Genomic DNA, 144,179 nt, shown 5'->3' with positions numbered 1-144,179 from the left:
AGTAGCTGTGAACACCCAAAGAAAAGCAGAGGTAGGGGAGAGGAGGGGCAGCCTCGAAATTCTATCCTATGCCTGGGGGCATGCAAACTTTTGGAATGTGAGCGAGGGACGACTATTTATATTTTTTTAAATTTTTAGGTCCTCCCTTTAAACCTGTAGGTCTAACCCTTTAAACTCGTAGGATTAGCCGTTTCCGACCTTGCATGAAGAAAGTCTGTGGGGCAAAGGTAAAAGCTTGCCAAAATTGGAGCATAGCTTCGTGAGATAAAGCTCCTTAAAAAATAGCTATCTCACAGGAGGCGTTCTTATTCTACGACTGGTATATCGAGCAGTTTTAGCACATAGTTCATGCTCGTTAAAAAATAAACGCAAGATCCGAGCAGTTTTAGCACATAGTTCATGCTCGTTAAAAAATAAATATAAGTTGTGAGCAATCTTCCCCTAGAGTTCAAGCTCATTCAGAAAAAATGAACCGGTAAATAACCTTTTGAGATCGTAAATTCATCAGCCATAAAAGCCTTGGTCGTGTTTGTGCACCGTCACCTCCACTTTTCATTTGGCCGATCATTCACCTCCATTTGTGTGTTTACCTCTTTTGAGAAACAACTGCAAAGAGTGATTTCACCTAGCCATCCTTGTGACACTACCGTGATTGGAAAATTCCAATTTGTACCTGGAATCTGCTGCTATCCCTGTTTATCACTCGTTCCTCAAAAGACGAGTCTTCTTTGAGCTCTTTTCACTGACTCGTAAAATATGAAAAGTTTGCCGAGTTTTGGCCTTCCAGCTCGTTAAACGACCGGAAGAGCTATCCCTCCTCTAAATTTTAATCTTTTTGGACCTGAGGGATTATTGCACAAAAAGATCGAGCGCTTGTCTTGTTCGGCTCGTTAAAAGTACCGAACACCCATCCCTTCTGTATTGTTTTATACTTTTTCGGACTTAAGGGATTAGATGACGAAAAAGGAATTCTGGAGTTGACTTTCTGTACCTTTTCAGACTCTCTAAAAATGAAAAGGACTGAGTTATCCTTGTCGTTAGACTCGTTAAAAACATTAAATAGCGACAAACTTGTCTTTAGACGAGAACGAGTTTCCCTATCGCTAAGCTCGTTAAATCATAGCGATGGGCTTGTTCGAAGGGCAAGTTATAGAACAAGCATATGTTATCCTCCTCAAGCTTGACAAAAATAAAGAGGTACTGGTCAGAAATGACTAGGGAAAAATTGGGAGAACATCAAAGCTTAATGGTAGCAAGTCGCTCTTGAACATGACACTTTTTTCCGTACCACATCGGGTTGGGTTGTTTCATTCACCGGTCTCATCACCATGGTCTTCGCCAAACCATCCACATTTTGGGGTAATGCTACCGATCCATCGCATCAGTGTCGTTATATGTTCAAGAGAGGTCATTCTGAAAGTGTCAACCGTGTCCCATCCACTGCCATACATTATCCTTCATCCATTCATGATCGCCACCTTGAATCATATGTCACAGTTTGTTTTCACCTCCACTAAAATCATTAGCTCCGTTCCGTGTCATTGATGTGGGATTCATTAAGGCCCTCCTTTGACGGATCGCTTCTTGTCGACTTCAGCTCATTATCCAAGAAGTTGATCTAGGAACAACCCCATCAGTACTTTGAAGCTTGCATGCCTCAATGGCAAGTTTCTCACTTCCGGCGACAGGTATACATCAATGACCTTCGACCAGAAGATTTTGCGTGGCGTTCGACGCCAAGTCCTTTATTCACGCCACATGAATTGTACTGCAGTACCTTGAGGGTCATTATCATTATCGGTGATTCCTCTCGCGCTTGTTAACGGTTTTTCATCATTGACCGGTAATCAAGCGATGTCTTTCCATGTTCGACTTCAGCGCAATTCTCACATGGATCGACTTGTACTTAGAGTGAAGATCGAACGAGTTTGAAGACCCCGGATCTAGTTTCATCCATCCGGGCTGCGATATATATTCAGGAAATATAAAAGCATTTGTCATGTACATCATTGCAACAGATGATCATCCTATTCAAAGGATGATAATTTCAGCAGAGAATTATCAGTCTACCATCAGACGATCATCTGTTCTATGTACCAAAATGTATTTATAAAGCTGAGCATGGGAATGCCCGCCTCAGCTAGATCATGAAAACAAAATGAAAAATAATGTATTGTATTGTATTGTATTACAGGGCGCCTCCTCAGCACTGGAATGAACTTCGGACCCTCTAGATAAAGCATTTCACCCGATAAACGGCCTCATACTTTAGGGGGCAACTGTTATAGACATTTTTGTGCCTCACAGCATGGAGCATGAAATGTCAATAATTACAGGGATCCTCAGTCCCTAAACATGTTGTTCTTACCCCTAGAAGAACAAGGTCAGCAAACCACAACACTTCCCATCAGTTCTCCACCTGAAAACACTCAAAAAACAGGCTATTTTTGGATCATGTCAGCTGCTCCACTGAGCAACTGCGCTGAATGTCAACTGCTCCTCCTTGTACCTGCGCTGAAAGTCAACTCCAATGAAGGCTACCTGCGCTGGGCGAGATTGGCCAAGTGGCACAGTCATTCTGCAAGGTGTCAATTGCCCAGGAAGCTTCCAAACTGACACTTGGTTCAAGGTATTCGCCCTGTGATGAGTAAGAGGTACTTGATCTCCATGTGTAAGCAAGGATCTCCAAGTGGACTCAAGAACTGAAGTTTAACTAAAGTGGGAGAGGACACTAGTCAACTTTATGCCAGCTTCAAGCTGACTCATCCTTTCTCCAAATCTCCTATATATAGAGCTCTTCTATGAGGTCTAAGGAGGCTGGAATTTTGTGCAAAGCAAGGAAGTGCTATTGGTTTACAGTTAGAGCTATTGGGTGATTGCTTTTATAGAGGGGAAGAGGAGATTTCTTGCTGCTGGGGAGGTGCTGCTGGATTGGAGCCATTGATGGTTGTAACCTTCTCAGAACCTTTTACTTCTATCAATAAAGCTTTGAATGTTCTCCTATATACTTGTATTGCATTGATGTATTGTATTTATTGTATATCTGATTCACTCTAATCCATGCATCAGTTATGAGTACATGTTTCTTGTAGTTTCCCTCTCTTGTTTGTGCAGGATCTTTGTGTAGCTGGGCCGGCAAGAGAACAAGGAGCTGGGAGCAAGGGACGAAGAGAGAAGACAAGATCGACAAAAGCGAAGGATATCGGTTGGTCAATCTTTTCTTCCTTCTCTGTACTTTCATAAAGGAAAAATATCAAAGCTTTACTTTCAGTTGTTGCTAAGGAACTATCACCCTTAGAGTAGGGATAGGGTCATTCTGAGTCGGATACTTTTCCCCACAACATCCTCCCAGCTTGAAAAAACTTCGGATCCTCATAATAAAGCATTTCACCCGACATCAAAAGATTAACGACCTCATGCTTTAGGGGGCAACTGTTATAGACATTTTTGGGCCCTACAACCCCAAGCATGAAATGTCCATAAACCAAGGGCTCCTAAGTCCCTAAAAGTGTTGTTCTAACCCCTAAAGGAACAAGGTCAACAGATTACAGCTTCTCCCAGAAGTTCTCCATGAAAAACTGCTCACAATTGGTCAAAACAGGATCATTTCAGCTGCTCCACTGGCCAAGTGCGTTGCATCTCACCTAAATACACTGTGAGGGTGCGTTGCATTTCAAAAATCCCTTCTATGGGGTGCGATGGGTGAGAAATGACAAATGGCAGTGTCATTCCGCGAGGTGGAGAGGCAATGGAAGCTTCCTGAAACTTCTCCTGTGACACTTGCCTCACTGAATTCGACCAAGGATGAGTAAGAGATCATCAATCTCCAAGTGGAAGCAAGAACTACCAGAGGGAAGACACTAATCAAATAAGCTGACTCATCTCCATTACAGATATCTATATATGGATCCCTCATCCCAGAGATCCAGAGGCTGGTATTTTGCATATTGTAAGGAATTGCTGTTGGTTTCTTGAGACAAACAACAAATTGTTGGGTGATCTAAGCTTTGTTTGAGGTGAAGAGGGGCTTTTTAGCTGGGAGGTTGATGCTGGGTCAGAACAACTAGTTGTAACTCCTCTTGGCTCTTTCTTGTTTATCAATAAAAGCTATTCAAGTTTTCCTCCATGCTCTTGTATCATTGATGTTTGCTGCATTTTTATGGTCAATTTACATCTGATCCTAGATTGTTTATGATTATAGATCCATGTCTTTGTATAGTGCTATGCTACTGTGATCTTACAGGTACTTTGTGAAGCTGGGCGTGCAAGGGAGCAGGTAGCTAGAGACTATCAAAGAAGAGAGGAATCGAATCAGGAGATTAGCGCAAGACAGAGGTTGGTCTTCTTGTTCTTCTCTATTTATAATTCATAAAGGAAAAACGAAAGTAGTTTTTCTCTGTTTGTTTCTAAGGCAGCTGTCACACCTTAGTGGGATAGAGCAGTTCTATATAGACACTTTTCCCTGTAACAAGTGCTAAGGGTGCGATGCATCTCACCTGCCACATGTAAAAAGTGCGATGCATACTAGAAAGCCCTTCTGTAGGGTGCGATGAGTGAGAGCAGACAAATGGCACAAGCAGTTTGCTAGGTGGAGACCCTAAGAATCTTCTAGAAGCTGCTCATTTGACACTTGCCTCTCTGAATTCGCCCAAGGATGAGTAAGAGATCATGAAATCTCCAAGTGGAACCAAGAACTATCAGAGAGATGACACTAATCAAAATCCCAGAAGCTGACTCACCCCCCTGCAAACATCTATATATGGATCCCTCATCCCAGAGATCCAAAGGCTGGAATTTTGTAATTTGCAAGGAAGTGTTGTTGGTTTCTCTTTGAAGACATTGTTGGGTGATCTTGCTTTGTATGAGGTGAAGAGGGCTTTCATGCTGGGAGGATGGCACTGGGTCAGACCAAGTGGTTGTAATTCTCTCTTCTACTACTATCAATAAAGCTATTTGAGTTTTCCTCCATATTCTTGTGTATCTTTGAATATTATGTTGATATATGCATTTGTATGGTCAATATATATTTGATCCTATATTGTTTACAGTGATAGATCTCTATGCTTTGATGGTATTATGCTGCTTTGACTCTACAGGTGCTCTTTGAAGCGGGACAAGTAAGGAAGGAGTGGTGAGATTCTGTCAAAGGGGAAAGGAAACAAGCAAGGATCCAAGCGAAAGACTGAGGTTGGTACTCTCTGCTTCTTTCTCATCTATCTCTCGTAAAGGAAAACACAAGTGACTTTAGTTTGTTTGTTTCTAAGATAGCTACCCGTCTTAGTGGGACTAGTAGTTCTGAATAGACACTAGTTTTCCCGATAACAAAATGGCGACTCCACTGGGGAGCGAATAGTTTGATTGCTTGTCTCTATTTGTTTGATTCATAAACCACAGACGGAGCCTAAAGTTAAGCCATCTAGCCTTCGAACTGCATTTGCTATGCAAGTGCAAAGTAGATCAATGCTTCTTCAGTCAATCTCTGGGTTTGTTTATGAACTGAACAATTGACTTGCAAACATCCTAAGTGCCCTAGAGGTAGCTCAAGTAACCTCATTAGATCAGCCCCTATACTTTGTATTTACTGACTATCATTAGCTCGGCCTAAATCCTTGAACTAAGCTGCAACTGTGACCAAAAACCAAGTTAAAGTCTCATTCCTGGACCATCGCACTGTCTCCTTTTGGCAGACTGGATGCATCGCACCTCCCGTGTGCAGTAGGTGGGATGCATCCCTGTCTCCCTGTGTTACAGGTGCGATGATCAGGGAAGACTGTTTCTGCCCCCAGATTTTAGTTTTTTCTTCATTGTCTACTGTTGAAACCCCCTTCCTTGCATTATTCAGCCTCTAGTATACAAAGAATTGTGAATGTTTTTATGTATTTTTTGCCATTTACAGTTCTCCTTTACAAAATAGTAACTTAATCGAACTATCGTGTTTTGATTTGAAAGTGTCGCAAGTGTCGTTTTCAGTGATAGAAAAGAATCCTTCTCTTTTTGATAGTCGATTACACTGTTACTCTTGTATTTGATTTGAATTTGTAGTATTTCAAGTGTCGAAAGCAGTTTTCAATTCAAAATCGCAAAGTGTTGTCTTGTCTCCCTTTCGTTTTTTGAAAAGAAAATTGTTAGTATTGTCGCTTTTGAACAAGAAATAATTCAGATTTGTATTTAGCATTCTTTTTGTCATTCACACATTAAGAAAGAGAAAAAAAAATGCATGCATGTGCATTTGCATTTAGACTGCTTGTTGATTTTGATTTAGGACAGTGCATCTAGTGTTTGCTCTATGCTCTATGTTGAAAGGATTTCGCTTCTCTTTCTTTAGTAGCTAGGATTTTCATTGTAAAAAGAAGAGTAAATGACTGTTTATCATCTTAGATTGCATATTTAGGAGTTGTATATCTACATCACGTGATGAACCTTAAAGGCAAACTTCTTAAGAAAGATCAACTGTAAAATAAACTCAATGAACATAAAAACACTTTGGAACCTAACACACAACATCTAGAAGTCTAGGCTAGAGACGTATTCTTGCGTTGTAAAGCCTGGTAATTGTCGCTTTCATCGTAGGTTGGGTGATTCCTCCTCTTTGAGATGACAAGTGCCAGTACGGACTTGTGCTCCCACGTACTGTCAAGTATATATTGGGAGACCACAATAGTCTATATCCTTTATCCTTAGGAAGCCGTGTCTGCTGCCCTATCAATCGTAATGCATTGAACACAACATTCAGGAAGATTGACTGCCATACCGTAAAAAGTATTCTGCAGTTTTGCGATTGGTTTGGTAATCCATCTGCCTAGATTTCCAGAGTAGTCCCTTTCGTTCCTTTTCAGACTCCTTAAAGGAAAATGTCCATCTAAGCACTTCTCACTTCAGGCTCATTAAAAATTGAAGGCGAATAGAGTCATATTTAGCTTTTTCTCGACTATTAAAAATTGAAAAAGCAAGTTGTGTCAAAGCATCTAAAATTCATTTAATTCGGAATAACATTCTCCCCTTTTATTTTGAGTTGATCAAGTAAACCACAATCATGGAAGAAAGTCAATCAAAACCTCGTCATTCACAGAGATTGACAAGTCAACTGTCTTTGACTCCAGAAACGAAACCATTCCGGGCCAAGCGAACTCGTTTAAGTGGGTCAAAGTCTCTTGGTTTGTTTGAAACTTGTGTTTCAACATCCTCTGAGACTCCAGTTACTCCAACCGTTTCTAGTATCCCTTGCCTCTACAGAAGAAGTTCCGCAGTTACAAGAGGACATTAGAACTAATCCTAGTGTAACAATAAACACTTCTATTCTTGAACCAGCTCCATCTAGAGTCGATTCATAAGGTGTTACCCCTCCAGCATCTGTCACTGCAAAATCTATACCTTCTTCGGCACCAGAAATATTTTACGGACCTGACGGTCTACCTTTTCCACATGGATTGATTACTATAGAAGAGATTACGAAGGATCTTCTATCCAGTACTCCATCACATGTTGGAACTGGGATCCACCTATATCCTTCTGCTTCAGAAGTTAATACCTCTTCATCACAAGTACCTATAGAATCTCTAGGAAGTCTTTTGGATAGACTCGATATGTCTGGACAACCATCGACATCTAGGACTGTGTCATCCAATACAGCAGTAGTAGAACCTATTGCCACCACTCCAATGATGTTCGTTGGCATACCCTCTATCCCAACTAGCTCTCAACCACTAGAGGGAGTCCACCCACGGACTGTTTCGACAATATGGTCTGTTCCCATTTGTTCGTCCGGAATGATATCTAGAATTTCTTATGTTGAGTCTCAACAAATTGATCCTTCACGACAATCTCAATTTGGGTAGTCCGGTCTCTAAAGGCCAATCTTTCCTATGAGCACTAGATTGCTGCCATATGGGGGCAGTATGCCCTTTCATTGTTCCCTCTGGGAGAATAACCATATGAAAGTTCTCAACCGAATTCGGGTCAAAATGGAATCACATCTAGTTGTTGGGTGCCAATACTGCCTCAACAACCAAGAGTTATATACTCAATGCAACCGAGTATACCTGTGTCGAATATCCCCACTACACCAGCTATTGTGACAGTGTCGCAAGTACAAGCATTTATTGTTGTATGCCAGCCTCAAGTTTCTCAGGTCGTAATACAAACGCCTCTTGTCTCCACGACGCAACCGCAATCGCCGATTGGTGGCTCCTTAACTGGAGTGACTCAGGCTCAAACAGGTACTATTACCCCTCATCTTGGTCAAACATCCAGTATTGGCCAAAAACAAATGGTTTTACAACTGTGGCTGGTGCAACATCGACAACCGCAATTCCAACAAGCTTACCAAGGACCTGAGCAACAAAGATTTGCAGGTAATGGGCAGCCGTATATTCAAAACGGTTATCATCAATCATCTCAAAATGGTTATGCCCAACAACCTTATCAAAGTTATCAACATCAAATACATTATGCTGGTATGCAAAGACCCACTGCTTAGGCGATCCCATCTTATCCTGGGTATGCTTCGCCGAACTTGAATCAACAGTTTCCCTTCGTGGCAACTTTAGAGTTACCAGATCTAAATCGGCTAACAAACGATCCAATTGCTTATGCCCCTTGGTGGCCGGCGATTCCTCATAAACTTTTGTCATATATTCCTAAATTCAATGGAAATCTGGGTGAAGATCCATCGAATCATGTGATGACCTTTCATCTATGGTGTTCCTCCAACACTCTAAATGATGATTCGATTAGGCTTCGCCTTTTTCAGCGAACGTTAACTGGTCCGGCAGCAAAATGGTACATCGAATTGCCTAGAGCTTCATTCGATAACTTCGACGCCCTTGCCACCACCTTTTTAACCCATTTTCAGTTACCAATAAGGTACGAAACAGGAACGAAGCTTCTTACCAATTTCAAGCAGACGACGGCCACTCACATATTTGATCATATTCATGAGTGGCGACATCATCGTAGAATGGTAAAAACATATGTTCCTGATCAGCTGCTAGCTGAATGGTTTATTAAGTCATTGTTACCTTCTATTACAGAAGATGTGGCAAAGGGAGGAGTTGCCACTGAAGAGCAAGTCATTGCTCGTGCACAATATCGAGACTTGATCTATACTCAGTTTGGCATGCTCTATGACAAAATTCCTGATGCTCATAGACCAGAGTTTTCGTTCCTCCTCCTAAATCAAACAAAGACTCTCATGCTGACGATGGCGTGATAGGTACGACCAGCATGAAATCCACAAAGGCTACATCTAAGAAAGCCCATAAGGTTTCTGGTCAAAATGCAAATGAAGAGCTTCTAGCCTTGGAGGTTAATGCCGTGTCGACTGAGAGAGGCAAAGAACCAAAGCAAACAGGAGGCAAGAAGAAAAATTTTAAAAGGGAAAAAGAAGAAGCAGGATGAGTCGTCTCCTAAAAAATCTTCTGCAAACCCTTATGGGTAAAGAAAACCTCCTTCAGGATGTCAGATATGCGATGAGGATCATTGGACGAGAGATTGTCCGCATAAAGCTGAGATTAAGAAATTCTTCAAGAACTCAAAAACCTCAACAATATTGACTGATCCATTTCTAAACCCAGGAACCAATCTGGTTGCTAGCGACAATGCTTCCCCATCCCAAGTGCTTATGTTTTCCATTTCAAAACAACAAAATGATGCTTTGATATCGACAAGGAATAAAGATTACGAGAATCCACAACTGTTGAACAACAAGGCTACTGATCAACCTAGTAGTTCGAAAACAACTTCGATCAAAGTTGTGCCACCCATCATTCCTAAGCTAAAAATAAAGCCGCCAAAGGGAGTAGTACACAAATCGACATTTAATCCTCGTGCCAAAGCAGCACAAAATTATAATATAGTAGAGGACTTGGCCCAATTGCCGTCCGCTATGTCGACACTTGAGGTACTGCAAAATTGCCCCTCCCAAAAGCAGACTCTATTATCAGCAATATGTGGGGTTGACCCAATGGATTCCAATCTCGTGGCATTTAGTCATAGAGGATATGAGCCTCAATTTCCAGCTCAACTCGTTTTCCTCATTCAAGTGAAAGCCCTCAACAAAACTGTTCATCGAACAATTATTGATGAGGGGGCATCTACATGTATTATGTCAATGAGTTGCTGGAAAAATTTAGGCTCACCACCCTTGTCACGATCGTCAACGACGTTAAAAGCATTTGATGGATGGACATACACTCCGTACGGAATTTTAAGTAACTTACAAGTTGAACTGGGGGGTAAAACAGTAGAAATTGATGTTGAAGTTATCGATGGAAACCTCGACTACAACATCCTACTGGGAAGGCCCTGGATTTATGCTATGGCCGCTGTTGTGTCGACATACTTCAGAAAGATTGCATTTCCTTTTCAAGGAGGAATTACAATCGTCGACCAACAAACCTTTCTCCCCAACAGTTCACAAGTTACGGGAAGCATCCCGATGATCCATGGAAGCTCTCATTCGCTTCAAAATATCAGAGTAGGCCTGCTAAAAGACCCTACATTGATGGGTACTTTTTCCCTACCGCCTTAGAGTAATCTGGCGGAAGTGGCCACGGTGGAAACCTGCAATATGATATCTTCTATATCTAAAAGATTCAGAAGATTCCCGAACATTTTGTCAGCATGGATCATCGCCATTTTAGAAATATTGTAGCAATCAATTTTCTTGGCCTGGGGGGCAAACCCAAATCAACGCTTATCGAGTGTTTGGATAGATAGGTCTAAGGAATATGGCACCTCTTCAGATCCTTGGTCGCATGTGCATTCTACAGACGAAGTAATCATTCAGTCAATGATGATAGGAGAGGCACCATGGGAAGATTACCACCATCATTCCCATCTTCCGGATCACCACGAAGATTATTCCAACAACCTTAATCATCCTTCAGTTTTTGATTTTCTATCAAATACTGTAAATACGGTGGATTATGAGGATAGTTATTTTACTGTGTCAACCTCATTAAAAAATGAAACAACTCCCTTTCCAAATCGAGTCTTTGATTATGATCTTGTAAAATCCAAGTCGAGTCTTTCAAAGATTTCGAAGTTAAACCTTCATTCCAACCACCACGTTGAATGCGATGAAGCTTGGAGGGAATGCACCTCGATTGGCGTCATTATGCTGGGGGAATGCAAACTTATAAGAAGCATAGTTTCTCGTTTCAAGCTTGTGTAAACATGAAACCGAATATGAGCAATGTTACCGCAGGGTTCAAGCTCGTTAGAAAAAAATAAACCCGCCATGAGTAGTTTTACGCGAAGTTAAGCTCATTAAAAAATAAACCTAGCAATGAACAGTTTTACATGAAGTTCAAGCTCGTTAAAAAATAAACCTAGCAATGACCATATGTTCCACCAGAGTTTAAGCTCATTAAAAAATGAACCCACCTTCGGTAAATAACCATTGCGATCACATTATCATAAGCTTTTGAGCCTTGGTCGTGTTCTTACCATCACCTCCACTCTTTTTTAGCCAATCATACGCCTCCATTTGATTGTTTACCCCTTTTGAGGAACAGCTGCGACGAGTGATTTTGTTGGCCATCTTCTTTACACTGCCGTGATTGAAAATTTCAAAACCTTACTTGGAACCAACTGCTATCCAAAATCATCTCTCGTTCCTCAAAAAACGAGTCTTCTTTAAGCTCTTTTCATCTGACTCGTAAAATATGAAAAGATTGCCGAGCAATAGGCCTCTCCATCTCATTAAAGTGATTGGAAGTGCCATCCCTCCTCTAAATTTTAATATTTTTGGACCTGAGGGATTATTACACAAAAAGATCGAGCATTTGTCTTGTTCGGCTCGTTAAAACTATCGAAAAGTCATCCCTTTCGCATTGTTTTATACTTTCTCGGACTTAAGGGATTATATTATGAAAAAGGAATATTGGAGTTTCCTTTCCGTCTCTTTTCAAACTCTTTAAAATTGAAAAGAATCGAGTTATCCTTCTCGTTAAACTCGTTAAAAAAATAACGAAAAACTTGTCCATGCAGACAAGAGCGAGTCTCACTGTCGCTAGGCTCGTTAAAACATAGCGACGGGTTTGCGTGAAGGGCAAATTATAGAACAAGCATATGTTATCCTCCTCAAGCTTCACAAAAATAAAGAGGTACTGGTCAGAAATGACTGGGGAAAATTGGGAAGAAAACTTGAAGAAACTTTATTGGTAGCAGATCGCTCTTGAACATGACACTTTCACTTCATCACCATGATTGAGTCGGGTTGGGTTATTCTGTTCACTGGTCATATCACCATTGGTCCACCGTACCATCCAATTTTGGGGTTAACACTACCAATCCATTTCAATGTCATCGATATGTTCAAGAGAAGTCACTCAGAGAATTCACCTACCCAACTTGTGTCTCATCCGCTGCAATACCTTCACTCTTCATTCTTTCATGACCGCCACCCTAAATCTTGTATCATCAGATCGTTTTCACCTCCATAAAATCATTTGCTCCGTTCCATGTCATAGATGTGGGATTCATTAATGCCCTCCTACGATGGGTCGCTTCTTGTCGACATGAGCTCATTATCCAAGAAGTCGACCTAGGAACAACCCTTTCAGTACTTCGAAGCTTGCATGCCTCAATGGCAAGTTTCTCACTTCCAGCGACAGGTTTGCATTAATGGCCTTTGACTGAAAGATTTTGCGTGGTGTTCGACATCGACTCATGTATTCACACCACGTGAATTGTACTGCAGTACCTTGAGGGTCATCATCATCATTGGTGATTCCTCTCGCGCCTGTTAACAACTTACATCATTGGCTGGTAATCAAGCGATGTCTTTCCATGTTCGACATCAGAGCATCTTTTCACATGGACCGATTTGCACTTCGGGCAAAGATTGAACGAGTTTTGAAGACCCCAGATCTAGTTTCATCCATCCGGGCTGCGATATATTCAGGAAAATAAAGACATCAAATGTACATCATTGCTGCACAGATAATCATCCAAACTAAGGGATGATTGCTCTACCAGAATCATCAGTCTGCACACAGATGGTTGTTTGTCCTATGTACATGAAAATGAATTTATCAAGCTGAGCATGGGAATGCTCGCCTCAACTAGAACATGAAAATATTATGAAGATAATGTATTGTATTGTATCTTATTACAGGTCACCTTCCAGTTCAAAAAACCTCAGATCCTCATTATAAAGCATTTCACCTGACATCAAAGATTTACGACCTCATGCTTTAGGGGGCAACTGTTATAGACATATTTCGGCACTGCAACCCCAATCAAATATGTCCATAAACCAAGGGCTTCTAAGTCCATAAAAGTGTTGTTTCATACCCTAAAGGAGCAAGGTCAGCTGATTACATCATCTCCCAGAAGTTCTCCATGAAAAACTACTCAGAACTGGTCAAAGCAGGACCATACAGACTTCCCAGTGTTAAGGGTGCGATGCATCTCACCTGCCACATGTAAAAAGTGCGATGCATACTGGAATGCCCTTCTGTAGGGTGCGATGAGTGAGAGCAGACAAATGGCACAAGCAGTTTGCTAGGTGGAGACCCTGAGAATCTTCTAGAAGCTGCTCATTTGACACTTGCCTCTTTGAATTCGCCCAAGGATGAGTAAGAGATCATGAAATCTCCAAGTGGAACCAAGAACTATCAGAGAGATGACACTAATCAAAATCCCAGAAGCTGACTCACCCCCTTGCAAGCATCTATATATGGATCCCTCATCCCAGAGATCCAAAGGCTGGAATTTTGTAATTTGCAAGGAAGTGCTATTGGTTTCTCTTTGAAGACATTGTTGGGTGATCTTGCTTTGTATGAGGTGAAGAGGGCTTTCATGCTGGGAGGATGGCACTGGGTTAGACCAAGTGGCTGTAATTATCTCTTCTACTACTTCTATCAATAAAGCTATTTGAGTTTTCCTCCATATTCTTGTGTATCTCTGAATATTGTGTTGATATATGCATTTGTATGGTCAATATATATCTGATCCTATATTGTTTACAGTGATAGATCTCTATGCTTTGATGGTATTATGCTGCTTTGACTCTACAGGTGCTCTTTGAAGCAGGACAAATAAGGAAGGAGTGGCAGGATTCTGTCAAAGGGGAAAGGAAACAAGAAAGGAGCCAAGTGAAAGACTGAGGTTGGTACTCTCTGCTTCTTTCTCATCTATCTCTCGTAAGGGAAAACACAAGTGACTTTATTTTGTTTGTTTCTAAGATAGCTACACGTCTTAGTGGGACTAGCAGTTCTGAATAGACACTAGTTTTCCTGATAACACCTGTATGAAGCTACTGCACTACAGTAAGGCTGTAAAAGGATTACAAGAACTCATCAATAGATGTGCTGGGATCACGCCAAGAGAACCATGTGTAGTCCGGAAGATCGGAAAACATATGACGAGAACAGGACGAGAATTGAGACTTATTGCGCAGATCAGAGAATACGAAATGGACCAAGTAATCCTGGATTTGGGATCGGATGTGAATGTTCTATCGAAGCAGACATGGGAGTGAATGGGGAAACCTACACTGCAATGGTCTCCAATTTAGCTAAGGATGGCGAACCAACAGAAAATAATACCCATGGGGCGATTGCGGGGAATAACTGTGGATATTGAGGGAGCGAGCATGCTGGTAGACTTTGAAGTGATAGAGATTGCTGATGATAGCAATCCATACCCCATGCTCTTGGGAATTGATTGGGCTACTGACATGAATGGAGTAATTAATCTGAAGAAGCACAAAATGATCTTTGAGAAGAAATCACTGCGCGTAATTGTACCCCTGGACCCTATTGAAGGATAGCGCTATACCGAACCGGTTCACGACTATGAGAGTGATGATCATTTAGACTGTATCTATAAGATAACAATGTGAGACCAAGATTGGGTAAATCCCATAGCGGATGGGCGGATTACATGGGAGTGCGAGAGCTCCTGCACTTCGGATTCTGATGAAGAAATATAACAATGGCAGAATTAGTTACATGAGGTAACTACACTGAATTGCAATATGATGACCAGGTCCCTGCACTGCGTGTCGAAAAAAGTAAGAGATTTGCCTATTTATGATGGTCTGGATGAGGTAGATACCTTCCTGGATGCATTCAAAAGGGAGGTACTAGAAAAGCAACGCTTCGAGGCATTGGATTGGGTACTGCGCGCTACACCCACGAGATGGTGGGGTATGCACAAAGGAAGCTTTGATGATTGGCATGAATGTAGGAGAATGATGAGAGCGTGCTTTGGAAAGCCTATGATACGACTGATAGACAAGTACAATGGATAGGATGACCTATGCACACATCTGGCCAAGTGGACGCAAGCCTATGGAAAAGAGCCCCAACCTGCGTGGATGCACTTGTACCCCACACTAAAATACCGGGTCAATAAGTATGTGTTGGGGGGGTGAACTTACAGATGGCTCTTAATGTTGGGAAGACATTATGTAGGAAGAGAAACCACACAGAAGTTTCTACGTGTAGAAGCATTCAACAAGGTATGAAACGCACTGACCAAGGTATGCAATGGACAACGAAGTGATTGGGACCTACGCATACCTGCAATATTATGGGCTTATCAGATGACATGCAAAAAACTGACGGGACAGACACCTTTTAGGTTTGTCTATGGAGTGGAAGCCATACTGCCTATTGAATACATCGTGCCTAGTATGTGCATAGTAGTGCTCATAGGTATGACGGATCACGGAGCCTTGGAGGAGAGGCTCACGCAGTTAGATGAGCTGGAAGAAGAGAGATTTTTGGCTAGATTTCACCAGCAGGTACAAAAGCAACGCGAAAAGGCTTGGCACGATCTACATATTAAGCTGCGCACCTTTAAGGTGAATGATTTGGTGCTGTTGTATGATAGTAAGTTTGATAAATTCCCAGTGAAACTCAGAATGCATTGGCTGGGGCTATATGTTATTAAGGAGATTACCGACAGTGGCGCGATGCAGTTGGTAAAGTTAAACAGGGAACCCTTCCCAGGGAAAGTAAATGGTAGTCATTTGAAGCCATACACAGGTGGCCCGACCATCTGACTAGCCAACATAAGCACAGTCTTAGCGCTCCAGGCAGTTGAAAGGACGTGCAGGACTATAAAATACTCTGCCCAGGGATTGTGTGATGTTAGGACTACGTGCATTAGCGAAGTGCCATAGGGTCCACGATAGCGCGAGGGTAGTTGTGCTGGCGCGTGGGTCGGCCAAAAAGTGACTGTTAAAGTCACTATTCACGATGTGATGCTTGGTTTAAGACAAAATGGAGTGGGCAACAGGGATTTATGGCGAACTTTATGGGCTAGATTCTTGGAATTCTACCGCCAATCTAGAATTAATGGATTGAATGTGGGGGGAATGGTCGAATTCAAATTCAAAAGGCGCTATAAATTAAAAATGGTTGTCCAGCAAAAAAAACTTGGAAATTTGAGAAATGATTTGTTGCATGCTCAGATATTCATGAACCGAGACTTATTCGATATTCTGAAAGTGAATTCGTTGCTTGAGCAATTACCAGAGACATTGAGAGAATTATGGAATCACACTATAGTAGCACTTGAAGAAGCCATGGATACCAGAGCAATGATGGCTGAGGAAACCACGTAGGAAATTGCATAAGTAGAAGCCCTAGAGAGCGCCGAAATAGTCACTGAGATCCATAAATTACCTTGCACACTGAGACCTAAGAAGGAGAAGCAAGCCATGGTATCGGTGCATGTCTCGTCTAGAAATCTGTTGAGGACCAAGCTCACAATGGAGGAAAAGGGGAAGGCCATTAATTTGGAGGTCGATGAGGAGGACGAGTTTGAATAAATCTTGGTTGAGGAGGAGGATGTAGAAATGGAAGTTGAAACACAGGGTGCAGACCCTCTCACCAGGCTACCTGCATATGTTCCTCCACAGAAGGGTAAAGCAAAGATGCCCAAGGATATAGATGAGAGCAAAATCTTCTCCCAGATGATATTGTGTTTGAAGGAGCGCACTTGGGATGGGTGCCCATGCTGAAATTTGAAGATTGGGAGCTCGGAGACAACAAGAATTTCCCAGATTTAGCGACCATGCAGCTAATGCGCCACAAGACATGCACGTTGGCTAGAATAATAGAGTTGGAGCTGTGCAAATGGCTCAAAGGTGTTGAAAAAGAAGGGTTGCTAAACCTGCTCTGGGTGCCGCATTACCATCGCGCCCCAGTGACCATTTTCATCATCAGGCAGCTGCTCTGCTTAGTGCATGATGGGTGCTTGTCGCTGGAGGAGCCCATCCCTATCACAGACCATATGATTCATAGGATTACTCGGCTCCCTTGTGCAGGGAGGGATCCAACAAATATTTCAGAGGGAAAAAGTGATGATTTGGCCGTCACAGAGGCGATGAAAAAGAAATTTAATATGGAGAAGAAGAAGCGAGGGTATGCCATCCCAGCATCAAAAATCCTGCTGTCAAGGTTACAACACAGATATTGGCAAGGAAGGTGAAGCGGAAGTGCCACATGGATTAGGTGGCCGCGCCAGTAGTTGCATTAGTAGTGCAATGCGCAGAAAGGGTCCAATTCAATTGGGCAAACTATCTATGCAGTGAGTTCCTTGAGAACTGCCGCGAGGCGCAGGAGAAGGGAAAAACATTTCATTATGCATGGATCCTGTTATCGATAATACTAGTGGTATGGGAGTTTCTTGAAGATAGCCACTTCTCGTCAATCGTGCAAGACCTTCTAGAGGTAGCAAAGTACGCTTCACTGTGAGCAACCAGGGACGCACAGAGGATAAGGGAGAGAAAAATATCTTGGGTGCTCATGGAGATGAACATCAGGATGGGGATTAATTGCAAGCCGCAGTTATTGCCCACTATCTACAATAGTCTTTAGAGCTTCGTGGAGTTCAAAGCAGACTTCCGCCATGTCTTCATCAGGGTGCAGAAGGACCCCACAAAGACATTGCATGAGTTACCATACTTGGCAAACGATGACGTAATCTTCACGGTCCTTGAGTCTTAGCCTCCAGAGTGGTGTGCTCCAGTTGGCTCTGCGGTGGAAGCAAAGAAGTTTGCCGTGCTGTGGAAGAAGGAAGAGACGAAACTACGGATGGCGCAGCTGGCAGAAAAGCGCAGGAAAGAAGAAGCAACAACTAAGGCCTATTCAACACACGACACTGCGAAGTTGGCTGATGAGCAGCAGAAGACAATAGAAGAAGAATGCAAAGGATAGAAGTCGCCTTTGTCCAAGCCAGAGACCGATACAGAACAAGGTGGCTCGGATCCGTAGACAACATCCACCCAGCTAAAGCGTCTGTGACCACGAGAGCAGGTAAGGCCACGAAAGAAGACAAAGGCCTCAAAAACATTTTTCAACCCTATCACCCTTATTGAAGGAGACTTGCACGATATTGGCGAAACGGTGAGGGATGTCACCACGGAGGCCCTCTAGCAGTTTGAGGAGCAACACCAGTTGGTGTTGGGGGCTCTTTGGACATAGATACAGGAGTTGCAGGTATGCACTCCATAGGCTGGCACAGTGTCCACCAGCCTCACAGTCGGCACTTCAATTATCGAAGAAATGTTGCGCGCAAAGATGACCAACACAATAATGCTGCCAGATGGAGCACTCGTTATAGAGAAGGAGGCCGACGGGCCTATGGTTAGAAATTTGAAAGGGGTTGGGCTAAACATGGATGTGCTCCCTTGGGAGACACTTTATCTTTTGCAGGATGGAGTCACTACAAAACTTCGGGCCAGGGAGAGTCGCGCTATCCAGGTAATGAGTGAGAAATGCATCAACATTGAGAAATTGAGCCTACAACGCAACGAGGCCATGGAGTAAAATAGATAGATAGTGCAGGTTGTGGAGGAAGCCTGCCAGATGGTCCCGAAGTTGGCCATCCAAGCAGAGGAATCGGTGGAGGCGTGCATTCGAAAGTTAGCGACAGGGGTGTGCGATGTAAGAGAAGAAATGGCCAGGTTTCAGCTGGAGCTGAACCTTCAGATAGTAGAATTACAGTTGAAGGTGCAACCTTCAACTCTGCCAAAGGTTAAGGAACAACGTGCCACCGTGATCACAACAGCAATGGCGGCGGTCGACAGTGCAGTGATAGACTGCAGGAAGCTGTTTGAGCAGTCATTTGAGGTCCTCACCACACTGCAGGAGGACCCAAACATAGAGTTCTTAGAGACAGAGGTGCACGAGCTGTAGTAGAGATACGATGAAGTAAAAGGGACCGCGCAGATGGTTGCCCTTACAAAGAGGCTCGCGAGGATGCAGCAGGCTAAGGCACTCAAGGAGCAGGTGGATGCTGCTTGACATAAAGAGGCAGTTTTGAAAGCGCACCTATAGCCATGGATCAATAAGGTGTATACCATTACAACATCCATTGAAGCAAATCTCGTGCAGCTGCAAGAAACTCAGGAAAGGATTTAGGACAGCAGTTCAATGACAATAGTCACCGAACAATGCGTATAGGAAGTTCAAGAGGCAGCCGCTCAGTGCGCTGCCGAACTTGCAGCGATCCAATTAGAGTTGGAAGGTCTTCGCACAAAGATATCCGCACTGACAAAGTGACTCGAGGGTGGATCATGATGTTTGTGTTGGGGTCCTGTTGGGCACGTGATCGCCTAAGGGAATTTTTGGAGCTTAGAGCCCATATTTTGGTTAATTTTGTAATACTGATGTAAAGACTTCACATTTTGTGGGCGTGAAGCACTTAGTTTGTTAAAGGGTCATAGGGTTGTCTACCCTTATTTTGTTAATGTAATGTCGGTTGTAGAAGATCTACCCATGGTCTGCGGACCATGGGATTGTATAAATAGAGCGAGGCTCTAAGTAGTGAAAACAATCAAGGTAGACACAAGATGAACATATGATGTATGCGAGATAGATCTGAAATGTAAAGTCTAGTTTTGGTTGTAGAGTAGGTAGAGGCTCAGCAGCTGAGTGTGTAGAGGCCTAGTAGTCCGCAGCTAAGTGCGTGGACCCCTGCAACTGAGTGCGCAGGGTGAGTCGAAGTCTGTAATCATTTGGAAACAATAATAAAGAGAAGTTTCTATCATTTATGCGTATTTATTTCTTGTTTTATGCATTCGTTATATTGCGTATGAATTTCACCTCTAATGCTTATCTAATGCACAAATGTGTATAATTGTGTTGATTAAGTGAATGCAAGTTGGAATATCTGTTTACACGAAGATAATCAAGATATGATAATAAGATAAGTAAGATACTTAGTCTAATTTAGGAAATAGTGCAGTTCGCTACTAGAGAAGTGCGAAAGCATCTCAGCCCCGGGTTAGGGCTGCGTGAAAGACGATTGTAACACTTCACGAAGGTATTGAAGGTTAGAACAGAGCGCAAAGCAACCTACGCGAAGGCAGGTCTAATTGGACTAAACCGACATCACATCCATCTCAAGGGTGCGGAAACTTGGTTCCAGCATCCCCCCATACTGCTTCAGGTGAGACTTCAGTTCGTGCTTCACGAGTTGATGCCAAAAGGGCTAGTAGTGTAGGGATTTGTTTGGCTAAATAAATATGAACCTGGGTCAGGCCCCCATAATCCAACAACATCTTTTTCTTGATCATAGACCAGGACAAGGTCATCTTCAGAAAAATTCAGAGGGTGGACAACTTTATTGTATTGTGTTTTACCCTCTTTTTATGGGCTTCGTTTATTATGGTGGCATGTCGACGTTGCTCATCAAGATGCTCCAAATGAAAGAGGAATTCCTTGAGACTAGAAGTCTCTGGAAGAAGTTCAACAACTAGCTTAAGAGAAGGAATTTCACATTCAATAAGAAAGATAGATTCTAACCCGTAAACTAGTTGAAAAGGAGCAAAACAGTTGCAGTCTTAACTGACGTTTGGTATGCCCAAAGTGCCAGATACAACATGATGTGCCAATTGGATCGAGCTTTGTCAATCGTCCTTTATAGGATGATTTTAAGGGACTTGTTCATGACTTCAACTTGCACATTGGCCTGAGGATAATATGGAGATGAATTCTCCTACCCGAAATCCAACTTGAGAGCCAATTCAGACATCAGTTGATTTTGAAAATGACTTCCATGGTCAATGACAATCTCTTTAGGGATACCAAATCGTGTAATAACCTAATTGAAGAGAAACAAGGCCACTGTTTCACTATCATTTTTGAAAGTAGGCATGGACTTAACCCACTTTGTATAGTAGTTTACGACCACAATGATGTACTTGTGATTCCTTGCCGAAGGCAGATGACAAGTAGTAAAATCAATGCCCCACTTCATGAAAGGATCGACGGTGATAACAGGGAAAAGCGGAGCTGGATGCGCGCACATTTTCCAAGTATAGATTTGACAAGGATGGCATATTTTAACTGCTTCAATACAATCTTTGAAAATCGAGGGCCAAAAGTAGCCTACTCACAAAAGTTTTTGGGCTGTTGCAAGCCCAGATAAATGACTGCTACAAGCTCCACTATGTCAGTCATTAAGCACTGACTCAAATTCTTCCAAAGTAAAACAATGCCTAAGGATTGAATCAATCTCGTGATGATATAATGTGTCACCTATAATAACATAATTCTTAGCGAGGTTACGCAACTTTCTAAGCTCTTCTTTGGAGAAAGCAAGTGGAAACTTCGAAGTCTGGAGATATATAATGTTATTTCCATACCAAGGATCTTGTGAAGAAATGAGAAATAAATGTTCATCGGGAAAATTTTCCTCATGAATAATTTCTTCCTCACAAGGAAGCTCTAATATCAACTCTGCAAATACGAAAGATTTCTTTGATTTAGCCGACATGAGTTCGCGATCAAATCCTTGAAAAATAACAATCCATCTATTATATTTGCCCCCAATCACTCGCCTACTAAGGACAAACTGAAATGGAGGACGACTGCTAAGACGAACATTTTTCAAAGTAGAATGTAATGCCGAAGCCGCTAGACAGCATGGACAACTGCCAAATCCAATTTCTTGAGGGATTATAGCATAGTTCAGGGCCTACCAAGCCTTGACTTAGGTAGTAGATTACATGCTCACAGAAAGCATCATCTTCTTGAACCAGAACGATACCAATGGTTGATTCTGCTGTAGCGAGAAACAAAAGGAAGTCTATGCTATAATCAGGTGGACTCAATAATGGAGAAAAAGTTAATGCTTTTTTCAAAGCATCAGAAGATCGTTGCGCGAAATCATCCCATAAAAATGGGACTCCTTTCTTAAGTAAATGCATAAATCCTTTTGTAATCTTGGCATAATTTGCTATGAATCTCCTCAAGAAATTTGCCTCAAACTTGAAGGGATCAACACGAATACCCTCTGTCGATGCAATGAATCCTAACAACCAACCGGATGTGACAGAGAAAACACACTTATTTGGATTCAACTAGATTTTATAAAAATGACACCGTTCAAAGATCAACCAAAGGTGTTTAGGATGATCAATTCTATTTCGAGAACGAGTAGCTAAATCATCTATATATGATTTGATAATGTGTTTGATGTCATGAAAATCATATGACATGGCCTGTTGAAAAGTGGCTCCAACTTTTTTAAGGCAAAAAGGCATATTTTTGTATGCAAACGTACCCCAAGGACAAATAAAGGCTGTCTTGTGCTGATCTTCTGGATGGATAGTAATTTGATTGTAACCAGAGAATCCATCCATGAACGAAAAAATTTCATTACCTGCACATTCATCAATAATTTGATCAATAAAGGGCGTGGGGTAATTTTCTTTCAGATAAGCCTTATTTAGGTCCCTAAAGTTAATAAATACTCGGATCGTTCCTTGCTTTTTATCTACGGGGACTGGATTAGAGACCCACTTAGTCAGAGGAACGGGGTATATAAAGCCTGCCTTAAGTAGCTTTTAAACTTTAGCTTTAATATCTTCTGCTTTTCTAGGATTTATCGGTCAAAGTTTTTGATGAATAGGTTCAGCGTTTTCATATGTCTTGATCTCTGTTGGACTATAGATGGATCTATTCTAGGCATTTCCTTATAAGATCAAGTGAACACATCACGAAACTCTTTGAAGAGATCGATGTAAATTTGAATTTATTCAGGGTAGCAGTCAGCTCCGATGAAGACATTTTCAATTATGTTAGGATTCCTAGAGATGTTCACAGGTATAGTTCATGAGATAACATACATGTTACCTTCGACAAAAAATTGTGCTGGTGCCAAAGGGTTTAAAACTGTATGAACATCACTAGTAGATAGACTGGACAAACTTGACTCAATTTCTTGCAAATGAGGGAGGAAATATGAGCGATGATTGAAATCATCCCATGGTCTAGTACTTGAACCCCTGGTTAGGGCTGCGTGAAAGCCGATGGTAACACTTCGCGAAGGTACTGAAGGATAAAGTAGAGAGTGAAGCAACCTGCATGAAGGCAGGTATAGTTGGAATAAATCGACATCACAACCATCTCAAGGGTGTGGAAACTTGGTTCCAATATCCCCCCATACTACTTCGGGTGAGACTTTAGTCTGCGCTCCACGGGCTGATGCCGAAAGGGCCAGTAGTGTAGGGATTTTTTTGGCTAACTAACGCTGAACCTGGGTTAGGCCCCCTCAAGCCAACAAATGGTTCCATTGCTGGGATCAGAATCTGCATAGAGATGTGTGATGTCGTATCCTTGGAATCCAACTAAGAAAGAAATTAAAGGCTGGTTGGACATAAGAATTCATGAGTTCGCAGCGTAGGAAAACAGAAACCCATGATTGTCAAAAGAACAGTGGTTAGACAACTACTTGTACATGGAGATCCACAAAATATTTTTCACGTCCTTCCTTATTGAGCTATATGAGTGGATCGCGAAGCTAGTAGATAGCCAAGGAAGGTGGAAAATTGATGGTCCTATTGTGTGGACCTCAGAACTAGTGTGAAGATTGGAATCATCGAAGAATAAGATTGCGCGTGCCATCAATCATTGGCTCAATCGCATTATAGGAGGATTTGTTACTGAGTTTGCAGTCGACACCTCAGTCAGCTACAACGAGGTAGAGCAACGCTTTTTCAAAGCACTGTGAGGTAAGTACATAAAATCTTTGAATACTTGGATTAAAATGTTGTTGTGTGAAAAGAGGGTTATACAGTTACCTTGACGTTTGGGTCTACGCGAAGGGGAAGAATTTATAGAAACGAAGGAAATAAGGGTCCAGAGAACAGCCCCTTGATTTCACCTCCGCGAGTGGATGAGGAAGGGATCGTGAAGGTATCTCCATGAAGTGCTATTTATTTGATAAGATAAGGAATTCCACGAATACCACCTCTGCCCACACCACCACTGACTTCACCTCCATCACCTCCAACTTCATCGATACCACCTCTACCACCACCATGATTCAGTATGGTGAACACAGTGAAGTTTCCTTTGCTCAAAGGCTTGGGAAATGAGGATCGCACACTAACCTAGTATATTAAGTACTCCAATGATAACCCGAATGCAAGAGTAGTGGACATCGAAGCAGCACTGAATAGGGAATTTAGCAGGCATAAATCTGAAGTGCAGTCGATTGTCGGATTCAAATAGATCACAATGCTACTAGGTGAGACACATTGCGAGTTAGATCATAGGCTGAAATGTACAATCCCCGAAGCCAACATGAATTTGACAGATGGACATCATCATGAGTGGTTTCTGGCTTCGCTACTACCACATTTGAGAAGTGCGCTATTACAGTAGAAGATAACAACTCAGGCAGAGGCCCTGGAGATTGCCATGAGACTACATGAGACCCCGATGCAAGATCCTAATCTAGGAGTTCAGTAGATCCATGTGCAGCTGAAGAATATGTGCCTTGAGATGCAAAGCTTGAAGTAGGATAGGATGGTTCGACTAGAAGTGCATGAAGAAGTATGGTGCGTGAAATGTAAGAGTCAGGGTTATGACAAAGAGCATTTCCCGGTCTTTACAAATTACCTTGTAGGAGGAGGACCAATGCCTCTAAGGCTGGATGCTGAAGCAGGACCTAACGTAGCATCTGCTTTATGGTGCACTATCTGTCAAGTAGCCGGAAAGCATCCACAACTAACAACCACTTGTTACAGAAGTATACGCAAACTCTGCAACAATTGTTTTGCAACTTTTGTAGGTCGGTGGGACGTGATGAGCATACTTATAGGAGTTATGAATTGATGATGCTTAGAACTCCCACCTAAAGGGTTCAAGTCGGTAATGTGGCCCCTTGACTAGAATGCAGGGTTGACGCGAATAGGATTTCAGGGGCATGGATGAGGCTGAGGCAGAGGAGGACCTAGTAGAGGTCGTAGATAATTGATTTACTACAATTGCAGAGGACCAGGACACTATGCTTGTGATTGCACTAATCCAACATGTCCATCGTGCAAGTATTGCACGTTGTTTGATCATGAGACAGAAAATTTTCCTACGTTGATAGCTAGGATACGCGACAAAGAAGCACTACCACCTCCCCTGACTCAGAACCTACAGATGATGAGGTCTGAGCCACGCGAGGAAGATATGAATGTAAATATAGTGCTCTGAAGTGGAACCGTGATGGGAGAGGACAAGGCAAAATAGTCGGAAGATAGTATCTAGGTTCACAAAGCCCTGATAAAAGAATCTGAGGTTGATTTGGAGTGCGCTCGCGAAGCATTCATGGAAGCTAAGAAGAGCTTCGCTGAGGCCTCCACTTTAGGAAGCAAAGATAAACTAGAACTGGAGATGGACCCCTCTACGCTCACGACTTTCTTGGAAACCTGTATGAAGTTACTACGCGATAGTAAGGCTGTGAAAGAGTTACAGAAAATTATCAATAGATGTGTTGGGACTGCGCCAGGTGAACTGCGAATAGTCTAAAAGATTAGAAAGCATAAAACAAGGACGAGGCATGAAATGAGACTCACCACACAGATCAAAGAATACGAGATGGATCAAGTCATTATGGGTTTGGGATCAGATGTGAATGTCCTCTCGAAACAGATATGGGAGTGAATGGGAACACCTATCCTGCAATGGTCTCCGATTCAACTGAGAATGGAAAACCAGCAGAAAATTATACCCATGGCGCGATTGCAGGGAGAAACCATGGATATTGAGGGAGCGAGCACACTCGCTGATTTTGAAGTAATAGAGATTGTTGATGACAACAACCCCTACCCCTCACTCCTAGGAATTGACTGGGCCACTAATATGAATGGGGTAATCAATCTGAAGAAGTGAAAGATGATACTTGAGAACAAGTCACTATGCGTAATAATACCCTTGGATCCTGCTGAGGGATTGTGCTATATGGAACCAGTCCGTGACTATGAGAGCGATGATGATCTGGACTTCATCTACAAGATAACAATGTGAGACCAAGACTGGGTGAATCCCACTATGGATGGGCGGCTTACATATGAACGCAAGAGTTCGGGCACTTTGGATTCCGACGAAGAGATATAACGATGGCAGAATCGATTACATGAAGTAACTTCGTTTAATTGTAATATCATGATCCAATCACTGCGCTGCGTGTCATCAGAAGAAAGGAATATGCCTACTTATAATGGTCTAAATGAGGTAGATACCTTCTTGGATGAATTTGAAAGGGAGGTGCCAGAAAAGGAACGCTTCCAGGCCTTAGACTGGGTGCTGCGCGCTACACCCGCAAGATGGTGGGGTATGCACAAAGGAAGCTTTGATGATTGGCACAAATGTAGGAGAATGATGCAAACATGATTTGGGAAGCCCAAGGTATGATTGACAAACAAGTATGATGGACAGGATGATTTGTGTGCGCATCTGGCCAAGTGGACGCAGGGCTTTGGAGAAAAGCCACAACCTAAGTGGGTGCACCTATTATGTCATACCCTAGATGTTATACCAATGAACTGGTATATAGAAATAGAGCTTTGCCATGGGATAGGTGAATGGGATATCCTACATGAAGGATTCATGATGACCTTCAGTTTTGAGGATGGGTGGGATAGTATTGATGAAGCGCTACAAGAGGTAAAAGCAGCCATCTTTAGGATACCACAGGAGCCTTTAGACCTGATTCAGCCTGAATGGGCTACTCAACTGAGTCACGTGCTGGAATGTTATAATGTAACTGCTGAAGAGGAGGATGAGGATCCATGGAATATTAACATTCCAGAAACAGAAGGCCACCGTGAGGTTCAAGGACCACAGATTGAGAACCCTGATATAGCCGCGCTGGTGAAAACTAAACAAGTGAACATTGGTACGGAGGTAGAACACAAATTTGTAAATATCAGAGACTACTAGGATGACGCGACGGTGGACAAGGTCGCTAAATTACTTCACGAGTATCAGGACTTATTATCGACCAAGTTTATGGATTTGAAAGGAATAATCAGAGATCTAGGAGTGATGAAGATCATGTTAAAGTCCGACACAAAGCCAGTTAAGTAGAGGCCTTACCACTTAAATCTAAAATACAAGGAGAAGGTCCACGTAGAACTAGACAAAATTCTCGCAGTAGGCATCATTAAGCCTGTGGAAGAATCTGATTGGATAAGCCCAATGGTGGTTCAAGAGAAGAAGCAGAAGGATGAGATAAGGATATGCGTGGATCTCAGAAAATTGAAGGACACTTGTGTGCATTATCCATTCCCAACTCTGTTCATGGATGAAGTGTTGGAAAATGTAGTTGGTCAGGAAGCATATTGTTTCACTAATGGGTTCTCAGGGTACCACCAGATCAAAGTTTCGCTGGAGGATAGGAGCAAGACAACCTTCGCGACTAAGTGGGGTTGCTTTCAATATACTGTCATGCCATTTGGATTGAAGAATGCACCTGCTATCTTTTCGCGTGTGGTTGTTGTAGCATTCAAGGAGTATATTCATAAGTTCTTGGAGGTCTATTTTTATGACTGGACTATCTTTGGGCTGGTTAAGCACCATGTAGCAAGCTTGCGCTTGATGTTGGATACCTATCGAAGATACCAAATCATGCTCAACCTCAATAAGTGTCTATTTCTCGTTCCTTTTGGGAACCTATTGGGGAATGTGGTTTTCAGACAAGGGCTGATGGCAGACCCCATAAAGATCACAATGATTCTGAATTTGGAAGTATCGAGAAGTGTGAAACAACTGCACGCTACTCTGGGACATATGGGGTATTACAGAAATTTTATCAAAAGCTATGCCTAGATCACCACGTCGATGGAAGAATTGTTGAAGAAGGATGTCACGTTCTGTTGGAACGATGACTGTAAGAAAATCCTGGATATATTGAAAGAAAAGATGGTTACTGTGCCAATTCTAGTCTTCCCAAACTGGAAGAAAGAGTTCCATGTACATGTCGACACGTTGTGTATAGCGTTGGGGGTAGTACTAACATAGGATGGCAGAGAAGGCTTGGATCACCCTATCATGTTCGAAAGCTGCAGGTTATCCAAAGCAGAGAAGAATTATTCCACCACAGAGCATGAGGTGCTAGCTATGGTGTATGCGCTCCAGAAGTATTGACACTACTTGCTAGGAGGCCACTTTAAAATGTATACAGATCACTCTGCGCTAAAGTACCTGGTCAATAAGCCTGTGTTGGGGGGGCGAATTTGCAGATGGCTTTTATTGTTCCAAGAGTATGATTTTGAAGTTGTCATGAAGCCTAGACGATTGAACGTGGGACCAGATCACCTGTCACACATCAAGACAGGGGAGGAACATACTAGTTTGGTGGAAGGATTACCTGATGCGCACCTCTTTGTTGTGCGTGCAGTAGATGGAAATTTCAAAGATATAATACAACTTCTAACAACTGGAACTGTGCCAAAAGGATACTTTGTCTAGCAAAAGAAGGAATTAGTGGTGTACACAACAAACTTCTCTGTCATTATTGAGCATCTATACAAGATGGGGAATGATGAAATACTGCGAAGGTGTGTACTTGAGTTTGAACGAAGCATGATCCTCGTGGACGCTCATGGGGGCACCACAAGAGGACATTATGCAGGAAGAGAAACCACGCAGAAGATTCTACGTGTTGGGTTGTGTTGGACAACCCTTCATTAGGATTCAAAAGCATATTGCAAGGAATGTGAAGTATGTCAAAGAACAGGCAAGCCATTGCAGAGGGATGAAATGCCTTTGAATCCACAAATTGCGTTGCAACCTTTCGAAAAGTGGGCAATATATTTTGTAGGACCGATTAAACATCAAGGAAATATAGGCATGAGGTATATTATCACTACGATGAAGTATCTGACTTGTTGGGGAGAAGCACAATAGGTGAAGGATCGCATGGGCACGACTGCAACAAAGTTTCTATTTGAACATGTACTAAAGCGATTTGCATGTTCGAAGATCTTGATGAGTGATCGTGGTACACACTTTCTAAACGAGACGATCAACGCACTAACGGAGGAATTTCACCAGAAGAGAAAAACTTATCATCCATAGGCTAATGGGATAGTGGATGCGTTCAAAAAAGTGCATGAAAATATGCTAACCAAGGTATGCAATGAGCAGCGAAGTGATGGGGACATACGCATACCTGTAGTGTTATGGGATTATCGAACGACATGCAAGAAACTGACGGGACAAACACCTTTTGGGCTTGTCTATGGAGTGGAAGCCATGATGCCTATCGAATACATTGCGTCTAGTCTGTGCATAGCAGCACTTACAGGTATGACAGATTGCAGAGCCCTGGAGGAGAGGTTCACGTAGCTGGATGAGTTCGAAGAAGAACGATTTTTGGTTGGATTTCACCAGTAGGTCCAAAATAGCGTGAAAAGGTATGGCATGACCAATACATCAAGTTGTGCACATTCAAGGTAAACGATCTGGTTTTATTGTATGATAGTAAGTTTGATAAATTCCCAGGGAAGTTCAAGATGCACTGGTTAGGGCCGTATATTATGAAGGAGATTATCGATGGAGGCGCGGTACAGCTGGTCAAGTTAAATGGAGAACCCTACCCAGGAAAGGTGAATGGTAGTCGCTTTAAGCCATACACCGATGATGTGAATATATGGAAGTAGAAAAGTCTTAGTGCTCCAGGCAGCTAAAAGGAGGCGTGGCACTATAAACTACTCTGCCCAGGAACTGCGCAATGTCAGGATTGCACATAGTAGCGAAGTGTCACAGGGTCCGCGACAACGCGAAGATAGCTGTGCTGGTGCACAAGTCTCCTGGAAAGTGACCGTTAAAGTCATTATTCATGATTTGATGCTTGGTTTGAGGCTAAATGGAGCAGGCGGCAGGCATTTAAGGTGAAATTTATGGGCTAGATTCTTGAAAATCTGCCACCAATCCAACATTAATGGACTGAATGTGGGGGGAACAGTAGAATTCAAATCCAAAAGGAACTATAAATTACAAGTGGTTATCCAACAAACAACACTTGGAAATTTGAGAACTAAGTTGTTGCGCGCTTGAGTATTCATGAATAGAGATTTATTCAAGACTCTGAAAGAAAATTCATTGTTTGAGAAACTACCAGAGACACTAAAAGAACTGTGGAGTAGCGCTATGTCAGCAATCGAAGAAGCCATGGACACAGGAGTAGTGACAATCTAGGAAGTCGCGCAGGAAATTGTGGAAGTGGAAGCCCAAGAGAGTGCCGAAATAATCATTGAGGCCCCTAAATCACCATGCACATTGAAATCCAAGAAGGATAAGCAAGCCATGATCCCGGTGTGCATTTCGCCCCGAAATCCACTAAGGACCAAGCTCACAATGTAGGAAAAGGGGAAGGCCATTAATCTAGAGGCTGATGAGGAGGAAGAGTTTGAAGAGATCTTGGTGGAGGAGGAGGATGTAGAGATGGGATTTGAAACCCAGGGTGTGGATCCTATTACCCGGTTACGTGAATATGTTCCTTTGCGAAAGGGAAAATCCAAGGTGCTGAAGGATATAGATGAGAGCAAGAGCTCTTTGCAAACTTCGCTACTCCTAGACAATATTATTTTTGAGGGAGGGAACTTGGAACGGGTTCCCCTATTGAAATTTGAATTTTGGGACCTCGCTGACCACGAGAAGTTCCTGCATTTAGCTACTATGAAGCTAATGCGCCAGAAGATGGGCATGATGGTTGGAATGATTGAATTGGAGCTGCGTAAATGCTAGAGAGGTGTAGAGAAAGCCAAGTTGCTAAGCCTGCTTTGAGTACCATATTACCACCGCACCCCAGTGACCATTTTGTCATCAGGCAGCTGCTCTGTTTGGTGCATGATGGGTGCTTATGGTTGGAGGAGCCCATCCTCATCATAGACCATCTAATTCACTGAGTTACACAAATACCTTGCTCCAAGGAGGATCTAGCAAACATTTCAGAGGGAAAAGGTGGCGAGTTGGCCCTCGCGAAGGTAATGAAAAATAAGTTTAAGTTGGAGAAGAAGAAGCGAGGGTATGCCATCTCCAGCATCAACAACCCTGCAGTCAAGGTCATGACAAAAATATTGGCAAGGAAGGTGATGTGGAAGTTTTGTGTGAATGAGGTGCCCATGCCAGTGGTTGCACTAGTGGCACAATGCGCAGAAGGAGTCTAGTTCAACTAGGCGAACTACCTATGTGGTGAGTTCCTTGCAAACTGTCGCAAGGCACATGAGCAAGGCAAAACATTTCATTACGCATGGCTCCTATTTTCAATCATACTGGTGGCATGGGATTTTCCAGAAGATAGCCAGTTTCCTTTGGTCACATCAGACCTTCCAGAGGCAGTGAAGTACGCTTTGCTGTGGGTGACCAGGGATGCATGGAGGATAAAGTAGAGAAAGATATTTTGGATACTAATGGAGATGAATATCCAGATGGGGATCAATCACAAATCATGGTTATCACCCACACTCTACAACAGCTTGCAAAGATTTTCAGAGTTCAAAGTTGATTTCCAACATGTCTTCATCAGGGCGTGGAAGGACCCTACGAAGACGTGGCATGATTTACTGTATTTGGTGATTGACGGTGTGATATTCGTAGTCCTTGAGTCTTGACTGTTGGAGTGGCGCACTCCATTTGGACCCATGGTGGAAATAAAGAAGTCTGTCATGTAGCGCAAGAAGGAAGAGCCAAAACTTTGGATGGTGCAACTAGTGGAAAAGCGCAGGAAAGAAGAAGCCGCAGCTAAGGCCCAGGCAGCACGTGATGCTGCGAAGTTGGTGGAGCAGCAGAAAAAAGAAGAAGAAGAGCGCGAAGGCACAATTCACCTTCGCCCAAACCAGAGATAATCATAGAACAAGGTGGTGTGGACCCACAGACAACATCCACCCAACTCAAGCGTCCGTGACCACGAGAGAAGACAATGCCGCGAAAGAAGACAAAGGCATCAAAGACTTCTTTCAACCCAATCACCCTCACTGAGGGGGATTTGAATGATATCGGCGAAACTTTTGGGTTTTGTTATATTCTTTCCATGTAGTTAACAGGGGGTTTGAGGGGCACCCATAGCCCCACTTTATGGGGTCCGGGGTAGCGCCCTAGAAAATTTATTGGACCCTATGTTAGGTTGGCAGACCCACTTATGGTTTTGTGCATGATTTTCACACATGTTTATTGGACGCGATGGTTTTCAATCCATGGTATTGGATGCTTCAGCATGTATAAATATGTATTATAACATTGAAAGGAACATAATGAAAAATCAAGCTGGTAGTCCCAGTTTTGGGATCCAGGGGAAAATCTCTGTGTATATGTGTTTTATGTGTTATGCTATCGCATTGTTTATTTTCTATGTTTTAGAATTCGTATGCAGGTAATTTCTGTACGGGGTTAAAACCTACATTTGGTATCAGAGCAGATTTGGCTTCAAGGGGACACCTTTGTTGCTGAGGGGTTTCGCTCAGGCCTGTGGTAGACCCTGTTCAATGGGAGATCTATGAGATCGACTTTGGTGGTGAAAGAAGATGGTGAGCAGTGGAAAGATAGAGATCGAGAAATTTAATGGTCAGAGTTTTGAGTTGTGGAAACTCAAGATGGAGGATTTGTTGGTGGATAAAGATCAGTGGATTGTGGTAGATCCAGGTACTAAACCAACGAGAGTGTTTGATGAAGAATGAAAGAAGTTGGATCGGAAGGCAAAGAGCACAATATGATTGTGTCTCAGATTTAATATTGTTGAATGTGTCAGGGGAAGCTACAACAAAGGCTTTGTGGGACAAGTTAGGGACTTTGTACCAATCTAAGTCTCTGGTGAATAAACTGTTCCTGCGGAAAAAGCTGTATAACCTAAGGATGAAAGATGGAGACTCAGTGACAGAGCATCTGAACGCATTTAATACTGTGGTAAGTCAGTTAGCATCTGTTGATATTAAAATTTCAGATGAAGATAAGTGCATTAGTTTGTTGTGTTCTCTACCAGATTCGTGGGATAGTTTGGTTATTGCAATAGGTAGCAATGCAATTGCCTTGTAGTTTGATAAAATAGTCTCAACCTTGTTGACGGAGGAGATAAGACGGAAAAATGTGGAAAGCCAAAATGGTGATGCCTTGTCTATATGAGGGCGGTCCTAGAACAGAAACAAAAAGAAGTCATCAAGTGGGAGTTCTAAATCTAGAGGGAGATCTAAATCTCCAGGAAAACCTGTAAAGGTGGTGTGCTGGAAATGCGGAAAGGAAGGCCACTTCAAAAGGGACTGTAAATCTAAAGCTTCTAACAAAGGAAGGGATCTGATGAGGCTCCTTCTGTAGAGGTGAAAACCACCTCAGATGAAGGTGGGGATGTGTACTTGGATTCTTCAAGTACACATGTAGATCATGAGGCATGGTTAATTAACTCAGGTGCATCCTTTCACTTCACTCCCCATAGAGAGTGGTTCTGTGAGTATGAGAAATATGATGGTGGTGATGTCTTCTTGGGGGATGACAAGAAGGCTAGAATCATTGGTCACAGAAAAGTAAAGTTGAAGTTGCAAGGTGGAAGGGTTAGAACACTTCCAGGTGTTCTACATATTCCTGCATTAGCTAGAAATTTGATTTCTGTAAGCAGGCTGGATGATGCAGGCGTAAAAACAATGTTCGAGAAGGATACCTGCAAAATGGTTTGGGGAGCACTGGTATTGATGCGGGGAGTTCGGATTGGAACTCTGTACAAGCTGCAAGGTAGCACTGTTATTGATGGGTGCAATAGTTTTGTGGTTCCTAAAAGTGGAGCAGAAAATCTAGCGGTCTCTGGAGAAAAGACCATGCTGTGGCATCAAAGGCTTGGACATATTGGAGAGAAGGGCCTTAGAATACTTCATGGTAAAGGTATGGTAGAAGGTATGAGTAATAACTCTCTGGATTTTGATTTCTGTGAAAATTGTGTATACGGTAAGCAAAATCGGGTGATTTTCCCCTCTGGTGGTAAGAGGGCGAAACATATATTAGAGCTTGTGCATAGTGATGTGTTTGGACCTATGAAGGTTCCATCACTAGGTAAGTCTATGTACTATGTATCATTTATAGATGACTTCTCAAGGAATACATGGATACATTTCCTTAACAATAAATCTGAAGTCTTTGATAGGTTTAAAGAATTTAAGGCTCTCGTGGAAAATCAGAAAGAGAAGAAGATAAAGGTGCTGAGGACAGATAATGGTGGAGAGTTTTGCAGCAAGGAATTTGAAGAATTCTGTAAGAAGTGTGGTATAGGACGACAGAAGACTACTCCATATACACCTCAGAAAAATGGAGTTACAGAAAGAATGAACAAGATGTTGATGGAAAGGGCAAGAAGCATGCTCAGTGGTGCCGGGTTAGGATAGGAATTCTGAGCAGAGGTAGTGGATACTACATGTTACCTGGTCAATAGGTCACCTTCATCAACGTTGGAGGATAAGACTCCACAAGAGGTATGGATTGGTAAGAAACCCTTTCTTTCACTTTTGAGGGTATTTGGATGTGATGCATATGTACATGTTCCAAAGGAGAAAAGAACAAAGTTGGATAGTAAATTTGAAAAGTGCATATTTATTGGGTATAAGGATGGTTTAAAGGGTTATAAGCTTTGGAACCCAGTAACAAGGAAGGTTATGTACAACCGAGATGTGGTGTTCAGAGAGGTGAAAGATGTTATTAAACATGAAGTCCAACCAAAGGAACCTGAGAATATAGAGTTTGAGCTAAAGGAGGAAGAATCAGACTCTACAGTAGAGGAGGAATCAGAAGATGAAGAGCCACAAACTCTGGCTATGAGAAGATCAGTTCGAGAAAGAAGGTAGCCAGAAAGGTATAGTCCATCTGCTTTCTGTTCAAATTTTTGTTTGTCTGTTGTTGATGATGATCCGAGAACTGTGAAGGAAGTAGTGGATTCAGAGGATGGAAAACTCTGGAAAGAGGTCATGGTTGATGAAATGGCATCTTTGCACAAAAATGAGGCTTGGGATCTGGTGGAGTTGCTGGCTAGAAGGAAACCCATTGGTAGCAAATGGGTGTTCAAAAAGAATACAAATGTAGAAGGAAAAGTGGTGAAATACAAAGCTCAGTTGGTAGCAAAAGGTTATTCCCAGGTGCCAGGAATTGATTTTGGTGATATTTTTTCCCCTGTTGCCAAGGTAACTTCTATTAGATTACTTTTATCTGTTGCTGCTGCTTTTGATTTTGAGGTAGAACAGATGGATGTGAAGAAAACATTTCTTCACAGGGATCTGGAAGAGGAGATCTACATGAAGCAACCTTAAGGCTTTGCGGTGAAGGGTAAGAAAGAACTGGTATGTAAGTTAAAGAAGTCTCTATATGGGTTAAAACATTCGCCAAGGATGTGGTATCAAAAATTTGATACATTTATATGGGGATTTGGCTTCACCAGAAGTAAAGTAGATCATTGTGTGTATTTTAAATTAATTGGTAATCGTGTTATTTATCTAGTCTTGTATGTGGATGATATGTTGTTGGTTGGAAATGACAAAGAAGTTATCCAAGATTTGAAGACCCAATTGTCCTCCAAATTCGACATGAAATATTTTGGTGCTGCAAACTATATTTTGGGCATGGAAATTTAAAGAGATCGGGCAAAGAGGAAGCTCTGGTTAAACCAGAGGAAGTATGTTCAGACAATATTGCAGAGGTTTAATATGCAGGATAGTAAACCGGTGAAGGTTCCTATTCCTGTAGGTGTGAGGTTATCTGCTAAACAATGTCCCAAGACACAAGAAGAGGAAGAGGACATGTCCCGTGTTCCATATGAAAGTGCAGTTGGTAGCATGATGTATGCAATGGTCTGTACTAGACCAGACATTGCACATGCAGTGGGAGTATTGAGCAAGTTTATGTCAAAACCAGGGAAGGAGCACTGGACAATAATGAAGCGGGTTTTCAGGTATTTGCATGGCACTAGTGATTATGGTTTGTGCTACCAAGGAAGACCAGGATTGGACAGAGTGTTGGATATTCATGGCTTTGTTGATGCAGACTGGGCTGGTGATCTGGATCAGAGAAGATCTAAAAGTGGGTATGTGTTCAACCTATTTGGAGGTGCAGTCAGTTGGATGAGTAAGAAACAATCTGTAGTGGCACTGTCAACTATAGAGGCAGAATACATGGCAACCACTCATGCAAGCAAGGAAGTAGTTTGGTTGCAGAGATTGTGTTCAAGTATGGGGTTAGTACAGGAAGCTATAAGGATAGACTGTGACAACCAAAGTGCAATTTTCTTGGCAAAGAACCCCACATATCATTCAAAGACAAAGCACATTGATGTTCAGTATCACTTTGTAAGGTATATGATAGAAGACAAAAAGGTGTTGCTGGTAAAGGTGGACACTTTGAAGAATACTGCAGATGCATTGAAAAAATCTGTGAGCTCTGAGAAGTTCTCTTGGTGTAGAGAGACAATGGGCATTTCAGGGCTAGAAAAATGACTAAGCTCTCTTGTGGCCCCCTGTGGAAAGAAAACAACAAGTGGGAGAATGTTGGGTTGTGTCATATTCTTTCCACATAGTTAACAGGGGGTTTAAGGGGCACCCGTAACCCCACTTTATGGGGTCCAGGGTCGCGCCCATAAAATTTTGGTTTTGGACCCTATGTTAGGTTGGAAGACCCACCTATGGTTTTGTGAATGGTTTTCGCACATGTTTTTTGGACGCGATGGTTTTCAGTCCATGGTATTGGACGTGATGGTTTTTGGTCCATGGTATTGGACGCGATGGTTTTCGGTCCATGGTATTGGATGCTTCGACATGTATAAATATGTATTATAACATTGAAAGGAACATAATGAAAAATCAAGCTGGTAGTCCCGGTTTTGGGATCTAGGGGAAAATCTCTGTGTATATGTGTTTTATGTGTTATGCTCTCGCATTGTTTATTTTCTGTGTTTTAGAATTCGTATGCAGGTAATTTTTGTACGGGGTTACAACCTACAGAAATGGTGAGGGATGTAACAATAGAGGCCCTCGAGCAATTTGAGGAACAACAACAGTTGGTATTGGGGGCTCTCAGGATAGATTTGCAGGAGTTGCAGGCACACACTCCACAAGCTGGCAAAGCGGTCAGCAACCTCGCGATCGACACTTCGACTGCCAAGGAAATGTTGCACACAAGGGTGATCAACATAATAGTGCTATTAGACAGGGCACTTAGTATAGAGAAGGAGGCCGACAGGGCCATGGTCAGTAGTTTGAAAGGGGTCGGATTAAATATGGCCGTGCTCCCTCGGGAGATGCTCTATCTCTTGCAGGATGGAGTCACTGTGGAACTTTGAGCAAGGGAGAGTCATGCACTATAGGTGATGAGCGAGGAACACATCAACATTGAACAACTGGGCCTGCAGCGCAATGAGCGAGTCGAGCAGAATCAACAGATTATGAAGGTGATAGAGGAAGTCTGCCGAATGGTCCTAGAGTTGGACATTTGTGCAGAAGAAACGATGGAGGCGCTCGTCCGCAAATTGGCCATAGGGGTGAGTGACACTAGAGAAGAGATGGCCAGGGTTCAACTGGAGTTGAACGTGCAGATCATAGAACTACAGTTGAAGGCTCAACCTTCAACTCTGTTGGAAATCAGGGAACAATGAACCACTGCTGTTATAGTAGCAACAACGGTGGTTGACAACGCAGTGCCAGACTGCATGAAACTATTTGAGCAGTCATTCGAGGTCCTAACCACCCTACACGAGGACCCAAATGTAGAGTGCCTAGAGACAGAGGAATGTGAGCTACAACAAAAGTATGACGAAGTAAAAGGGACTGTGCAAATGGTTTCCATTACATAGAGGCTTGCAAGGATGTAGCAGGCAAAGGCATTCAAGGAATAGGTGGGTGTCGCTCGGCATAAGGAAGCAATCTTAAAATCATGCCTACAACCATGGATTGATGAGCCATATACAATTGCATCCTCCATTGAAGCAAATTTTGCACAATTCCAAGCAACTCAACAGAGGACTCAGGGCAGCAATCATCGACCAACGCCTAGAAGAAGTCCAGCAGGTGGTCGCTCAGTGTGCTGCTGAAGTTGTAGGGATTCAAACAGAGTTGGGAGGTCTTCATGTTAAGATCTTTAGACCTATAGAGTGACTTGAGGGCGAGTCACTATGTTTATGTTAAGGGCCTATTGGGCGCGGGATCCCCCAAGGGCAGTTTTGGGGCTTAGAGCCCATATTTTGGTCCAATTTTGTAATTCCAATGTAAAGACTCTCCATTTTGTGTGCACTGAATGCGTAGTTGTTAAAGAGTCATAGGGTTGTCTACCCTTATTTTGATAATGTAATGTCAGCTGTAGAATATCTACCCATGGTCCACGGACCATGGGATTGTATAAATAGAGTGAAGCTCTAAGTAGTTAGAACACACAATATGGAAATCAATGACGAAGATGTTAGAGAGATAGCTCTAAAGTGTAAGTCTAAGTTTTGGGTCGTAGCGTAGGTAGAGGTTCTACAACTGAGTGCGCAGAGGCCTAGTAGTCCACAACTGAGTGCGCGGACCCCTATAGTTGAGTGCACAGGGAGAGTCGATTCTGTAATCATCTCGAAGTATTAATAAAGAGAAGTATTCTATCATTTATGCGTCTTTATTTCTTATTTATGCATTTGTTATATTGGGTATGAATTTCACTTCTAATACTTATATGATGTGTGAATGTGTATAACTGTATTAGTTAAGTGAACGCCATTAAGAACATATTTTTTCATGAAGCTAACTAAGATCTGTTAATAAGATAAGTAAGATACTTAGTGTAGTTTAGGAGATATCGCAGCTCACTGCCTTAGCAGTGTGAAAGGACTTCAACCACTGGTTAGGGCTGTGAGAAAGCCGATGGTAAAACTTCGCGAAGGTATTAAAGGATAGAGTAGAGAGTGAAGAAACCTACGTGAAGGCAGGTATATTTGGAATAAATCGACATCACAACCATCTCAAGGGTGCGGAAACTTGGTTCCAACATCCCCCCATACTGCTTCGGGTAAGACGTCAGTCCGCACTCCGCGGGCTGATGCTGAAAGCACCAGTAGTGTAGGGATTTTTTTGGATAACCAATGCTGAACCTGGGTCAGGCCCCCTCATGCCAAAATGAACCGAGAAGTACGGGCAAACAATCTCCTCGAATGTTGTGTTCGGTGTATCACGTTTATAAGGCAGCAGACTTGGCTTCATATGGATAAAGGATTGAAACCTAGTGGGTTCTCCCTTTATATACTCGATGGTATGGGGAGCACAAGTCCATACTAGCGTTGTCTAGTGCCGAAGCGAATGACAATTGCTAGGTTTTAAGATGCCGGAACATGTCTCTAGCATAGACCTTATAAGATGTGATCGTTAGATTTGAAATGTGTCTTAGGTTAATTGAGTACATTTTAGAGTTGATCTTGAGATCATGTCTCAGTTTTCAGGCCTTATCAATGCGACTCGAAAACACCTATATGCAGCTAAATGAGACAATAACCTTTCAATTCAATGAATTGTCTACACTAATGAGAGTAGAAAACACACCCAAATGCAACAAAACAAGCAATTGAAATAAAAATTACTTTTTCACTATTTCGCTTTTGAAAAGAGAATGATTAAAAAACTCTTTCCAATTCCTAACTTTCCCATCAAATGCACTTGAAGTAGCCCTTTGCTAGTAAAGAGAATTCATTTCTGTTCAAATGCAAGTGACGATGCAACTCTACCCTTCAATGATGCTAACTAACGTAACATATTGATTCAACAAACTAGAATTATGTATTTTTCAATGAGATGACGGAATGAATATTTCACAAACACTTCAATGAAATATTTCCAATACAATCAATCACAAGCAATCACAGATAACAAAAGATAATTATTTTCAAACTAATGAAGCAAAGACTGAACCAAAAAACAAGATGGGGAATGTGATCTATCCCTGGAAAGAGACGCTCAAACACCAAACGAAACTTTTCAAACTTGTTAAATTGAAATCAAAGAGACAAAAGGACTAATCAAATGAAATACAAGGAGCAATTTTGAATATCGACTTGAATTTCTGAGCATGCAAACAAGTGAATGGGTGACGATCTAGATTCCCTAGGCTTATACGCCATCCAAGAACTCAAGAAACCAGGTGAAAAAGATGCAAATCAACCAAGCATACAAACCTAGCTAAATGAACTTTCCAGTGAGGGAGAACACAATGAAAACAAGCTGAGAGACAGAAATTAGAAGGGCACGACACACTGGCTATGATCTAGGGTAAACCTTGATCTTCACCTATAGGAATTGGTGTGACTGCCTAACTAACAACACGCGCCAAAAAGGGGGTCTATGCGACTGTTTTTGAGAAGCTCACGTTGATTGGTGCAACTGTAAGAAAAATAGATGCGTTGATCGAGGATTCAAGGAAAAAAATAAAAATTTTCAAAGGCTAAGACTAGACTTGCCACTATAAATTTCAAGCTCAGAGCAGTAAACCAGGAAAAGCAGAGAACACTAAAGGGAAATGGTGTTACTAGAAATGTTCACACAAAACCATAAAATGAAAATCAATAAAAAATAAGGATTGGCTCCCCAGTATGGTCGCCAATTTGTGGTGCAGGTAAATTCTCAGTGCAAACACAAATAATTCCTCTAGCTCGAGAGAGTGGGTCTAGCCACAAACAAACAATCTATGGAAAATATCCTTAAGCTAGAATCAATTAAGAGGGCCTACCTCTTAGAATGTTATTATGCTTGATGATGATCCTGCTTCCTCACTCCAGCTATCTCTCATTTCCTTCCTTCAAATACCTGAAACAAGAAAACAACAACAACAACAAACGTGATAGCATACAATATCATATTTAGCCTACTTAATAGGTCAAGGAACATTAAGCCATAAATATGTAAAATGACACTTCATGTAGGAAATCAATCAATAGTTGCATTTATATAAATCAGAAAGAGATTACAACTAGTGCCTTGATGTTGCTGGTCTCCTCTGATGTATCTGGGTTCCTAAACTTCTGCTAGCACTTCATGGATAGCCCCAACTATGGAAGTTTTAAGGCATCTTTCCCTCTAGTTTCAAACCAAAGCAAAATCACACTATTCTCCCTCAATCATACACTAGAAAGCTACAACCTATAGATGACTTGCTGATTATTCAAACTTACTCAAAAAACACCTACTAGCTTTTGCTTGGGAAAAATAGAGGTTTTTATAACTTGGATGGATGGGAGATGGTTCCTCTCATCATGGGAGAAGGTCTTGTCTCTTGAGGTTGTTCCATCCCAATAGGGGAAAGGAGCCCAAACTACCTTCCTCAGCTCTATTCGACCCAACCATCTACCAGACTTCCATTACGAAGCTTCTAGACATGGATGCTTTAGCTCCTTATTTTAAAAACCTTTCAAAAGAGGATTGACGTGACTGGAAAAGGGCCCATTCACTCTGTACGGCGCAAGGGCTAGTGATATAGGGATTAGTGCAGGGGTGTTTTTTGATGTAGAAACTGTCAAGGATCTTCTTGGGATACTTGGAAGACAGTTAGATTAGCTACAGTTGTCACAGATATGCATGCATATCTATGCTTAACAAATGAATATCAAAGTGAGAAGAAATTATTACCTCGTCTTAGTGTGGTGTTGCTGGAGAGTGCAATGTAGCTAGGTGGAAGACCCCTAAGCTAGCTCCAAATCAAAACCTGCACATAGCAAAGACAAGCATAATATCACAACATAAAACCTTGATAAACAATGCATGAACATATAAAGATATCTAGTTGCATATATCTAAGCCACTCATGTTAACAATGTTTCATAAACATACAAATAAGTTATACTACCAACATCTCAGAGTGGACAACAAGATTGTAGTTCTATATTGATGTGGAAAGAGTGATTACAACCATTGGTTGTATCAGCCTTCCCTTACCCCTCCAGCTCCTCTCTCTTTCCCCCTTCTTAACCTCTTCTGATGCCTTAGTCTGAGACTCTCCTCGATAGTCAAATAGGAAATCCTTTCAAATGGTTTGACCTCCTTCACAATGGCCCTAGCCTTTCATATATAGCACGTGAGGATAGGGTTTCCAAGTCCTTCATGATTACCATTAGGAAAAAGTAGTGATGTTTCCATGCCTTTGTGCTCTTTCCCATTTGCATACTCCATTAGGAATTAGTAATTCCCCTAAACAGGTCGAGTTCTGATGTTTCCCTACTTTTGTGAGCTAACATAGGAGAGAATGTTGGGATATTTCTTAGTCAAATCATTCTATTGACCCATAAAAACTCATTAGGGTTCACTAACACTCTTCCTGAGGTAACAAACACAGTTACCCTAGGCATTAACGCACCCTTAGCCTTGCTAGGAAGCTTTACAATGTAGGTTGCTAGTGTTTAGACAACATTAGCTTGACAACTGGGCCTATGAACTTGGTCAATCCTTCAGTCATCATGTCTTTCTCCTCTGAGCTGCTGAGGAGGTCACTTTCCTGTATAACAGATGCCCCCTAAAGTGTGATATCAGAGGCTGCGATGATGGCCGAAATAATTTATATTTAATTTTCCTTTTCTTTGGAAAAAAGAGAGACAGGATCAGAGCTTCGGCCATTGAAGTGTTTTTGGGTCTTCTTCCTATATAGAGTGTTGAAGTTGATAGGAAGAGACCTGTCGAAAGGTAGGCAACAAGGTGTCCTACATCAGTCAACACAAAAGATGACAAGAATTATTGTTTTTTGAAGAATTTTTTAGCATTGGGTCAAAGCAACAAAGGGAATGATGATAGGATATGTTTGATGGAGGAAACATAAGATAAAGGTTTTCCCTTGAACAATAGAAGGCACGACAACGGTTTTAACCATGCAACACTAGACTCATGAACACCGAAGAGTGTTAGGATACAGAGATGCAAGAACATCAAGGTATATAGCCTAAACTCTTACGATGGTAATATTCATATTGAGAGGCCGTCACAAGGAAGGTTTAACTGAGGGAGTTCCATGTTCAAGGGAGTGACTGCTGCCAAAAAACTCTTTTCAAAATACGGAACATAAAGCATTTGTATTGTCCACTTTCCCCATCTGATTAGTTTAGTGAGTCTAGACGGATAAACTCATCTAGCTTTTCATGTTTTAATAGTTTGAAAAGGACCATAAAAAAAGCGACTCTATGCCCTATCTGATTAGTTTAATGAGTCCAGATAGGAAAACTTGTCAATCTTTTCATGTTTTAAGAGTTTGAAAAGGATTGTAAAAAGAGCGAATCTATTTCTCATCTGTGTAATTTAATGAGTCCAAACGAAACAACTCTGTGGTCTTTTCATATTTTGAGAGTCTGAAAAGATCATAAAGAACGGCTCCAAGGTGGTCCCTTTGTCATAGTTTTTAACCGGGTGCGACAAAGGTTTAATAGTATACCCGAAATGATTCCTTTTCCGTAAGTTAATCTATTGAGTCCAGATAAAGAGAAACCTATTCTCAATAGATTTTTGCCTCATTTTGTTATGAGTACGAGGAGACAGAGTAAACTCGATAATCGTCATGAAAATTTAATGAGTCACATGACGACAAACTGAATAGACCTTCATCAAATTTTAATGATTCAAATGAAGAAAACTTGCTATCTCGATGGGCCCTCACCTAGGTTTAGCATTAGGCAGCCAAGAAAACCACTACACTATTGGCCCTTTCAGCATCAGTCCATGTAGCGCAGACTGAAGTCCCACCCGAAGAAGTATGGGGGGATGTAGGAACCAAGTTTTCACACTCTGAGATGGTTGTGATGTCGGTTTTCTACCTTAATCCCAATCTTTGTGGAGATTGATAAGCCTTTAGGGCTTATCGATGTACTTCCTCTTCCCAGAACTACCTTAGACTCTTCTAAGACTTTGCTTTTTATACAATCTCATGGTTTGTGGACCATGGGTGGATCTGCAAAACTGACACAACCTATCTAGACTAAGGGCAAAAAACCTTTTTGACTTTAGATATCTTCATGGTCCGTGACTACAAAATGCAGAGACTTTATGTTTCTTTATATAAACTTCGGGTCTTTTGCCCCAAAACTTGGGTTTGTAACACAAAATTGACCTCCGAGGGACCTATTCCAAACAGGTCCCCAACACAAACATGGTGACTCGCCCTTGAGTCACTCTTCTAGCGTAGAGATCTTGTCGTGAAGACCTCCTAGCTCGACTTAGACAACTGCTACCTTGGTGGCACACTGCGTTACTTCTTGCTTCATCTCCTCGACTAACTGCTTTGTCACTGGCCCTGTACTATCAGTCTGTAGCTTCTGCTAACTCTCCTATAGACTAGCCAACTTGTCTTCAATGGTGGTCGTGATCACATAGGCCTCGTCCAACCAAGGATTCAAGCGAGCCTTTAGCATGACTTCCTTGTGTTTAGCTGTGTCTACCTATTCTTTTAATGCCTTCACCTCCTGTAGTTTCGCGAGTCTCCGCGTGATGGTGACAGTGTGCATTGTCACTTTAACCTCGTTGTAGCACTGCTATAGTTCCTGCATTTTTGTCTCCAACCTCTACACATTGGGGTCTTATTGCAGGCTAGGGAGTACCTCAAGCGACTACTTAAAAAGTGTGGTGTAGTTCATCACTGTACTCACTACTACTGCTAGCGAATCTATCACAGTTGTCACATGCTACTCCTTGACTTCCAATGAAGTCGAAGGATGGGCCTTCAACTGCAATTCTGCAATTTTGAGGTTCAACTCCAGCTGAACCTTTTCCAACTCTGTGCGTGTGTTGTGCACTCCCACAGCAAGTTTCCAAACCTGCACATCTACTGGCTTAGCCTCGGGAATGGACAACTCCAGGATGGTTTTTCATGCCTCATCCGCAACCTTGACTATGAGTTGATTCTTGTCTGTTAGGTCTATCATAAGGTTAACAACGATGTCTCTCTACATAGTCATCTTATCGTTGTTGACCTTTTGCTTGCTGATCACCTATAAAGCGCGCTGCTCATGGGCCTCAAGTTCCACAATCACACCATCCTGTAGAAGATGAAGCACCTCACTGGGAAGCACGTCCAAGTTAAGTCCCACTCCCTTGAGGGCGGTGACATTGAGCCTATCAGCTTCAGTCGCCATCGTCAATGCTCCTTCTGGCAGCACCATGCTCGTACATGGCCTCTGCAAGTACATGCTCGTCAGCCTTTCCGCCATAGGCCATGGCCGGATTTTCCCCTATGTATGGTAGCTGCGTGATCCTATGGATCAGCATATCAGTGATGGGTATTGGCTCCTCCAGCCATAGACACCCATCGTGTACCAAGCACAACAACTTCTTGATTACCACCATTGTGAGTAGTCCTACCTTATCCACACCTCTCAGCTACTTCCATGGTTCCAACACGGTCACTCCAGTGTTTTTTGTGGAGGACCTGGTGCATAAGTTGGTCTGTTGCTAAATGAAGGAACCGCTTTGTGTCCGCTAAATCCCAATCTTCTAATTTCACGAGGGGGACATGCCCCAAGCACGGTCCTTCGAACACAATTTGGTTCGGCAAGAGGGGTGTGCAGGGTGACCTTAATCTCATCAATGACTTTGGGCACCTTGGTCTTGCCCCTACGTGGAGGAATGTACTCAGGCAACTTAGTGACGGGGTCAGTCCCCTCAATTTCAACATCCTCTGCTTCCACCCCAACATCCTCATCATCCATTGGTATATCCTCAATCTCTTCTTCTTCTAGCTCTAGGTTAATCGTCTTGCCCTTTTCCTGTGTGGTGGGCTTATCCTTTTGTGGGTGTTTTTTGAGAGGTACGCGCACCGCCTGTGGTGTCACAGCGTGCTTGACCTTCTTGTTCTTGGGACCCTCCTTGGTCAGGTTAGGCCTTGGCCGAGGTGTCCTGGGGGATTTAGGCACCTCCACCGATACTTCCGCAGGTGCAACTTTTGGGGAAACTCCTTCGGCTGCCATAACCACCTTTGGAACAACTCCCTCAACTGTCACTACTTAAATGCTCATAGCTTCGGTGGGTGTTGACATGATGCTATGAAATAACTCCTTTTTCGCCTATGGCAATGACTCAAATATGAAACTTGCTAGCAAATATTCAAAGGTTTCACGGTTCATGTGCGCCTGAGAGCTCAACAACTCAATTCTCAAAATGCCAAGTGTTTTTCGCTGGGAATCCGTTCTGTAATTTATAAGCACTTTCAAATTCAAATCCGACCGTTTCCCCCAAAATCAGCTCATTCATGCTAGATTGGCAGCAGATTTTCAAATATCTTACCCATAAATTCTGATTTAAATGCCACCCCCCACTCCATTTGGTTATTTTTTCATCATCAAATTATGAACAATGACTTTAACTGTCACTTTTTGGTTGCTATGTGTGGTTTCTTCCTTGGTAGCACAACTCTCTGTGCATTGTTGAGGGCTTTGTGACATATATTTTTTCCATGTGGTTCCCTAATCACGTAGCTCCCCAACCTGGGTAGTGTAATTTATAGTCCTGTGCTTCGTTTCAGCTGCCTGGAGAGCTAAGGCTGTGCTTCCCTCATGTAGTCACCTAGCTAGATCATCGGTGTATGGCTTCAATCGGCTTCCATTCACCTTCCTTGGGAAGGGTTCTCCATTAAAATTAACCAGTTGAACTGCTCAACAATTAGCAATCTCCTTGATGACGTATGGCCCTAGCCAGTGCATCCTAAATTTCCCTGGAAATTTATCAAATTTCCTGTCATATAACAAGACCAGGTCATTTATCTTGAAGGTGTGTAGTTGGATGTTTCGATCATGCCATGCATTTTCGTGCTCCTTTTGGACTTGTTGATGAAATCTAGCTAGAAATCATTCCTCCTCAAGCTTTGCTAGCTGCGCGAGCCTCTCTTCCAAGGCTCCATGGTCCGCCATTCTTGTGACTACCACTATGCGTAGACTAGGTACAATGTATTCCATTGGCATCATAGCTTCTATGTCATACATGAGTCTGAAAGGTGTTTGCCTAGTCAACTTCTTACAAGTCATTCTGTTGGCCCATAGCACGACGAGTACGCAAACATCCTAGTCATTTATTTGAGCATTTCAGACCTTCGTCAGTGTGCTCTCCAATATCTTATTGAATTCTTCCACCATCCCATTGGCCTGCGGATGATAAGGCGTACTTTTCTGATGATACACCTGAAATTCTTCTGTCAACGTGCTGATTGTTTCGTTAAGAAAGTGCGTACTCTGATCGTTCATCAAGATCTTTGGATAGCCAAATCTTGTCAACACATATTCAAAAATAAACTTTGCCACTATCGCGCCTGTATAGTCCTTCACAGACTACGCCTCTGCCCACCTGGTCAAGTACTCAATGACAGTGATGATGTACCGCGCACCCATCTTCCTTCCTTGAGGCTAAATTGGACCCATAAAGTCAATTGCCCATTTCTTGAATGGTTGTAATGTCACCTACAGTATCAGGGGCAATTCATCCCTCTGCAACGGCCTGCTAGTCCATTGACATGTGTCACATACGCTACAATATGCTTTTGAATCCTTATGTAGGGTTGGCCACCACAACCCGACAAGTAGAACCTTCTGTGCTATTGCTTTCCCTACATAATGTCCTCCTGCAGCTCCTCCATGAGCCTCAATGATGATACTCCTTCGTTCAAATTTAGGCACATAGCGTTGCAATATTTCATATGACCCCATTTTGTACAAGTGCCTTGCAATGATAGAAAAGTCTGCCACACGCACTACCAATTCCTTCTTCTGTTGACTTGTATAAACTTCTAGAGCCGATCCTATCGTCAAGAAGTGGATAATATCTTCAAAATGGTTATCAGTGACGTGCACCACAAAGAGTTGCATGTTAAGTAGCCCTTCTTCCAAATTAATAGGTTCCTCTCTCGTTTCAATGCGCGACAGATGATCATCTCCCGCGTTCAGCCATCCTAACTTCACAATAACTTCAAAGGCGTACTCCTGGAATAACAACAGCCACTTACCTATCCCCTCCCCCCAACACAGGCTTGTTTACCAGGTACTTCAATGCAGAATGGCCCGTATACATATTAAAGTGTCTGCCCAACAAATAGTGCATGAACTTTTGGACCGCATACACCATAGCTAATCCTTCGCGCTCCGTCGTGGAATAATTTTTCTTTGCTTTAGACAGCTTCCTACTTGCAAATTAAATAGGTGATCTAGTTCTCCCTCACCGCCCTGTGTTAGCATAGTGCCCAGTTCAATACATGATGCGTCCACATGCACATGAAATTCCTTCTTCCAGTCCGAGAAAACTAGGATTAGCGCAGTGACCATTTTCTCTTTCAGCACGTCCAAGCTCTTCTTACATTCATCATTCCAATAGAACGTAGCATCCTTTTTCAACAATTTCTCCATAGGCACAGTGATCTAGGCATAGCTCTTGATGAACTTCCTATAGTATCTGGTATGTCGTAGAGTTGCGCGCAGCTATTTCACATTCCTCAGTGCCTCCAAGTTGATTATCATCGCGATATTCGCAGGGTCTACCATCAATCCTTGTCTACATACCACATGACCTAGCAAGATCCCAAAAGGGTCACAAAATAGACACTTCTTAAGATTGAGCATGATTTGGTATCTCCAACATGTATTTATCATCAAGCGTAGACTTGCCACATGGTGCTGGACCAATCCAAACATTGTCCAATCGTCAAAGTATACCTCTAGAAATTTATGAATGAAGTATTTGAATGTTGCGATGACTATGTGCGAAAATATTGATGGCGCATTCTTCAGCCCAAAAGGTATTACGGTGTACTAAAAACATCCCCATTCAGTCACGAAGGCCGTCTTGCTTCTATCCTCAAGCGCAATTTTGATATGATGGTACCCAGAGAACCCATCAGTGAAAGAGTATGCTTCTTGGCCGCTTACATTATCCAGGACCTCGTTAGTGAATGGGGTCGGGAAAGGATCATGCACACAAGCGTCATTCAATTTTTGGAGATCCACACATATCCTTATTTCTTCTTTCTGTTTCTTTTCCTGAACCACTATTAGGCTTACCCAATCAGATTCTTCCACTGGTTCAATAATTCCTGCCGCGAGCATCTTATCTAACTTAGCGCGAACCCTTTCATTATACTTTAGATTAAGGTGGTAAGGTATTTGTTTTATAGGTTTCGCATATCGTTTCAGAGTGATATTCATGACACCTAGGTCTCCTATTATTCCCTTCAAATCAGAAAACTTTGTGGGGAACAAATCTTGATATAGTGGACGAGCTCAACAACCTTGCCTACTATCACATCATCCCAATAGTCCCAAATATTTGCAAATTTTGGCTCTACCTCTGTGCCAATGTTGACCTCCCTAGTTTTTAGTGGCACGGTTATGTCTGGATCCTCTATCTATAGACCTTCAACCTCGCGGTGACCCTCGATTTCCGTAATATTAATCTTTCTGGGATCCTCATCTTCTTCTTCAGCAGTCACGTTATAGCATTCCAGCGTGTGGTTCAGCTGGGTAGTCCAATCAAGTTGAATTAGGTCTAAAGGATCTTGTGGTATCCTAAAGATCATTGTTTTAACCTCCTGTAGTGTCGCATCAATACAGTCAAACCCATCCTCAAAGTTGAACGTCATTATGAACCCTTGGTGCAAGATGTCCCATTCTTCTGTGCCACCCAGGGTATGAAAAAATAGATGCACCCATTCAGGCTGGGGATATGCTCCATAAGCCTCAGTCCATTTGGCCAGGTGATCACGAAGATCATCCTTTCCATCATACTTGTCTGTCATCTGCACTTTTAGCAGTCCAAAATGTATTCTCATCATGCTCGTATAGTCGCCCTAATCACCGAAATTATCCTTGTGCATACCCCACCATCTTACGGGCATAGCGTGCAATGCCCAATCCAAGGCCTAGAAGCGATGCTTCTTCGACACTTCTCTCTCAAATGCATCCAAAAAGTGATCAACATTAGTTAGCCCATGATAGTGAGGAATATTCCTTACTTCTGATGTTGCAATGACTTGGTCATCATATTACAACGCAGTGTAGATACTTCATGCAGCCGGTTCTATCAGTGCTCTAATTCTTTGTTTGAATCTGATGTGCAGGAGCTCTCACAGTCCCATGTGATACACCCGTTTGCCGTTGGATTTACCCATTCCTAGTCTCACGCCATTATCTTGTAAATCTGGTCCAAATCATCATCACTTTCAGAATCACAGACTGGTTCTATATAGTGCGGTCCTTCTACAGGATCTAGTGGCACCACTACACAGAGCGACTTCTTTTCAAATATCATCTTTCGCTTCTTTAGGTTGATTACCCCATTCATGTTAGTGGCCCAATCGATTCCAAGGAGTGTAGGGTAGGGATTGCTATCATCCACAATCTCTATTACCTCAAAATCTTCCAGTGCGCTCGCGCCTTTGATGTCAACTGTCACCCCTTACAGCCTCCCCATCGGAATAATTCTGTTGATTTTCCATCCTTAACTGGACCTGAGACCACAGGAGAATAGGTATCCCCATTCTTTCCCATGTTTGCTTTGGAAAAACATTCACATCGGACCCCAGATCCAAGATAACTTGGTCCATTTCATATTCCCATATCTGCGTGGTGAGCCTCATCTCATGCCCAATCCTTGCCTTATGCTTGCCAAGATTTCTGACTACACTTATTCACCAATAGCACTATCCTTGCCAGCACACTGATTGATTAGTTCTTGCAAGCCCTTCACAACCTTACTATCACAAAGAGGTTTCATGCAGGTCTCCAAGAACATGGTAATAATGAATGGGTCCACTTCTTTAATTGGTTTCTCCTGACATCCGGAGGTAGAGGCCTCAGTGAAGCTTTTCTTTGCTTCCATAAATGTTCCTTTTGTGCGCTCCAAATCAAACCCAGTCTCCTTTTCTGGTGCTTTGCGGACCCATCCACCTTCTCCAGGTTGCTTCCTTTTATCCTCCCCAATCGTCGTTCTGCTCCACAGCATAATGTTTACCTTAGGGTCTTCCTCGCGAGGCTTAGCCCTCATCATTTGGAGGTTCTGCATCAGCCGTGCCCCCTTTTCATGAATCTTAGCCAACAATATAGGTAAATCCTCAGTCGCATGGTCAAACTGAGTACATTAGCAGCATGAAAGTTGTGTCGGATTTGGACAATCCCTCGCGTAGTGTCTTGGTCCTCCAGAATTGTAACAAATATGCTGCCCTTGGCCTCTACCAGGCTGCCCTCCACCTTAGCCTCGACCGTGCCCCTGATACTCACCTCACGTTCCCCTAATGCCTTGGTCTAGAGGCCGCGTTTCTGCCTGCACCTTGTATATAGGTGTCCTATCCATCATTAATTTGTAACTATTGTAATTGTGCTTGTCATGAGCTATTGATTGAAAGAATTTACAGTTTGTACGAATTTCTGCAACAAATGGCAATTGTCAGTCGCATGTTTCCCAACCACCTGGAATATAGCGCACCATTGTATGGGCCTTGCATTTGGCCTTGCTGTAGCCTCTGGCCGTAGAGGCATTGTTCCCCCTGCTGCAACATAGTTCACAAAGACTGGACAATAATCCTTGTCATGCCCTTGACCTTTACATTTTAGGCACCAAACTTCTTCGCGCGCCTCTGGCGGAGTTGTTCTCTCCTTCTTCAGACTTTTCATTTCAAGGCAAAGGTTTTGTAGCTGTGCATGAATTTACTGAACCCCCATATTAGCATCCTACATTGGTGTCTCATGCAGTCTCTTCACTATTTCAAAAGCTTCTTCCCAGGTCCCAATATTCTGTTGTGATAGCACAACCCTTAGGTGGGGCAAGAGCGAGGCCACGAATCATTCGCGGTGCTACCCATCAGCTAGGTTCATGTTGGATTCATGGATCGTACACTTCAATCTTTGATCCAAATTTGAGGGCGTCTCTCTAGGCTTCCTCATGATCTCCTTGAAGACCATAATCGACTATGCTTGAGACTGCTATGGGGTAAAATGCACAGAGTACGGAGAATGAAAACTACCCTCAAAGGCCTTCCTGGGACCTTCGACAGACTATAAGATTATCTGCAGAAGCTACCAAGTTATACACATGTTCATCTATCAAATATAAGTTAACAAAGTATGGAAAGAGGATTACCTCAAGTCTCCTTCTAGATTTGTTTGGAGATCGCTATGCAGCCAAGAAGAACTCCCTCAAAGCTGGCTCCAAATCAATTCCTGCACAAAGGAAAGGCAAACACAATCACAATGTACAATCTTGAAAACTATTATAAGAATGCACAATGAACATATATTTGCATACAACTAAACCACTCATTTAAACAAGTATCGAAATGAACAACTCAATGAACAATGTTACCGACACTATGGAGTAGGGAACACAACTGCAGTTCTGTATTAATAATGGAAGAGTGATTACAACCATCCGTTGTATCAGTCTTCCCTTGCCCCTTCTTCTTCTCTCTCTCTCTCTCTCTCTCTCTCTCTCTTTCAGCTCACTTCTTCAAGTGTATGATAGTTCACAACAGCTTAGTGGGCTATCCTTTCAAATGCTCTGACCCTTTTCACAATAACCCTCACTTTTCTTATATAGAAATCGAGTTAGGGTTGCCAAGTTCCTCCTAGAGTTCACTAGGGAAAAAACAATGAACTTGATTTGCTTTTCAGCTCTTTCCCATTTGCCTTATTTTCTTAGATTATAAATCCTCCAAATATCTTGATTTTGGATGTTTCCTTGCTTTTCTTGAGCAAATTTAGGGATAAATATCTAGATATTTGTGAGTCAATTCGTTGGCTTGACCCATTGAACTTCCCTTAGTTTCACTAACACTGCCCCTTCACTAGTAACATGAGTTAGTGGGGTCACTAACGCTCCCTTAGGCTTGGTAACAAGCTTTATAAAGCAATTTTTCAGTGTGCAACCAGCGTTAGTGTGGAATCAAGGCTTGCAATTGTGGTCTTTGCTTCAGTCATCATGTCTTTCACCTCTGAGTTGATGAGGAGGTCATTTTGTTGTATAACAGATGCCCCCTAAAGTATGAGAACAGAGGCAGATATGATGGCCGAAATACTTTACTGAAACTGTAATTTTTCCTATCAAAATTTGTAGAGAGTGAGAATATTTAGGCGGCAAGGAAAACATGATACAACACATATATATAAAACTGCTAAAATCATGTCCTGAGTCGGGCATTACCATGCTCAGTAGCTATGTCGGAGTAATCTTCTCCAAAGAGATATAACAAGTCTAACCGCCGATAAGCACAATGCGGATCTAGTGTCATAATAGAATCATCCCGAAACAACGATCTCCAAAAAACAATATCTGCAGTTTGGGAGAGAAAACAAGGTTGAATGATGCAAGCCTTTACCCGAGGTCTTGATTTTCGCTGAACAACATAGATCGATACATGTGAAAAATATGTGTTGATGTCGAACATGCAAGAAATAATCTGATTACTAGTCAATAATGGAGATCGTTAACAAATGCGAGGAAGGCCATCGATAATGGTGATGGTCTCCAAGATGCATAGTAAAAACTAGCGAGTTTGAAAGATTTCTTTGTCGTTGAACACCCGTAGAATCGCTTAACCAGGAGCCAATAATGAGAACCCATGATCAAACACAAGGTAACCTGCCACTAATGTCTGCAAGTACCAAGGCACTGAATTTGTTTCTGGGTTATCTTCCTAGATAGAGTGTTGAAGTCAATAGGAAGAAACATGTTGAAAGGTAGGCAATGATGTGTCCTACATCAATCGACACGAAACAGGACAAGAATGATTTTGTTTTTTGAGGAATATTTTGAGCATTTGGGTCTAAACAACGGAGGGCATGATGAAAGGATATGTTTGATCGGTTGATGAAGGAAACAAATGGGTAACCCTTGAAACATAGAAGGCACGATAACGGTTTTAACCAGACAACGCTAGACTCATGACACTATAGAGTGTTAGGATACAGAGACACAATTACATCAAGGTATATAGGTGAAAACTCATAGAATGGTAGGGTTCATATTGAGAGGCCATCAAAAGGAAGGTTTATCTGAGGGAGTGCCATGTTCAAGGGAACGACTACTGCCAAACCACACTTTCTAATACGGAATACAGTTGTATTGTCCACTTTCCCTGTCTAATTGATTTAATGAGTCCAGACGGGTAAACTCATCGATATTTTCATGTTTAAAGAGTCTAAAAAGGATCGCAAAAAGAATGACTCTTTGCCCTATCTGATTAGTTTAATGAGTCCAGATAGGCAAACTCATTGATTTTTTCATGTTTTAAGAGTCCAAAAAGTATCGTAAAAAGAACGAATCTATATCTTGTCTGTGTAATTTAAAGAGTCCAGACTAGACAACTCAGTGGTCTTTTCATATTTAGAGAGTCTGAAGATCGTAAAGAGAGACTCCATGGTGGTCCCTTTGTCATAGTTGTTAACTGGGAGAGACAAAAGGTTAATAGTATACCCATATCGGTTACTTTTCTGTAAGTTAATCTATTGAACCCGGATAAAGAGAAACCTATTTTCAATAGATGTTGACCTCATTTTGTTATGAGTACGAGGCGATGGACTAAACTCGTTTTTCATCGTGAATTTTTAATGAGTCACATGACGACAAACTCAATACCTTCATCAAAATTTTTAATGAGTCAAATGAAGAAAACTCAGGGTATCTTTTTTCAGTTTAGTGAGCAATAAAAAGAGGGAAAAGAATGGCTCATCCCTTCTTCATAGTTTTACGAGCTCGAAGGAGGTGAAAACTCGAGGATTTTTCGATTTAAGAGCGAGAAACTGTCCCAAAAAAGAAAGTGCTCTCGCTGCTATCGTATATTTTTAATGAGCCCGATAACAAAAACTCGGGATTTTTCAATTTAATGAGCGAGAAAAGTACCTAAAAGAATGCTCGAGTTATCTTCATGAAGTTTAACGAGCAAAAAGACTAAGCTCGAGATTTCTTCAGTTTAAAGAGTGAGAAAAAAGTGCCTAAAAAGAATGCTCTTTTGATATTTTTCAGTTTATGAGCTGGAAAAAGATAAAAAAAGAGTTGCTCAGAGCATCATTGTATGGATTTAACGAGCGCAACGATGAAAACTCGGAGATGTTTCTATTTTTTAAAGAGCAATAAAATATCACAAAAAGTGTTCTGTCTATTGTTGCATAGATTTAATGAGCTCAATGATAAAAACTCAGAGATGTTTATATTTTTTAAAGAGAAATAAAATATCTAAAAAAGCGCTCTAACCATCGTCGCATAGATTTAATGAGCTCAACGATGAAAACTCGGATATGTTTATATTTTTTAAAGAGCAATAAAATATCACGAAAAGTGCTCTAACCATTGTCACATAGATTTAACGAGCTCAACGACGAAAACTCGAAGATGTTTATATTTTTTAAAGAGCAATAAAATATCATGAAAAGTGCTCTAAGCATCGTCGCATAGATTTAAAGAGCTCAATGATGAAAACTTGGATATGTTTATATTTTTTAAAGAGCAATAAAATATCTCAAAAAGTGCTCTAACCATAGTCACAAAAATTTAACCAGCTTAACGATGAAAACTCGGAGATGTTTATATTTGTTAAAGAGCAATAAAATATCTCTAAAAGTGCTCTATTCTTCGTTGTAGTAGTTTAATGAGCCTAAAGAAGGAGACTCGAGGTTTTTCAGATTAACGAGCAAGAAAAATACCATAAAAAGGACGCTCGATCTTCTTCATGGTAGTTTAATGAGCCTGAAGAGGGAGACTCGAGGATTTTTTGGATTAACGAGGAAGAAAAATACCAGAAAAAGAATTCTTGATTCATCTTGATCTCATGCTTGACAATAGAAGGGTCTATGCCATGCATTTCCTCATAAGACCAAGGGAAAACATCGCGGAAGTCCCTAAACGGGTAGGTGAAGCTCACAATTTCCTCAGGATTGTGATTGGTTCCAATCTGTATGTTTTCCACGATGCCTGTCTTGACAGAAATATCGATGAGCAATGGTTTTGAAATATTTCCCGTGTTTCCTTCTGCCTCCAAAGTTTGGAGGATCGTATAGGGTGAGGAAACGATTTCTGGAATGTCATGGGACAGGATTTGACGAGGCATCATGTCTAAATTAGATATCGAAACATGATGGTGCGAATCCTCCCAAGGTCTCTCTCCTAAACTCGTTATCTCTCTAATAGCTTCATCCATAGGTAGGACTTGATTGAGTGGATCGAAAGAAGGAGCGGTTATGGGAGGGGCAGTGGTACTGTTGGCCGAAACCAAAGTGACCGGAGATTCAGATGCAAATTGAATGGCTTGGTAGGCCGATTCAGTTGGTGACAGTGGCATTTTTTCTCCGTATGTATCAATGTCTAAAGGAGCCGGTAGGATCCGTGGATTAGTCTATTCATGAGGAATAGATGAAAGCATATTGACCATCTGTGAAACCTTCGGTGGCTGAAGAGGGAAACAACCCATGAGGGAAGAGGCCTTCAGTAGACCGGTACCCAAACTGACATAAGAGTTAGTTCCACCTCCTACTAAGGGTATGGAGCCACTTGGTAATGGTGAATAATCAGGGGTTCAGAAAGAAAACTGATCTACTGTAACTACCTTTCCATCCAATGGGAATTGGATGATGCAAAAGACAGTAGATATGACGACCATCATGGCATATGTCCAACTGCTACCCAGCAAGAGATTATAATTGAGTTTTTTGTCTACGACTTCTACGTCCACCATTACGGTTTTCCCAAACAAAGTGATGGGGAAATAGGCTAGGTAGCCTTTTGGGATAAAGGTGTGGCCATCGAAAGCTTTAAGGGAGTTCGATGGTAGGGATAGGGTTGGAGAACCCAGGGCGAGCCAACATGAAGCCGACATGACGCAGGTAGAAGCACCTTCGTTGATGACAATTCTGTGTATACCTTTACCTTTCGAAGTTATATGCACCTAGAATGCAAGCTGGTGAGAAAGGGGAGGTTTACACTTGTCCATGTCGAAAATAGCAAGCATGGAATCCGTTGGGTCAATACCTCCAATAGCTGAAAGCAAAGCTTTCCGTTGTGTTGGGCATGTTTGTAATACTTCGAGCGTCGACATAGCCGATGACGCTTGCACCAAATCCTCTACAATGTTGTAGTGTTGGGCGGCACGTGCAGATGTATTGTGCATTGTGCGTCAAAATGATCGTTTGGGGGTCGAATTACAAAGTCCTCAACTGGCCGTTCGATATGCAAATCATTGGGTGGCGGTGGGTTTTGACCTGAGGATGGTTCTGCTGCAGGAGCGACAGGAGCTCCATAAGATTTGGCTCTTGTGGCGAGTTATATCGTTTCAAATGTGAAAATGGTAGAATATCCTTCACTAGCTGAAGGATGTTGCGAACCATCGTTGCCCCCTTGCGGGGGTTGCGGTTGGTTTGCAATAAGATTTTGTTGCTGTTGAGTGGGAAAAGGATTTCTAAGGACAGCAGGGGCCTTACTAGAATCCCTTTTGGCAAGGTATTCTATGCATTCCTGAAGCCGCAGACAACGCCAAGTCGTGTGGTCTTTAGCACAGAGTTTGCATGGATATCTGGTGGTTTTATCCTTGTCCTCGTCAGTAGGCGTAGTGGCCTTCTGTTTTGGGTTGGGTTGCTTTGGTGATTGCTCTTTAGAAGGAATGGTCTTTTTCTTATTCTTCTTATTCTTACCACTGGATTTTGGTGTAGACTTCACAGAGTTTATCATAGTCACAGGAAGATCAGTCGTATTGGTAGAGGGATCTACTGCCAGCTTGGTAATGGAACCACTGAGTTGTTTTACAGTAGCCCCAGAGGTTGTGTCGACAATCCCGTTGGTGTGCACTCTGGGGTGCTGAGTGGTGGAAGTAATGGGGTTACCAGGAGCATTGGGGATTATGTCATAAACAGTCCTAGACTGTGAATATATCAGATCTAAGTGCTGGGCATGACGTATGGATTGGTCTTCTATGACCGCACCACCTAGAGCAACATCTCTAGTGATTTGAGGAAGTAAGGACCTGCAGAACCAATTTGTTAAGAGAAAGTCTGGGATGGGAGCTTTTACTAACCTCTGCCTACGTCTGCATTCATGAATATGATCAGAGATGTGGGTGGCAGTATCCTGACGAAATGAAGTGAGGAGCTCTGTCCCAGTGTCATAGCGGATTAGTAACTGGAAGTGCTTTAGGAATTCCATCGCTAAAGTGTCAAAGGTGTTTACTGACACGCGTGGAAACTCAATATACCATTGCTTTGTGTTGCGAGTGAGGGTGCGGGGAAAAGGACATAACCGGACACTATCATCCACCATAGAGTTTGAAACACACCAGAGATGGTAGGTGGTGATGTGGGTGCCCGGATCCTCCCCTTGTTTTCCATCGAACTTTGGGATGTCCATTGGTATTTTATGTGGGATCGGCGGCCATTGTAAGTTGTGATAGATGGGGTTGTTTGTTAGCTTGTATAAGTCAGGTATATCCAACATTGCCAAGAAAGGCAGAGAGTTAGGTGCCCTCGACTCGGACCATGGTGATGACGGATGACTTGAGGAGCTTTGCGCTCCTCCCATTGTTTGGTTCCCCATAGTGTACATGGGTTGTGTGGTGTAGTAGTTACTTTGTGGTATGGTGTTGTAGAGTGGATTTCCATGAGGATTTTGATATTGGGGTATGAAATTGCCCCTAGTATAAGCGGTGCCCCCTTAACTCATTTGAGTATGTGAGTAGGGTGCCCCCATGGACTGGTTGGGAACCCATTGTGGATTCTCGCCCGACATAGAACTGACCATTTGGGCTTGATTGACAGAGGGTACACTCATGTCAATTAGCGACTGACCATGCATGCCTGAGAACGGAGGGGGAACTGTGACATTCCCTATCGACATGTGCATATTGGGAACCCCCCCAGGTATATGAGTATGGGGGTTTGAACTGTACATTGGTGGCCGACCATATTGTTGGTAAACGAGAACTGCGCCCATAGTTCCACATTGATTGTTATAAGGAGAACTATATGTGGCACTAGTCGAAGGTATGTAGTGTGGTACCATAGGGGTGGAACCTGGCATCTGCTGGGTTCCACTCATAGAGGGTGTCATGTGAGTGGTTGTATCTGGGACAAATGGGATAGTAGGATTTTCCATTACTGGTGTTGTATAGACTGTCGACTGGGGGAGTGATGAAGGATCGAAAGTGTCCCTAAAGTTCCACAACCCGTTAGACGTCGACTCGATAGATGGAAATGTTCAAACTACCGAAGCAGGAAGTACTGGTGCCACTAGAATCAGGAGTGGGTCCAATTGACTTGTGAGCGGAGGGTTAAAATGAGGAAGAAATCCTTCCGCAAACTTGAATCGTCAGTTGTCCAAATAGATCCCATGTGAGATCCGGGAGACTGATTCCCCAAATATGGGGAATCTGGTTCACTAGAGCTTGGTGGATCCTCCACAATGCATGGAGGAAGTCCTAACAATCGTCTAGAGTGACGATGAGGGCTGGGTGTAGCCATGGTGACCGTTAATTTTATCAATAAATTTTATCGTGATGTTTGTTAAAGTCTCAAAATGATAATGCTCAGGTACCTAATATAAAAAATACACTAAGTCTATCAATCAGCAAACAGAGGGAAAATACCTCGTCTGATAAGCACTGATCATCGGAGATGAAACCCAGTATCTCAATGAATAACAAAGAAGGATGGCCAGATGTATAGTTACGGTTACTTTAGAGCTTTTTTGAACCTCAGATTGAGGGGCCAAGTACTCTCGTGAAGACGAGCACCCTCCAAAAAACTGAAGACAAAGTAGGTCCATCTGTGTTAGGTACCAGGATAGCCCGTCCCAGTCACCTAGTGAAGTCCCTTTAAGTTTGGCCACTAGAGATACCTCAGATCATAGACATCACCGGGGGGGGGGGGGGAGCATAGTCATAGATAGCATGCTGTGTGGGCAGGATACCTAAGTCCCTAAATCAGTTCTAAAATCCTCGAAGGGACCCCAGTACATAGAATGCCCAAAGGATTTGTAAGAGAAGGCTGGCTACCTTCAATTACAGTCCGATGTTGTCTCGTATTTTGCTCCATTGTTAGTGGAGTGGCCCCGGTAATATGAGTGCATGAGGATTTTTTTTCTCGTTAACGATGCTAGTTTTGGTTTTCAACCTTGGGCAGTTCACTCACATGCTTATCCCAAGATTCTAGCCTTGCTAATGTTGGTTTGCTCAAAAGAGTAACTGATTGATTTTAATGTAAATTTTATGTGTACTTGATTATTTGTCTTCGGTAGGGGTGTTGACGTATGAAATATGGTGAGACTCTTGACTCAATAAATCATGCAGAAACAATGCTTTGAAAAAAAATTTCAATTTGATGCAAACAAGCTTTATTCTACATATTCATATTTTTCACATATTCATAGTTTCGTCTATGCATCTATAGTCTTTCAACACATTCATAACCAAAAGATTCTTTTCCAATATTTCCTAACAACTACTAAAAACCAAAATGAAGCAACTCACAACTATTTAAACAGAAGGATGAATATAAAATATTAGTATTTCTTTCAAAAAAATGTTTTTTAAGAGAGAAAATCCAAAACTTTTTCCCAAAAATAAATTTCTAGGACACCAATTTTGCTGACATAATATAGTTACAGATCTTATTTCAACCCATGAGAAGATTTTTCATCCCTTTTGGTCCATAGATGCTATTGAAAATAAAGGCAAATGGAGACTAATGCTCTATAACAGTGGTTACAGAGAGTTAGTAGGGTCACTAATGCTCCCTGTACATAGGCACAGTGCTTTATAAAGGTCTGTGTAGCTTGGTAACCTGCGTTAGTGTGGGAAATCTTTCACAACAAGGGTTTCCAAGATCAGTTTCTGGGATGAATGTATACTAGTAGGATGCAGAAATATATTTGGTCGATCAGAAAAATGATTGTTGAAGAATAGGGAGCTCTTGGAAGGGAGAGAGAAGAAAGAAGAGTCTGGGTAAACCAGGAACTAGATGTATAGTCCCCAGCGGAGTCGCCAATTCTGCTATGGGGTAAAATGCATGGTGTATGGAGAATGAAAACTACCCTCAAAGGCCTTCCTGGGACCTTTGATAGACTGTAAGATTATCTACAGAAGCTACCAAGTTATACACATGTTCATCTATCAAATATAAGTTAACAAAGTATGGAAAGAGGATTACCTCAAGTCTCCTTCTAGATTTGTTTGGAGATCGCTATGCAGCCAAGAAGAACTCCCTCAAAGTTGGCTCCAAATCAATTCCTACACAAAGGAAAGGAAAACACAATCACAACATACAATCTTGAAAACTAATATAAGAATGCACAATGAACATCTATTTGCATACAACTAAACCACTCATCTAAACAAGTATCGAAATGAACAACTCAATGAACAATGTTACCGACACTATGGAGTAGGGAACACAACTGTAGTTTTGTATTAATAATGGAAGAGTGAACCATCCATTGTATCAGTCTTCCCTTGCCCCTTCTTCTTCTTCTCTCTCTCTCTCTCTCTCTTTCAGCTCACTTCTTCAAGTGTATGAAAGTTCACAACAGCTTAGTGGGCTATCCTTTCAAATGCTCTAACCCTTTTCACAATAACCCTCACTTTGCTTATATAGCAATCGAGTTAGGGTTTCCAAGTTCCTCCTAGAGTTCACTAGGGAAAAAGCAATGAACTTGCTCTGCTTTTTAGCTCATTCCCATTTGCCTTCTTTTCTTAGATTATAAATCCTCCAAATATCTTGATTTTGGATGTTTCCTTGCTTTTCTTGAGCAAATTTAGGGATAAATATCTAAATATTTGTGAGTTAATTCGTTGGCTTGACCCATTGAACTTCCCTTAGTTTCACTAACGCTACCCCTTCACTAGTAACATGAGTTAGTGGGGTCATTAACGCTCCCTTAGGCTTGGTAACAAGCTTTATAAAGCAGGTTTTTAGTGTGCAACCAACGTTAGTGTGGAATCAAGGCCTACAATTGTGGTCTTTGCTTCATTCATCATGTCTTTTACCTTTGAGTTGATGAGGAGATCATTTTGTTGTATAACGGAGACTTAAGTCTATTGAATTATATATTTAGCGTAGCCTGGATATTTGCCAATGTAGATGTTGGGTTATTAGTACTGTAATGAATGTACCACGTTAGCACATAGTCCTGCAAAGCACTAACCAGCATTGCATTCTTCATTTGGTTGTCTATGTTACCCTAAGCTTCCCATACAACCTTCGCGATGAACCAAAACTGGTCTGGATCTTCATTCCCTACGCCCTTGAATATGGGTAGCTTTACGAAGTTTGCCATGTTGAACAGTGGTGGAGGTGGGGGTGGTGTAGGCAATGGTGTGACTGGTGGGGGTGAGGATGGAGGCAGTGTGTATGTATGGGACGAGGATGGAGGTAGTGTAGGTATTTGCAAGAATCCTTGTCTTATCAGCTAAACAATGCTCAGGGTAGAAGGCTACACTGCTCCTTCGTCGTCGCTCAGAAAAGGCTCAATCAACAGGCTATACTCAAGACCTCTTCTTCCTCCATCCCTGAAAGACCTTCCACTTCATGTAGTTCCAAACATCAAGGTAACCGCATGACTTGCTCTTCATACAAGAGCCTATTAATCCAAGTATTTAGTGACTTCAAATACTTACCTCACGGTCCTTTAAAGAAGCGACACTCTGCTTTGTTGTAACTAATAGAAGTATCAGCCGCGAACTCTGTCACAAATCCTCCTATGATGCGATCGAGAAAATGGTCGACAACACGCGTGATTTTTTCTTTAGAGGCTTCCAATCTCCATTCTATCTCTAGTTTCCAAACAATCGGACCGTCAAGCCTCCACCTTCCTTGGTTGTCTGCCAACTTCGTGATCCACTCGTATAACTCAACCGAGAAGGAAAATAGGAAGATTTCGTGTATTTATGTGTACAGATATATGTCTAACCTCTGTTCTTTCGTCAATCGTGGATTCTTGTTCTCTTGCGCCATGAATTCGTGGATATTTCTATCCAACCAACTTTTGATCTCTTTCTTATTTGGATTCCAATGATACAACATCACACATCTCGTTATGCAGATCTTGTTCCCGACAATGAAAACATTTGTTGGCTTGATGGGCCTTGACCCAGGTTCAGCGTTAGGTAGCCAAGAAAATCCCTACACTACTGGCCCTTTCGATATTAGTTTGCGCAATGTGGCCGAAGTCTCACTGGAAGCAGTATGGGGGGATGTAGGAACCAAGTTTCCACACCCTTAGATGGTTGTGATGTCGGTTTTCTACCTTAATCCCTATCTTCGCGCAGATCGATAAGCCTTTAGGGCTTATCGATGTACTTCATCTTCCGTCTTTCAGAAGCTCCGTGAAGGTATCCGATTGTACTTCATGAAACCCTAGATGATGATTCAGGCACTTACATGCCTCTGTAACTAGGTTACTGTGTCGTTTCCCAAATTATCTTAAGTATCAGCCAACTTTACCATGCAATGAAGATTATCTTCGCGTAAACATATATTATTACTTGCATTCGTGTAACAGATAAAAACATATATTTTCGTGCATCAACTTAACATTATATCTTAAACCTAGCATTCAAAATAGCATAATCGCAACATTTATAATAGAAGTAAAATAATGCTTACATAGATGGAAAATACATAGTAAGTTGAGAATACTTCTTTTTATTGATGATTCAGATTTCCAATACAAACTCTAACCACCCTGCGCGCATAGCTACAGGGGTTCGCGCACTCAACTGCAGAGTACTACCCTAAGCCTTTATGCACTAAGTTGTAGAGCCTCCTCCTATGCTAAGACTCTTTCTCTTAGCTCTCACAAACCTATTACATCAATGACTCATGACTACCGAAATCCCAAAACTTCCTTAGAATTTTCTAAGACTTCCCTTTTTATACAATCCCATGGTTCGCAGACCATTGGTGGATCTCCAAAATCAACACAAGATATCTAGACTAAGGGCGGAAACCATTTTTAATTTATAGATCTTCATGCTTCATGACCACAAAATGCAGAGACTTTACATTTCTTTATACAAACTTCGGGCCTTCTACCCGAAAACTGCGCTCATATTGTTGTCGTAGGTTTTTAATGAGCCCGATGACAAAAACTTGGGGTTTTTTCAATTTAACGAGTGAGAAGAGTTTCTAAAAAAAATTCTCAGAGCTTCTTCATAAGTTTTTAACAAGCTTGAAGAAGGAACTTGAGGTTTTTTTGGTTCTATGAGTGAGAAAAAAGTCCCAAAAAGGAATGCTCAATCGATCTTTTTCAGTTTAGTGAGCTAGAAAAAGAGAGAAAACGAGTTGCTCAGACCATCGTCGTAAGTGTTTAACGAGCTCGATGATGAAAAAATCAGGGATTTTTTAGTTTTAGAGTGAGAAAACATCCCATAAAAGAAAGCACTCATTGAGAATCGAACATGGTCATTTCTGTCGTTCAATCCTGAAAGTTCTTTCATCAAAACATGAGCAATTTCTGCCAATATGGGGTCATGGCGCATGATAAATATCATTGGAAATGGACTACTTCTACTTTAATGACTTAAATTAAGGTAAGTCATGTCTCCAAAGTGACCATAAGGAGTTCTTGAGCCTCCACTTTCACCATTTGCATCTTTTGAGAGCTGTGAGAGTGTTTTGGAACTAAAGAGGAGCAGATTTTCCATGGACAATTGCGGGAGGTTCGGGTGACCTTCTGACGTTTCGTTAGTCCAAGGTAGATGCCAAAACCTAGATATTTCATTATTCAACCTTTTTGATCTACTTTTGGGGTGGATTTTTGGAGATATTGGGAGCCCTATATCATTTATTGCGCCTAACGCCCCCTTCCAGGCTTGTAGGGATTGTTACACGCCCTTTACAACCCGGGGGAGGGCGTTAATCCTCCCTCTTTGTCACTAGGGGGGAGTTAGCACATGAGGGTGCACCCTAAAACCCCATGAAATGATTTATTCAACTTTTTTGCCCCATTTTCACTGATTTTTGGGTTGATTTGTGCAGGTTTTGAGCGATTATGACTAGTCTATGGAGAGAACAGTCCCATGACTGACAAGAATTGCTGATGCGAAATGAGACAGCTTGCATACTTGTATTGCACCACTGTTTTTTGATGAAGTATGATCAGTTGGACTTGATGAAAGGGTGGAGGACCTTTTGAGCTGGATTATTCAATGCTAGGATGAACACGAATAGGTGTTCTAGATTTGGGACCATGAGATGGCCATTGCCCAAGATGATATATATTTCTTGATAGGTTTTGTTGAGGTATAAAAGGTGTCTTTTTAACTCCTAATTATCTTCACATTAGTTATCAATCCGGGCAAGATTTTCTATTTCAAGAGTGTACACAGTATGTGGTGGCTATTTACTTAAGAGTAATGTTTCTAAATTGTAGTACAATGCTTTCAAACATAAGAGTAAATGAATGCTGCTAGCAAACTCAAATTGCAATTAAAAGAAGGCTTAACTTGCTAATGAAAAAAAATCAAACATTCATTCAAGTATCAGTCAAGAATACAATAACAATAACCCATTTCTCTTTTAACTGATCAATGCTCCAAACGTATTTTCTAATCTGAACAGCAGGGATCTTGGTCTGAGAGTGTAGACAATAGTAGTCAATGCTCTTTACAGTGGAGAATCTCAAGATAACACGCTGAACTAAATTACTAGATTGGAAATAGAATGCTGAACTCAAATGACTAAATCTGAAATAATAATAAAGAAATACTGAAACAGGTAATCGAATAATGACTTGAACCAATACTTCTGCATCATGTAAAATAGAGTAATTCTAAGAATACGAAATAGCAAAGTGATGTGATTACAATAAATGGAAATCAAACCAAACCATCACACGGCAGAAATTGTAAAAGAATGATACAGGAACAACAAATGAATCCACCAGGGCCGGGCCCTTTGCCACTAGTGAACACCGCCGGATTACTTCAGTATGAGAGAAGGAACAAAAACTATATTATATATTAATCATTTTCAAAATAGTTACAGCCAGTTCTTACTCTTTTCAACAACGAGAGTCGATGATCAAAGTAAAAATACAATAGTAATTTCTGAATAATCTCCAATCCCTGTTCTCTTTACAATCTTTGCCTTTTATAATGGCCAAGCGGTAAGAAGGGTTAAATAGTAACAACGATCCCTCAGGATCAAGAGATCCTGAGGGATTCACTCAATCTTCCATCTTTAGTTAACTCTCTGTCTTTGCGCTGATGCTGTGATCTTCTTTGTTGCTATCCATAACTGTGCGCTGCATCCTCGGCTTGCTGCTTGTACCCTGTTTCCTGGCTAGGGAATAGCAGTTGTTCCATTTTGTCCTTTTCCTGCATGAAGAGTGATAATAGTTAGCTAAATTGTGATGATAGATAATTTCCTTATTTTTACCATAATCCCTTGATATATTAACACTTTAGGGTGTAGAAGGGATATAACTAAGGAAAAGGATAATAAAATAAATAATATATGCATACCTTTTCCATGCCTCAATAGGTTTGTCGTGTGGAGGAGCACAGGAAAACCTAACCCAAATGACACCAAAATGTTAAGGTATAAAAGGTGTCTTTTTAACTCCTAATTATCTTCACATTAGTTATCAATCAGGGCAAGATTTTCTATTTCAAGAGTGTACACAATATGTGGTGGCTATTTACTTAAGAGTAATGTTTCTAAATTGCAATACAATGCTTTCAAACATAAGAGTAAATGGATGCTGCTGGCGAACTCAAATTGCAACTAAAAGAAGGCTTAACTTGCTAATGAAACAAAATCAAACATTCATTCAAGTATCAGTCAAGAATACAATAACAGTAACTCGTTTCTGTTTTAACTAATCAATGCTCCAAACATATTTTCTAATCTGAACAATAGGGATCTTGGTCTGAGAGCGTAGATAGCAGTAGTCAATGCTCTTTATAATGGAGAATCTAAAGCTAGCACGCTGAACTAAATTACTAGATTGGAAATAGAATGCTGAACTCAAATGACTAAATCTGAAATAATAATAAAGAAATACTGAAACAGGTAATTGAATAACAACTTGAACCAATACTTCTGCAACATGTAAAATAGAGTAATTCTGAGAATACGAAATAGCAAAGCGATGCGATTACAATAAATGGAAATCAAACCAAACCATCACATGACAGAAATTGTAAAAGAATGATACAGGAACAACAAGTGAATCCACCAGGGCCGGGCCCTTAGCCGCCAGTGAACACTGCCGGATTACTTCAGTATGAGAGAAGGAACAACAACTGTATTATATATTAATCATTTTCAAAATAGTTACAGCCAGTTCGTACTCTGTTTCAACAACGAGAGTCGATGATCAAAGTAAAAATACAATAGTAATTTCTGAATAATCTCCAATCCCTGTTCTCTTTACAATCGCTACCTTTTATAATGGCCAAGCGATAAGAAGGGTAAAATAGTAACAACGATCCCTCAGGATCAAGAGATCCTAAGGGATTCGCTCAATCTTCCATTTTTGGCTAACTCTCTGTCTTTGCACTGATGCTGTGATCTTCTTTGTTCTTATCCATAACTGCATGCTCCATCCTTGGCTTGTTGCCTGTATGCTGTTTCCTAGCTAGGGAACAACAGTTGTTCCATTTTGTCCTTTTCCTGCATGAAGAGTGATAATAGTTAGCTAAATCGTGATGATAGATAATTTCCTTATTTTTACCATAATCTCTTGATATATTAACACTTTAGGGTGTAGAAGGGATATAACTAAGGAAAAGGATAATAAAATAAATAATATATGCATACCTTTTCCATGACTCAACACACTCCCTTGCTTACCCTTTTTCATGCCCTCATGAAAACCATGTAGTTTGTGTGCAAAGCAGTCAAAGAATAGGCTGGAGAAGGATTGTCATGAAGTGGCCTGAACCCATGATTCTTGGCCAAAGTTTCAAAAATGTGTCATGTCTATCCTTTAGGTAATTCATATATAGCTTTATAGTCTTCTGTAGGATACCAGACAATAGGACTACGAAATCGACAGCCTAGCCAATATGGCCCTTCCCTCAAGATGAGGTTGCTATAAGTAACAAAGCGATTTGTGGCCAATTTAAAGTTTTTATAGTTGAATGGTTCTCTGTCCTGTGCATTACGATTGGAAATTGTCCATTTGAATTTAGCTGTTACCAAGGAGTTGCCTTTGATAGAGAGAAAATAATCTACCCCCTGTTGGACAATTTCTTTGTGTATGGGCCCCAATACTTGGATTACTCCTTCCTTTCACATCAAACTTTTGTGTTTGACCAGCATTTGTAGTGGGTTTTTCGGTTCACCCCTGAACCAAAGGTCCAACCTATTTTCCTACCTCTGAAAAGTATTATGGGCTTTGAACCATTTCAATTGGTTAACAACAAATGAAATGAAGGCTTGAAATTGTATATCCCCCACAAAAGGATTAGGATTCTTCTCCATTTCTTCTTCCAATATATAATTATGCAAATAAAACTCACAGAGTAATCATTTAACTTTCACTCCATGGTGTTTACAACAGTTTATGACATCTTCCACAATTTTCAATTCTATGGATTTCCCTACACTGACAACCTTAATTTTTAACTGTAAATACCTTTCTAACAAAAATAAAGGATAGTTCTTAGCAAGGGACTTGCATGCTAAAACATCTGTGTATAGGGAACAGAGAATATCCCTTTGATGCATGACTGCGTCCAGTCTGATCTTTATTTTCTCAGTTCTTTCTTCTACCCTCCGACATTTCTCGAAGGCCTCGCTTTTCGACATGTTGATATCCTGCAATTACCTCTGTAATTCCTGGTACCTTTGTTGGGGAATAGTCTCTTCCTCAAGCCTTTCTATGGTCAGCCGAGCCTGTGCCAGATTCTCTTGAAGATTTGTTATACCAGGATCGCTACTTATCAAAACATCTTTGGCTTGGATATCTGTCTGGGTGTCCGCATTGTTGGAGGATATTGCCTCCATTTGAACAACTACATTACAAAAATGTACATTCTCTATTTGGGTAGCCGCTTCTGTAACGATTGCATGTTGTTCCTTATCAATTTGAATGAATATGGGCTCGGTTTGAGTCCCAGTAACCTTTGTATTAGGGAATTTAGTCTGAATGGCTGCATTCACCGTTTTCGGGGTTCTGCTTGAAATTTTTCCCCTTTTTAATGTCCTTATCTTTTGTCTAAGTCTTTTCACTAAGTTCTACAACTTCTACTATTCCTTTCTCAACCTCTTAATTTTGCTTTTCTTCTTTCTAGGAGGAACAACTATTTCACTAACCGTTTCTTCTCTTAGTGAGCTTGGTTGCTCATTTAGGTTTTTCTCTTCAACGACTATGTCTCTCTCTTGACTGGTTTCAATTTCCTCTATTCGACCCACATCTTCTGTGTTTAAATTGACCTGACTATGTTCTTCCAGAGGGGTATCCCTAATTTGGTCCGCCTCCTCCTGAGCAACTTCTGCCCCTGTTTCTACTTCACCAATTATTTCTTCTTATATACTCCTATTGTGGGTAGAGTTTTCTTTCGATTGTTCTGCTTAAACATTGAGGTTGAGCGGACTTTCGGGCTATATATATTCACTCATATTGGTCAAAATTTGGGCCAATTCTACATCATGAAGTAAATCTTGTGGTGGACTTGTGCTGGGAGTTAAGGGAGGTTCTGTTTCATCCCTCTCCTCTTCACTAGTATGCTCTGTTTCCTCCTCAAGTTCTGACTCTAGGTTATCTCTTCCTTCCAGCTGTAAAGGTTGCTCGTTTTCAGGGCTAGATAATTCTAAGGGTTGGCTGCTGCTACCCAGAAGGTTTTAAGCTATTCCTTGACTTGTATCGGCATATCATCTGTGTTTTTGTGGTCTATTTATTGTGTTGGTAGTCCTTTTCCATTTTGGGGCAGGTAAGGCTAATCCCCCTTCTATAGTAAATACTAATTCTTCCCAAATAGTTTGCTGTTGGCTAGATTGTAGCTTACTATCAATCTAATTAAGCAATGATGACTTACAACAATCTCTATATGTCGGGATTTCCTTATGCTTTGAGTAGCATCATGCAACAAGAATTTCAAATATGCAGAAAAGTTTACAGAACATTTCTGTTTTAAAACTGCTAATAATTTAAGGTGGCGTGATCTTACCACATCTTTTCTTCCGTCGCATGTGATATAGCTCTGAACGATTCTAGCTAGCTCTGTCCATGGTTCTCCCAGAGATGCGGGTTCAACTCCTTTGCCTTTGACAATCAAGTTCTGTCCCTCATCCCAAAAGGCGGCAATCGCGTCTTGTAGCCTCAATTTTTTATGTGTCCATATGGGTCCAACTGTTGGGAATCCCGAAACCTCAGCTATTACTGCATCCGTTACTATTATTCGCCTTCCTCTTATTATAGAATGATCATCCTGCAAATTCTGTAAAAATTCGATAGCCATGGTTTCATTGGGTTGCTGCAATCGTGTAAAATATACGACCCATCCGGCTCGTACAAGAATTGCTCGGGCGGCATCGGAAATAGCTAGTATCTGTGGCTCACTGCGTACTGATCATCCTCCCATCTTGTCTAAATTTTGAACACTGTTAGCTTTACACAGGTAACACAACAATACACAGAGCCAACAATGGAACAAGAAGTTGTTAAATTAGGATAATACTTTTTTTAACATAGATATCGTTAAAAACTTTCTATTATGGGATATCATGTAGCCCGGTACAACCAAATAAAAGACTGACACGTATGCAAAAGTGCTTTGGAAGTCACCCGCACCCCCCTAAAAAATGATAGGTCGCCTTCGACTGGTTAAATGGAGGAACGACGTACTGATGGCAATTGTACAATGGTAAAAATGGCAAGCTGTACATATTTATGACAAGATCACAAAAATATCGAGTTGCTGAAATTGATGCATAGCATGAGAATTACGAATAAATATAGAGATTCCATGGAGTGATTTGAAAAGGGGAAGTACATCTGATGTAGGTAAGATGCTATGTGGTCATTATTCCACTTAAACCGTTATGATTGATTTTTAAACGATATTTCATGCATAAAGGTTCAAAAGGAATTGGGAACATAATCTCTTTTGAAATGAAGATCAAGAAAGAAGAAAAGGGTTTATAATTACTATTGATGTTGAAAAATATGACTCCAATACTATCAGCAGAGCTCTATTGCCCATAGGTGTTTATAACCTTGATAGAGTTGCTTTCTCACCCTTTGGAACCATGATCCTTTATGTATACTTAGGAAAGTGCCTTGTGATGTCAAAATGGAGGCCATTGTGCTGGCTTGGTAACCAGATGGATCACAATGCCATTCACTGGGAAGGAGTGAAAGGTGGGTAGGCCGGCTCGTGATGAGAACTCCTATTCGAAGGACTTTTTATTTTACTGATGTGTCCATTGGATCATATCCCTGGTGTGGTGGCCATAGTGGGAATGCCACTTCACTGCTTCCTTATGATCATGGTAGGCTGACTCATAATGAGACCCCCTATCTTCCATGTGACAAATCATAGAATTATTAGTAAACATATCTATCTATCTATATATATATATATATATATATATATATATATATATTGTTTCCTTGTTTTTTTCTTTTCTTTTATATAACACTTCCTATTTATATATAAAGGATGGCTCAACACTCCTTAAGGGTAGGGATGGTGGAAGAAGTCTGAACATATCAATAGAAGAAAATATGCCCTTCTTCTTATTCAATGATAATAAGCAAAGAGAATTATGAGAATTAGGGAAGAACCAACATGGTACAAGTAATCAATCAATTTGAGTTATAGTGAAAATAAAGACAACAAAGTGATATAGATAGTTGTGTCCTCCCCATTTCTAATCAATACAAAGCAATCTCATTAAAGATGATAATTTCTCTTTTATTTGCTTATTCCAGTAACTTTTACATTTTGTATCCTTGCATATATGTTTGTATTCTTTCCTTCAAAGGATCATGAAGAGTGAAACAATATTCACACGAAAAACTTCTCAAAAAGAGTGTTGTTCTTTAGGAAGAACAACAAAAAAAATGCACACAAAAAGGTGTTGTTCCTTAAAAGGAACCGCCAATGTTCCTTAAGAGGAACAACAAAAAGACAAATGACACACAAAACTGTTGTTCCTTAGGAGAAACAACATAAAGAGAAAAATTGCATACGAAACTATTGTTCCTTAAGAGGAACAACAACTATTCCTTAAGGGGAATAGAGGGAAAATGTATGCAAGTAGAAGTGTTGATCCTTCGGGGGAACAACATTAAAACAAACCAAAGCGAAACTGCTATTCCTTAGAAGGAACAACAACAAGCAAATCATGATGAAACTGTTGTTCCTTGGAAGGAACGATAGCTGTTCCTTAGGACGAACAACAACTGTTCTTTAAATGGAACAACGTAAAGCACTCGCATCTCAAACTGCTGTTCCTTAAATGGAACAGTTGTTGTTCCTTTAAAGGGAACAAAAACTGTTCCTTAAATGGAACAACAAAACAAATGTAAATGGAACTGTTGTTCCCTAAATGGAACAGCTGATGTTCCTTAGAGGGAACAATAGTTGTTCCTTAAATGGAACATCATAAATAAATGCACGCGAAACTGTTGTTCCTTAAATGGAACAAAAAAAAAAGAAAATACACGCGAGACTCCTGTTCCTTAAATGGAATGGCTGCTTTTCCTTAAGAGGAACAACAACTGTTCCCTAAATGGAACAATAAAAAGAAAATACACGCGAGAATGCTGTTCCTTAAATGGAACGACAACTGTTCCTTAAGAGGAACAACAACTGTTCCTTAAATGGAACAGTAAAAAATGCAAACAAGCGAGATTTTTGTTCCTTAAATGGAATGGATGCTATTCCTTAAGAGGAGCAACAACTATTCCTTAAATGGAACAGAAAAAATACAAACACGTGAGACTGCCATTCCTTAAGAGGAATAACACATGCAAATATGTTGTTCCTTAAATGGAATGACCGATGTTCCTTAAGAGGGATAACAATTGTTTCTTAAATGGAACAAAAAAAAGAAAATTTTTGCAAAACTTCTGTTCCTTAAATGGAACCGCTATTGTTCCTTAAGAGAAACAATAGTTATTCCTTAAATGGAACAACACAAAGAAAACACACACGGAACTGCTGTTCCTTAAATGGAACGACCGTTGTTCCTTAAGAGGAACAACAAAAAGAAAACACACGCAAAACTGTTGTTCCTTAAATGGAATGGCTGTTGTTCCTTAAGAGGGACAACAGTTGTTCCTTAAGAGGGACAACAGTTGTTCCTTAAGAGGAACAACAAAAAGAAAATACACGCAAAACTTTTGTTCCTTAAATGGAATGGCTATTGTTCCTTAAGAGGGATAGTAGCTGTTCCTTAAGAGGAATAGCAAAAAGAAAACACACGCAAAACTGATGTTCCTTAAATGGAACGGTTGTTGTTCCTTAAGGGGGACAATAACTGTTCCTTAAATGGAACAACATGCAAATCATATATACAGGGGATTGTTGTTTCATAAATGGAATGGTAGTTGTTCCTTAAATGGAACAGTAGTTGTTCCTAATATGGAACAACAAAAAAATTAAATAAAGAGAAAATTGTTGTTCTTTAAATGAGATGGCTACTATTCCTTAAGGGGAATAACAACTATTCCTTAAATGGAACAACACAAAAATCTGTACAAAAAAATGCAGTTTATACAAGCAAAATAGAAAGAAAAGTCTATATACAAATTTCAAAAAACAAATGAGTTGTTCACTGGGTTGATGTTGAGGATGGGTTATCTTCTTCAACGAGAATTTTCATGATGGAATCTTCCCGTAACTGTTTTCAAAAGGACTCCCTGGTAAGCGGTTTATGATAAAGTCGCAGTTGATGACCATTCACTTTAAAAGAATAGCCAAATCCATCAATGGTTGCCAATGTAATGGTGCCATTTTCATACACTTTTTGTATCTCATAAGGTCCTAACCATCTGGTCTAGAGTTTTTCGGGGAAATCCTGGAACCTGGAATCGTATAGGAGTGTTCAATCTCCTTCTTGGAAGATCCTTTTTTTTTTAAATAAGGGCATCATGCCATTTCGCTCTCTGCTATTGGATTAGTGCAGTGTGTTGAAGAGAAGATAGCCTGATTTCATTTAATTTGTTGATCTGCTGTAATCTATTGATCTGAGCTTCATCTAAATTCAAACCCACCTCTTGAGCTGTTCTTAATGTTTGAATCTCAAATTCGATTGGGAAGATGGGTTCTTTACCAAAGACTAATTGATAGGGTGAATATCCTGTGGTATTTCTCCATGTTGTGCGGTATGCCCACAAGGCTTCTGGCAATTTGGAAGCCCAGTCACACCTGTGTGATGCAACTATCTTTGTAAGTATTGCCTCAATTGCCTTATTGGTACTTTCTACTTGGCCATTTGCCTATGGGTGGTATGGAATTGTAATTTTGTGGAGAATATGGTAATTTCTCAATGTTGCAGCAATCTTGTTACCTACGAATTGCGGTCCTCCATCTATAATTATGTCTCTCAGAAAGCCATATTGCACAAATAATTGGAAAATAAAATGTATCACTGAATCCTTAGGAGCTCTTGGTAGTGCCTCTTCCTCAACCCATTTAGTAACATATTCTGTTGCAACCAGTATGTATGTTTTTTGATTGGATGATGGGTTAATAGGACCATTAAAATCTAGCGCCCACTGCTCAAAAGGCTCAATTACTAATTGTGGGTTCAAAGGCATCTCATCAGATTGTCCAGGGTGTCCCGCCCTCTAGCAGCTATCACAGGCTTGAACAAACTTTTTATCAACTTTAAAGATAGTAGGCCAGTAATAGCCTGTTTGTAAGACTGTGACCGGTTCTGCGATTTACAAAATGTCCACCGCATGGCCCATCGTGGCATGATTTTAGAATGTCAAACACTTCGTCTTCTCGGACAAATCTTCTAATGTGAATATCTTCCCCTGTGTGGAATAAGTACCCCCTAATCCAAGAATTGGGTATTGCACTGCACTATTTGTTTTCTTTCATTAGGCATTAGGTGCTTGGGTATTTTGCCTATTGCCAAGTAATTTGCAATGTCCGCATACCATGGTGTTCTGATAGTAACAACAAATAAATGTTCATCAGGAAATTGATCCTCAACTGTGGCTGCTTCAGCTAGTTTTGGCATTCGTGACAGAAAATCAGCTACAGGGTTCTCTTTTCTAGGTTGATCCTTTATTGTGATGTCAAATTCCTGCAAGAGAATCACCTATCTTGTCACTCTTCCATTTGTAATAGGTTTATTTGCTAAATATTTAATGGCAGAGTGATCTGTATATAAAACTACAAGATATCTAGCTATATAATGTCTAAATTTATTTACAACATATATTATAGCTAAAAATTCCTTTTCAGTCACAGTATAGTTTAATTCACAGGAGATAGATTTTTGCTGATATAATATATTGCATATGGCTTTTTATCTTCTTGCTGTCCAAGAACTGCTCTGATTGCTGTGTCTGAAGCATCAGATGAAATCTGGAATGGCAAATCCTAGTTTGGGCCCCTTAGCACTGGGGCTGTTGATACAAGCCTTTTTAGATCCTCAAAAGCACTGTCACATTTATCTATCCAAATGAAATCAATATTTCCTGTTAGTGCATATAAAGGTGCAACAATTTGAGAAAAATTCTTTATAAATCTTCTATAATAACCAGAAAATCCCAAAAAACTGCGTACCTCTATTTGTGTGGTAGGGGTAGGTACAAAATTATCTGAATTTTAGCTAGATCTACCTGTATTCTAGCTGCTGAGATATAACGATCTAACATGATTCCCTCCGTCATCATCATATGACACTTTTCATGGCTTAAACAGAGCCTGGTGGCAATGCATCTTTGCAACACTTTTTCTAATGTTTGTAACACTGGCTCAAAGTCATCCAATAAGGTGTGAAGTCATCCATATACACTTCGAGCCCTTCATTTATCAAATCTGAAAAAATGCTGAGTACAACCCTCTGAAATATGGCAGGTGCATTGCACATACCAAAGGGTAAGACCTTATAAGAAAATGTTCCCCAAGGGCAGGTAAAGGTAGTTTTATCCTGATCTTCAGGGGCAATCTGAATCTGATTGTATCCACTAAAGCCATCTAGGAAAGAAAAGAATTTCTTCCCTGCCAATGTGTCCAAGACCTGGTCAATGGATGGAAGGGGAAAGTGGTCTTTCTGGGTTTCTTTATTCAGTTCTCTATAGTCAATACATATCCTCCACTTTCCATTATTTTTTGGCACCACTACTGATGGAGAGACCCACTTGCTGTCAGATATTGGGTAGATAAAGTTTACATCTAAAAGTTTTCGCAATTCAACTTTCACAATATCCTTAAGATGGGGATTTAATCTCCGTTGGGGTTGGCGAACAGGTCTAACATCCTTTTCTGTATAGATGTGGTGGGTACACAATTGGGGATCAATTCCTTTCATGTCCGGGTAATCCCATGTAAAGGCTTCTTTATATTTTCTCAGGTGTTGAACCAACTTTTTATCTTGGTCAGGAGTCAGGTTTTTGTTAATGTTCAAAGTTTTTCCTAGCTCAATTTCTATTTTTTTGTTGTTATAAACATAGGTGGTTGGTATTGATTGATCGTTAGTATCTTTTAGGGGATTTTCTTCTACTTCACTATCGAATGCTGCTTTGATCATGTGACATTTTAAATGGGATCTGGCTTCTGGTTGGTTAATGAAGCTATTAATGATGTCATATTCTATTTGATCTTTAAATTCGAGAGCATCTTCTATGGTTAGAGGTGATCTAATGTCTTCAGTTAGGTATGATACAGGTTGTTTTCTAGTCTTGATTATTGTTAAACTTGGCTGAGCTGGAGGATATAAGGCTAAATTATTTACATTGCTTCCTCTTGCTATAGTAATGCTACCTATTCAATAGCTAATGTAAGCATTCGCAGTTGCTAACCAAGGTCTACCTAGAATTAAGGGGCATCCATCAAGTCGATTCGTTGATAATCAGAAAGTCTGCAGGGTATTCCTAGGAGTCTACAAACACCATTACATCATGCAATGTACCTTCTGGTCTGACTACCGATCGGTCAACCAACTCCAATAAGGTTGTGGTTTGGTCTAATGATGTAAGGCCAAGATTTTGACAAGTGGTGGTTGTAAGAATATTGATTGCTACTCCTAAATCAACTAAGGAATTGGGGAAGGCGCATCCATTTATTTGCACCATGACTATAGGATTTCTTGGGTCCTCATATTTTACAGGTGTTTCTCTTCCTGATAGTAAGTCAGATAAGGTATGAACTACATGGACAATTGGATTTGTTGTTATTTTCCTCTTTGGATTTTTCATACATAATTCCTTGATGGTTTTTTCATAAATTGGGATATCTTGAATAGCGTGGAGGAGTGGTATTTTTATACACAAAATTTTCAATTCTCCCAGAAGATCAAAATCAGGGTATTCTATTGGGCGAGGTATAATTAGTCATTCTAGGAGTGGTGGAGAAGAGGTGGTTTCTTGTTCATGAGTTTTTTGTCTAATAAGATTATCTTCTTGTGGTGTTTGTTCTATAGGTAACGAATTTTCAATTTGATAATTTTTATCTCCCTCTGATTCTATTATACGCCCAGATCTTAATTGAAGGTCATTGCACTCCTTTAACTCGGTTTTTGGTTCTGGTCCTTATATAATTTGCATAGATTGAACTGGTCTATTGTTGGGGTTCGGGTTGGGTTGGGTTGGGAGCTGCAGTCTTAAGTTTGTCTGGGGGTTTTGTTGTAATGTGTATGATGCTGGCAGTGTGGGTTGAGGGAGAGGAATTGTTCTTGCTGGGTGATTTACGGGTCTTTGCTAGTTCGACTGCCAATTTTGACTCTGTGAGGTGGAGGGTGGCCATTGTGTTGAATATGTGTTATTTTGCCAAAACGGTGGACAGTAAGGAAAGTTCAGCCAATTGGTTTTATTTGTTTGATTTGGCCATGGTGACATGGGGAATGGCTGCTGTGACCAGCTGGAAAAAGGTAGCTGATTTTGCCACATTTCATTATACTGCTAAGAATTATACTTAGGAGGTTGAAAAGAAGAGGATGGATCAATGGGCATACCTGTTTGTCGCGACTGCCACTGGCGGCACTGATTTAGTAGGTAAACTGGTTCTATTTCTTCTTATGCTTCTTTGTAGACTGCTTTCAGTCCTGTGAGTGATGGCCAGTTTTCTGTGGTGTGATATTTCGTACAAATGGCGCATATTTTGACCATTCTAGTAGGCACTCTTTATGGCTATGCTTCTTTCTACATCTAGGACATAATATCGCCAAGTTTTGTTCTGCTTTTGCTTGCTTTTGTTTAGCTTGTATAACGTCCAACTGCGTTGTCAGAGTCCCTAGAATATCAGTTTTGAAATCTTCTAGTAGATTTCCGATTTCTACGCGGGTTATACCTCCACTGGAGATTTTGTTATCCCTTGTGATCATGTCATGTTCTGCTGGCTTCAGTCTTGTGCTACCTCTTGAACACTTGATATATGTCACCTTTACCCATAATGTTTAATGTTTAATGTTTCCTGATATATGTCACCTTTACCCATAATGTTTAATGTTTCAATTCATTGTTCTTTCATCCCTTTAATTACTTAGTTTTCAACACATTATCAGGCAAGGGAAAATATGCACAAGGAGATCTATGGAGGTTGTATTGAAAGCATTCTACATATTCCTCCATTGTTTCACTAGGTCTTGCTGTCATTTGAAATATCTCATCCTTCAATTCCCTGGATCTACAATAGTCCTAATATTTCTTTAGAAAAGCAGTTTTCATCTGATCCCAGTCATTTATAATGCCCCCACCTAACCCCATAAACCATCGTAAAGCTGCTCCTTTCAATGTGGAGGGGAATAACTTTAGTTTTTGGGGATCGGTGGTATAGTCATACCCCCGGTACAATACATCAAACTTAAACATAAATGCCTCTAGATCCTCTGATGTCAGCCCATGAAAGGTAGGAATATTCTAGAGAGGAATGGCTTTCATAGGTGCGTTAACTGCTATGTCCACGATGGGATTTTGTGGTGTGGAGGTTTGAGGTGTTTGCTGGTTCTGGGAAATTTGGTAAAATATGTGCTAATACCCTTCTGGGATTTCTAGAGAGTTATTCCTAGGATGAATAGAAGGAATAGGAATGAGCTTAACAACACTTCCCTAGTCTGGGACAATGAGTAATCCCTACTGATCTACCACCTGGGGGGATCTTGGCTCCTTAGTTTCTCCTGTTTCTTCTTGGATAATAACAACACTCCCCTTATCTGGGCTGCTGAGTGTTTCAATTATTTCGAGACGGGATCTTGGCTCCTCTGTTTCCCCTGTTTCTCCTCCTCCTTCACGGAGATTACTACAATTCCCTTCTTGTAAAGAAATTGGGCGAGAATTTTCAATTTCTTGAAAATTTTGCTCAGTTTCTTCTGTTTTGTTGTGCACATTAGAAAAGGCTATAGATGGTGAGTTTGTGGCCCGAAGGGAGCCAGTAGGTTGTCTGGAAGCAAATTTCCTAGGGCCTACTGATGGCTGAGATTCAACTTTCTTAATGATATCGTCTATGAAGGTTGATCGACCAAGGGTCACCGGTCCCTTAGCTTTGTCAGGTTTGGGTAGTGGTTTTGGATTATTTTCAAGTATTTTCTTCTTAGTCATACACACAACTCAAATATTTATTTCTACCCTAAGTTCTTAACAATTCAGCTGGAAAGAGGGCGGGGGAGCAGGGCTTTTACATGTTTCGTATGCAGGTTCTTACCTTTCTTTTTTAATACCCAATTCTCTCCTAACAGGTACCCATTAGATGCACACTACTCCTTAGAAATGGGTACACTCTCCCTGGCAATGACACCAAAATGTTGAGGTATAAAAGGTGTCTTTTTAACTCCTAATTATCTTCACATTAGTTATCAATCAGGGCAAGATTTTCTATTTCAAGAGTGTACACAGTATGTGGTGGCTATTTACTTAAGAGTAATGTTTCTAAATTGTAGTACAATGCTTTCAAACATAAGAGTAAATGGATGCTGCTAGCAAACTCAAATTGCAATTAAAAGAAGGCTTAACTTGCTAATGAAACAAAATCAAACATTCATTCAAGTATCAGTCAAGAATACAATAACAATAACCCATTTCTCTTTTAACTGATCAATGCTCCAAACATATTTTCTAATCTGAACAGCAGGGATCTTGGTCTGAGAGTGTATACAATAGTAGTCAATGCTCTTTACAGTGGAGAATCTCAAGATAACACGCTGAACTAAATTACTAGATTGGAAATAGAATGCTGAACTCAAATGACTAAATCTGAAATAATAATAAAGAAATACTGAAACAGGTAATCGAATAATGACTTGAACCAATACTTCTGCAGCATGTAAAATAGAGTAATTCTAAGAATACGAAATAGCAAAGTGATGTGATTACAATAAATGGAAATCAAACCAAACCATCACACGACAAAAATTGTAAAAGAATGATACAGGAACAACAAATGAATCCACCAGGGCCGGGCCCTTTGCCACTAGTGAACACCGCCGGATTACTTCAGTATGAGAGAAGGAACAAAAACTATATTATATATTAATCATTTTCAAAATAGTTACAGCCAGTTCATACTCTTTTCAACAACGAGAGTCGATGATCAAAGTAAAAATACACTAGTAATTTCTGAATAATCTCCAATCCCTGTTCTCTTTACAATCTTTTCCTTTTATAATGGCCAAGCGGTAAGAAGGGTAAAATAGTAACAACGATCCCTCAGGATCAAGAGATCCTGAGGGATTCACGCAATCTTCCATCTTCAGTTAACTCTCTGTCTTTGCGCTGATGCTGTGATCTTCTTTGTTCTTATCCATAACTGTGCGCTCCATCCTTGGCTTGCTGCTTGTACACTGTTTCCTGGCTAGGGAACAACAGTTGTTCCATTTTGTCCTTTTCCTGCATGAAGAGTGATAATAGTTAGCTAAATTGTGATGATAGATAATTTCCTTATTTTTACCATAATCCCTTGATATATTAACACTTTAGGGTGTAGAAGGGATATAACTAAGGAAAAGGATAATAAAATAAATAATATATGCATACCTTTTCCATGCCTCAATAGGTTTGTCGTGTGGAGGAGCACAGGCAAACCTAACCAGTGGTAGGCTTGATCCCTGATCCACCCTAGAGCTGGTCCGAGCTTACTATATCCCTGAGGGCAGACTAGTCAGCAACAGAATCCCTATAGAGAGGATTAGGTCCAGATATATGAGGGCCATTTTATGGATGATTGTGTGCTTGGGCGGGTCGAAAAGTCCCCATGTTGCGACAAAGGCCCAATTGTTTTTTGTAGTTGACTGTGTCTAGCCGCAGATATTCAACTGGTATGAGGCAGTGCTTCGTTAGTTGAAGGCAGAGTTGACTGCATGTAAGACCTAGAACCAATAGAGTTTTGGGTATGGCACTCTCATTGTCTCCTTCATACTTGAGAGGGTGCCAGTTATGTGCGCATGGATGAGCTTAGGTCCCCTCGATCCAAGGGAGCCTAGATAGAGGAGATGGGCATCACTTGATCCTTGCACGGGAGGAGGACCCATCCAATATTTTTTCAAAGAAGATTTCTTCAAATGTCTCAGTGGCCAGATTGTGATGATCAACGACTATGACTACTGTTGTAGCTTATATTATGTTTAAGCTTATTTATCACTTTTATCACAATGTGGTATAAAATTCATTGAGGGGTTCAACCTTAATGAGGATCTCTTATCCGCAAAGTCTAAAAGAAATGAACCATTTTATTTATTCTCTATTAGATTCACAAAGGAAGAAGTGTAAAAGAATCGACCCCGGAGTAGCCAAGGTTGCTATATGAACAAATCAAATTTCTATATAAATGGTGCTAGACCCGATATAAATATATATCTGTGTGTGTGTGTGTGCATATTGAAACAAGAAAGAAACGAAGTAACATAGCGGAATCGCTGAAGGAACCATTATAAAAGAATCAGGCCATATATATATATATATATATATATATATATATATATATATAGTGTTTAAAAGTCTCATCGGGTTTGCTATATCACAAAGCACTGAATGTTAGACCTGAAAACATATATATATCGCATTTATAATTTTGGTGGGTCTGCCGTATTGCAAATCATTAAGGTTTGGATATATGGGTTCCGCCGATTGCGATTGCGATAGGCCAGACCCGATATAACATATATTATGTTTGATTCTCTTGTCGGGTCTGCGATCATCGCATAACGTTTATGACTTATGCCAATTGCGATTTGCGATGGCAATCCGGACCCGATATTATATATACCATGTTTTATATTTCCGGCGGGTCCGCTAATCGCAGTTTGTTAAGGTTTTGGGTTAATACCCCAATTGAAAGTGCCGATTGCGATTGTGATGGGTTTCAGACCCGATGAATTATTAAATACAGATCTATGTATAATCAAGTCCGTAAAGGTATTAATGCATATTTTAAAGGCGAATGGGCAGATCCGATAGTTTATGCAATAGATTTAATTCATTTTAAGTTCCACAATTACCAAAGGCTTGCATTAATTCCACTGAATAAAGGGAAACTTAGTGTTGAAGCCGAATTCAAAGAAAAGGTGATTGGTCAGGTTATTTTGTGTTCTCAACAAGAAGATCATTCCTGACATATATATATGGACCTCTTTCAAAGCTTTTGGTGTAGTTTATATATTTTTTGAGTCTTAATATTGTATATATAATAAAGTTGAATAATTTCAAAGAGAAAATAGTTTTATAACTTCTATAAAGTAGTTTATTAGCTGTTCCAAGAAATCGGTTCCAAAGATGATTTGATAGAAGAGATAAAAGCCCGAAAAGGGAATTGTAAAGGGTTGATGGTTCGAATTTTGGAGAACCCGGAGACTAGGCCACTGTATTCCTGATATCATCGTTGATTAATGAAAGAATCAGAAGTTTCCATGAGTTGTTAGGTATAATTTTGTAACCTTCTCTGTCATGTGTCATGTTATGTTTTCTTCTTTCAAGTCTTGTAATGAAGCTGTAGGTCTTTATTTTCTTATGTAGATAAAGTTAAAATTCCTTAAAAGAGTGCTCCTATACTTGAAGTTTCCACCTTCCTTTCTAAGTTATAGATAATAGTTTATGTGAAAGACCAACATATTATCTTTAACTTCTCCAAGAGTGTTACAGGGAAAAGTGTCTACACAGAACCGCTTATCCCACTAAGGTGTGATAGCTACCTTAGAAACAAACAAAGCAAAGCTACTTTCGTTTTTCCTTTACGAAGTATAGATGAGAGAAGAACAATGAAGACCAACCTCTGTCTTGTGCTAATCTCCTGGTTCGATTCCTCTCTCTCTTGATAGTCTTTCGCTACTTGTTCCCTTGCACGCTCAGCTTCACAGAGTACCTGTAAGATCACAGTAGCATAGCACTATACAAGAACATGGATCTATAATCATAAACAATCTAGGATCAGATTTAAATTGACCATACAAATGCAGCAAACATAAATGACACAAAAGTATGGAGGAAAACTTGAATAGCTTTTATTGATAAACAAGAAAGAGCCAAGGGGAGTTACAACCAGTTTTTCTGACCCAGCATCATCCTCTCAGCAAGGAAGCCCCTCTTCACCTCATACAAAGCTTAGATCACCCAACAATCTGATGTTGTCTCAAGAAACCAACAACAATTCCTTACAATATGCAAAATTCCTGCCTCTGGATCTCTGGGATGAGGGATCCATATATAGATATCTGTAAGGGAGATGAGTCAGCTTGTGATTTGATTAGTGTCTTCCCTCTGATAGCTCTTGCTTCCACCTGGAGATTGATGATCTCTTACTCATCCTTGGTCGAATTCAGAGAGGCAAGTGTCACAGGAGAAGTTTCTGGAAGTTTCCATGCATCTCCACCTCGCGGAATGACACTGCCATTTGTCACTTCTTGCCCATCGCACCCCATAGAAGGGCTTTTTGAAATGCAACGCACCCACACAGTGCATTTAGGTGAGATGCAACGCACTTTGCCTATGGAGCAGCTGAAATGATCCTGTTTTGACCAATTTTGAGCAGTTTTTCATGGAGAACTTCTGGGAGAAGCTGTAATCAGTTGACCTTGCTCCTTTAGGGGTTAGAACAACACTTTTAGGGACTTAGGAGCCCTTGGTTTATAGACATTTTATGCTTGGGGTTGCAGTGCCCAAAAATGTCTATAACAGTTGCCCCCTAAAGCATGAGGTCGTTAATCTTTTGATGTCGGGTGAAATGCTTTATTATGAGGATCTGAAGTTATTTCAAGCTGGGAGGAGACCTGTAATAAGATACAATACAATACATTATCTTCATAATATTTTCATGATCTAGCTGAGGCGGGCATTCCCATGCTCAACTTTATAAATTCATCTTTATGTACATAGGACACACAATCGTCTGAGTGTAGACTGATGATTCTGGTAGAGCCATCATCCCTTTGATTGGATGATTATCTATGCAACAATGATGTACATTTGATGTCTTTATTTCCCTGAATATATATCGCAGCCCGGATGGATGAAACTAGATCCGGGGTCTTCAATCTCATTCGATCTTCACTCGAAGTACAAGTCGATCCATGTGAGAGATGTTCTGGAGTCGAACATGGAAAGACATCGCCTGATTACCAGCCAATGATGTAAGCTGTTAACAGGCGCGAGAGGAATCACCGATAATGATAATGACCCTCAAGGTACCGCAGTACAATTCACGTGGTGTGAATAAAGGACTTGGCATCGAACACCACGCAAAATCTTTCGGTCGAAGGTCATTGATGTAAACCTGTCGCCGGAAGTGAGAAACTTGCCATTGAGGCATGCAAGCTTCAAAGTACTGAATGGGGTGTTCCTAGATCGACTTCTTGGATAATGAGCTGACGTCGACAAGAAGCGATCCGTCATAGGAGGGCCTTAATGAATCCCACATCAATGACATGGAACGTAGCAAATGATTTTAATGGAGGTGAAAACGATCTGGTGATATAAGGTTCAGGGTGGCGGTCATGAAAGAATGGAGCGTAAATGTATTGTAGCGGGTGAGACACAGGTGAATTCTCTGAATGACTTCTCTTGAACATATCGGCGACACTGACGTGATGGATTGGTAGCATTAACCCCAAATGTGGATGGTGTGATAGGACCATGGTGATGTGACCGGTGAATGAAACAACCCAACCCGACTTGGATGCGGAGTGAAAGTGTCATGTTCAAGAGCGACTTGCTACCAACAAAGTTTCTTCAAGTTTTCTTCCCAATTTTTCCCCAGTAATTGCTGACCAGTACCTCTTTATTTTTGTCAAGCTTGAGGAGGATAAAATATGCTTGTTCTATAATTTTCCCTTTGGGCAAACCCATCGCTATGTTTTAACGAGCCTAGCGATAGTGAAACCCGTTCTCGTCTATAGACAAGTTTGTCGCTATTAAGTTTTAACGAGTTTATTGACAAAGATAACTCGGTCCTTTTCAATTTTAGAGAGTATGAAAAGGAACGTAAAGGTAACTCCAAAATTCCTTTTTCGTCATCTAATCCCTTAAGTCCGAAAAAGTATAAAACAATACAGAAGGGATGAATTTTCGATCCTTTTAACGAGCCGAACAAAACAAGCGCTCGATCTTTTTGTGTAATAATCCCTCAGGTCCAAAAAGATTAAAATCTAATGGAGGGATAGCACTTCCGGTCCCTTTAACGAGCTAGAGAGGCCAATGGCTCGGAAATATTTTCATATTTTACGAGTCAGATGAAAAGAGCTTAAAGGAGACTCGTCTTTTGAGGAACGAGTGATAAAATTGGGTAGCAGCTGATTCCAGGTAAGGTTTGGAATGTTCCAATCACGACAGCGTTACAAGGATGGCTAGTGAGATCACTCTTCGCAGCTGTTCCTCAAAAGGGGTAAACAATCAAATGGAGGTGAATGATCGGCCAATACGGAGTGGAGGTGATGGTGAGAACACGACCAAGGCTTTTAAAGGCTGAAGTACTACATTCATGATGGTTGTTTACCGGGAAATAGTTCATTTTTTAATGAGCTTAAACGCGGGGGGAAACACTTGCTCATGGCTTATGTTTATTTTTTAATGAGCTTGAACTATGCACTAAAACTGCTCAATTAATCCAGTCGTATAATAAGAATGTCCCATTTAAAAACAACAATTTTTAGAGTTTTGCCCCACATCCTTTCTTTATGCAAGTTAGGAAACGACCAATCCTACGAGTTTAAAGGGTTAGAGGACCTACAAATTTAAAAAAATAAATAGTCGCTCTTCGCTTGCATGCCAAAAGGTTTGCATGCCCCCAGGTATAAAATAAAGTTTCAAGGCCACCTTTTGTTCAAACTGACAAAACATTTGTTTTATCAGGAAAGGTAATCCTCTTTCAGGTTACCAAAGATTGTTCTATTCACGGCGCAAACAAAACATTTCTTTGGCGATGTCTACCGAAATAGAAAAAGGTGAGTGGAGGAGGCTACTCCAAACACGTAACTTTGACAAGAGAATCTTGTTCCAGAATAACTCCCTCTTCAAATCACGGACGGGAGTACAGACCAGTCATATATCTCTTGCGGAAACCTACCATATACCCGAAGTTTTCCTACCGAAGCAGACCAGGGTGCATGCCCCCTGGGTTTCAGTCATGTCTCCCGAATCACTCGCGCTCATCAGGTGGACGGATTGGAGATTGATGGGACATTCCTTGTGTGAAAAGACCATTCAGGGATGGTATATGACTATTTGCTCTGTGTGATCCGGGAAATGAAAACTGGTCTACGAGCTTGACCACTCTTCCTTCGTGCGGAAAACACATCACTCTAAAGAGTGATGAGACAATGGCTCCCATGCAATAAATATAGTCTCATCCAAGGAGTAGATTATAATCCAGGGGTCCTTGAACTACCATTATGTTCATGTGAACGGTTTTCCCTCTCAGTGTTATGGGCACATTGGGAAGGATCCCTAACAGTCGACTGGTTCCTTTGTCAAAGCCTGTTAGATTTCTCATCTCAGGAAAAAGCGATGGCGAACCAAGCGCTTTCCAAGCAGTCGAGGAAAGGATACTCACAGAAGCCCCTTCATCTATGATGGTACCAGCCATAACCATTCTATATACTTGAGCAATAATCTGGAATGGTACACTAGCTGGTAAACGGGGTCTGCCTAGCTGATTCCAATCGAAGGAGACAACTAGGTTGCTTGGAGGTGGGATCGAATAGACGGCCGGGTATGACTCTGACGAACTTCCTTCCTGCGGTAAAGGAATGGGTAAATTGCCCCCATGTTCATCGGAGTCTGTGCTTACGAAAAGAATTTGGACGGTGTCATCCTTATTCTCTTCTCTGATTGTATCATCTGAAGACGGAACCTCTGAAGGCAAGACAGGGTCAACTGCCGCCTTGACCTTTTGACTTTCGTCTGGTATGGGTTCAGATGGTTTTTCTTCAATGATAGATGCTTCAGCTGACCACCTGGGCGGGTCAGCCGATTTTTCAACTAGTGACGGACTCGGCAAGAGTTTTTTATATCCAGGAGGAAGTCGTAACGGTGAAACCGGACGATTGTCCAAAAATCTTTTAGCCTCGTCTAAGAAGGGACAACAGTGGATGGTATGATCACCTTCGCACAATTTACAAGGAAATCTATATTTTCCTTTTTGTCCTGGGGCTTCACTTTCACTAGTTGACGGTGTGTTTTCAACATGATCATTAGAGGTTGACGACACCGGGTTGTGCAAACGAGGAGACCAGTCCCTTAAGATCCGGGGGATGTAAGGAAAATCTCTATGATAGTGGTCTCCTTTGCAAATGACACATGGCGATTTAGGCCTGGTCGGTGCAGTGTGTGGATTTTCGCTAGACGACGCTTGGTTGCCCCCTTTCGCTTTTGGCTCCTTCTTCTTCTTCTCTTTCTTCTTCTTTTCTTTCTTCTTCTCAGGTACTTGATTTTTGGCTTTACCAGCCCCATCAAGCGAAGAGGAAGGAGGAGAGGAAGAATTGGAGGCAGTAGAAGGTTGGTGGGTAACTCTGGACTCGTCTAGTTGTTGACTCGATTGTTCAGGAATTGTGGTGTTCTGAACGACAGAGGTCGAGAAGAGGCATACAGGCAAGCCGATTGTCAGTCCTGGGAGCGACAATGTGGCCATATGGGGTGCACCAACATCTCCCCAAGAGGAGAAGGGACTAGGATTTCCTCCAAGGGGAGTTCCTTGGTTGGTGGGTTCCATTTTATTTACCTAAGATCAACGTAGGAAAGGGTGATGATTATTCCGTTTAAAATAAATTTTAGACGCTTTGACACAAATTGTTTTTTCAATTTTTAAGAGTCGAGAAAAAACAAAAGATGACTCTAGTCGCCTTCGATTTTTAATGAGCCTGAAGTGACAAGTGCTCAGATGGACCTTTTCCGTTAAGGATTCTGAAAAGGAATGAAAGGGACTGCTCTAGAAATCTAGGTAGAGGGATTACCAAACCAATCACAAAACTGCAGAATACTTTTTACGGTACGGCAGTCAATCTTCCCGAATGCTGTGTTAAGTGCATTGCGATTGATAGGGCGGTAGACATGGCTTCCTATGGATAAAGGATTAAGCCTATTGTGGTCTCCCAAAATATACTCGACGGTACGTGGGAGCACAAGTCCGTACTGGCACTTATCGTCTCAAAGTGGAGGAATCACCCAACCATCAGTGAGAACAATAGTTACCAGGCTTTACGACGCCGGAATATGTCTCTAGCCTAGACTTGTAGATGTTGTGCGTTAGGTTCCAAAGCGTTGTTAGATTCATTGAATTTATTTTATAGTTGATCTTGTTTATGAAGTTTTCCTTTCAGGTTCACCGCGAGATGTAGATGTGTAATTCCTAAAATGCAATCTAAGATGATAAACAGTCTTTTATCTTCTTTGTGCAATGAAAATCCTAGCTACTAAGGAAAGAGAGACAATATTCTTTCACAAAGAGCAAAGAGCACACTCTAAATGCACTTTCCTAAATCAAACCAATTAGACAGTCTAAATGCAAATGCACATGCATGTATTTGTTTTCGACTTTCTTAGTATGTAAATGACAAAAAGAAAGTTGATGCACAAATATGAATTACTTTTCAAGCGACAGTTATCAACAAGTTTCTTTTCGAAATCAAAAATGGAGGCAATCACAACACCTTACGATTTGGAAATGAATACTTGTTTTTGACACTAGAAAAATTACAAATTCAGACCAAAAACAATAGTAATAGGATAATCGACTATCTACAGAAATCAAACTCTTTCCTATGCCTGAAAACGACACTTGCGACGCTTTCAAACCAAAGGACGACAGTATGATTACGTTAATTTTGCAAAGGAGAACTGAAAATGACCCAACAAACACACAAAAACATTTACAGTTCTTTTGTACAAAGGAGGTGGAATAACAGCAAAGAAAAGGGGTTTCAAACAGAGATATACTGATCACAGGCAGCAAAATTCATGAATATAACTGGAAAGAATGAACTACAGAAAACAAAACTGAACAATGGCCAGTCTGATCAGCGCACCTGTAACACAAGGAATTTGAAATGCAGCGCACCTACTACACTCGGGAAGTGCGCTGAATTTCAGATTCTCAGAACAGTACCTACGCTGGGCCAGAGACGAGACTTTGCTTGGGTTCCGGGTCATAGTTTGCAGTTCAGTTCATGGGTTTTGGCCGAGCAAATGGTAATCAGTAATGCAACAATCAGGGGTAGATCTAAGGAGGATCTAAGAGCTATCAAAAAGGGCAATCAGAGAGTTTGTAAATCAGTTGTTTAATTTATAAAAAAATCTCGGAGATTGATTGAAGCAACATTTATCTACTTTGCATTTTCATAGCAAATGCAGTTCGAAAGCTACCTGGCTCGACTTCAGGCTCCGTCTGTAAGTTTATAAAATAGACAACAAGGAAGATAAACAAACAAACTAATTCGTCCCCAGCAGAGTCACCATTTTGTTACAGGGAAAAGTGTCTACACAGAACTGCTTATCCCACTAAGGTGTGATAGCTACCTTGGAAACAAACAAAGCAAAGCTACTTTCATTTTTCCTTTACGAAGTATAGATGAGAGAAGAACAAAGAAGACCAACCTCTGTCTTGCGCTAATCTTCTGGTTCGATTCCTCTCTCTTGATAGTCTTTCGCTACTTGTTCCCTTGCACGCCCAGCTTCACAGAGTACCTGTAAGATCACAGTAGCATAGCACTATACAAGAACATGGATCTATAATCATAAACAATCTAGGATCAGATGTAAATTGACCATACGAATGCAACAAACATAAATGACACAAAAGTATGGAGGAAAACTTGAATAGCTTTTATTGATAAACAAGAAAGAGCCAAGGGGAGTTACAACCAGTTGTTCTGACCCAGCATCATCCTCTCAGCAAGGAACCCCTATTCACCTCATACAAAGCTTAGATCACCCAACAATCTGATGTTGTCTCAAGAAACCAACAACAATTCCTTACAATATGCAAAATTCCCGCCTCTGGATCTCTGGGATGAGGGATCCATATATAGATATCTGTAAGGGAGATGAGTCAGCTTGTGATTTGATTAGTGTCTTCCCTTTGATAGTTCTTTCTTCCACCTAGAGATTGATGATCTCTTACTCATCCTTGGTCGAATTCAGAGAGGCAAGTGTCACAGGAGAAGTTTTTGGAAGTTTCCATGCCTCTCCACCTCGTGGAATGACATTGCCATTTGTCACTTCTCGCCCATCGCACCGGATAGAAGGGCTTTTTGAAATGCAACGCACCCACACAGTGTGTTTAGGTGAGATGCAACACACTTTGCCTATGGAGCAGTTGAAATGATCTTGGTTTGACCAATTCTGAGCAGTTTTTCATGGAGAACTTCTGGGAGAAGCTGTAATCAGTTGACCTTGCTCCTTTAGGGGTTAGAACAACACTTTTAGGGACTTAGGAGCCCTTGGTTTATGGACATTTTATGCTTGGGGTTGCAGTGCCCAAAAATGTCTATAACAAAGAGTCACAAATATTTGTTTCTGTGTTAAGCAGCATATTGTCTATGATTCAGTGCTCATTTTCATAAGCCTTCTAAGTTACAGATAGTAGTTTTTGTGAAAAACCAGTATATTATCTTTAACTTCTCCTTCAAGCTTTCTTCACTCATCATTTATATCTAGAAACAAATGGCATTCTCAGATGTTCCATTCATACATGTATTAAGGGTTAAAATGCCAAATTTTCCAGGTCCTTCATTTGAGAACACAACAAATAATAAGTGATAGTAAATGATATTTATTAATGTCTTAAGCACAATTTCTCTACAGCTAGGAAATTGATTTCTTAAGGTACAACATTAATTGACGCCGCTGCTGGGGAGAGAAGACAAGAACACTTTTTCCTAGGTTTTCAATATTTTCCTCTGGTTGTTCAGTGAGGAGGAAATAATTGGCTGTTTTGAATAAAAGCAATTGAATAAGAGAACTTTTCCTTGAGTTTATTAAGTTTGAAGCTGATTCTTGAAAATGGCAAGTTTCAGTTGTTGGTTGTACATTCACACCTGTGATTTTCACTTACAATATTGATTGGCGACTCTACTGCACTCTGAAGTTTTCTTTTCTTGGTTTTAATGGCTCTCCATGCATTCTTAGTCCATAAATTTGATCCATTTGATTTTACTGGGATCATCAACTATACTTATAGACATATTTGGGCACTGCAACCCCAATCACATATGTCGATAAACCAAGGGCTCTCAAAACCATAAAAGTTTTGTTTCATACCCTAAAGGATCAAGGTTAACTGATTACATCATTTCCCAGAAGTTCTCCCTGAAAAACTACTCAAAATTGGTCAAAACTGGACCATACAGACTGCTCCATGCTGAGGGTGTGATGCATCTCACCTACTACACACAAAGGGTGCGATGCATACTGAAAAATCTCTTCTGTAGGGTTCGATGAGTGAGAGAAGACAAATGGTATAGGCAGTTTGCTAGGTGGAAACTCAGAGAATCGTCTAGAAATTTCTCATATGACACTTGCCTCTCTGAATTCGCCCAGGGATGAGTAAGAGATCATGAAATCTCCAAGTGGAACCAATAACTATCAGTGAAATGACACTAATCAAAATCCCAGAAGTTGACTCACTCCCCTGCATATATATATATATATATATATATATATATGGATCCCTCATCCTAGAGATCTAGAGGCTGGAATTTTGTAATTTGTAAGGAAGTGTTGTTGGTTTCTCTTTGAGACATTGTATTGTTGGGTGATCTTGCTTTTTATGAGGTGAAGAGGGCTTTCATGCTGGGAGGATGATGCTGGATTAGACGACAGGGTTGTAATCCTATCTTTTCCTCCATATACTTGTATATTTCTGAATCTTGTATTTGTGTATGCATTTGTATGGTTAATGTACATTTGATTCTACATTGTTTATGGTTATATATCTCTATGCTTTGATGGTATTTTGCTGCTTTGACTCTACAGGTGTTCTTTGAAGTGGGTCCAGTGACAAGTGAGTGGCGAAGCTCTATCAAAGGAGAGAGGAAATGAGCAAGAAGCCAAGCGAAAGACTGAGGTTGGTACTCTCTGCTTCTCTCTCATCTATCTCTCATAAAGGAAAACACAAGTCACTTTGAATTGTTTGTTTCTAAGATAGCTACCCGTCTTAGTGGGACTAGTAGCTATGAATGGACACTAGTTTTCTTGAAAACAACTATCCTCATGATATGCCTGCATTTTATGAGTGGAATGAGTATCTTCCAAAATTCAGTATGAAGGAATATGAAGATCTAGCTCAGCACCTCCAAGAGTTTCATGAATGCATGGAGCAGCAGGGCATCATTCATGAAGATGTGAAGATGAAGTTGTTTTTGTTTTCTTTGGACCAAGAACCTAGGGTTTGGTTCAGGTCTCTGCCTCGTTCAAGCATTTCATCTATGAAATTTTTCCATTTAGTATTGAATTCTTATTGTAGAATTTATTATCCACACAGGTTTATTTTTGAAGGTTGTTGTGAATATTATCATGCTAAAGAAACTTTAAAGGCTCAAGATCATATGTCGATGAAACTAATGATTTTGTTGATAATATATCAAGCATTCAGAGAAGTTATAGCTAGATTAACTATGAGGAAGCCTTTGAAAACGAGGGACTATCATTTTCTAAAAATGATGCGGAGAAGTTTATAAAGTATTTCTCTTCAATATAATCCCAAGCAGAGAATTGGTTGACTATGTTCCAAGCAGATCGAGCATCATTTTCTCAAAATGATGTGGAGAAGTTTATAAAGCATTTCTCTTCAATAATCTCCCAGGAAAAGAATTGGTTGACTATGTTCCAAGCAAATCAAGAGAATATTCAGATAGAGGAAAGTTCAAACATGCATCAAGAATTTCTGCTCAATAGTTGAGAAGCAAGAAATAATTAAGTTGCAGATAAATCCCCAGATTCCCTATTTTGTTAAATTTGATGATCCTCCTATTTATAATGAAAATGGTTTAAATGGGGAGTAGGATGAATCTTTTCAAGTTCATCAATTGGGTGTTGAACCTACAGGAAGAAACCAGCAAGTGGGATATGTTGGACAACAATATATTGAGCCATTTATCATAGCAAAAGAGGCTATCTCATGTAAAAAGGAAGTTGATAAAGAGATTTTATATTAGTGCATTGAAGAACATAATGATGCCCATGGATTAGAGGTAAATGATCTATTTGCAGCTGATCATATGTCGTATAGTAATGAGAAAAAATTTCTTTTTCTTCCTGAGGTTATAAATACAAATTATTTTCAAACAAAGCTTAAAGATGAAAATTGGAGACATGAAAGTGACATAAATCATTTTCTTAAAGATGTTGCTGATAGTTCTGTTGAACATATTATCCCAACAAAAGGTTTAATCGATCAGGAACCTGCATACATAGACTTTTTTGGAGCTGATCAAGAACATATTTTTTTCTTATACTTTTGAAGATCATGTGGTAGATTATATGGAAGAATTTATCAGCAGTCTACACATATCATTTTGTGGTTATACTCCTAATTTTTTTTGTGAGCTTCTTTTATGCATAATTTTTTTTGTTCAGGGTGAATTGTATTTTCAAGATTCATTGGCAGAATGGTTCTAGATTAAGCACTCAAATGCTAACCTGGTACCATTGGAAGATTAAGTTCACCTGATGGACATCAATCATGTACATATGTAGGAACTTGTACATAAATAAGCTCAGGTGTTGAGAATTTGGTTTTCCAGTTGCAGTTCTTCAGTTTAATCATTAGTTGATGAATAAGGGTGACCTTCCCAGTTGGAAACTGGTTTGCAGAAGCTTCAGACTTCAAGATTGTCATGTTCTAGTTTGTCAATTTTCATGGTTTTCACAGTTTTGGATTCCATGCCAAACTAAGGCTACTGATCTATGATTCTTAATATTTTGCTATCAAAGTGAAAGCATCTTATCATTGCAGATATCAGCGTGGGATCACTGTACAAAATTTTCACACAGTTAAGTTTGGCGAAGCAACATATGATTCCATGCCCAATGGATAAGGCACTAATCTGCGGTTCTTAGTGCTTCTGTGGCAAAAGCACTATCCCCAGTTGGAGCCAGATGTTGTAGCTTATATTGTGTTTAAGATTATTTATCACTTTTAACACAATCTTGTCTAAAAATCATTACAGGGGTTCAACCTTAATGAGGCTCTCTTATCTGCAAAGTCTAAAAGAAATGAAGCATTTTATTTATTATATATTGTAATCACAAAGGAAGAAGTGTAAAAGACTCGACCCTGGAGTAGCCAACGTTGCTATACGAACAAATCAAATCGCTATATAAATGGTGCTAGACCCGATATATATATATATATGTGTATGTGTGTGCGTGTGCATATTGAAATAATAAAGAAACAAAGTAACATAGCGAAATCGCTAAAGGAACCATTATAAAAGAATCAGACCCGATATATATATATATATATATATATATATATATATATATATATATATATATATATATATATATATATATATATATATATATATATATATGTGTATGTGTGTGCGTGTGCATATTGAAATAAGAAAGAAACAAAGTAACATAGCGAAATCGCTAAAGGAACCATTATAAAAGAATCAGACCCGATATATATATATATATATATATATATATATATATATATATCTATATATATATATATATATATATATATATATATATATATATATATATATATATATATATATATATATAGATATAGATATATATAGTGTTTAAAAGTCTCATCGGGTCTGTTGTATTGCAAAGCACTGAACGTTGGACCCGAAAACATATATATATATCATGTTTATAATTTCGGCAGGTCCGCCGTATCGCAAATCGTTAAGGTTTGGATATATGGGTTCTGCCGATTGCGATTGCGATAGGCCGGACCCGATATAACATATATTATGTTTGATTCTCCCGTTGGGTCCGCGATCATCGCATAACGTTTATGACTTATGCTGATTGTGATTTGCGATAGCGATCCAGACTCAATATTATATATACCATGTTTTATATTTCTGGCGGGTCTGATAATCGTAGTTTGTTAAGGTTTTGCGTTAGTACCCCAATTGAAAGCACCGATTGTGATTGCGATGGGTTTCGAACCCAATGAATTATTAAATACAAATCTATGTATAATCAAGTCCGTAAAGGTATTAAGGCATATTTAAAAGGCGAATGGGCGGATCCGATAGTTTATGCAACATATTTAATTCATTTTAAGTTCCACAATTACCAAAGGTTTGCATTAATTCCACTGAATAAAGGGAAAATTAGTGTTGAAGCCAAATTTGAAGAAAAGGGGATTGGTCGGGTTATTTGGTGTTCTCGCCAATCAGATCATTCCCAACATATATATATGGAACTCTTTCAAAGCTTTTGGCATAGTTTATATATTTTCTGAGTCTTAATATTGTATATATAATAAGGTTGAATAATTTCAAAGAGAAAATAGTTTTATAACTACTATAAAGTAGTTTATTAGTTGTTCCAAGAAATCAGTTCCAAAATTGATTTGATAGAAGAGATAAAAGCCCAAAAAGGGAGTTGGAAGGGGTTGATGGTTCGAATTTTGGAGAACCCGGAGACTAGGCCACTGTATTCTTGATATCATCGTTGATTAATGAAAGAATTAGAAGTTTCCATGAGTTGTTGGGTATAATTTTGTAACCTTCTCTGTCAAGTGTCATGTTATGTTTTCTTCTTTCAAGATTAGTAATGAAGTTGTAGGACTTTATTTGCTTATGTAGATAAAGTTAAAATTCCTTAAAAGAGCACTCCTATACTTGAAATTTCCACCTTCCTTTCTAAGTTATAGATAATAGTTTCTGTGAAAGACCAACATATTATCTTTAACTTCTCCAAGAGTCACAGATAGTAGTTTTTGTATTAAGCAACATGTTTTCTATGATTTAGTTCTCATTTTCATAATTCTTCTAAGTTACAGATAATAGCTTTTATGAAAAACCAGCATATTATATTTAACTTCTCCTTCAAGCTTTCTTCACTCATCATTTGTATCTAGCAACAAATGTCATTCTGAGATGTTCCGGTCATACATGTATTAAGGGTTAAAATACCAAGTTTGCTAGGTCCTTCATTTGAGAACACAACAAAAAATAAGTGGCAGTAAAAAATATTTATTAATGTCTTAAGCATAATTTCTCTATAGCCAGGAAATTGGTTTCTTAAGGTACAACACCTACGATGGCATGGACTTCACAGGTGACCCTAACTTGGATTTTGCCTGGTACAAACTGGGGGCCTCAAGGAAAGAAGGATTTTGAGAGTACTTAAAGTATTTTTAAGTTTGTGAATCTTTATGTTTTGTTTTTGTTGATTTTATGGGTGAAAAAGTACTGACATAAAGTTTTTTTCTTGACACATATGTGGCACTGGTGCAACCTGCAGGCGAGCCTCGCCATGTGAGGCAAGGAGGCCAACTACCCAAAGGCAGGGGCAATGTTGAGAGTCTTCGCAAGGTTTTGAGGAACTTGGAGGGCTTGAGCATGGGTGTTCCCCCCCTTCCTATGAGGGAGATCCCCGCTCATCTGCAGTGACACACAGTTGGTGTTACTATGCGGTTTTTGGTTCCTCTTCAGAGGATAGCTAGAGAAGTGTTATCTTTTCATGAGCAGTAGGCTCTATTAGTAGACATATGGTATAGCCAGTGGGTGTTTATAGCTAGGCTTAGTATGAATTTTTTACTTATAATACCCAAGTTTTGGGAAATTTTTTGATGTAAAATACTGGATTCGATATATATATATATATATATATATATATATATATATATATATTGGTATTTTATGATGTAAATGTTTTTTAAGTGTTTTTGTAAATTTTTAACTATGTAAATATTTATTTTAATACATGTATCTATAATGAATGAGACAAATGCCAATCTAACACATAGCTTTCCAATGAATTAGCAACTATATTAAATTCCTAGAAATGTGTTCATATGTGATAAACTTAAATTGACATTCCAAGAGTCGTACCCTTAAATAATGATGCAACACGATTGGATTACGAACATGATAATGATTTGTCAATTACATAACAACAAGTTGAGAGTCTAACCTGATCACCAGATTGGAGATGGCCCTTGATGACACTTCAGTGAGAAGTGAAATTACGGACATGTACTCAGCAATATTGTTGTTGGCAATACCAAGAAAGATTCCCCCAGAACAAAACATTTCCAACTCAGGTGTGTAAATGACCCAAGCAGCTAATTCAATGTTCCATGTGTGACGACTGGCACCATCCGCGTATCCTATGTATGCTAAGGTTAATGAAGACATCTACATAACGTTAAATATGTATGAGACAAATACTTCAAGAAATGCCAAAAAATCTAGTCACATAACATAAAAAAGAAGCAAAACTTATAAATGCATAAAATTACAAAGCACATGCCTAGTGCAGTACTAGGCATAATACTTTTTCAGATAGAGCCCATTTCGAGGCTTAGCGAGAGGGACTCCTTCCCAGTCTTGAAGTTTATATGCCCCTTTTGAGAGGGATTTTGTGACAACATATGGACCGAGCCATAAGGGTTGAAGTGTTCCTGCCCCCAATAGGTCATGTTTTTTATCGTAGAGTAAAACAAGATCTCCCTCTCAGTAAGAATGAGGCTTGACCTTTTTGTCATACTAGGCTTTGACTCGGCGCTTGTGGGCTTCAAGTGCCAATTCAGCATCTCGACAGGTTTCCTCCAATTGATTTAGGTATAGAAGGCAATCTTCTTCGGCAGTGGTGTCGAGAAAGAGCTCAACGACAATTTGTAAGGAAGGAATATGACACTCGATTGGTAAAACTACTTCCAGGCCATAAGCTAGTTGAAAAGGTGTGAAGCCTGTAGCAGTTTTTACTGAAGTTTAGTATGCCCACAATGCAGGATATAAAATTCGATGCCAGTGGGTTTTATGATTCCCTAATAACCTATGGATCATTTTCTTTAAGATGCCATTGATGGCCTCTACTTGACCATTAGCCTGGGGGTAGTAGGAGGATGATTGATCCTAGCAAAAATCGAGCAATGATGTTAAGCCAGACATCATGTGATTATGAAAATGAGACCCATGGTATGTAAATATCATGTGGGGCTTCAACCCATTTCGTGAAATAGTCCATAGCTACGATAATATAGTTTTGTCTAGCAGAGGAAGTGGGGCTGCAAGTTACGAAGTATATCCCCCATTTGGAAAAGGGGCTACAGAGATAACCAGGTGCAGTAGGACCAAAGGAGCGTGCATTTTCTTTGTAAACACTTAACAAGGGTGGCACTACCGGATAGCATTAATACAATCTTTGAACGAAGTTGGCTAGTAGTAGCCTGTGCGAAATTTTTTTTGAGCAGTAGATATGTGAGAAAGATGACTACCACATGCCCTAGAATGGAAGTCATTTAAAATGTGTTCTACCTCCTCATGTATGAGGCAACTTCGAATAATTGTATCAGCACCACAACGATATAACGTTTCATTAAGCACTAAATAGTGTCGTGCTTGGTGGCCGATGCAACAACGGTCACCTGATGATAGTTCAGGGTGGAAAATTTGTGCTTGGAGGTTGACAAGAAGGTCACCATATCAAGGGTCAGTAGAGTCAATAAGATAGGCAACTTCATTCATAAGAGGATCTTGGGCTATCTCGTTAGGATCGACAATGGGAAGATCTGACAAAAGTTCAGTGAAGACTAAGGAATTTTTCACCTTGGCAGTAGTGAAAACCAAATCAAATTGTTGGAGGATCACTATCCATTTGGAATATTTCCCTCCAATGACTTGATGAGACAAAATGTGTCTCATGGGATTCTAGAAGGCAATGGCAGTAGTCTGTCGTAGTAGTATGTAATGTCGGAAGTGGTTGAAAGCAAAGACAACTGCCAAGGACAACTTTTCCACATGTGAATATCTAAGTTTGGGCCCAGCCAGGCCTTTCGACAGATAGTATATCACATGCTCACTCTGATCATCATGGGTTTGAACGAAGACCATACCTAGAGAGGATGGAGAGGCTGCCAGTTATAGAAGAAAGTCGCGCCCATAGTTGGGAGCACTAAGGAGTGGGGATGATATAAGCACCTTTTTCAAGGCATCAAATGATCATTGAGATTAATCATCCCATAGTTATGGAATTCCCTTCTTAAGTAGGTGCATAAATAATTTTGTTAACTCAACATAATTTACGATGAACCATCGTAAGAAGTTGTCTTTCCCCTATAAACGTTGGAGCTGCAAAATGGATTGTGGTTTGGGAAATTAAGTAATTGCCTTTACCTTATCGAGATCAACCCTAATCTCGTACTTGGAGACAATGAATCCAGGTAAGAATCTAGACTCGACAAAGAAAACACATTTATGCAGATTTAGACGTATGTTATAGAACCGACACCTAAGAAATATAGCACTTAAATGATCTAGGTGTTGGGTTCGCTTCTTGGAACGCACTGGAAGGTCATCCAAGTAAGCTTGAATGATATGTCTCGTATCGTGAAATACATAGTCCATGGCCCTTTGAAATGTTTCTCCAACATTCTTCACATGGAATGAGAGTTTTACATAGGCAAAGATTCCCCATGGGAAAATGAAGGTGGTTTTGTGCTTAGTGGGGCCTGACCCAGGTTCAGAGTTGATTTAGCCAAGAAAATCTCGGTACTACTGGCCCTTTCGGCAACAGTCCATGAAGCATGGACTGAGATCTCACCCGAAGTAGTATGAGAGGGTGCTAGAACTAGGTTTCTGCACCCTAGGGATGTGTGATGGGCTTCTAAAGGTCTGCGATCTGACCTGTCGCTACACGCACTTGTGATCCCTTCACGACCTACGGTGGGACTTCCGCATAGCCGTACTTGGGGCGCGGCCCATATGATAACCAAGATCCTTGTTAATTAACCGATTACTTAACTTGTGTGTGTAAGATTTATGGTTATTATAGCATATTCATCAATCATAACAATGAGCACAATACATAAACGAATACAACCATAAATAAGATAATGCACAATAAATACACAAGAATATGAATCAACTTCTCTTTTATTAATCTTCAATCTTGCTTACAAATCCGTCATGGCCTAGTGCACTCAGCTGCAGGGCTCTACGCACTCATTTGCGGACTCTACTAGACCTCTGTGCACTAAGATGCAGTGCCTCTTCTTACTACTACAAACCAAGACACTTAGAACTCTACTCTAAGCTCGAACCATTCCTTCGCTATTCATCTATTCATCCCTTCTCGACTCCCTTTACAACTTAGAGGCTCACCCTATTTATACAATCCCATGGTCCGTTGATTTGAAATCACCTGTAGATGACCTCAGAGAAATAATGAAGGTATTACAAACTCAAGTGTTGGGGTGTGCCTATGTTATTTTATGCAACGGATTGATAATACTACGGAATACACAGATAGTGAAACAGTAAGAGAACACAGTAAGAAAACACATAAACACAACAAATTTAATAAGGAGTTCACCCAATCCTCCTGGGCTACGTCTCCTGGTCCAACCTTTAGTGGTGGCCTTTCTATTGTGTCTTAAAGCAGAGTTTTTACAATAAGGTGCTCAACTTGAGTCTCCCTTAATAGATGATGATCAGTAGGATTGTACTTGGATTCCCCAAGTATCTAGAGTACACAGACTCCCCTTACTGAATCTTGATCTCAATGGTTCAGTGGTATGAGTCCAATTTGGTACTCAATACCTGACAGGTATACACAGAAGAGTTGCTTGAACCTCTCAAGCCTTCTCTGGAGTTCACAGACTCTCAGACTCTCTCTGTCTTTATCTACTCGATGTTGCCTTTGCTTTGTAGGTCAACTCAACTTCTTTGTTCTCTGCAATTCACTTCTTTCTTGCTTCTCAACTTTTGCTTCTCTTTCTCCGCCCTCCTTACTTTTTGTTTGTTCGTGGTTTAAAGTCAATCTACCCCCTGAATATTCGGTTCTACTTCCTGGCTCTCTGGATCTCCTGCCTCTGTCCGCTTGAATTCCCCTGCTCTACGTCATCATCACTACGTAATGCTTCACAGAGAGGTGGCCACTTGTTTTCCCATGAACTAAGTGTCAGTTCTCTTTGAACGCTCGTCATTTCCATTGCTCCAAGATTGCTCGCGAAACTGATTCCTCGGCCAACTTATCGGTCATGCCGGACCTCAAATCTTATATGACTCAGCCTGTTTCTCCATCGAATCCAGTCATCCATTAGATCATTTCTCCACCATTTATTTGGAGCCTCTATATCCTACGGTCTCTGTCCATATTAGGCGGGTAAGTAGCATGACCTTTACCTGCGCGATGTGAGCAGTTTTCTCTCTCATTTGCTGGACGCATGTCACCCAGTGTATGGCATCGGGCGAGATTTGGTCGAACCCACTTACTGCTTGAAGCCCTTCCGATATCCTGTCAGTTTTAGTGTGGGACCCACCTTCTGATGGAATTAGCGATTTGCGTATGGTTTTATGCTTTTCCTTGTGACCAAGTGCTTGGGGAATTTCTTTCACTGAGGGGGATGCCCTGCGATACGCGATTAGCGCTTTAGTGCTAATCGCGTATCAAAAAATGCCTTTTCTTTTGGATTTGACCTCCCATTTGTCAATTTGTGCCAATGCACGATCACCATGGGCCAACAGTTTGCGTACTTTGACCAAGAGTCCTCGTTGTTCCATGCTGACCACAAATTACCATTGTTTAGAGGTTATTTCTGATAAGTTCGATATCCATAAGATTTTGAATCTTGAAATAATTTGAAACAATCATAAAAACTTAGAGAATGTTTAAGGATCCAATTCGGATCACGTCCTTCCCAATGAAAAAGCTTTTGGACCACCAAAAGTTGGTTTTCAAGCATCGACTAAGTGAGGGTATAACTGTCTCACTTGTCCAGTCTCTATCCATTTTGCATTTCTTGGCTTTGAACCCTTGAGTCCAATCCTAAGGTACTCAACATCTCCCCTGTGCGTCGTCCTTATCTTTCTATCCAGAACTGTCTTCTTGCAATTTATTAAGATATTCAGGTAACATATCATCAACAAAATGCAATTAACTCTGCTCTTGAGGATCTTCAATTAATGAAGGTTCGAATAGTATTAAGCTGTCTGCATTAACGACTGAGTAGATGTGCATGTAAGCTGGTAAATCAAGGTAGAAAGCATTCTCACCAATTTTCTCAAGTATCTTGAAAGGTCCATACCTTATTGGCTTTAGCTTTTTACCTTCACCTTGCATTCTGTCTTTGCTGATATATAGCCAGACTCGATCACCAACTTGGACATTATGCTCCATCCGATGCTTGTCATGCCTTACCTTATATTTGGCTTAGCTCTTTTCCAGCTGTTCCTGTATTGCCTGGTGAATCTCTTGGATTTGTTCAATGAACTTGGTTGCCTTGTCCACATCACTATGTCCATCAACTGCTATGTCTTTACCAAATACAAAATCCAAGGGAGACCTTGGTGTGAAACCAAACAGGTCTCAAAAGGAGATCTCTCTGTAGAAGAATGCTTTTCTCTGTTGTAATCATGTTGCACATAACACAAATGTTCATCCCAAAGTTTGGGATGCTTGCTGCAATAGCCTCTAAGCAACTAGATCACTTTCCTATTGACCACTTCTGTCTAGCCATCTATCTGTAGATGAAAGGCTGTGCTTTTCTTCAGTTTGGTGTCCATCAGTTCCCACAGACTCGACCAAAACTTCCCAACAAATCGGGTCTCCCAATTAGATACAATGGAAGTGGGTAATCCAAAATGAACCCTTACATGTTGAAAGAACAACTTTGCAGTTTGTTCAGCTGTAATCTGTTTATTTCAAGGTATCAAAATACACATTTTGCTAAACCTATCCACAACAACATATAAATAGTCATGAACTTTCATAGATTTAGGCAGTCCTCCAACAAAGTCCATGGAAACACTTTCCTAAGGATGAGAAGGAACTGGTAGTGGAGTGTACAAGCCTATTTTTCTATTGCTGGGCTTGTTTTTAGCACACATGGTAGACCCTCTTACATATCTAGAAACTGTCTCATTCATTTTTGGCCAATAACAAAATCTTTGCAGTTGTGCAACCATTTTACTTACCCCAAAGTGACCTGATATTAGGGAAGTGTGTGCTTCTTGAATTATCTGTACTCTTTCAGTTTGTGGAATGCATAGCTTCCAAAAATGATGCAAGAGTTTGTCCTTAATGTGATAATCAATTCTTCTACTCATTTGCCTTGACTTAAAGTTGCATATACATCTTGAAAATCTATATCTTGAGCATATTGTTGAATGTAGCTCTCATGCAATACTGAGTTATGCTTAAGTATAGTAGATGCATTTATAATTGGTCTAGATGACATATCTGCAACTTTATTGTGTATGCCCTTTTTATATCTAATGACTAAATAAAACTATTGTAGAAAACCCATCCATCTATAGTGTCTTGACTGTTGCAACTTAGTTTGGGAGTGTAGATATTGGAGTGGTTTATGATTAGTATGTATGACCGTCTCTTTGTCCATTAAGTAATGTTTCCACTTTTCCACACTCTGTACTAATGCATACAATTCTTTATCATATGTGGGATAGTTAACTATTGCAGAATTAAATGTATCAGAATGATAACATATGGGTTTATCGTGTTGTATCAACACTACTCCCATGGCATAATCACTGGCATCCATTTGGATCTCAAATGGTCTTTGAAGATTGGGTAGTGCTAGCATTGGTGTTGTACTAATCTTGTCTTTCAAGGTGTCAAAGGCTTTTTGTTGTTTGCCTCCCCACTGAAACACCTTGTTCAATCTTGTTAAAGCATGTAAGGGAGCTGCAATTAAAGAAAAGTTAAAAATGAAGTTCTCCAATATTGTGCTACTCCTAAGAAGCTTCTAACTTCTGTAGCAGATTTGGGTTTAGGCCAGTTTACAATCACTGCCACCTTAGAGGGATCTATCTTCAATTCACCACCCCCTACTATATGTCCCAAATAATTCAAAGATGCTTTGCCAAATTCACATTTTGAGAGTTTAACATAAAGTTTTTCTCTTTTCAAAACATCTAGTGTCTGCTTAACATGCTTTAAATGTTCTTCCCATGTTTTGCTAAACATAAGAATGTCATCCAGATATACAATAACAAAATCATCCAGAAAAGGTCTGAGTACATCATTCATTATTCTCATGAAAGTAGTAGGAGCATTAGCTAAGCCAAAAGGCATAACCAACCACTCATACAATCCCTGCTTTGTTTTGAAAGCAGTCTTCCATGCATCTTGTTCTACAACTCTGACTTGATGATATACACTATGCAAGTCTAACTTGGAAAAATAAACATCTTTTTTTAACTGATCTAATAGATCATTTATGCGAGGAAGGGGATAACGATTTTTGATTGTTATCTTATTCAGTGCTCGGTAATCAATGCACGTTCTCCACGAGCCATCATTATTTTTCACCAAAACGATTGGAAACCCACATGGTGATGTGCTAGGTCTGATGAACCCCTTCTCGAGCAACTCCTGCACCTGCTTCTTGATTTCTGAATTCTCTAAAGTGGAAAACCTGTACATTATGATGTTAGGCAATGGAGCATCTTGCTGCAAATTAATATCATGCACTATTTCCTTTTTGGGTGGCAGACCTTTAGGTTCTTGAAACAAGATATCATATTCTGAAACAACTTTTTCTAAATCAGCTTGTTGTTTAGTATCAGAACCCTCAAATACATTTGTTTTATTAGGTTTCTTTCCTTTACAACCATCAATAAAAATTGTTTGCATGAATTTACAATTCATTTCATCTGCCCTGAGTTTATGAGAGTATAATTATCCTTGAGCTTATGAGCTCTTACAATATATTCGATTCCGTCTTTAACGAGGAGATACTTGTTTTCAGCTCTATAGAAAATAGCTTTTCTATCATACAAGTAGGGACTTCCCAAAACAATTCCACATATATCCAAAGGAACTATATCTAACTCAACCTCATCTACAAATGTTGACCAAAAGAAAACTTAAGTTTACATTGTCTAGTGACTTGTAGTTGTGCCTTATCACTTAACCAACCTAATGGGTATGGTTTCTTGTGAGGTGTAGTCGGTAATCCCAACTTTACAATTTCTTCAGAAATTAAATTTACTTATGAGCCACTATCAAACAAAGTATCAATCTTTTGATGCTTGGAAATAACTCGAATATGGAAAAGCTCATGTCTTTTTCTCTCATTTTCTTCATTATTAGTAGATTGTGCAGAATTACTAGTAGATGCTTCATATTTTTTACCTTTCATACATGTGGCTGGAATGGTTGTTTCATCTCTTGAGTCTGACCCCAAATCTTTCTGAATAGTTACAGTAGTCTTCTTCTTCTTGCCCTCGAACTTCTTAGGTCTCAACTCTAGATGCAAGATCCAACAATGCTCATCATCATGCCCATCTTTCTTATAGTGAGTGCATGAAGACTTTCTTTTCTGTGTAGTGTTGGCCTTCCTCTCTTTCCATTTCTGTTTTCTTTTCTCCTTATTCTTGCTTGCAATCGGCTTGGATGATCCCCCAAATTCTGGGTTCCCATTCTTTCCTCTAGCTTCTATATGCATAGCTTGAACAGATACCTCATCTATACTAGTGGAATTAAAAATGAGGATAGTGTGCCTCACGTTGCTGTGTAGACCACATATGTACTTCAACAGAGTCTCAGGTGAGTCTAATGAAATTCCTAGAATCAAAGCTCTTTTCCTAAATTCTTGGGTGTAACCTTGTACGCTTTTCCCTTTCAATTGGCCAAGAGTTTTCCAGCTCATCATGGCTTACTGCATGTAAGCTAGTGGATAGAACTGCTTTTTTATTGCAGAAAAAAATTCACTCCAGACATAAAGAATCTTACCATGTTTCTTCATGTCATCTTGTGTCCTGCCTTCCCACCATACCAAGGCAGTGCCTTCGAGGCGTAGGCTGGCCAGTTGAATCTTACTCTTGTTTGAGTCGATACTTCTGCACTCTGCAATAAACATCAATTTGTTTGATCCAATTATCCAGCTTCTCTACATTCAAATCTCCATCATAAATTGGTAAATCAAATTTAACATCTAATTTAATCAAATATGTATTCTTTTTATGTTCAAGGCTATTAGGAGGTGTGAGAAAGTTTTCTTCTTTCCCTTTGCCTTTTGAGTGGTCATGGAGGAGAGACTCTTCTTCTCCTTTATCTTGTTTGGAGCCTGATGAATCTTCATCTTTATGTTTCCTAAAGTCCCTATACACTTCCTCTACCATGGACCTCATGGCCAGGAAACTTTCTATAATTGGGGGTCTGGTCCCAAGGGACTTTCTTCTGACATTTTCTTCTGAGGATAGACTCTTCCACTTTCCGGGTTAGTTTCAACCAACTCTCCTTCTCCTAATTTAAGCTTTGATCTAGTTAGAATTCAACAACAAAATCTATCACAAGCTTGTCTAAACTTAACAACCATGTGCTCTGATACCACTTGATCTGAAATCACCCGTAGATGACCTCAGAGAAATAATGAAGGTATTACAGACTCAAGTTCTGGGGTGTGCCTATGTTATTTTATTCAACGGATCGATAAGATTGCGAAATACACAGGCACTAAAACAGTAAGAGAACATAGTAAGCAAACACATAAACACAACAAATTTAATAAGGAGTTCACCCAATCCTCCTGGGCTATGTCTCCTGGTCTAGCCTTTAGTGGTGGCATTTCTATTGTGTCTTAAAGCAGAGTTTTTACAATAAGGAGCTCAATTTGAGTCTCCCTTAATAGATGATGATCAGTAGGATTGTACTTGGATTCACCAAGTCTCTAGAGTACACAGAGTCCCCTTACTGAATCTCGACGTCAACTGGTCTCAGTGGTATGAGTCCAATTTGGTACTCAATACCTGGCAGGTATACACAAAAGAGTTGCTTGAACCTCTCAAGCCTTCTCTGGAGTTCACAGACTTTCGGACTCTCTCTGTCTCTATCTGCTCGATGCCGCCTTTGCTCTGAAGGTCAAATCAACTTCTCTGTTCTCTGCAATTCACTTCTCTCTTGCTTCTCGGATTTCTACTTCTCTTTCTCTACCCTCCTTACTCTTTGTCTATTTATGGCTTAAAGCCAATCTGCTCCCTGACTGTTCATGTCCGCTTCCTGGCTCTCTAGATCTCTTGCCTCTATCTGCTTGAATTCCCCTGCTCTGCATCATCATCATTGCGTAACGCTTCAGAGAGAGGTGGCCACTTGTTTTCTCACGAACTGAGTGTCAGTTCTCTTTGAACAGTCGTTATTTCCGTTGCTCCAAGATTTCCCATGAAACTGATTCCTTTTCCAACTCATCTGTCATGCCGGACCTCAAATCTTATATGACTCAGCCTATTTCCCCGTCGAATCCAATCATCCATCGGATCATTTCTCCGCCATTGATCTAGAGCCTCTAGCTCCTATGGTCTCCATCCATATCGGGTGGGTAAGTAGCATGACCTTTACCTGCATGATGTGAGCGATTTTCTCTCTCATCCGCTGGACGCGTGTTGCCTAGTGTATGGCATCAGGCGGGACTCGGTCGAACCCACTTACCGCTTGAAGCCCTTCCAATATCCTGTCGGTTTTAGTGCAGGACCCGCCTTTTGATGGAATCGACGATTTGCATACATTTTTATGCTTTTCCTCATGATTGAGCGCTTGTGGGCTTTCCTTCACTAAGGGGGATTCCCTGCGATACGCGATTAGCACTTTAGCGCTAATCGCGTATCAGAAACTGCCTCTGTTTTTGGATTTGACCTCCTGTTTGTCAATTTGTGCCAATGCACGGTCACCATGGGCCAACGGTCTGCGCGCTTTGACCGAGGGTCCTCGTTGTTCTGTGCTGACCACAAATTGCCATTGTTTAGAGGTTATTTCTGATAAGTTCGACATCCATAATATTTTGAAGCTTGACATAATTTGAAACAGTCATGAAAACTTAGAGAATGTTTAAGGATCCAATTCGGATCACGACCTTCCCACTAAAAAAGCTTTTGGACCACCAGAAGTTGGTTTTCAAGCGTCGACTAATTGAGGGTATAGCTGTCTCACTTGTCCAATCTCTATCCATTTTGCACTGCTCAGCTTTGAACCCTTGAGTCCAATCCTGAGGTACTCAACATTTCCCCTGCGCGCCGTCCTTACCTTTTTTTCCAGAACTGTGTATTCTTGCAATTCATTGAGATATTCAGGTAATAGATCATCAACAGAAGGTAATTGAATCTACTCTTCGGTATCTTCAATTAATGAAGGTTCAAATAGTCTCAAGCTGTTTGCATTAACGACTAAGTAGATGTGATGTAAGCTGGTGTTGGGCCTTAGTTTTGGTCTTATTTTTGCTCTAAGAAACTTACTAATCCATCTATTTGCCATCCATTTTCCCTTTATTCATCCCATTTTGATATATATTTGATATCCATTCAGGTATTTAATTTTAATTTTTCAATTTCTAAAGTTTTTATGAAAGTTTGGTTTTAAGTGCAAAATTGGCAGATTCAGAAATTCCCGTAATAGCTCTATGGTTGATATGGTTGTAGGACACTTGGGCACGAATTGAATGCATGGATGGATAGCTTGGGAACTAGGACTAAGCCAACTATGCTTAGTTCGAACAGAACAAGCTTTATTAGGCCCATTTAGTGCTAGTCAATCATGACTAGTCATTCAGAAATCCCATAGAAATAGGGCAGTTTTGAGATTCTATGGGATTGACCATATCTCTTGGGATGGGAGTGATGAATTTGACTTAGATAGATGGATAAGAGTAGATGGGTTTGTTTGAGTGAATATAGATCAGTTTGTTTCATGAGACTTCTATTTAAGAGCCAAGACTTTGATGGCTTATGTATTGACTTATTATACTTTTATGCTGAGACACTTTTGGATTGGAGAGTTAATTTGAAGACTTGTGCTATTATTATTTTGCTGTTCAATGCTATGGATGTGTGACTGAATTTGAGCTTCTGATATCACTCCTCAAGTGTGCAAAGCAAGGGTGGAGGGCCCCCATTCCAAGCTAAGTACACTTCCTTGTTAACTAGTTTTATTTCTTGTAATCTGGTTATTGTAGAACTGGTTTTTCATGCTTTATTTCAGATTGCTTTATGGTTAATGTATGGTGATTGATTTCATTATATCTTAGCTTATTCATCATTTTATTGAGTTGGAAAAACAAAGTGTTCAAGTTGAGCACCCCTTCTACTAATATGATGAATTGTAACTAGTTTCCTTTGATTGCATGCAAGTAGTTTCTTTATGTGATTTTGGTATTGAGGTGAATGAATTATGATAAAACACATTATGTGTCTCTTAAGTTAGGAGCCTTCTTTCATTAATAATTTATCCATCTTAAGTTCTTGGTTTTAATCTCTGATTCATTAGCAGAAGTGGACTTCTTGAGTTAAGAACCATTTCAATATTTTTCCTCTTTGCAAACTAATTGAATTAGAGTTGTAGGATGTATTGCTTTAAGTTTTTTTAATAACTTATCTTTCAAGGTTTGACTACATCTGATCTTCACATATAGTGAACTTGCCTCAAAGCATAAACAACCCGGATTGATAAGAAATATTTGTGTTAATTTCGGTAAACAAATTAGCTCAACAACTGGTAAATCAAGGCGGAAAGCATTCTCACCAATTTTCTCAAGTACCTTGAAAGGTCCATACCTTATTGGATTTAGCTTTTTACCTTCACCTTGCATTCTGTCTTTGCTGACATACAACCAGACTCGATCACCAACTTAGAAACTATGCTCCATCTGATGCTTGTCATGCCTTGCCTTGTATTTGGCTTGGATATTTTCTAGCTGTTCCTGTACTGCCTAGTGAATATCTTGGATTTGTTCAATGAAATTGGTTGCCTTGTCCACATCACTGTGTCCATCAACTACTATGTCTTTACCAAAGACAAAATCCAAGGGAGACCTTGGTGTGAAACCAAAACAAGTCTCAGAAGGAGATCTTTGTGTAGAAGAATGTTTTTTCTCGGTTGTAAGCATGCTGCACATAACACAAATGTTCATCCCAAAGTTTGGGATGCTTGCTACAATAGCCTTTGAGCAAATGGATCACTGTCCTATTGACCACTTTTGTCTGGCCATTTGTCTGTGGATGAAAGGCTGTGATTTTCTTCAGTTTGGCGTCTATCAGTTCCCACAGACTTATTGGGTGTGGAGCCTGATTATCTTCTAGATTCAAAGGTTTCAGCGGGATGTATACCCCAGGAAGACTGTACACCCCTCCATGCGGGGGGGTGCGAGGTCCGGGGGCCAGCAGTCCCTCGGCAGGGGTTCGGGGGCAGTGCCCCCGAAGCTAAAAATAGATGTAAAAATGCCTTGTAAAAGTCTAGTAATTTTTAGTCAATCTTGGCCGTTCATTAGGTGGATGATCTGACGTTAGAAGTTATGTTTAATTTAGGGATTTTTGCCCTATAAGGCAACCCTTCATTATATATGAGGGAATTGTATTGTGTCTATGGATATCTAGATTCTGAGTGAGGAAGAGAGAGGAGCTTGAGAGCAAAGAGGGTGTTACATCGGATTTGCTATAGGTTGTATCTCTTCATTTTGCTGGATAATATAAAATGAAGGATTGATTGTTTTTCTGTGGACGTAGCCCAAATTGGGTGAACCATGTATATCTGTGTCTCTCTTGTTTTATGCGCTTTCTGTGTTTATATTTCTACAATATTTTATGTGTTCCATTGCTCCGTAATATTAATTTTCTAACAATTGGTATTAGAGCCGAAGGTCTATTTGGCTGATAAACTCGCAGGAGAGAAGGGTTCTTGGTTCAAGTGGAAGCAATGGCGGAAGATGGTAGGTTTAGGGTCGAAAAATTCAATGGACAAAACTGCCAGTTGTGGAAGATGCAGATGGAAGATTATCTGTATCAGAGAGATCTATACCTACCATTGAGAAAAAAGACAAAGAAGTTGACGAGTATGACAGACAAAGAATGGGATATTTTGGACAGAAAGGCACTTGGAATAATACGGCTGTGCCTAGCGGCGTTAGAAGTGTTTAATATTTCAAAGGAAATGACAACATAGGGTTTAATATCGACACTGGCCAAACTATATGAAAAACTGTCGGCCTCAAATAAGGTATTTCTTATGAAGCATTTATTTAATATGAAGATGTCAGAAGGTGGATCTATCACTGATCATTTAAATGATTTTAATACAGTTACAATTCAATTAAGTTCTGTAGGGGTAAATTTTGATGATGAAGATAGGGCTCTGTTATTTCTGTGCTCATTGCCAGAAAGTTGGAATGGTTTAGTTATGGACATTAGTAACTCTGTCTCCAGATCTAGTACTTTAAAGTTTGATGATGTTGTCGGTGCAATCCTTAGCGAGGAAATGTGATGGAAAATCTCCAGTGAGACATCAGGTAATTCTTTGAGTGCAGAGTCTAGGGGAAGAAAAATGGAAAGAGGAAAGAGCTTAGGATATCACAGTAAATCAAGGAAAGGAAAATCCAAGTCCAGATCGGGGATAGTGTGATGGAAATGCGGAAAGAAGGGACACTAAAGAAAGAGATGCACAACAAGAAAAAAATCATGAAGCAAATGTGACAGGTGAGGTGTTACAAGATTCTTTGATTCTTTCTTTCTAAAATATTACTGATTCCTGGGTGGTAGATTTAGGGGCCTCATTCCATGCCACACCTAATAAGAAATATTTTCATGACTATGTTCAAGGAGATTTTGGAAAAGTCTGTTTGGGTGATGATAAAACCTGTAAAATTGTTGGAATGGGTAAGGTTCTTGTAAAACAATAGAATGGAAACCAATGGCCACTAAAAGAGGTAAGGCATGTTCTAGATCTGAAGAAAAATCTGATTTCAACAGGGCAGTTAGGCGGTGAAGGTTGTGTGACAACTTTCACAGATAAAGCTTGGAAGGTCACCAAAGGAGGCTTGGTAATAGCAAAAGGCAAAAAGGTTGGTACATTGTATTTATGCAATGGTATTTCTAACTCTGTTGATGCTTTAACTTCCAAAGGAGCAGATGCAACATTATGGCATCACAGGGTCAGACACATGAGTGGGAAGGGGATGCTGATTCTTCACTCAAGAAATTTGTTGCCAGGTTTGAGGCATGTTGATTTAAAAATCTGTGAGAATTGTTTTTATGGAAAACAGAAGAGAGTCAGATTCCTTAGAGTTGGGAAAGAAAAGAAGAGAAAAACATTAGAGCTTGTGCATACAGATGTATGGGGACCTGCTCAGGTATCATCTCTTGGTGGCTCTCGTTATTATGTTACTTTTATTGATGATGCAACCAGAAAAACCTGGATTTATTATATTCGAAATAAATCTGATGTATTTGATACTTTCAAGAAATGGAAAGCTTTGGTTGAAATGAGACGGGGAAAAGGTTGAAATGTCTCAGATCAGATAATGGAGGTGAATATTGCAACAAAGAGTTTGATAGGTACTGTTCAGAGAATGGAATTTGCAGAGAGAAGATAGTTCTAGGAACACCACAAGAAAATGGTGTGTTAGAAAGGATGAACAGGACAATCATGGAGCGTGCAAGGTGCATGAGATTGCATGCAAGATCGCCTTTACAATTTTGGGCAGATGCTGTAGATATTGTTGTTTATCTAATAAACAGAGGGTCTTCAAGTTCCTTGGATGGTGGTATTCAAGAGGAGGCATGGACAGGTAAAAAGGTAAACTACTCATTTCTAAAGAATTTTGGTTGTGAAGCCTTTGTCCACATTAATAAAGAAAATAGAACAAAGCTTGAGGCAAAATCAAAGAAATGTACCTTTATTGGATATGGTGTTAATGATTTTGGTTATCACTTATATGATTATGAAAATCACAAAATCATTAGGAGCAAAGATGTAATATTCAATGGAAAGGTCTTGTATAAGAATCAGTTGCAGGAAAAGAAACAGGAGAAACAAAACAGAGAATACACAGTGCTTGACGATATCACAGGAAAAATGATGGTGCCTGAAAATCATAATGATCAAGAGCCAGAACAACAACCACAACAGAAACAAGCACTTCAAACACCTGAAAGTGGTGTTAGAAGATCTACTGTGATAAGTAGACCCCCTGAACGAAACTCTCCTTCATTATATTATGTATTGTTGACTGATTTTGGCGAACCAGAATGTTATGAAGAAGCAGTGTAGGTAGAAACCAGGAAGAAGTGGGAGCAAGCCATGGAAGAAGAGATGGACTCCTTAGCACATAATCAGACTTGGGACTTAGTCAGGTTTCCTGCAGGTACAATAGCATTACAGAATAAATGGGGTTACATGCTAAAGGAAGAAGATGGAGGAAAACAGAGGTACAAAGCTAGACTTGTAGTGAAGGGGTTTGCATAGAAGAAAGGTAGTGATTTTGATGAAATATTTTTTCCTATTGTTAAAATGACTTCAATCAAAACTATTTTAAGTCTAGTAGTAGCTGAAGATTTGCATCTTCAACAATTAGATGTAAAGACAAACTTTCTCCATGGGGATTTGGAGGAAGAGATATATATGCAGCAGGCACAAGGATATGAGGTAAAAGGGAAGGAGAAACTAGTGTGCAGGTTGAAGAAGAGCTTGTATGGCTTAAAACAGGCTCCAAGGCAGTGGTATCTAAAATTTGATAGGTTTATGTCTGAACAAGGTTATACTAGATGTCACTCTGATCATTGTGTTTATCTCAAAAGGAAAAATGATGGCAGCTATATTATATTGTTATTGTATGTAGATGACATGCTTGTTGTAGGTTCTAACATGCAGGAAATAAATGTGCTCAAAAGAAAATTGGCAAAATCATTCGCAATGAAGGATTTGGGTGCTACAAAACAAATCCTTGGTATGAGAATAACTAGAGACAGGAAGAATTGCAAATTAACATTGTCTCAAAGTGAGTACATAGAAAAGGTGTTGAAAAGGTTTAATATGCAAAATTCAAAACCAATTAGTATACCTTTGGCTAGCCATTTCAAATTAAGTAACGAGGTGTGTCCCAATACTCAGGAAGAAATGGCTCATATGTCTAAAGTTCCATATGCATCAGTAGTTGGAAGCTTAATGTATGCAATGGTCTGCACAAGGCCTGATATTGCACATGTAGTGGGAGTTGTAAGTAGGTACATGAACAATCCAGGAAAAGAACATTGGATGGTAGTGAAGTGGATTCTCAGGTATTTGAGAAGTACCAAAAATCAAGAATTATGCTTTGGTGGTTCAAACATTGCTCTATAGGGATATGTTGATGCAGATATGGTAGGTGACATAGATAACAGGAGGAGCACTATAGGATATGTATTTACTGTAGGTGGATGTCAGTTGGGTTTCAAAAATCCAAAGTGTTGTTGCACTTTCAACAATAGAAGTAGAGTATGTCGCTGCTACAGAGGCTAGTAAAGAAATGATTTGGTTACAAAGGTTTCTGGATGAATTGGGTAAGAAGCAGGAGTTGGGCAGGTTATACAGTGACAACAAGAGTGCCATACATCTTGCAAAGAACCCTGCATTTCATTCCAAGACTAAACATATACAGCTCAAGTACCATTTCATATGGTCAACTTTGGAAGATGGATAGTTGAAGCTAGAAAAGATACACACTAGCCAGAATCTTGCAGATATGCTAACAAAAGTTGTAACTAGGGAGAAACTGAGAATATGCTCAGTTTCAGTTGGTCTTCAAGTATGACAAAGAAGATGAGAAACAACCAGGTCCACAGTGGAGTCATTGTTTAGAAAATAAAGCAGCGTTGGAGTTGCTATAATCAGTCTCCAAGTGGGAGATTGTTGGGTGTGGAGCCTGATTATCTTCTATATTCAAAGGTTTTAGCTGGATGTATACCCCAAGAAGACTATACACCCCTCCATGCGGGGGGGACTTGTCCCCCCGTAGGGGTCTGGGGACTAGCGGTGCCCCGGCGGGGGTTCGGGGGCAGCACCCCCGAAGCTAAAAATAGATGTAAAATTGCCTTGTAAAAGTCTAGTAGTTTCTAATCAATCTGGGCCGTTCATTAGGCGGATGATTTGATATTAGAAATTATGTTTAATTTAGGGTTTTTTTCCCTAGAAGGCAACCCCTCACTATATATGAGGGAATTGTATTGTGTCTATGGATATCTGGATTCTGAGTGAGGAAGAGAGAGGAGATTGAGAGCGAAGAGGGTGTTATAGCGGATCTGTTGTAGGTTGTATCTCTTCAGTTTGCTGGATAATATAAAAGGAAGGACTGGTTGTTTCTCCATGGACGTAGCCCAAACTAGGTGAACCACATATATCTGTGTCTCTCTTGTTTTATGCGTTTTCTGTGTTTATATTTCTGCAATATTCTATGTGTTCCATTGCTCCGTAATATATAATTTTCTAACAAGACTCGACCAAAACTTCCCAACAAATCGTGTGTCTCGATCAGATACAATGGACGTGGGTAATCCAAAATGAACCCATACATGCTGAAAGAACAAATTTGAAGTTTGTTCAGCTGTAATCTGTTTAATACAAGGTATCAAAATACACATTTTGCTGAACCTATCCACAACAACATATAAATAGTCATGACCTTTCCTAGATTTAGGTAGTCCTCCAATAAAGTCCATCAAAACACTTTCCCAAGGATGAGAAGGAACTGGTAGTGGAGTGTACAAGCCTAGTTTTCTATTGCTAGGCTTGCTTTTAGCAAACATGGTACACCCTCTTACATATCTACAAACTGTCTCATTCATTTTTGGCCAATAACAAAATCTTTGCAGCCGTGCAACCGTTTTACTTACCCCAAAGTGACTTGATATTAGGGAAGTGTGTGCTTTTCGAATTATCTATAATCTTTCAGTTTGTGGAATGCATAGCTTCCCAAAATGATGCAAGAGTTGGTCGTTAATGTGATAATCCAATTCTTCTACTCGTTTTCCTTGACTTAAATTTGCATATACATCTTTAAATCTATATCTTGAGCATATTGTTGAATGTAGCTCTCATGCAATACTGAGTTATGCTTAAGTATAGTAGATGCATTTATAATTGGTCTAGATAACATATTTGCAACTTTTTTGTGTATGCCTTTTTTATATCTGATGACTAAATAAAACTGTTGTAGAAAACCCATCCATCTATAGTGTCTTGATTGCTGCAACTTAGTTTGGGAGTGTAGATATTGGAGTGGTTGATGATCAGTATCTATAACTATCTCTTTGCCCATTAAGTAATGTTTCCACTTTTTCACACTCTGTACTAATGCATACAATTCTTTATCATATGTGGGATAGTTAACTATTGCAGAATTAAATGTATCATAATGATAACATATGGGTTTACCGTGTTGTATCAACATTTCTCCCATGGCATAGTCATTGGCATCCGTTTGGATCTCAAATGGTCTTTGAAGATTGGGTAGTGCTAGTAATGGTGTTGTACTAATCTTTTCTTTCAAGGTGTCGAAGGCTTTTTGTTGTTTGCTTCCCCACTGAAACACCTTGTTCAATCTTGTTAAAGCATGTAAGGGAGCCACAATTAAGGAAAAGTTAGAAATGAAGTTCTCCAATATTGTGCTGCTCCTAAGAAGCTTCTAACTTCTTTAGCAGATTTGGGTTTAGGCCAGTTTACAATGACTGCCACCTTAGAGGGATCTATCTTCAATTCACAACCCCCTACTATATGTCCCAAATAATTCAAAGATGTTTTGCCAAATTCACATTTTGAGAGTTTAACATAAAGTTTTTCTCTTTTCAAAACATCTAGTGTCTGCCTGACATGCTTTAAATGTTCTTCCCACGTTTTGCTAAATATAACAATGTCATCTAGATATACAATAAAAAAATCATCCAGAAAAGGTCTGAGTACATCATTCATTATTCTCATGAAAGTAGTAGGAGAATTAGTTAAGCCAAAAGGCATAACCAACCACTCATACAATCCATGCTTTGTTTTGAAAGCAGTCTTCCATGCATCTTGTTCTGCAACTCTGACCTGACGATATCCATTATGCAAGTCTAACTTGGAAAAATAAACATCTTCCTTTAACTGATATAATAGATCATCTATGTGAGGAAGGGGATAACGGTTTTTGATTGTTAACTTATTCAGTGCTCGGTAATCAATGCACATTCTCCACAAGCCATCTTTCTTTTTCACCAAAATGATTGGAGACCCACATGGTGATGTGCTAGGTCTGATGAACCCCTTCTCGAGCAACTCCCACACCTGCTTCTTGATTTCTACATTCTCTAAAGCAGACAACTTGTACATTCCGATGTTAGGCAATGGAGCATCTTGCTGTAAATTAATATCATGCACTATTTCCTTTTTCGGTGGCAGACCTTTAGGTTCTTGAAACAAGATATCATATTCTAAAACAACTTTTTCTAAATCAGCTTGCTATTTAGTATCACAACCCTCAAATACATTGGTTTTATCAGGTTTCTTTTCCTTTACAACCATCAATAAAATTGTTTGCATGAATTTACAATTCGTTTCATCTGCCCTGAGTTTATGAGAGTATAATTATTATTGAGCTTATGAGCTCTTACAATGTATTCAATTCCATCTTTAACGAGGAGATACTTGTTCTCAGCTCTATAGAAAATATATTTTCTATCATACAAGTAGGGACTTCCCAAAACAATTCCACATATATCCAAAGGAATTATATCTAACTCAACCTCATCTACAAATGCCGACCCAAAAGAAAACTTAAGTTTACATTGTCTAGTCACTTGTAGTTGTGCCTTATCGCTTAACCAACCTAATGGGTATGGTTTCTTGTGAGGTGTAGTCAGTAATCCCAACTTCTTTACAATTTCTTCAGAAATTAAAATTACTTGTGAGCCATTATCAAATAAAGTATCAATCTTTTGATGCTTGGAAATAACTTGAATATGGAAAAGCTCATGTCTTTTTCTCTCATTTTCTTCATTATTTCTAGATTGTGCAGAATTACTAGTAGATGCTTAAGAATTTTTACCTTTTATACATGTGGCTGCAATGGTTGTTTCATCTCCTGAGTCCGACCCCAAATCTTTCTGAATAGTTGCAACAATCTTCTTCTTCTTACCCTCGAACTTCTTATGTCTCAGCTCTAGATGCAGGATCCAACAGTGCTCATCATCATGCCCATCTTTCTTATAGTGAGTGCATGAAGACTTTCTTTTCTTTGTAGTGTTGGCCTTCCTCTCTTTCCATTTCTATTTTCTTTTCTCCTTATTCTTACTTGCAATGGGCTTGGATGATCCCCTAACTTCTAGGTTCCCATTCTTTCCTCTAGCTTCTAGATGCGTAGCTTGAACAAATACCTCATCTATACTAGTGGGATTAAACATGAGGATAGTGTGCCTCATGTAGATGTGTAGACCACCTATGTACTTCAACAAAGTCTCAGGTGAGTCTAATGAAATTCCTAGAATCAAAGCTCTTTTCCTAAATTCTTGGATGTAACCTTGTACACTTGGCCCTTTCAATTGGTGAAGAGTTTGCCAGCTCATCATGGCTTGCCGCATGTAAGCTAGTGGATAGAACTACTTTTTGATTGCAAAAAGAAATTCACTCTAAACAGAAAGAATCTTACCATGTTTCTTCATGTTAGCTTGTGTCCTACCTTCCCACCATATCAAGGCAGTGCTTCCGAGGCGTAGGCTGGCCAGTTGAATCTTACTCTTGTCTAAGTCTGCAATAAACATCAATTTATCTGATCCAATTTTCCAGCTTCTTTGCATTCAACTCTCCATCATATATTGGTAAATCATATTTTACATCTAATTTAATCAAAGATGTCTTCTTTTTATGTTCAGGGCTATTAGGAGGTGTGAGAAAGTTTTCTTCTTTCCCTTTGCCTTTTGAGTGGTCATGCAGGAGAGACTCTTTTTATCTATCTTGTTTTGAGCCTAATGAATCTTCATCTTTATGTTTCCTAAAATCCCTATACATTTCCTCTACCATGGACCTCATGGCCATGAAACTATCTATAAATTAGGGTTTTGTTCCCAAGGGACTTTCTTCTGACATTTTCTTCTGAGGATAGACTCTTCCAATTTTCGGGTTAGTTTCAACCAACTCTCCTTCTCCTAATTTAAGCTTTGATATAGTTAGCATTCAACAACAAGATTCTGCCCAAGCTTGTCTAACCTTAACAACCATGTGCTCTGATACCAATTGATCTGAAATCACCCGTAGATGACCTCAGAGAAATAATGAAGGTATTACAGACTCAAGTGCTGGGGTGTGCCTATGTTATTTTATGCAACAGATCGATAAGATTTCGAAATAAACAGACATTGAAACAGTAAGAGAACACAGTAAGCAAACACATAAACACAACAAATTTAATAAGGAGTTCACCCAATCCTCTTGGGCTATGTCTCCTGGTCCAGCCTTCAGTGGTGGCCTTTCTATTGTGTCTTAAAGCAGAGTTTTTACAATAAGGAGCTCAATTTGAGTCTCCCTTAACAGATGATGATCAGTAGGATTGTACTTGGATTCCCCAAGTCTCTAGAGTACACATACTCCCCTTACTGAATCTTGACCTCAATTGGTCTAAGTGGTATGAGTCCAAATTGGTACTTAATACCTGACAGATATACACACAAGAGTTGCTTGAACCTCTCAAGCCTTCTCTGGAGTTCACAGACTCTCGGACTCTCTCTGTCTTTGCCTGCTTTATGCTGCTTTTGCTCTGCAGGTCAACTCAGCTTCTTTGTTCTCTATAATTCACTTCTTTCTTGCTTCTCAGCTTTCTGCTTATATTTCTCTACCCTCCTTACTCTTTGTTTGTTCGTGGCCTAAAGCCAATCTGCTCCTTGACTGTTCATCTCCGCTTCCCGACTCTCTGGATCTCCTATCTCCGTCCACTTGAATTCTCCTGCTCTGTGTCATCATCACTGTGTAACGCTTCACAGAGAGGTGGCCACTTTTTTTCTCATGAAATGAGTGTCAGTTCTATTTGGACGGTCGTTATTTCTGTTGCTCCAAGATTTCCCGCGAAACTGATTCCTTTGCCAACTCATCGGTCATGCTGGACCTCAAATCTTATACGACTCAACCTATTTCCTCATCAAATCGGGTCATCCATCGGATCATTTCTCCGCCGTTGATCTGGTGCCTCTAGATCCTACGGTCTCCGTCCATATCGGGTGGGTAAGTAGCATGACCTTTACCCACGCGATCTGAGCGATTTTCTCTCTCATCCACCGGACACGTGTCGCCCAGTGTATGGAATTGGGCAGGACTCGGTCAAACCTGCTTACTGCTTGAAGCCCTTCTGATATTCTACCAGTTTTAGCGCAGGACCCGACTTTTCATGGAATCGGCGATTTGCGTAAGGTTTTATGCTTTTCCTCATGACCAAGAACTTGGGGCTTTCCTTCACTAAGGGGGACGTGTGTATCAGAAACTACCTCTGTTTTTGGATTTGACCTCCCATTTGTTAATTTGTGCCAATGCGCGGTCACCATGGGGCAACAGTTTTTGCACTTTGACCGAGGGTCCTCATTGTTCCATGCTGACCACAAATTGCCATTGTTTAGAGGTTATTTCTGATAAGTTCAATATCCATAAGATTTTGAAGCTTGACATAATTTGAAATAGTCATGAAAACTTAGAGAATGTTTAAGGATACAATTCAAATCATCTGTGGACCATTGGTATGCTGACTTTACACTATTTTACAATACAATGCTTAGGGTGTGTTGGAGAGGTAAATCCCCTCTACGGATAGAGGCGATCCCTACTAGCCCAGAATGGGTCTAGCAACAATCAGTCAATGCTACTATGCAAGTTCCTAATTGCAAATAAAAGGTAGGCAATGAACACCTACTTGGATTCCAACGCTATTGTTTGATGAAGAGCCGTCGCTCTCACTCCTTCGCTTTGGCCGGTCACGATCCTCCACAATCCTCGTGGATAGACACCTGCACACACAAAGAGAAACAAAAACACAAGCGTGAAATCTAATAAATGCAATTATACATCAGTCAGAAAGGACGTAACTCACATTAACCATTACAAAGACAAATGAGAGTGGAACCATAATAGTAGTCATCTATTATTAATCAATAACAGAGAAGAGTACAACCAAAGTTTTGACGTTGAATCCTTCTCAAGAGGGTCCAGCCAGCAAGTCTCTTAAGCATTCACCCTTGGAGGTATATCTCCCAAGACAAAAACTCTCTCTCACACAAGAAAGCAACACTTCACAACCTTCCTTAAGCTCTCTAGCAATCCCACACTTGTCACACCAACTACCTACTAGCAGCAGCACTCTAAGCACTATCAATTTCACACTGTCAATAACCAGCTGCTCATGGAAATGGTAGAGGCATAAATAGGAGGAGTCTCCATGAATGGTGGGAGGATGAGCTTATCTCCAAGGAAGGTGGCTCAAATGACGAAACAGACATGCCAGAGAAGGGAGGGCAACATTTACAAGGCCAACAACCAGGTTTGGAGTCATCTGGAAGGCCGGCTGTTAGAACAAACTCGCCCAAACTGGATCAGCGTGGGTCCATAACTGCACTGGAGCGCTGACATCGTAGCTGAATAACAAAGAAGGTCATGTCAGCGCGATCAGATATGAATAACAAACGTGCTGGCTCATGAAATTCGATCAACGCGGGAAACACGTGTGCTTCCACGCTGGCAGCGCATTCGGTCTGTTATGGAGCACCCATCAGCGCGGTTATTTTGACAAAAGTCGTGATGATAGTAAAACTTTGGCAAAGTGGGTCATTTGGAAACATTAGAGAGCATGAGCATGATTAATTTGAACTCATGACCGGTAGGAAGACTGACAGGGAGACAGTGACAAATTACTGTGTAACGGATGCCCCCTAAAGCATGAAGCCCGAGAGAGTGGGAGGGGTGAAATGCTTTACGAAACTGGCTGAAATGGAACACCACCAGGAAGAACCTGCACGTATGTACATCTGATAGTTCTGATATTCGAGTACATGTAGTCCAGGCATGGGCGCAACCATCCAAAAGACATATGAAGGAGGTCTGTGGTATGGATGCAGCCACCCAGCTAAAGAGACCATGATGATAATAAAGGTATGGTCGCAGCCATCCATGAAGACTCAGGTATGGGCACAGCCATCCATCAATGAGTCATGTAATGATTATAATAATCCACAAAATCGCAACCTGGATTGCAATAGACAAAATCTAGGGTCTTGCGCTCCATCTCGACTCGAACAAAGTACAAGTCCAAGCATGTGAATATGGGAGTTAAAGTTGAACATGCAAGAACATCGTCTGATTACCAGTCAATGATGAAAACTGTTAACAGACGCGAGAGGGACCACCAATAATGACAATGGTCCTCAAGGTACTATAGGTACAATCCACGGTGTGCGAATCAATGAGATGGCGTCGAACACCCGCAGAATCATTCGATCGGAGGCCAATGATGAAAACCTTGCGTCGAACACGAAGAACCTGCCATTGAGTTTTGTAGGCTCTAAGGCACCGAAGGGAGTCTCTAGATCAGCTTCCTGGATAATGAGCTGAAGTCGACAGGAAGTGACCTTGATCAAAGGTGGGCCATAGTGTTTCCCACATCAGTGACACGAGACAGAGGAAGAATGTTGTGGTGAATCAGAAGTATGTGAGGTATCAGAGGGAGGTTGTAATTCTACAGAGGTCAACTTCTCTTGAACATATCGGCGGCACGACAGTGGACTTGGCAGTATTTGACATCAACAGATCAAAGGTCATGGTGACGAGGCAATGAGTAGATGAGAGGTCAAATAGGATAACCCAAACCCACGGAGGCTAGTGTAAAAACAAGATGAGATGTCCCCACCCAGACACGAATGCATACAAGTGTCATGTTCAAGAGCGACATACTGCCGACACGACAATAATTATGATTCCATTTTCCCCACCATTCCTGGCAGATACCCCGATTATTTTTGGATGACAAGCTTGACGGGGATAGCATATGCTTGGATTGCGTCATTTCGACGGAGTTCGATGTCATTAAGTTTTAACGAGTCTGACAAAGGAAGAACTCAGCGTCTTTTCCTGTTTAGAGAGTCTAAAAAGACAGCAGAAAAGAAAACTCCAGGGGGGTCCTTTTTCGTAAAGTTGTGCCTCTCGAGCCCGAAAAAGTATAAAACAATGCTCGAAAGAACCGCCCGACCAGTATGATCGAGGAGTACTTTTTGTAAGTAGTGACTTCGACCCGAAAGAGTAGAAAAGCGGTTAGAAGTACGTCGTTTTGGAGCCAATAACGAGTTCGAAATGACAAAAACCAGGTAATCTTTTTTAGTTTAAACGGTCGAAAAAAGAGCTTTAAAGGCGACTGCCTCTCATTTCTTTTTAACGAGTCGAGAGGGGGACTTGGCAATATTTTCATCTTTAAACGGTCAGAAAAGAGCTGAAAGCAGACCTCCATTTTTATTCTCTTTAACGAGTCAAAAAGGGAAAAATACTCGGCAATCTTTTCACATTTTACGAGTCAGAAAAGAGCTTAAAGGTGACTCGTCCTAGAGGAATGAGTGGTATAAAAGGTAGCAACTGGTTCCGGCAATGGTGGAATTGCTCAAACATATAATGGTCAAGAGGCTGGCTAATAAAACCACTCATTGTTGCGGTTCCTCAGGAAAGGATAAACAATCAAGTGAGGGCATATCATCGGCCAAAGAGATGGTAGCAATGGAATGAAACAACCAAGGCTCATCTAGCAGAATTCAGCGGATAAAAATGGCAATCATGAGGTGTAAATCGGGTATGGGTTCATTTTTACACAAGCTTGAACCATGGAGAACTCTTCTTGGATTCGGTTTCATGTTTACACAAGCTTGAAACGAAAAACTATGCTTGTTATAAGTTCGCATGCCCCCAGCATAATAACACAAATCGAGGTACATGCCCCCCAAGCTTCATTGCATTCAACAAAGTGGATGGAATGAAGGTTCACTCTCGAGATCTACGAAAGACTCGACTTGTATTTTACGAGATCTTAAGCAAAAGACTCGATTTGGAAAGGGAGGTGTTTCATTTTTTAATGAGGTTGACACAGTAAAAGAACTGTCCTCATAACCCTTGTTTCATTTTTAATGAGCTTGACACAAGATCAGGAACTATGCTCGGAACACTTTGTTTCATTTTTTAACGAGCTTGACACAAGACAAGGAACTGTGCTCCAAACAAACCTAGTTTCATTTTTTAAGGAGCTTGACACCGGAAAGGAAATATGCTCCGAACAGAATTCATCATAATGGATAGAAAGTCGGGGCGTCCAAGATTGCCACTCCCGGTGGAAGGGAAACATCTTGGAAGTCGGGGCCCAATGCCCCCAGGACACTATGCACGATGGCGGCATCACTGGATCCAGGCATGGGATAGGTGGCCACGTAGTTGATCTGTGGTGGGGTAGATGCAACTGGTGGATGAAAACTAGGAGGGGACGACAACGACACAAGAGGCATCGGGGGACTAATGAATGACACTTGATCGATAATCACAATTCTGTCATCGTGCGGAAAGCAAACCACATGGAAAAGCGAAGAAATGAGGGCCCCCATGGCGTAAACATAGTCGCGACCAAGGAGAAGACTAAAGTCTAAAACACCTTCGGTAACCAAGATGTCTATATAGACGGTTTTGCCTCCCAAAGTAATAGGGAACTTCGGAGAGACTCCTAGAGATGGACAGGCTCCTCCGTCGAAGGCCAACAGATTCTGAGTGACTGGCCCAAGCTGCGGGGAACCTAAAGCTTGCCAATTAGTGTACGGCATAAGACTGATAGACGCCCCTTCATCCAAAACAGTGTCAGGTACTGCCTTAGCACAGGCATGTACTGTGATCTGGAAAGGCATATGGGATGGAAGGCGACCGACGATCAGGTGATTCCAATCAAAGGAAGCGACCAGACTACTTGGTGGGGGAATCGTATGATTGCCCCCATGTGCTAAAGGAACCGAAGGAGAACCTTCGGGAGCAGCTGGGTTAGGAGAGTCATTTTGGGACTCAGGAGAATCGGAAGAGACGAGAAGAACATGGGCGTGATGCTCATCCGAAACAGAGTGATCGATGGGCAGACTCGAGTCGACACTCTTTCCGACCAATGGTTGGTCTGGAACAGGCTGGGGACAGCCGGGTTCGGGAAGAGGAGGTTGGACAAGAGAAGAATATGAATCAATCTCTCTGTCAGTAGGGGAACGATCTGCGGCTACAGAGAGACGTTGATAACCAACGGGAAGTTGGGGTGAAGGAGCTGTAAGACTTTCCAAGACACCGGAGGCTTTATCCATGAGCAGACAAAGGTGAAGGGGATGATTGTCTTCACAAAGTCTACAGGGGATCCGAATCTTCCATTTTCCCTTACCATTCCCAACTGATAAGGTAGCATCATCGTGAGCTTCAGAGGACGATGAGGGGTGGGCCGGATTGCGAGACCATACTTCTAGTACCCTGGGAATGCCAGGACAATCGCGAAGAAGATGGTCCTCCTTGCATAATCGACAAGGAAACTTAACCTTCCATGGAGGAGCGGAAGGCGGCCCGACTTCAGGTGTACTCGGAGTAGTAAGAGTTATACTTGTAGCCTCTCCCTTAGGAGACTTCTTCTTCTTCTTCTTCTTAGCCACCTGGTTATTCGAATCGAGACTTTCACCAGGCGAAGTACAAGAGGAAGACATAGAAGTAGGTGTCGAAGGGGAGAGATCCACCTTAGGATCAACATGATGTTGTTCAGGTGGAGGGACTAATGGACTAGCAGCCGATACGGCAGGGACCAAAGAGGTTGAAAACAACCAAACAGGCAATCCGACAGTTAACCCCAGAAGGGATAACGTTGCCATATAAGGAGCACCAACATTCCCGAGAGGAGGGAAATGACCAGGATTCCCTTCAGGAGGGGAACTTGGGTTGGTGAACCTCGGAAAAGTTGCCATGGCAAACAAAAAGAAGCCTACTCAAGCTAACACACACAAGATCTAACCAGGTAATGTTAATCGTGGCCAAATAAATTTTAAGACGCAAAGACACAACTTGACCTTTTCATGTTTTAAGAGTCGAGAAAAGGATGAAAAGATGACTCTAGTCTCCTTCGAATGTTTAATGAGCATGAAGTGACAAGACGCTCACTGGCACCTTTTCTTTTAAGGAGTCCGAAAAGTATCAAAAGTGACTACTCTGGAGACTCTAGGCAAAGGGTTTACCAGACAATCCGTAAAACTGCTTATACACCTTGGCAATCATACGAAAACCAAGGACTTTCCGTACTGCAGTCAATCTTCCCGAATGCTGTGTTCGGTGCGTTATGGCTTGTAAGACGGCAGACACGGCTTCCTGTGGATGAAGGATGATAACCTAGTGGGGTCTCCCCTATATACGCGACAGTACGTGGGAGCTCAAGTCCGTGCTAGACCACTATCGAGTCACAAGAGGAGGAATCACCCAACCGTAATGTGAAACAACAGTGACTAGGTTTAACGACGCCGGAGCACGTCTCTAGCCTAGACTTCTAAATGTTTGCGTTATGTTCCAATGCGTTTTTAAGTTCATTCAGTTCATTTTATGGTTGATCTTTGATTAAGTTCCGGTTTCAGGTCCTACCGTATGTAATCTCTCGCAATTCCCTAAATGCAAGCTATAATGAATGAAGTATCCTTTTCTTCGATGAACACCTACCTATGGGAGGGTAGAAATATCATTCCCAAACCATGACAAGTGAATGCAAACACTAAGAAACACAATGCATCAATACACTAATCTCACGATGCATCGATACTACTAATGAAAGATTTAAATTTTGCTTTCAATTTCTCAAACATGAAAATTCGTAATGCAAATGCACTTTCACTTTCGTATGCTAAATGAATGCAATTTTTTTTTTTGTGAATTCAAGAAGACAAACAAGCAAGTGTGAACTGATCGATCCAAACAATTGTGATCTATGCTTGGTAGTGAAGAAATCGAATCAACATAAAAAAGTGGTTCAATAATCGACACTAAAAATCAACCAGCAACAAGCAGTGAAAAAGCCTCAAGCAAATCAATAAGAGGGTTGTGGATGAACCTTGAATAGACAAGTAACCCAAGCAAATGGTTTCTCGATGAAACTTCTAAAGGGCTAGGTCACATGGTCTAAAAAACACAAGACTCACTCGAATGAAATCAAAGAGAGAGTGCCCCTAACCAAAAGTAATCAAAACAAGCTAGTGAGAGACAAGAAACAACAGGGGATAAGAAAGATTGATGAATTCAGGAGATAAAGTTATAAAAACAACTTTTCAGGAATCAGCGCAAGTTACACACTGAGAACCCGAGATGATCACAAATGTCAGCGCAATTTTTACACAGACAACCCGAGATGTCAGCGCAATTTTTACACAGACAACCCGCGATGGTCGCGGAAAAACACCTATTTTCCGCGATGATGCGATTTCAGGAGTCGTCGCGGGAATTAAGCTAGCAACCCAAGATCATCGCGGGTAAAAAGCTACCAAGTGGCGCTGACATCGCGACTGTACACGTCTTTTCCGCGATGATCCGATTTCCAGGATCGTCGTGACTGTTAGGCGTAATTACGCGATGCACAGGATGTTGCAAAAGGGTGAGCGCGATGACAGCGCGACTGTTAAAATTAAATCCGCGATGGAGCTCAAAAATAGTGACAGGCAAATCAAAACTCCCAAATCAAAACAGCCAATCTTTCAATCAAACAGGGGCATTTCCCAGATCAACCCAGGAAACGCAAAAGACTGATAATTAATCCCCAAAACTTCAAAAGAGACCAAAACAAAAACTCAAGGCAAGAATGAACAAAAAAGGACAAAGGCCAACTCCCCAGTGGAGTCGCCAAATTGTTGGAGAGGTCAATCCCCTCTATGGATAGAGGCGATCCCTACTATCCCAGAATGGGTCTAGCAACAATCAGTCAATGCTACTATGCAAGTTCCTAATTGCAAATAAAAGGTAGGCAATGAACACCTACTTGGATTCCAACGCTATTGTTTGATGAAGAGCCGTCGCTCTCACTCCTTCGCTTTGGCCGGTCACGATCCTCCATAGTCCTCGTGGATAGACACCTGCACACACAAAGAGAAACACAAACACAAGCGTGAAATCTAATAAATGCAATTATACATTAGTTAGAAAGGACGTAACTCACATTAACCATTACAAAGACAAATGGGATTGGAACCATAATAGTAGTCATCTATTATTAATCAATAACAGAGAAGAGTACAACCAAAGTTTTGACGTTGAATCCTTCTCAAGAGGGTCCAACCAGCAAGTCTCTTAAGCATTCACCCTTGGAGGTAGATCTCCCAAGACAAAAACTCTCTCTCACACAAGAAAGCAACACTTCACAACCTTCCTTAAGCTCTCTAGCAATCCCACACTTGTCACACCAACTACCTACTAGCAGCAGCACTCTAAGCACTATCAATTTCACACTGTTAAAAACCAGCTGCTCATGGAAATGGTAGAGGCATAAATAGGAGGAGTCTCCATGAATGGTGGGAGGATGAGCTTATCTCCAAGGAAGGTGGCTCAAATGACGAAACATACATGCCAGAGAAGGGAGGGCGACATTTACAAGGCCGACAACCAGGTCTGGAGTCATCTGGAAGGCCGACTGTTAGAACAAACTCGCCCAAACTGGATCAGCGCGGGTCCATAACTGCACTGGAGCGTTGACATCACAGCTGAATGACAAAGAAGGTCATGTCAGCGCGATCAGATATGAATAACAAATGTGCTGGCTCATGAAATTCGATCAGCGCGGGAAACACGTGTGCTTCCGTGCTGGCAGCGCATTCGGTTTGTTATGGAGCGCCCATCAGCGCGGTTATTTTGACAAAAGTCGCGATGATAGTAAAACTTTGGCAAAGTGGGTCATTTGGCAACATTAGAGAGCATGAGCATGATTAATTTGAACTCATGACACAGTAGGAAGACTGACAGGGAGACAGTGACAAATTACTATGTAACAGGGTGGAAAACCCTATGACTCAATTGTACACTTCGAGCTTCGCGCGTGAAATTCATGGATTTTACAACATTTCTGACCAAAACTTGGGCTTTGAGCCCCAGAAACCTACTGTGGGGGGATTCCATGCCCAATAGGCCCCCAACACAATCATCGTGACTCATCTCAAGTCACTCTGCTGGTGCGGCGATCTTGGCACGGAGCCCCTACAACCGGTCCTGCGCTTCCCAGAGATCGGTGGCGCACTGATCTGCAGTCTGCTGGATCTGTTCCACCCTCTCAGCCGAAGTCTCACTATTAAGGGAAAATCCCTATCTTAAGGCATGCATCACTTTCATCTGTGCAAGCTTTCCTTCAATGTTTGTAGTGATGAGGAAGGCCTCATCAATCGACGCACGCTTTAAGGACCGCCTCTTTCTACCACACAACATCCACCTGTTCCTTCAAGGCCTTTGCCTGCTATAGCATCACAAGTCGCTGGATCAGGACAACTTTCTGCACCGTACCGCACACACTGTCATACTGCACTTGAAGCTCTCGCGCCTCCATTTCTAGGCGTTGTATGTTGGGGTCCTCCTGTAATGAAGTGAGGACCACGAAGGATTCCTCCAACATAGCGATGCAATTCTGTACTTCCTGTCCTATTTCTTCCAAGACTTTTTTAATAGCGCCAGCACGCTATTCCCTAACTTCCGGGTGCATAGAAGACTACGCCTTTAATTGCAGCTCAAAAATCTAAAGGTTGAGGTCTAGTTGTACCCTCGTTGCTTCTTCCTTTGCCTCGCAAAATACAGTCACCAATCAGTGGATCCGCTTTTCTACTGGTAGATCTGCCAGGACGACCAATTTCGGGACATTTCTACAAGCATTGCCTACTGCCTGATCCTGTCCTTGAGTTTGTGCGACCAGTTCATCATGTTGCTGGCTGAGCTGTTCCATACTGATCTTTTGTTCACTCAATACCTATAGCGTGTGGCCTTCTCTGGCATGGAGCTCAGCTATGATCCCATCCTATAATTGGTACAAGGTTTCTCGCGGAAGGGCAACCAAGTTTAAGCCCAGTCCCTTAATCCTACCCACCACAGTTCGGTGAACCTCGTTTGTTGTTGCTAACGCGCCTTTGGGAAACACGAAAGTGTTGGTCATTCGGGTGCGTAGCATCTGTACCGCCTCTAATGTACTTGCTGCAACATATGGGGCCATCATTCCTGTTTGTGGAGTTTGCACTTATAGTCCCTATAGTTGCGCGCTTAGCACCCCCAACACAGTTTTCTACTCCGTCATCACCTCTTGGAGTGCGTCCTTAGTGACATCATGAAACATTTCACTGATGTCAAAAAGATCACCTTCTGTAAGTGTGATGGGGTCGATAGACGTCTTCGATGCCTTAACCTTTTCTCCGGGGACCAGTTTCTCAGGGATGCATGGCTGTTTCAACGGTTGCAAGGTGATTGTTGGGTCTATACGCTCTTTGGCCAGGTCTATGTCCTCAGTCCCCTGCCCTGTGGACATGTCATGGCCCTCCTCAACCTCTTCTATTTGCGTCGTTTTTGTTTCTGCTGTCTGCGCTGCTGCTGCTTCATCAGTCGACTTCTGTTGTGCAGCTGTCTCTACTGCTGCTTTTTCCTAGCGCCTCTTTTCAGCCCTTCTTCCTTTGCTGAGCTGTGTCCCTTTCCATTCCTACCAAGTCCAGGGAATGCCACTTTGGATGCCATGTTTCCAACACCATGAATATGGCGTCCTCAGTAGCAATGAATGGGAGCTCCATCCATGCCTTTGTCGGAGCCTTTTGCACCCAGACATAAATGTTGTGCATGTCCGATTTAAACTCTGTAAAGCTCTGCAGAGTGGCGTACACTGTGGGAGACAATCATGGTCTTCTATTGATCCAGATCTGGATGCTTGCCTCCATTAGCACCCAAAAAACCTTGGAGGCGTGAATCTGCTTTTCATTGTTAGTGGCCTAGAGCAAAGCGTACTTCACGGACTCTAGTATGTCCTGGTCGATATCCCGAAACTGGCTATCTTCCAGTAGTTTGCTCGTTATCAAAAAGATGGATAAGAGCAACCACGTGTAGTGGAAGGTCTTACCTTGCTCTTGGGCCTCCTTGCAGTTTGTCAAAAATTCCTCAAAGAGGAACTTCGCCTAGTTGAACTAGACCCCCTCCATGCACTTTTCGGCCAGTGCAACCACAGGCGCTGGTACTTCATCGGCGCGGCACTTCCGCATTAATTTTCTGGCCAAGAGCTGGGTGGATACACGCATGCCTTTGTCCTTGATACTCACAATTGCATAGCCTCGCTTATTCTTTTCCAGCTTATATTTAGTTTTCATGGCCTCTGTGAGAGCCAAATCGCTGCTTTTTCCTATCATCATCACAGGGTCCTCTCCCTTATAGGGAAGTAGAGAAATCCAGTGAATAAGCTCTGCCATGATGGGAATAGGCTCCTCCAACCATAGATACCCATCATGCACTAGGCACAACAGCTGCCTAACAATGAAAATGGTGATGGGCATGTGGTGAAAGTGGGGTATCCATCAATCCATCGTAGATGAGGTAACCCAACCTTCTCCACACCGCGCAGCCATTTTTGCGGCTCCAGCATGGTTACTTTCCCCTCCGAATGTTGCTTCATCAATCTCTCCGTCGCTAGGTGCAGGAACTTCTCTTTATCCGTGAGGTTCCATTCTTTGAATTTTAGCGTACGCACTCAGCCTAGGAGTAGAGCTTCAAAATTAATTCCATCGGGGAGGAGTAGGGTTTGGAGCACACTCTTTGTGGCCTCTAGGTCTTTGGGCACCCTAACTTTCCTTTTCCACGGAGGGACATACGTGGGTAACTTTGCTGCGGAAGGCATGGTGGGATGTCCTCCTCCACATCGTCCTGCACCTCTATTTGATCAATTAGAGCCTGTAAATCCTCCTCCTCTTCATCTGATTCAATGGTGACGGCCTTGCCTTTTTCTTCGATTGATATCTTGCCAAACCATGGGTTTCTTGGGGACACACTGACTGGTCCCATAGTCTGTTTATCTTTCTTCGGTCGCGGTGTCCGTGGTGATTTTGGAAATTTTGGTGCGACCGCCTCATCTCTGGGCTCCTTAGCGATATGTTTAACAAATTTCACACCTGGCTTGGTAGCAGTCATCGTGGTTGCATGAGATATGTTTTGTCAAGTACTCAAAGATGGTAAGATTGCTCGGTGCTCAATAGCCTGCAACTGCTTAAATCCCAAACAACCACGTGTTGTCTCGTGGTTAGTACTTGGAGTTTTATATCATCTTTTGAATTTGAATTTGACCATTCCCCCCACTTCTGAGTCATTAATGCATTCTTTGCGACAGATCATCCCAAATCTAGCCCTTAATTTGTGTCTTAATTGTCCGTCACCCGCTCACTTTTTCCTTAAATTGGACATCTTGTCATGAACAGTGACATCAACGGTTACTTCCCGGTTGACCCACACGGCAACAAACTCCTGTGCATGGGCGCAAAACTTGTACCATGCTGATTCTACGCGCACCTCCCTCACCATGCAGTTCCCAAACAGACTCTTTTAGAGTCCCACACTCTCTTTCAACTGTCTGGAGCACTGAGACTGTGCTCCCTATGGCTAGTCAGGTGGTCACACCACCTGTGCGAGACTTCAATTTTCCTTCTAATATAGTTCGTGGATACTCCTCAATTTCCCTCGCAATTTCTGTCGCCGCGTGCTTTATCTTATGTGGTGCGCTTCCCTTGTTACTTCGTTTGGTAAGGTGCAGTTGCAACCATGGTAGTAGAGTTATAAATTCTCAGCGAGAATCTTCTAATGCAGTGGTATGGTTGTCCGTATCTAGCCTTGTCATGTGTAGTTTACCGACGAGACAATCTTGCACGATCTCATTCTCTGGTTTTTTAATCTCAGGGTCCATTAACAGGATTTCCTTCCTCAATTGTACCTGATCTTCTTCGAGTTTGCGAAGTCCAAGGTTCCCTCGCCGAATGGCTTCCTGAATCCTTATATGTTCATCCTCGCGTAGCTGTATGATTCCTTCATCCTGGTCTTCGCGTACTGCCCCAATTGTGGGAGCTATTATGTGAGGATTCCTTTCTTCCGAAATTACGGTTTCTACTTCGTTCCGCACCTTTGGAATCATTTCCGTGCTCAGGTTTTTGCACATGGTCCTATAGGCCCATTGAACCGCTGGCACGCGTAGGTCCCAATCAATTCATCTTGCCTGGTAAAACTTGTTCAGTACTCCACACACCCTATGGAATGCTTCATCGTGGAGAATTGGTAACGCATGTCGTCTTTCCTACTGCTGTGGTTTGTTCCAATTCTCTAGGCTATGTGCTTCTGTTGGTTGTACAACATATGTCTATACCCATCGGGAAAGGTGGGTGCACAAGTGGTTCTGTCCGATCTGATAGGCTTTCATTCGAAGCTGGGGTTTTCCAAAATGTAAGCGCATCATCCTTCTGCATTCGCGCCATTCTTCCAAAGTTCCTTGATGCACATCCCACCATTGTCTGAGTGTTGCGCATAGTGCCCATTTCAGTGCACCAAGTCGTTGCTACTCTGGTACTGCACTTTCGAATCTATTCAGAAATTCATCCACCCTTGGCAGTCCATCATATGTTGGCAGCTCCCTTGCCTCTTATTTTACGCAACGCAATGATCTGATCATCGTGTTGCAATTCAGTGTTGTTACTTCATACAACCGATTCTGCCATCACTCTATCCCTTCGTCTGAATCTGGAGTGTAGGAGCTTTTGCACTCCCACGAAATCCTTCCATCTATAGTCATATTCGCCCAATCCTCTCCTTGTGCAATTATCTTGTAGATACAGTAGATATCGTCATCACTATCGTCGTCGCGCACCGGTTTAGTGTATCGTGTTCCTTTGGCTGGATCCAGTGGTATTACTACGCATAGTGACGTTTTCTCAAAGATCATTTTTCGCTTCCTCAGATTTATGACTCTGTTCATATCAATAGCCCAGTCTATCCCTAGTAGTGTGGATAGCATCGATAATCTCTATCACTTCAAAATCCGCCTGTGCGCTCGCGCCTTCAATATCGACTGTCACCCCTTGCAATCTTCCCATGGGCAAAATCTTCTAATGGTTTGCCATTCATAACTCAATAGGGGACCACTGTAACACAGGTCTGCCCATGCATTCCCATGTTTGCTTTGGTAGTACATTCACATCGGAACCTAGGTCTAGGATTACCTGATCCATTTCATACTCGCCTTTTTGCGCAGTCAACCTCAACTCCCTTCCTATGTGTAATGCATGATTTCCCATTTTTCAGACCACACATGGTTTTCTTGACTCCACACACCTAGTGATAAGTTCCTATATGCCTTTGATTGCCTTTTTGTCGCGCAGAAGTTTCATGCATGTCTCCAGAAAGGTAGTGAGCATAGAAGGATCCATCCCTGGATCTAGTTGATCCTTACTACCTGAAGTGGAGGCCTCCGTGAAGCTCTTAGATTTCATGAATGTCTCCTTTTGTGCGTTCTAAATCAAAGTTGGGTTCGTTTGTAGGAGCCTTACGAGCCCACATACTTTCTTCTGGCTACTTCCCTTTATCATCTCCCATTGTCATACCTCTCCTGAGCATCATGTTTACGTTTGGGACTTCTTCGTGCAGTTCAGACCTCATCATTTGTAAATTCTAGGTCAGAGGGGGCTGGAGTACCCCATTTTCGTACATCTTCTTTATCAGTGAAGGAAAATCTTCCGCCTCATGATCAAACTGATTGCAGTACCAACATGATATCCTAGTCGGGTTCGTACAATTGCGAGCATAATGCCCTATCCCTCCGCAATTGTAACAAATTATTTGTTTGTGACCCCTTCATGGTCCTATTCCACCTTGACCTCGACCGCGCCCTTGAAACCCAACACACACCATCCCTGCAATTGGGTTGAGGGCTCGCGTTTCAACCTGCACCCTATAGGTAGGAGTCTGATCCATCATTGGTTCATAGCTTCAGCAGGTGCGTTTGTCATGGCCTACCGACCTGCAGAAATTACAAAACAACTGTTGGGACGTCTGCATATACTTCTGCAATAGATGCAAATTATCCGTGGTATGTTTTCCTCCTATCTGGAAGATTGCGCACCATAATGCAGATGCCGCACTTGGCCCCACCTATGCCTACGGTCTTAATGGCATTGGCCCTCATCCTGCCAAGTAGTTCGCAAACACTGGAAAATGATCTTTGTCGAGGCCCTGACCTTTGCATTTTATGCACCATACTTCCTCACGCGCCTCTGGCCGAGGTGCCCTATCCTATTTCAAACTCTGCATTTCTAGACACAGATTCTATAATTGCGCATGGATCTTTTGGACTCCCAATCCAGGGTCTTGTATAGGGGTCTCATGCAACCCCATTGCCAGCTCCAACACTTTGGCCTGGGTGGAAGGTTTTTGCTGTGACAACGCCGTCCTTAAGTGTGGCATAAGTGAGGCCACAAACTATGCACGATGTTGTGCATTCGTTAACGTCATATTGGCATCGCGGATCGTACTCTTAAGCCTTTGGTGTAGATCCCAGGGGGTCTCACCCGGGAGTATCGCGACCTCTTTAAACCTGATGATTGATTGGGTCTATGACTTTGGCTTGCTAAACTCCCTGTTCAACGTAGTCTGGATATTTGCAATTCCTACATTCGGGTGGTCATTAGAATGCTTGATATACCACATTAATGCACGATCTTGCATCACGCTCACCAAGGTAGCCTTTTTAATATTATCATCCATGATGCCCTGTGCTTCCCATATTGCTCTTACCATGAACTAGAATTGGTTCGGGTCTTCGTTTCCTACTCCTCTGAACACTCAGGCAGTTTGATCGCATTTGGAATACTAAACTGCGGAGGTGGAGGAGGTGGAGTCGGTGGAGATGGAGGTGAGGGGGCTAAAGCGGGTGGCAGTGTGGGTGGAGGTGGTAAATGCGGAATTTGTTGCCTTATCAAACTAACTGCGCTTCTCGGAGAAACCTTCATGAGATCATCCTCGCTCTCCCGCGAGGGTGAAATTAAGGGACTATTTTCTAATTCTTCATTGCTTCCACTTCTGTAGATCTTTCCGCTCCACGTAGTCCCAAACATTAATCTATTCGCATAACCTGCTTTTCACACAATAGCATCTTAATCCAAGTGTTCAAAGATTTAACGTACTTACCTCGTGGTCCCTTGAGAAAGTGTCGCTCTGCCTCGCTGTAGCTGACAGTCGTGTCTATCATGAACTCAGTGATAAATCCTCCTATTATCTAGTCGAGCCAGTGGTTCACAGCTCACGCTATCTTATCTTCTGAGGTTTCTAGTCTGCGCACTAGTTCCAGAGTCCACAGTATTAGTTTTTTGAGCCTACACCTTCCTTGACTGTCTGCCAACATCACGATCCACTCATCTAGCTTAGATGGAAAAGATGCAAAGAAAATTTCATGGATTTCAGTGTACAAGTAGCGATCCAACCACTACAGCTTAGATACTCGAGGATTTCTGTTTTCCTACACCGCGAACTTGTGAATCTTCTTCTCCAACCACTCTTCAATTTATTTCTTTGTAGGGTTCCAGTGGCATGACATCAAACATCCTTTATCTAGATCCTGGTCCCGACAAAAGAACCATTTGTTGGCTTAGTGGGGCCTGACCCATGTTTAGAAGTGATTTAGCCAAGAAAATTCTGATACTACTAGCCCTTTCGGCAATAGTCCGCGGAGTGTAGATTGAGGTCTCACCCAAAGTAGTATGGGAGGGTGCTAGAACTAGGTTTCTGCACCCTAGGGATGTCTGATGGGCTTCTGGAGGTCTGCGATCTGACCTATCGCTACACACTTGTGATCCCTCCATCCCTACTACCTATGGTGAGGATTCCGCGTAGCACTACTTGGGGTATGACCCGTATGATACCCAAGATCCTTATTAATTAACCGATTAATAAACTTGTGTGTGTAAGATTTATGGTTATTATAGCATATTCATTAATCATAACAGTGTGCGCAATACATAAATGAATACAACCATAAAGAAGATAATGCACAATAAATACACAGGAATATGAATCACAGTCTCTTTTATTAATCTTCAATCTTTCTTACAAATCCATCACCGCCTTGCGCACTCAGCTGTAGGGGTCTATGCACTCAGCTGCGAACTCTACCAGGTCTCTACACACTCAGCTATAGAGCCTCTTCCTACTACTACAACCCAAGAGACTTAAAACTCTACTCTAAGATCGAACCATTCCTTCGTTATTCATCTATTCATCCCTTCTCGACTCCCTTTACAACTTAGATCCTCGCTCTATTTGTACAATCCCATGGTCCGCGGACCATGGGTAGGCCAACTTTACACTATTTTACAATACAATTCTTAGGGCGGACAACCCTATGACTCAATTGTACACTTCGCGCTTTGCGCCCGCAATTCGCAGAGTTTTACAACATTTCTGACCAAAACTTGGGCTTTGAGCCCTGAAAACCTCCTATGGGTAGATTCCATACCCAATAACTGGTCTATTGGTTTTATGGAAATCTAGTTGTAACCTGAGAAATCATCCATGAATGAGAATGATTCACAACCGGCGCAGTCATTGATGAATTGGTCGATGAATGTTGTCAGATAATTATCCTTTGCACACATGGGATTCAAGTCCCAATAGACAACACATACGCGGATGGTTCCTTGTTTCTTATCGACAGGAACCATATTGGAAACCCATTCCGTTAAGGGAATGAGGTAGACGAAACCATCATGTAACAACTTTTCCACCTCAGTCTTGATGGTTGCCGTTTTGCGGGGGTGGACTAGTCGAAGCCTTTGGCAGATTTATTTATCATTTTCATATATCTTGATCTCATGCTCAACAATAGATGGATCTATGTCGGGCATTTCCTCATAAGACCAAGAGAATACATCGCAAAATTCCTTAAAAAGGCAGTTGAAGCTTGTAATTTCCTCATGAGTGTAATCTACTCCAATCTGGATGTTTTCTACGATGACTGTCGTGACAGAAATATCGTTGAGAAATGTCTTTAAAATATTTCCCATGTTTCCCTCTGAGTCTAAAATTTGGATAGTTGTATAAGGTGAGGAAATGATTTCAGGTGCATCAAATGATAGGATTTGAAGAGGCATCGTGTCCAAATCAGATCTCGAAACACGATGGTGAGAGTCCTCCTATGGTCACTCTTTTAAACACATGATCTCTCTAATAGCTTCATCCAAAGGTATGACTTCATTGAGGAGATCAAAAGAAGGAGCTATTATGGGAGGAGAGGTGGTACCATTGGTCGTGACCAAAGTGACTAGAGATTTGGATGCAGATTGAATGGCCTAGTAGGCCAATTTAGCTGGTGACAATGACATTTGTTCTCCGTAAGTGTCAATGTCTGAAGGGGCCAGGAGGATCAAAGGATTGGTTCGTTCATGAGGAATGGATGAAACCATAGAGAGCGTCTGTGGAACCCTAGGTGGCGGAAGAGGGAAAAAACCCATCAGGAAAGAGCCCTTCAATAGACCGGTACCGATACTGATGTAAGTGTCAAGTACACCACCCACTAAGGGTATAGAGCCACAGGGTAACGACGAATAATCAGGGGTGCAAAAGGATAGGTGGTCCATTGTGACTATCTTTCCATCCAATCGAAATATGATGATGTGAAAGACAAAAGACACAATGAAAGTCATGGCATAAGTCCAACTGCGACTTAACAATAGATTATAGTCGAGCTTTCTATATATGACTTCGATGTCCACCGTTACCATTTTCCCATTCAAGGTGATGGGGTAGCTAGCTAGGTAACCTTTTGGGATGAAACTGTGGCCATCGAAAGATTTAAGAGAATTTGATGGTGGGGATAGGGTTGGATAACCCAAAGCGAGCCAACATGAAGCTGAGGTGACGCAGGTTTAAGCACCTTCGTCAAAGATAGTTCTATGTATTCCTCACCCTTTCAAAAATATTTTCACCTGAACTGAAAGCTAGTGTGAAAGGGGAGGTTTAAATTTTTCCATGTTGAAAATTGCAAGCATGGAATCCTGAGGGTCGATACCACCAATTTCCGAAAGTAGATCCTTCCTTTATGCTTGACAGGTTTGTAAGACTTCGAGTGTCCATAGAGCTGATGGTGCTCACACCAAATCTTCTACAATAATGTAGTTTTGGGCAGCACATGCAGATGTATTATGCATTGTGCGACGAAGTGCCCCTTTTGGGGGGGAAATCACAAGATCAACAACCGGCCTTTTGCTACAAAGATCGTTAGGTGGCGGTGGGTTTTGACTCAAGGAGGCTTCCTCAACATTAGTGACTGGAGCTCCATAAGATTTGGCTTTGATTTGTAGATCTACCATTTCAAAGGTGTAAATGGTAGATGGTCCTTTACTAGCTAAAGGATGATGCGAACCGTCGTTGCCCCCTTGCGGGGATTGGGGTTGGTTTGCAACAAGGCGTTGTTGCTGCTGAGTAGGGATAGGATTATTTAGGACCGCAGGGGTCCTGTTGGTGTCCTTTAGCAATGAAATCTGTACATTCTTGAAGACACGGACAATGATATGTCATGTGGTTTTCCACACAGATTTTGCAAGGGAACTGGGCAAGTTTTTCTTTTCCAAGCCTTCTCCTTTGGGTTGTACTATTTCATTGACTGCTCTTTAGAAGGAGCGGTGTTTTTCTTATTCTTCTTGTTCTTACCATTGGGTTTTTGTGTTGACTGTATAGAGTTTATCGCAGTGGTAGGAAGAAACAGCCGATTTGTTATAGGGGTCAATTGGAAACTGGGAATTGTGATCGTTGAGTTATTTTACAGCAGCCATAGAGGTAGCACCGATAATCCCATCGGCGTGCGCTCTAGGGTGCTAAGTAGCAGGAGCATTGGAGTTATGAGGGGCATTGGGAATGATGTCATATAAAGTGCCAAACTATGAATATATCAAATCTATGTGCTGGGCATGACGAATGGATTGGTCTTTCATGACCACACCACCTAAGGTGACATCTTTAGCGATTTGGGGGAGTAGAGACTTGTAGAACCAATCCGCTAATAGATAGTTTGGGAGGGGAGCTTTCACTAGCCTTCGCCTACGTCTCCATTCATGTATATGATCAGAGATGTGGGTGGTGGGGTCCTGGCATAATGAAGTGAGGAGTTTCATCCCTGTTTCATAGTGGATGGGTAGCTGGAAGTGCTTTAAGAATTCCATCGTTAAAGAGCCAAAGGTATTGACTGACGTGCGTGGTAACTCGATGTACCACTTGGCTGCATTTCCAGTAAGGGTGTGGGGAAAGAGCCATAGTTGCATATTATCATGCACCATGGAGTTAGAAACACACCATAAATGATTGGTGGTGATGTGTGTACCTGGATCCTCCCCTTGTTTCCCTTTGAACTTTGGGATGTCAGATGGGATTTTATGCGGGATTGGCGGCCAAAGTAACTAGTGATAGATGGGGTCATTTGTGAGTTTGTACAAGTCAGGGATATCAAGAATTTACAAGAAAGGCAAGGTGTTTGACGCCCCGAATTGTACCAAGGTAATGACATATGACTTGAGGATCCTTGCGGTCCTCGCATCGTGTTGTTTCCAATATTATACATAGGTTGTGTGGTATAGTAAGTTCCTTGGGGTATAGTCATGTATTGTGGGTTTCCTAGGGGTTGTTAGACTGAGGTTTGGAAGTTCCCCTGGGATAAGGAGTGCCCCCTTCACTCATTTGAGGTTGTGAGTTGGGTTCCCATATGGATTGATTGGGATGTTGTTGAGGGTTTCCACTCGCCACGTAACTAATTATAGGTCCTTGACTAACATAAGGAGAGTTCATGTCAATCAATGACTATCCCCACACACCTGTAAATGGAGGGGGAATGGTTACGTTCCTGACTAGTATATGCATATTGGGAACTATGCCCCCAGGCATCTGAACTTGGGGGTTAGAACTAAACAATGGATGCCAACCATAGGGGTGGTTGATGGGACCTGTGCTAATCGTGCTATATTGAGTGTTGTAAGGAGTGCTATATGTAGAACTTATCAAAGGTCCAGGGGCTGACATAAAATCGGTGGAACTCGAAATGTATTGGGTTCCACTTGTGGTGGGTATCATGATAGGGTTTGAACCTAGGACAGATGGGATAGCCAGGTTTTCCATCATAGGTGTAGTACTGACTGTCGACTGGGGAGGTGGTGGTGGACCAAAAGAGTCCACAAAAGCCCACGATCCGTTAGTCGTTGATGGGATAGGTGGAAATGTTCCAACAAAAGAAAAAGGAGGTACAAATGCAATGGGAATCAAGAGTGGTCCCAATAGATTCATGATTGGAGGATTGTATGGAGGAACGAATCCTTCAGTAAAGAAATCTTCCAGTAAGCTTGAATCGTGGGATGTCCAAACTGATTATGTGTTAGATCTCGGAGACTGATTTCTCGAAGACGGGGAATCCAGTACACTAGGGCTCGATGGATCCTCCATAATGACTGGGGGAAGACCTAATAACTGTCTAGATTGACGATGATGGTCGGATGTAGCCACGGTGACCGATAAATTTTATCAGTAGATTTTACAGTTATATTTATTAAAGTCTCGGTGATAACAATATGGCACTTAAAAAATAAAATACAAACACTAAGGAAATAAATCAACAAGTAGAGGGAAATGACCATGTTAGATAAGCATCGATCACTAGAGATGAAACCCAGTATCAAAATGAATAATAGAGAGAGCTGGCCAAATGTACAATTACGATTACTCTTGAGCTTCGCCCGAACCTTAGATTAAGGGGCCAAGTACTCACGTGAAGATGAGAACCCTCCCAAAAACCGAAGACATAGTAGGTTCATCTATGTTAGGTGCTAGGGCAGCCCGCCCCAGTCACCTTATGTTCATCCCTAAAAGTATGCCCAATAAGGATACCTCAAATCATATACACTACCGAGGGCGACATAGTCGCAGACAGTACGCTGTGTGGGCAGGATACCTGAGTCGCCGACTCAGCTCCAATATCCCCGAAGGGATCCCTGATACACAGAATACCCAAAGGAGATGTAAGAAAAGGTGGGCTACCTTCACTTACAGTCTGATGTTGTCTCACATTTAGCTCTGCTTTTATTGGAGTGGTCCCAGATAATATGAGTGGAGAAGGATTTCTCTCTTTAATGACACTAGTTTTGGCGTATGATCTTGGGTAGTTAACTCACACTACCTATCCCAAGATCCTAGCCTATACTAATGTGTGTTTACTCTAAAATAGTTGTTGATTGATTTTATTAGGTATACTTTAAATTCACTTCATTAGAGTCTTCAGTAGGGGTGTTGACATATGAAGTTAGGGACTCTAACTCAAATCATGCAAAGACAATGCTTGTAAATTTTCACTTTCGATGAATAAGTTACTTCTACAAAGGGAGACTCATTCATACATCAATATATATACCATGCATCCTATTTAGTAAAACACTAGCATAACTGACAGAACTTCAATACTCACTAACAAATTTTGAAACCAAATAATGCAGATGTTACACAGGATTTTGTTACCGACCCTGCATCCCTTGATCCTGGATAGAGTCGGTCCCTAAATGACATATGCTCTTTCTCATATACCAAAATATGTGTCCAAATCTTCCATATTATTCAAGAAGATTTCCTAAGCTCATTAGTCCTGAAGTTGACCCCTTTTAACCCATGTTTCAAAATCGTCGTAGGTCATTAGTATCCTGTCTGCGATGATAGGCAAAAATGAACTAATGCCTCACGATGTCGTCTCTGAGTCTCATTGTTTGACCCGCGACAACCCAGATATGGAAAATTAGTTCAAACATAATACTTATGGTTCGTTCTAGAGCTAATTGTTGGGTCAAATAAGTTCTCCTCTCCTCATTTTAGATGGTGGTTGCACCTTTTGAGTAACCTCCCATGAAGATAAGTTTCCTACCCCCTCATTTATGGAGGCTCCCACTCTTATAAAAGCATCCTCCATGGCTATGATGAGCTGGTTAGCTAGTTCTTGGTTGTTGGATTAATAGCTTACAGTTTGGATTGCTGATAGCCTAGCAATAGCTTGTGAGGTATGAGAACAACCTTTCATGTTGTGGATTGATAGTGTGAAATGGTTTTGTAAGAAGGAAGCCTTGTCCTGATTGATTTAGTTTCATACTTGTGCTTTTGGGTGAGAGAGAGTCATCAATCTTTTTGGGAGACCTTTGAGAGTGAATGCTTATGGAGACATACTGATCAGACCCTTCAAGTAAGCTGACAACGTTAAAGCGTGGTTGTAAGCTTTACTGTTGTTTATATTAATAAAATCAATAGTTATTTCCTATATCATGTATGAAATGTATGTTGATAGCTTATGGTTCCTTGACTCTATAAGTACATAGTTCATTGTTGTGCTCTATTATGTGTTTTTTTGTTTTCATATGTTGTTTCAAGTGAATCATTCATTAAGGATAAGAAAGCGATAGCTGAAGCAAAGTGACGAAGACTT

Source organism: Pinus tabuliformis, chromosome X, assembly GCF_031772625.1.
Source record: "Pinus tabuliformis cultivar Carrire ecotype Pingquan chromosome X, CPIR1, whole genome shotgun sequence".
NCBI classification, from domain to species: Eukaryota; Viridiplantae; Streptophyta; class Pinopsida; order Pinales; family Pinaceae; genus Pinus; species Pinus tabuliformis.
This window is presented reverse-complemented; position numbering follows the sequence as displayed.